This window comes from Rhinolophus ferrumequinum, chromosome 23, assembly GCF_004115265.2.
Source record: "Rhinolophus ferrumequinum isolate MPI-CBG mRhiFer1 chromosome 23, mRhiFer1_v1.p, whole genome shotgun sequence".
In the NCBI taxonomy this organism is placed as follows: Eukaryota; Metazoa; Chordata; class Mammalia; order Chiroptera; family Rhinolophidae; genus Rhinolophus; species Rhinolophus ferrumequinum.
In genome coordinates, this window is record NC_046306.1 from 11643800 (window position 1) to 11787978 (window position 144179).

At 44.3% G+C, this 144179-nt stretch overlaps 3 protein-coding genes and 1 long non-coding RNA gene across 9 annotated transcripts in view; all 4 read left to right on the forward strand.

Moving 5' to 3' along the window:
- The window catches only part of TP53RK (TP53 regulating kinase), a 12696-nt gene extending 1256 nt beyond the window's left edge, over positions 1 to 11440 (forward strand). The window contains exons 2-3 of one of the 2 annotated variants that reach the window (XM_033095364.1): positions 1550 to 2071; positions 10801 to 11440. In XM_033095364.1, coding sequence (XP_032951255.1) covers positions 1550 to 2028 — 479 coding nt within the window. In that variant the 3' untranslated portion in view covers positions 2029 to 2071; positions 10801 to 11440. Of the gene's footprint in view, positions 1 to 1549; positions 2120 to 10800 lie in introns of those variants that run through there. The other variant, XM_033095362.1, reaches the window with a different exon arrangement.
- A 19437-nt stretch (positions 11441 to 30877) lies between these two features.
- SLC13A3 (solute carrier family 13 member 3) lies at positions 30878 to 93535 on the forward strand. Of its 2 annotated transcripts, none has more exons than XM_033094786.1 (13): positions 30878 to 31174; positions 55112 to 55377; positions 57671 to 57834; positions 66482 to 66548; positions 69383 to 69553; positions 70818 to 70943; positions 72637 to 72732; positions 73661 to 73765; positions 78070 to 78167; positions 80899 to 81011; positions 88488 to 88649; positions 91117 to 91254; positions 93359 to 93535. In XM_033094786.1, the coding sequence occupies exons 1-13, from the start codon at positions 31064 to 31066 to the stop codon at positions 93533 to 93535; spliced, it is 1794 nt and encodes a 597-aa protein (XP_032950677.1). In that variant the 5' UTR covers positions 30878 to 31063. The 2 variants fall into 2 exon arrangements, with proteins under 2 accessions (XP_032950677.1, XP_032950678.1); XM_033094787.1 differs by lacking the exon at positions 30878 to 31174 and adding an exon at positions 52869 to 52889.
- Positions 93536 to 101172: 7637 nt separating this feature from the next.
- OCSTAMP (osteoclast stimulatory transmembrane protein) lies at positions 101173 to 108401 on the forward strand. The gene is made up of 3 exons (XM_033095230.1): positions 101173 to 101297; positions 104005 to 105007; positions 107703 to 108401. The coding sequence occupies exons 1-3, from the start codon at positions 101254 to 101256 to the stop codon at positions 108099 to 108101; spliced, it is 1446 nt and encodes a 481-aa protein (XP_032951121.1). The 5' UTR covers positions 101173 to 101253; the 3' UTR covers positions 108102 to 108401.
- Positions 108402 to 111833: 3432 nt separating this feature from the next.
- Positions 111834 to 121030, forward strand: LOC117015656 (uncharacterized). Of its 4 annotated transcripts, none has more exons than XR_004421767.1 (5): positions 111834 to 112182; positions 114140 to 114371; positions 116608 to 116742; positions 117090 to 117186; positions 118858 to 121030. It is a non-coding gene; the product is annotated as an uncharacterized LOC117015656 (long non-coding RNA). The 4 variants fall into 4 exon arrangements; XR_004421765.1 differs by having other exon boundaries at positions 111834 to 114239; positions 114346 to 114371; positions 118858 to 121029; XR_004421768.1 differs by having other exon boundaries at positions 114311 to 114371; positions 118858 to 121029.
- Positions 121031 to 144179: the final 23149 nt, after the last annotated feature.

Genomic DNA, 144179 nt, shown 5'->3' on the forward strand with positions numbered 1-144179 from the left:
AAGCAGGGATTGTGACTGCCTTGTTTCCTGCTGTATTCCTGCTGATATGTTCCCAGTATCTAGAAAAGTGTCCTGAGCATGATTGACGTTCAATAAAGACTCATTAAGTCATTGGAAGTATTGTTCTCATGTTATAGAAGCAGAAATGAGACATAGAGAAGTTAATATGACTTTAAGGTTATACAACTGTTGACAGTAAAAATGAATCAGGAGGCTTTGCTAAAATTAAAAATGACCAAGTTTTATTCTAGGGTCTTAGAATTTGCAAATCGGAAACACTATCAGGTAACACTCAGAGTGTTCTGAAGACAAGAGGAACGGTGAGAGTTCTTACAGTAAAAAGTACGTTGTTGAGAAGAATCAGTCCTGTATTCTTAGCTTCTGGATTGGTCCAAGATGGTAATCTTCTAGATGACTGGCAATCTGCATCATGGATGTCAAGCTGTCTAGATGTACAGAGGGTGCCAAAAAAAATGTGTACATATCCTAAGAAAGGTAAAAACTATGAAAATTGTAATACTCAATATATACCGATAACAAAAGATGAATATAAGTCACGTTTGACTTCTGCAATGACAAGAGGTGCTCAGAGTGGTTACCATCAGCATCCAGACACTTCTGATTTACAGCGAACTACTGCTTGAGCAATGCTGACCAAAGTGTCCACTTGTGTATCTGTTTTTTGGCGTCCCCATTCTATATCGGGGGTGTCAAAAAATGTACACATTTTAAGAGATATTATCTATGTATTACTTTTTGAAGTTGAATTGAATTATGGTAGCGATGTGTAGTATGACGTACACTCAAAAGATGGCATTAATCAAATGAATGCTAGCGTTATTCATTGTGTTACAATTTTAATACATTTTTTTCCTTTCTTAAAATGTGTATACATTTTTTTGATATCCTCTGTATATAATCTCCAGCCATTGAGGCACAACTGAAAAGTTCAAAAGTTTAAACCCTTAGGCTTTAGTTAAAGTAAAATCCATTCCTCATGCTTCAGACCACTTGGTCTGAACCAGTTTTGTCAGCTTGACGCTACAGACTCCATATTAAGTCAGCTTCGCTAGACTGACTTCATCTTGTTTTCCTCACTCATTCCTCACAACTAATGAAGGGAGTTGGGATTTGAACCTGCCCTTTTGACTGCAAAGATGAATCTCCAAGCCAATACTCTGCTTGGCCTCCTGTTTGTGTCCTTATCAGGTAGAAACTGCTCTAACTGGGCTATGCTTACTCTTCTGGCTCCTTGTTTTGCTTTTTAGGAAATAAGTATGACACATGAAGACTCCTCAAAGGGTGGGAAGTTGGAGGGAGCTTGGGCATTACTAAACTTAGCTGGGGGTGGTTTGAGGCACAGTCATCCTGAGCACGAGCAGGGGAAACTTCCAGATGAGTTAAGTTGTACCATTCTGCAGCATTCCTCAGTCTTTTTCCTGAAATAAGCAGGTTTACACTGTAAAAAACTGGATCAGTCTTTGAAAAATTAAGCTTACGTTAAAAAAAAAAGAATCTAATCCAATAACTGCTTATGTCTTGATTGCAGGGATATCTGCCCCAGTTGTCTTTTTTGTGGACTATGCTTCTAACTGTTTATACATGGAAGAAATTGAAGCCTCAGTGACTGTTCGAGATTATATTCAATCCACTATGGAGACTGAAAAAACTCCCCAAAGTCTCTTCGGCTTAGCCAAGACAGTTGGGCAGGTTTTGGCTCGAATGCACGACGAAGACCTCATTCATGGGGATCTCACCACCTCGAACATGCTCCTGAAACCCCCCTTGGAACAGTTGAACATTGTGCTCATAGACTTTGGGTTGAGTTTCATTTCAGCACTTCCAGAAGATAAGGGAGTTGACCTCTACGTGCTAGAGAAAGCCTTCCTCAGCACCCATCCCCACACCGAGAGTGTGTTTGAAGCCTTTCTGAAGAGCTACTCCACCTCCTCCAAAAAGGCCAGGCCAGTGCTTAAAAAATTAGATGAAGTGCGCCTGAGAGGAAGAAAGAGGTCCATGGTTGGGTAGAAGAATGTGTGTGGCGACCGCAGTTCAGCTTATTTACTTCAAGGTAAATTGCCAGTGTGAGATCAGACCAAAATAAATGTGTTGAGATATTTTTAGTGCTGTGATCGTGCTTGTTTAAGTGTCATTGTCACCTACCGTCGACTGTTCTCAAGAGCTTACCATGTACATTAAGACATGTTCTCGGCAGAATTGAGTATTTATAAAATAAATCTAGGACAGGCTTACGCCTCAGGTGCCTGGGTATGGCATGGAAAACCTCGAAGCACGTGAGATTGTTGTTCCCTTTGAAGTCCTGGTGAGACAAGGACAGTCTCAGTTGGTGACAGTATATCTTTATCAGCCCTATAACCTCGTGTTGTTTTTTATTGTGTTTATGACAGATTCCTCTTGAAACCAATATAAACGGTATACAGTCAGCATTTAAAAAATGTGGTAGAATCAGAGACCAGAAAATATCAGAGTGCATCACATAGTATTGTGACTATTTTATGAGACTTGTTTCAAACGTATACACAAACAAGGGTATACTGTGTATTGATGTAAAATATGTTTCTTTTTTGAGGGTCATGGTAAAAAAAAAAATGATGCTGAACTCTAATTTCTCTTTTTTAAAAAGCAGGCTTACAGCTTTCAGGCACTTGAAACTTATAATTTTATAAACATTGTTTTTATATTTGTTGCTCTATATTTTTATGATTACCTTCTAATTAAGATAAGCGATTGATACAAATTTCCTTTTAGTTTGTATAGGTAAAAAAAGCAAGTCAATTTATATCACAGTAAGTAGATAGAGCAGAAACAGTGAAGTGGCTTGAAAATGACGCACGTGTGCTACCTACTGGTTTAAGGGAAGATGGGGGGTGGAAAACCGAGTTAAGATGCAAAGTTCCACTAGTTAGCTCACAGCTCACCTTGCCGGGCCTCAGTTTCTTCCCCCAAAGAAGGTGTGTGTGAGGGATATTATACACCTTTCCTCCTGTGAGCTCCAACTAGCAAGTGAATGTTTGAGGGCCCTCTGTGTGCCTGGCACTGTATTGGGTAGTGGGTATAACGACACGCGGCGTGGACACGGCACCTGCCCTCGTGGAGGGAAAATTCGGGTGGGACCGGGACCATGTCTGTTTCCTTCACCACACCTCGTACCCTGCATGTGGCAGACGGCCAGGAATGAAAGGAAACATCCCTTCCTGGGCAGTGGTGACTAGCAGAGAGGGGAACTAATGTCATCGCCTGGTTACTACGTGTCAGGCATTGTGCCAGGAGTTTTCATCTTGGATCTAAAACAACTCTGTTAGGTATGGTCCCCATTTTACAGATGGAGAAACGGGCTCAAAAAGCGGGGGAACTTGTCCAAGATGTCACAAGCTGCAAGGGGTACTTTTACCTGGCTCCAAAGCCCACGTTCTTTCCACTGATCTTTTAAGAAATGATATGCTGGATGTGACACATCTTTATATTACACTAATATGTATTGGCTTTATATAACGTTATTTTCAAAGGTCTCCAAGGGCTACAGGAGCTGGCAGTTTTTTTTCGGTGAGTATTCTCAACATGCCAGGCTCATTCCCCAGTGTCCTCATGTATTATAAGACTAATGAAGGCTACTACCTAACCCGTGGGGAGAATGTGTGCCAGGCACTAGAGATACAGAGGGCACACAAAGGCTATCCTTAGTCTGCAGGGAAATGTTAAGTGCCTAAGACAGTTCCAGACAGCAGTGTGTGCTGTAGAGGGTGCTGGGACCCTGAGCTACCTCGGGGGGAGGTAGAGGGCGGAGTGGTCAGGGCAAACCTGGTGAGGTGACCTGGCAACCTCCATATGAAGGAGCAGCAGGAGATGGGGAGTATGTCCCAGGCAGAAGGACCGTCGTGTACCACGTTGGTGAAGAGGGAACACCTTTGAGGGACGGACAGCAAGGTCCGTAGCTGGTTTATAACAAGATTGGGTTTTACTCTTGATGAGTCTCAGATGGTTTTAAATAGGGAGACATCTGATTTGTGTTTCGAAAGGATTACACTGGTAGGAAAAAGAACTAAAGGGAGAAGAGTGGAAGCAAGAAACCAGTGAGGAGGCTGTGCATCTGGCCAGGGATGATGGTAGCCTGGGCCAGATGGTAGACTGCTTGGCACCCAGCGGCCGTGGGCATTGCAGCTGCATTTGCGAAGCAAAAATGATCTCCTTTGCAGGCATTGAGAGGGAGAGGGATACAGAAGACGAGAAACTTCATGAGTGTTCCCAGGAGTGTTGTCAGCTTGTGGCCCGTGATGGGAAGTAAGGGATGAACAAACATCCCTAAGCGAGCACTTGGTCCTGTGCCTAGGTCAGTGTCTCACAAAGGGCTAAGGCGCCCCCTGCAATTCACACCCCTCCAAGTCCGGTGGGGACAGCTGGTGCTTTGTAGTGACGAGCCAATGGCACTAGCAGCTCTGAACTCCCACCTGAACCTCCCAGACAGGTTGTAGCCCCCATTTTACAGATGAGGAGACACTCAGCAATGTGAAATATCATGTCCTGGGATCACGATAAGTGACAAACCCACATTTGTTAACAATGAGTTGACTTTATTGAGCAGTTACTAAGTTCTTTGTGTGCATTAACCCATTATACAGAGGAGGCAACTAAGGCACAGAGAAATTAAGTCTTTCCCAAGGTCACCCACTAGTGAGTGGCAGAGTCAGGGATATGTGATGTGACACTGAGACGTCTCCTGGTATATTTAAAAGCCTTGTGGCCAGTCCCTGGACCACAGAATGGACTCGCCCAAGCCTGGCATAGTGAGGGCCTCGTACAGGTGTGTTCTTGTTAATGAGCTAACCACATAGCACCGTGTGCTGGCCGAAGGGGTTTGGGGACACCTACATTAATGAAGCATGTGGGGTATCATCTCTGTAACTGAGAAAGGAAACCCTGATCCTGATCCTGGTTCCAGTATTGTATTTACAGACACAGGCAGCCGGCTTGTGGGCCATACATAGTTTGCCAATTTGATTTTTTTAAATATTACATTAGAACATTTGTTTTGATTATTAGTTTTTAGGGGACCCCTTAAACCTGCGCCCTAGTACGAGCCACACTCACCCGGTCCTAGTCCTAACCCTGCTGTCCCTGACTGCTAGAACCCTTGTTCTCACACAGGCCTGCCCCAACCCTCTTTTTGGGAACTGGGAGTCTCCTCTTGGGTCCTGAATTCGGGGCACTGCAGCTCCAAAGCACCGAATTCCCCTTTCCCGAGCCCACGGAAGTGGCTCTCTTTTGCCACCAGAGGTCGCAAGTTACTGCCATTCTCCGCTGGAAGAGCCGCTTGGCTCTTCATTCCCTCTTCTCCACTTCCTTCTCTTCTCCCCTCTCCTTTCCTCGTCCCTCTTCTCTTTTCCTTCCCTCCCTCTACCTCTTTCTCCTCCTTCCTCCCTCTTTCCTGCCCACCTCCCTCCCTTCCTTGAACTTGTTCATTTACTCATCACCTGAGCTGAGCCTCCACATGTAGCAGACACCATGCTAATCATTCAGGATGTAGTGAGAAAGACCAACGTGGGGATGTCTAGATCCCTCCTGTCTTCATTTTGTCATCCGTTCCCTTCCTTCTTCACTCATTCATTCAGTAGGTGTTGATTGAGCACCTTGGCTGTGTCCAGCTCTGCTGGGTCCTGAAGAAGCTACAACGATGAGGAAGTCCAGCGGCCATCCTGAAATCCCCTCGTCTTTTCCTGGCACTGTTGCAATCAGTGGTTCCCCACCGCTCCCCCTGTTTCTGCCCTGGCCCCTACATTCTTCCTTATTCAGCAGCCAGAGGTACCTACCCTTTTAAAAGCCAGATGATGCCACCTCTATTCAGAAGCTGGATGGCTTCCCATCCCCTGGATCCTTGCTTACGAGTGGCACAGCTTGGGACCCCCTCACTGCACCTCTCTGAGCCTCAGTGTCCTTATCTGCAGAGTGGACTAACAGTGGTGCTACCTCGTGGAGCTGCTGTCATGGGTTCGAATCCCCAGCAAGCAGACTCTAAGATGCATTTGAGGTTTCTAGATGTAGGAGGGTTCTAAGGCCTGCCTTTGGGATCAACCTCCACAGAAGGGTAGGGAAGGAGGTGGGGAGGGCAGAGGGAGAAGTGGGGCGGAGAGGCAGACCCCCGGGGAGCACTGCAGCTGCATTGGCCTGCAGATGTCCCACGTTGGGCCGAGATGACCAGGCCTTCATAATCCCACCTCACCCAATCATTGGTGGGCCACCCCGGGAGGGTGTGAGCTTGGATGAGGCCACTCCCTGCCAGTGACTCAATCCCTGGAGAGGCGCCAGCTGGAGCTACCTGCTGACCATACCTGCACCCGGGCCATCAGTCCTTCCTTGAAAGGGATCTGGGTCACACATGCACGTCCACCACAGGCAGGGAGGAAATAACGCACGGAGCGTGCCACCACAGTGCCTGGTCCCGTAACCACTAGCTGTTGTATAATTTATACTGCTACTATTTTTAGGGACCAGCATACAGGCGGTTCTAATACAGCATCGTTTGCTCCCCTTCCAGCCAAGGGTACCCAGGCGCACTCCCGCATTGCCGACCCCAACACCAGTGTCTCTGAATCCAAAGGTCGGGCTGGGATGAGAATTTGCATTTCTAACAAGTTCCCTAGTAACGCTGAGGCTGCTGTTCTGAGAACCACTGCCCTGAGGAAAATCAGGGTATTTCCTAAGGACAGGAAATGGATGATGGGAGGGCAGAAACAATAGTCCTTTACTGTACCCATTTTACAGATGAGGAAACGGGCTCAGAGATGCTGAGCAACTTGCTCGGTATCCTCAGCCTGTAAATTGTAGAGGTGGTAGACATCGTCTGGTGCCTATCAAAAGCCACTCCTTACTCCTTTTGGACAGAGCCTCCCTCAATTTGTCCAGGTATTTATCAGTGGAAGATGGCTTCAGCTCAGAAGCTCAGACTGGTCCTTGATATAGGAGTGGCCATCTGACCGTTTTCTGGCCAATAAGACACAAGTGGGAATCTGCATGGTGCCTTCTGGGGAAGATTTTGCTTCTTACAGAAGATGAGAGGGCTGTGGGGATTCTCTCCACACCCTGACTCCGACACGTGCCCATCAACAATGCTTGCCTTTCGGTGCAGTGATAATTGGAGGTCCAGCAGCCATCTGGAGACCGGGAGGCCACTCCTAAAGGTATAGGGTCAGAGAGAAGATGGCGATGGAGTAGACAGATGGGCAGAGTGTGAGTCCACCCTTAGGGACATCAGACCTCAAACCTTTTTCCCTTACTGCATCCATAAGTAAACACCGTTAAAGCTGAGGCTGCTTTCATCAGGTTTTCTATCATTCGAAGCCAAAAAACGTTCCCAACCAGGAGAGATACAGATTCCGGTCCCCCGAAGCCACATTGTTCCATGCCATTTTGTGCCTTTCTGGGTCAGGCTGAGGCAGCCTGGGCCCCAGGGACCATCTATCCACATCACAGTGAAGGAGCAACGACAGGCGATTCCAGCCTTTTCTCTCCACGGACCACGAGGCAGGAACACTGGACTGAGATTCAGCCCGGCCAATCTCTGCTACCACCTTCCTCTTGAGTTTGGGAAAAATTCCCAACTTCTCTGGGCCTCAGTTTCCCCATCTATAAAATGAAAGATTTGATGTGGATCAGACCGGTTGCTGTACCCGTAGACATTTTTCTTGGGTCCATAGAGTGTTTTTGGCTTGCCAGTGTTAAACAATTGGCATGGTTTCATATAAAAATCCAAATATCTGACCTCTGGAAAGTGTCAGGAGATCCTGCCACACTGGATCCCGGTTCCAATACCGCCCCTGTTAGAGGGGGGCTTGTGCTCGCCAATTCACCTCAATCCCCACCTTGACTGAGGCCAGCTGCCAGTCACCATTTACCATCACACTTGTGCTGTTGTTCTCATTATAAAGTTAAGAGGAAAGTGAAAAATTTCATACTCCCCGCGCCCTTCACCCTCATGCTACTGGGCCCTGTGGGCATTTGAATTGGCAATTCCCAGGTAAGATGGGCTGTATCTTCTCCAGGGGTCACACAGGAATCTCAAACTCAACATGTTCATGAAAAAGCTGGTTCCACCCAGAGACCTGCTGGGCTCTACTCCCACCCAGGCTTCCCATGGTAGGAAAGGACAGCTGTACAAATCCGGTGCTTCAGCTCCAAACCTGGGAGCCCTCTTGACTCCCCTCTCTCACCCCCACACCCCTGCCCAACCCAGCAGTAAATCCTGTTCGCTTTACTTTTAAAAGATAATCAGGAAGTTAGGAGAGTGGCTAGCCTTGGGGGGGGGGGATCGTGGCTTAGCGCAGGCTTCTGGGGCCTTCTGGGAGGCTGGGTAAGTTCTGTTTCTCGAGCTCAGTGCTGGTTACATGGGTGGGTTTGGTTGTAAGACTTCATCAAGCTGCGTGCGCTTATGATGTGTGTACATTCTGTATGTCTTACATTTCAATCAAAAGTTCACGAACACAGGATTAGAACCCACAGCTCTGTACCCCTTCACAGCCACCGCGCTGGCTGAGGCCACGTGGTCTTTTGTCCGAACCATTGCAGCTGCCTTCTCACTGGAGCTCCTTCTGCCTCTTCCCTCACAGCCTGTTTTCCACACAGCAACCTGGGGCATCCTGATTGATCTTGTCAGATTGTGCCATTTCTCTGTTCAAAACCCTCCAGTGTTTTCACCTCTCTCAAGGCCAAGAGAACCACCTGCTGCCACCCCACCCATTTCCGACCTCCCTCTCACTCGGTCAGCCACACAGTTCTTCCATCAGGCAGTCCTGCTCCCATCTCAGGGCTTCTGTACTTGCTGTTCCCTTTGCCTGCAACACTGTTCCCCACAGATCTTCATATGGCTGCCTCCTGCACAGCCTTCAGGTCTCTGCCTAACAGCACTTTCTCTTGCCGAACACCCTGTGTCAAAGGTAACACCGCCATCCCCACGCTCCCCATCCGCCTCCCAGCGTTATCTCAGTCCCATTGGAAAGCACCTGCTGTCTTTTACATTCACGTGCTCAGTCGCTTCCTGTTTGCTCAGTGGGCACGGGGCTTTGTTGGCTCCACTGCTCCAGCCCTAATTTCTATGCTGGTCCCTGGAAGGTAGTGGGTGCTCAGTAAACATTCACTGAATTGAAATGAATTTCCTCATACAAGCTCAGCCTGGTTGTTGGAAAGAAAATCAAGGAGCCACGTGAGCCTTCCTCCCACTACTACAAGCACGCGCGCACACATACACAAACGTCACCTACCCACAGTCTTCCCGGCTAGAGGCAAAGCAGAGTCTGGTTTTGGCCTGCAGCTTGGAACAAAAAACAGTCAGAACCCTGGGGGTTTGGTTCTGATCAAAGGCCTCATGTTTGTAAACCTTCACTCTCTGCCCAGAACCCAGAGTTAGTGGCAGCTCCAGGCCATGGGAGGCCAGGGCCTGCCCTCTTCCCCAGAGTGAGGAAAGACCCTGCAAGGCCAAGCTGCCTGACTACCCCCAGGGCACCTACGGGGGGGACTTATCCCAACCTCAGCCTGAGGTCCACCTGCAGGGAATGGCTTCAAAGCCAATATTACTCTTGGAGCTGCAGAAGCCACGACTAAAATGTCACACGGAAAGATGCAGACAGTGGTGTAGGGCTCAGTGAGGAAAGTCAGGGGGAGGCACTGCGGGCCCCTTCTGGGGAAGGGGAAGGGGAAAAGGGGCTCCACTACTGTCCTCATACTCTCTCCCGTCTCCCTGCTTTGTTTTTCTTCATAGCACCAAGCACCATGTGATATGCTCTGTGTTTCACTCACTTATATTATAAAAAGCTACTAAAATGAAAGCTCTATGAGAGCAGAAACTTTTATTTGATCCCTGCCTTTGCCCAGCACCCAAAATGGTGCCTGGCACGTAGTAGATGCTCAATAAATACTTGTTGAATGAATGATATAATTTTGATTGATGTTCATAACAACAAAATTCAATGATTGAATGCGTGATCGATTCTTCAGTATTTGTTGAGCCTCTACTGTTTCAGGCTCTGTTCCGGGCACTGGGAGTGTGGCCAGGAACAATTGGGACTCCATGAGAACACGGAGTTTAATCCAGTGGGCGATAATTGCAGATGATGAACCATGCTGTGCAGGGAATAACTAACTCGGGATTTTATACAGAGTGAGTGACGTAGAGTTGAGGAAGGCTACGTTTCATTATATTAGGTGGCCGGAGAGGCCCTCTGAGAAGGTGACATTTGAGTTGAGGTCTAAGGGAGGAGAAGAACCCAGCGCCTGTGATGGGAAGACAGGGAAGGTGGGAGGAAAAGAGACGCGGGCACGGGGAGCAGTCAACGCAAAGAACTTGGCATGTTCAAGGGGCAGAAAAACGTCCCAGGGAGGGTGGCACCCAGTGATTGAGGGAAGGCAGGTAGGACCAGGGGTGGAAGAATTGGGCAGGACCCAACATTCATGTACGTGCCCAGCACAGCTTGGCACATAGCAAGCCCTTAATAACTGGGCTGATGCATTATATATGGATTGTATAATCCATATATAACGCATGCTTTACCTAAATTGTTATTTGCCTATTTAAAACGAGCTGTGGGGAGCAGCAGTGTGTATCATTGGAATGTCAGCTCTATCAAGCACTAGCTGTAAGTCCTTGGACAAGTGTCTTAATCGCTTTGAGCCTCAGTTTCCTCATCTGTCCAATGGGTACATCTAATAGGGAATGAAAATAAATGATAGTCAAAATCATCTATCTATTGTGGAAGTTCTTTAAGAATTCCTTTCCATATTCTACTTCCTTTTCAGTGGAAAGGGGGAAGAAACAAAGAAAGGACGTTAGTGGGTCTAGCCTTGGGGCCACCTTTTCGCCTGCAGTGTTCTAAGCCATTCGGCTAGAGGCATCATGTCTTGCACTCTCCTTCCTGTAAGAAGCTCTTTTCCAGGTGAGAAAAGTAACGTTGGTAGTGATCACTATCTGTTGCTGTGTAACAAATTGCTCTGGAATTTAATGGTGTCAAACAACCACTTGTCATGCTCAGATTATGTGGGTCAGAAATCTGGCCAAGGCAACACAGGGATGCCTTATCTCTGATCCACCACGTCTGAGGCCTCAGCTGAAAGATTCAAAGGCGGGAGCTGGAATCATCTGAAGGCTCACTCACTCCTATGCCAGCTCATTGTCGGGAGCCTTGGTTTCTCTCTGTGTTTTTTCTTCCTGGTTGAGTTCGAACATCAAATATGGCAGCTGTTTCCAGGGTGAGAGTCCCAAGAGTGAGGGAACCAGGCAGAAACTGGACTCTCTTTACAGCTCAGTCTTGGGAATCACTAGCCTCCATATGCCCTGTTCCACTTTCAAGAGGTAGACAGAGACCCCACCTCCACCCCCACCCCTGCTCTCCGTGGGAATAGTGTCAATCACATTGTACGAGGAGCATATGGGATGCACACGTAGGATGGAAGAGAGACTTGCTCTCCTTAGATCTGCCACAAGCAGGACAGTACTTGTCAATTGCTGCCAACTTACCACGTGCAAGTACTATGCTACACCCTCGCCTGTGAATTCTCCCAACATCCCTAAGAGTTCTATTCTATTCTCGTTCTCATTTCAGACAGGAAACTGAAGCCCAGTGGAGTTAAACCTCTTGCCTCGGGTTGCACACCAAGCAAGTGGTACAGCCAGAATTTGAATGTAGCTTTGTCTAATGCGGGACGACAGACTCAAAAGGGTAATGCAAATGGATTATCGGAGGGAGTCAATGAGTTCATACGTGTAAAGTCCAGCACGGTGCTTGGCGCAGAGTGCTGCATGTGTTCATGCAATTATTAGCAATATTATTGCTAATATCATCATCGTCATCATCACATCTGAGCCGCCAGTCCGAAATCTCCACTCTAGTACTAAATATTGTACTCTTAAACTCTTAGCTGGTTCCAGAACAAGGGGGCCAGTCCAGAGGACCTGGATGCAACATACCCTGGTCCCAACTGCCTCCCCTCAGGCTTTGGGGAATGGACCAGAGTTTCTATGCTATCAGCTGGTCCAAACCCCCAGGAATAGTTTTTCCGATTTGGAGTAGCCCAGACTCCACTCCCAGGGCCTCCAAGGGCCAAAGTGCTCCCCCAGGGCCTCGCCCTCCATTCAGGGTTGTCTCACACGAACCTGACTAAAACCTTTGATGAAACCTGTGACTGGGCTGGCTCAAGGTTAGGTCGCCTGAAAGGACATGGGATAAAGTTTCAACACAGCCTGCAGGGTCCATTGGGAAATAGCTTGCCCTAGGGGTTTACTGGAATCACGGCAGCATGACCCAGATAGGAAGTGTGCACTGAACCCCTTTCTGGGACTTTCCCTTGCCACTTCTCGGCTTCTCAAGTTTCAGATCTTTGCATCCAGGTTTTGGAATTTTGCTATGATCATGTGCTCTTTGCATCATGAGTTACTTAATATTTTGCTTCACATTGTAAACTTCAATAGGTTTAGCTTAAAAGGGGAATTTTAAGCTAAAATTGCGGCTTTCATGAAACACAGAAATCACTTGCTCTAAGTCAAAAGTAATTATAAGAATAAATAAATAAATAAAGAATAAATAAAATAAAAACCAGTGTTGTCCAGTCTCTGGCCTAAAAGCCTTCTCTGGCTGTTTACAAAGAGAGATTACCAAGTGCTGAGGTGTTAAACGGATACTGGTGCCCACCTGAGACTCTCTCCATGGTGTCAAGTTAAAGAAAAGATTGGAACAGGGAATAACTTTCACTCTATGAGATTAAATGTTATTTAAATGGCATGTAGTACAGCACAAAATTATCTGTGTTTTTTCACTGGTATGCTTCACACACGATGAGAAGTATTCTACGATCTCATTCAAGCCCAACAACAGCTTCTGTCTCTCCTAGCCTCATCAGATTATCAGTAAGACCTGCGAGCTCTACTGCCAAAATATTTCCAGAACTGAATCATTTCTTACCACGTCTCCCACTGCTCTGGTCTAAACCATTATCATCTCAGCCCAGGGGAGCTTTTAAAGGAAAAGCATGCCAACTAAAAGACAGTTCATAATAATAAGTGTTGGTGAAGATGTGGAGAAATTAGAACCTTCAGACACTGCTGGTGGGATTGTAAAGTGCTGTGGACACTCTAGAAACAGTCTGGTCATTCCTCAAAAGGTTAAACATAGAGATACTACCATGTTTCCCCGAAAATAAGACCTAGCCGGACCATCAGCTCTAAGGGGTCTTTTGGAGCAAAAATTAATATAAGACCCGGTATAATATTATATTATATTATACCGGGTCTTATATTAAAATAAGACCGGGTCTTATATTAATCTTTGCTCCAAAAGACACATTAGAGCTGATGGTCCGACTAGGTCTTATTTTCGGGGAAACATGGTATATGACCCAGCAGTTCTACTCCTAGGTGTCTACCCAACAGAACTGAAAATATACATCCACACAAAAACTTGTGCATGGATGTTCATAGCAGCATTATTTGCAATAGCCTAAAAGTGGTAACAACTCAAATGTCCATCAACTAATGAATGGATGAATAAAATGTGTTCTATTCATACAATGGAACATTATTTGCCCAAGAAAAGGAACAAAGTACTGGCTACAACATGGGCGAACCTTGAAAAATATTATGCTAAGTGAAAGAAGCCAGACACAAAAGGACCATCCATGTACTGTATGATTCCATATCTATGAAATGTCCAGAAGAGGCAAATCTATAAAGACAGAAAGTCGATTAATGGTTACCTTGGGCTTTGGGAGTATTGGGAGTGACCATTAAGGGGTATGGGATTTCTTTTGGGGATGATGAAAAATTTTTTAAATTGATTGTAGTAATGATTGCACAACTTTGTTAAAACCATTGAACTGTACACTTTAAATGAATGAATTGTATGCTGTGTGGATTATTTCTAAATAAATCTATTATTAAAATAATGAAAACAGAATATGTCACTTTGCTTAAATCCAATGGCTGCCCTTGTCATTTGGTGTAGAATACAAAGTCCTTACTCAGGCTGTCAAGATCTTGTGTCTTCTCGTTGGCCGCCCTTCTGATCATATCTCTGCACCACAGTTTCTTGTCCCTAAGCCATGTCTTGTTTATTCCCGCCTCGGAGCCATTGCCCTTGACTTTTCTTTCTTCCTGGAATGCTATCCTCACATCCCCAGAGGGTCCACTCCTTCCCTTCCCTTAGGTTTCTGTTTAATTTAGGGTAGTTGGTCACCTAATCATCAAGGGCTTCTAAAATGGTACCCCCACTCCATTGCTCTTTCCTTTTCCTGCATTGTTTTTCTCCATAGTACTTGTCATCGTCTCATTTTTTGACTAGAGTACATTTTACTCATTTGTTTATTAGTTTTCTCCACCAACTCCACCTTCCCCACCCCTCAGCAAACGAGATTTTAATTTTTGGGTCATATTCATTGTTGTATTCACAGCCTGCTATATAGTCGCCATGTGGTAAATATCAACCGAATAAAAGGAAGGATGAAACGTATGTATGATTAACCCCAAATTTACTGCTGAGAAAAACCAAGTCTGGCATTCAATATTAATTTAGTAAACATCGACAAGGCCTTCCCCCAGGCCGTGTCCAGGCCCTGGAGAGGTCAGGTGGCAGAATTCTGTAGAACATGGGAGAGCCGTGAGAGTTGGCGTGATGTCTCGAGATGCAATGTGATAGAAGCCAATTCCAATTTTTCATTACAGAAAAGTTTACACCAGGATCTGATGAAAGGTGGGTACAATTTTAGGGGCGTGGGGAGCTGGAAAGCAGTGGAGTTATTCCACTAGAGGTTCTCAACGCCAGCTGCCTATTAGAATCTGCTGGGAGCTCTTAAAAATCCTGACGCCGGGCCACATCCCAGACAATTAAATCAGACTCTCTGAGGGTGAGGGCTGGTGATGAGCATTGTTAAAGCTTTCCAGGTGGTTCCAGTGGGCAGCCGGGGTTGAGGACCACTGTGTTAGATGGGTAGAGGAGTGCAGGTGGCCCCTGTTATCTGAGGGTCATGAATATTGGAAAACAGCTCCTTGAGTGAATATACTCAAATTATTGACAACTCTTGCAATTAGGGGATTTGGTGCATGGAGACTCACTGCTGTTTTACTTTGCTTCCTGCTCGGTGTTATTATTTCCCATACTTATAAATACATATAACAGAGCATGTCTACTAAAACAATACTGTGGACTCTGGAGCTAGACTGCTGGGATTTGAATTCCCCCTTAGTACCTGTGTGTCCTTGAATAAGTTATTCAATCTCTCAAAGTCTCATACCTCATGTAAAAATTAACTTATTAACTACCTCACTTTCCTCCTCTGCAAAATGGGAATATGTTATGATCTACTCCATAGGATCGTTGATGTTTTCAATGAGTTACATCATGTAAAGCTCTTAGAACAGGGCCTGGCACAGAGTAAGCACTCAATGAGTGTTGGCTATTATTATTCATTAATAAATAAGATAGTACCAATATTCCTTGAGCATCTAACATACATCACAAACTTGATTAAATTCCCTTGAACAATATAAACTGCAATTATAAATTTTAGTAAAGCTTATTCTTTTGAATATTTCAAACATATTAAACAGCAGACCAAATATATGCAAATTAATTGTGGATGAAACTTTTGAATACTCTTATATCAAGACCAGTTACAAAAGCGCTGACCTCATAGAATTTACTTTGTTTCTTGTTCATAGTTTTAGAAAATCATAGTTTAAAAAAATTCATAGATAGAAAAATAGATATTACATTACCTGAACACCAGAGAAAAAATAGACTGAAAAAATGAACAGAGCCCCAGGAATCGGTGGAATTATAACAAATGGTCTAACATTTGTGTCATTGAAGTTCTGAAAAGAGAGGAAAAAGAGGATGGGGCATAAAAGTATTCAAAGAAATAATAGCTGAAAACTTCTCAAATTTGGAAAAAGAATAAACCTACAGACTCAAGAAGCTGCAGGAACTCCAAACAGGATAACTAAAAGGTATCCACACCAAGACATAACACAGTCGAGCTTCTGAAAACTAAAGACAAATACCTGAAAAGCAGTGAAAGAGAAGTAACACCTTACCTCTAGAGGACAAACACAAGCTACCACAATGTATATGAAGTAGCTTATTCAAAATAGCCCTGTAACCATTAAGGAAATTGAATTTAAAACCTTCCCCAAAAAGAAACCTCTAGGCCTAGATGGTTTCACTGAGGAATTCTACCAAACACTTAAACAAGAATTAACACTAATTCCACGCAATCTCTTCTGGAAAATAGAAGAGAACAATTCCCAATTCATTTTATGAAGCTAGTATTATCCAGATAACAAAACCCAACAAAGGCAATGAAAAAGTGAAAACTACAGACAATATAATCTTATGATTACAGATGTAAAAATCTTTAATGAAATGTTAACAAATAGAATTCAACCAAATATAAAAATAATTACACATCATGACCCAGTGGTATTTTCCCCTGGGATACAAGGCTGGTACAAGGTTTGAAAATGTAATCCATCATATTAATAGACTAAAGAAGAAAAAGCACTTGATCATATCAATTGATATGGAAAAAAAGCATCTGATAAAATTCAACACCCATTCATGATAAAAACTCTCAGAAAAATAGGAACAGATGGAAACTTTCTCAATTTGATAAAGAGCATTTACAAAACACGGCTAACTTTATACTTAATGGTGAAAGACTGGATGCTTTCTCTCTAAGATTGTGAACCATGCAAGAATGTTCATTCTCACACTCTTATTCAATCATAGTGCTTGAAGTTCTAGCAAGTGCAATAAGATAAGAAAAGTAAGGGACATACAGATCAGAAAGGAAGAAATAAAATTATCCTTATTGTAGGCAACATGATTATCTGTAGAAAGTCCCAAGGAATTGACAAAAACAAAAAAACTCCTAGAACTAATAAATTGAGAAAGGTTGCAGGATACAAGATAAACATACAAAATTCAATTTTATTTCTCTATACTAGCAGTGAACATATGGACACTGAAGAAAAATAGAATATTTATGTTAAAAAATGTAATACTTATGTGTAAATCTAACAAAATATGTATAGGACTTTTAGGCTGAAAACTACAAAATGCTGATCAAGGAAATCAAAGAAGACCTAAATAAATGGAGACATACCATGTTTATGGCTAGAAGAGTCAACATAGTAAAGATGTCAATTCTCTTCATATTAATATACAGGTTTAATGCAATTCCTATCAAAATCCCAGCAAGAATTTTTGTAGATATAAATAAGATTATTCTAAAATTTTATGTAAAATTTCAAAGGAACTAGAATAGCTAAAATAATTTTGAAAAAGAATAAAGTGGGAGGAATCAGTCTCCCCAATTGAAAGACTTACTATATAGTTACAGTCATTGAGACTGTGTGTTATTGGTAGAGGGACAATTAGGTCAAAGGAATAGAATAGAGAATTCAGAAATAGATCCACCAAATATGACTGATTGATTTTTGACAAAAGTACAAACGCAATTCAATGGAGTATCGATAACTTTTTAAACAAATGACGCTACAGCAGGAAAAAGACAAATAAGGAAAAAAGGAAAAAAAAAGAACCTCAATCTAAGTCTCAGACCTCATGTAAAAATTAACTTATGAACTTAAATATGAAAAATAAAACTAAACTATCAAACTTCTAGGAAAAAATGTGAGAGAATCTTCAGGATCTAGGGCTATGCAAAGAGTTTGACACCAAAAGAATGACCTAAAAAACAGGGAAAAAAAGATAAATTTAACTCCACCTAAATTACAAATGTTTACTTGTGAGAGGCTTCAAGAAGATGAAAAGACAAGCTACAGACTGGGAGAAAATATTTGCAAACAACATGTCTGACAAGATTCTAAAATTTTACATAAAAATTCAAAGGAACTAGAATAGCTAAAATAATTTTTGGGGAAAAAAAGAATCTAACAAAGGACTGGTATCTAGAAGATATATTAATAAGTTATTCTCAAAACATTTTACAGCAGAAAACAAACAGTCCAATTAGAAAATGGGCAAACGACAGGAAAACTCATCAATGAGGATATACAGATGGCAAATAAACACATGAAAAGACGTTAAACATCATTAGCCATGAGAAAAAAATACAAATTAAAACCACAATGAGATCTCTCTACCCCCCATCAGAATGGCTAACATAAAAACTAGTGACAACACCACACGCTGGCAAGGATGTGGAGAAACTGGATCGCTCAGACATTGCTAAATGGACAATGGTACTCACACTTTGGGAAACAGTTTCGCAGTTTCCTAAAAAACCAAGAATGCAACTACCATACAACCCAGCAATTGTACACCTGTGCATTTATCAAGAGGAAGGAGAAGACCCCTTCCAAACTCTGCCCTACAGGTGACTCAGCCACCTGGAGAGAAAAATAAGAATGACAGTATCGATGGTAGTAACTGATAATAATTCCCACCGAGCGCTTGCTCAGTGCCAGGCGCTTTGCATTATCTCATTTAAACTACCCCACAGACTTCTTGTCTGGTAGCAACTGTTATTGTCATCAACCCCACTTCTGGATGAGTAATCTGAGGCTCAGAGACCTTGTTCAAGCCCGTGGCAGAGCCAGGATTTGAACACTGGTAATACTAGTAAGTGCTTGTTACAAGCGCCCGAAAGGGCAGTCGCCACATTTCAGTCTTTTCCTGAAAGTCAAGGGGACATTAACCCCCCGGCCAGGCTCTACGTCCCTGCGTGGTACTCGGGACACGAGTGGGGAACAGTCCCGGCACACAGATTCAGGTAGAGTGAGTAACACAGCTTTATTTGGGAGCCAATGTCCCTCCAGAGCCAATGCTCTGGTAAGCACAGAAGGCTATACAGAACAGAATAGAATTTAATAAGGAACCAAGTCCCAGAGTCAGTCGGGATGGAGAAGGTCCCTGGTCCGGGAGAGGCGACTGGGCCCGTGATGGGTCTGAGGCGAGCTAGTCTTGCAAGGAAGAGCTTCGGAGAGTCCCGGAGTATCGCGGCTTGCACCTCGCAGCGGGTCTTAGCCAGAGCACCCAGTAGGACCACTCATGGCACTGCTCTGGAGTTCTGCTTTTATCCTCTTTTCCTTAGACTTGTTTACTTCTTAGCTGATAACCAGAAGTGGATTGCCAGGAGGTGTTCGTCTCTTAGGTGATAACCAGAAGTTGTTTGCCAGGACTCGTTTACCTCTTAGGTGGACGTGTTTACCACTCCATTTTGTTATGCTCAGTTTCACACATAAATATCAACATGTTTACTTTCATGTATATGCTCTACACATAAACATGTCTACTTTCACTTCACTCTTATTAGTCTCACACATGTGCAGCCATAGTCCTGATCCTACTAGTAAACAACTTGTTTTGCAAACCTCAATCTAACATATATATTACATTTTATATGCTCTATACATGCCATTCCCTGATTTCTGAAATGTTACAAAGAGAACATTGAGGAAATCACAATTATTATGTTTTAGCAAAAATTTCACCTGTGTAACAGGTGTGTATTATATATTTAAGCAAATACTAACCAAAAACGATACATATCATAAAAAGCAAAATTTATTTAAGTCTACTCCAAACATTTCCAATGATAGAATTCCAGGTATTGCAAAAGAAATACAAAGGGTTGTATGTGCTCCATGAGACAGAACAAGTGTGTAGGTGCAGGGATCTCTTAATGAGTCCCCAAAAGGAACAAAGTGTACTTAATGTTGTAGCCATGCCTTCCTTAGATAACCCTGTATTCATGGTATAAACCAATGACTGTATTTTGGTTGTATGTGCCTGTGGGGACAGAGTCCCAGAGACTCTGCCTCACATGGCAAGGTGCTGGCTCGGGTAGTAGATGGCCATCCGCTGTGGCTGGTTGGCCATCAGCTGTTACCAGTTAGCCATTAGCCAATAATATAACTGCCGTGGCTATGCTAGGGGGTTGGTGGTTGGTTGGTTGGTTGCCAGAGAAGCGGACTGCGGATTGTGGATCATGTGGCTCCTGCTTCCTGTGTCTCCAACCCAGCCGCCAGTGAGAATATAGTGGTGTGACTCCCCTATCTATGGCTCCGTTGTTGTTCCTTTTTGGCCTCACCATATCCTGCGTTCTTGTGCGGGGAACAGGACCAGAGACCCCGCATGGCAGTGCTTCCAATGCGTGAAGGTGTTTAATGGTGTCATCACGAGTGGTCTTTAGGATGTCCAAATTTTGATGACTAGCTTCCTTGACTGTGTGGAATTAATGCAAGGATTGGCTTGCTAGTATCTGCCACTGTGGATGGAAGGAAGCAGTATTATAAATGTGTATTAGTAGAGGTCATGTAACTATGGCCATTAAAAGTAATATTAATAACATTCAAAACATGAATGCAAGCTGTAAAAGTTCAATTGTGTCACATGGCTGTATGATTAAAACAGAATAACTGAGATATGTTGCGTGTACACAAAATCCATGCGCCATCACCCAAGCTCTTTACAAGTGTTGGGGTTTCCATTTGTACCATAGGAATATCAGAAAAGGTAACTTCCGCTGATTGCATAGTGAAGAAATGGATGAAGTGAAAGGATGAACAAGATCTCTAGAAAGGCAGATAAAAGGGCCTTGTAGATAAAAGGGTCTTTCAAGGGGAATGAAAGTTCGTCCCTGAATTGTGATGGGTGTAGCATAAGTGTCATAGAAAAGTACTGAAGCTGTATCTATTCCTTCTATTAGTTTGATCTGACATTCACCCTCGGCTGGACAGCCAGATGGCCTGGAGTAATCCATTTCTGTCAGAGAAGAAGTGCATCCAAGTAGATGCAATATCACGATTAAGGAGTCTCTGAATGTCAGCATAGGCAAGCTGCAGCACAGTGCACATTTTATCACAGAGTCCTCTTAGCTGGTTTTCTAAGTATTGGGATCTAAGAAAGAAGAAGTTGTTGTAGTTGTTGAGTTTTTACCTGTGCATGGATAAGTGTGTCATGTGTATGTAGCAAAGAATTAATTTCACCTATGGAAGAAGAAAGTTCCTGTACAAGGTCCTGAGTTTGCTTGAAAAAATGTTGTCTGGTTAGGTGCTCCTCCAATAGTTTCCCTCTTATCTCCTGTATCTCAGCTTTTTGTACCCCAGCAATGATGAAATTAGTAATTAGTCCAGCTGCTGACATTACCTGGAATGGTTTCCTAACTTTAAAGTCAGGCAATGGTTTCATTATGCCTAAACTAATTGTCACATGATGTCTAGGATGTGTGTATGCCTTACATTCAGGGAGTAGATATGCCACCTTGAAATCATCTAAATTAAAGGTAATGTGTACCCTGCTGGGTGTAGGTCTGTATAGCAGACGTTTAGGCTGCAACATAATAAGTAATGGTCTGAACGTAGTACTGATTACTGGAGGTGGTTTAAGCAGTCCTGATGTCCATTCTGGTTTATCGTGTTCAGCTCTCAGGCACTGTGTTGCACGGAAGCAACCTCTCTCGATGATACATGATCCTGGCTCATACTCAGGAACATGGCATTTCTTCCATGTCATTATTACTAGAAAAAGATTCTGTTCAGTATTGATTAAGGTGGTATTTCTAATTCCTTCGGCTGGTATGTGAGAAACAAAGATACCATACTCCCAGCTGCTTTGCATTGGAAGCAAAGTCTGAAAAGAATAAGGATCTAGTAGCTTATTTACTCTAGATCCAAGTCTGATAAAGAACCTCCCAAGGTTTCCCATCACTTAGGTGAGCGTCCTTGGAGGTGTGCAGAAAGGTTGGGTGGAAAATGAAAAAGAAGATCTGAAAAGGCGTGAGGCTGACAAAAAGCAAATTTGGAGACTGTCTCTGTAGAATATCTGCTCGAGCAGATCCAGTAATAGACATTACCCTGACGTTCGTGTGATTATGATGTTTGGTAATGCTATAGGAAAAGGAAGTGTTATATAATAAATCTGTCCAAATGTCAGTGTTTCTTGTAGTTCCTAAGGGAAAATATGGGCCTGCAGCTATAGGTGAGTAGTGCTGCATAGCTGTTACCATCTATGGCTTGTATGAGCAAGAAAGAAAGAATAGCCAATAGTTTTTTGAATAGCTGGCCAACGGCTATCCCGCCGTGTGCCTGCAAAAAGTGGTATTTGAACTTTGTAAGGCTGTTAAAGGGTGTCCACGATCTGTGAAGTTAAAAGGCAGCTTCCGTACTGGGGCGGTAGCCGGAAGGAAAGGTATCCAAAGGACACACTTCTCCCAACCAGTGGCTTTGTGTGGTTTCAGTGTTACATTAAACCACGTAACGTTAGCTTTTTCTATAAAGATATATCCCCTCGTGTCTGATGAATTATTAATATATGTAAAGTTCCTAAGTGGATGGATATACGCTGGTATTTAGAAGCGTGTGCCATAAAGCAGGGTTAGAGTGAGTAAGCATAAGATTAGGCGTGTTCTGAGAAGGGTTGGTTCCATTTTTACATATAATATAAGAAGATATGCTGGTCCTTAAGCTTCTACCTGTTTTGGGTATGAATGGTATAGCATGAGATTGTGTTTGTATTCCTGCATGATTCCAAGTTCTCTGTATGACAGTTGCATTTACTGTTGCAGTAAAAAAAGTTTGTGACAGGGAAGAAAACAAGACATTTTTGAGTTTTTAACCAAGTACGGTTCTTTCGGAGTATTGTAGTATAATTAGCTCTGTATACAATTATGCAAATGTGTTCCAGTTTTGGGCATGCCTCCACTGTTTCCTGGTCCAAACCTCTCTGAGGATATTCCAGTGGTCTATTAAGATTGACTAATGTGTGTGTAAGAATAGTAACCGGTGGACGGGTGATCCAATCCATGTCTGCTGGTGAAAGGGTAGTTTTAGTTTTGTTAAAAAAAATTTTTTGAAGGAGAAAAAAAAATTGTCCAAAGGGTTATACCAAATATCAAATAGTGAGTTTCCCACACATTTACGGATACAAAAATTTCCAAAGACTGGGGAATTTGGAAAATCTGTCAGATTATACGTATACCCGATTCTATCATTTTTGTCTGTGGAAGTATATTGTAGGAAAGTGCATATCCAAATCTTCCTGTTATAGGTGTATTGCTAGATGAGAAGCGGAAAGGGCGATCGATTAGATCGAGGATCGATGCTTTAGCTGTAGTTCCAGCCGTGGTTCTAGTGCTGGGGGGGCCGTATACGCAGCACTCCTGTTAGGTGTCGTATTGTTAGTAGATGTGAGTTATTCCTCTTCCTCATCCTCATCGTCAGCATCATCAAACATCCCCCTCCTCTTCTCCAGGTACCCACCAAAAGTTACAGATTAAACTGGTAAAGCTCTCGTAAGATTCTAGTATTAATTGGAAGCATGGAGAATTAGGGCTGAGACTACCTGTTTCAATTCGGGTAGTATCAGTGTCCATACCAACCGGGGTGCCCTTATATTGTATGGAGCCTTTGTGAATTTGAAAAGTGTCTGCATCCTCTAGGTCTCGTAAATATACTGAAACGTGAGATGTTATATTATTAAAATCCTGACTTAATGTACAATAAGCCAATTGTACATGAAATATAGCCTGTGTCCTGAATTATACAGGCGGGATATCCCTCCTGAGGGCCCCATGACCTGATAATGGTTTGGGGGTTTGCGGAAAGGGTGTATTTGAGGCACATGCCATCCCCTCCGGTAGGCATATTCCCAAAGGAAAAAGGTAATGTGTAAAATAGAGAAAATAAGGGCTGGTAGTACTGCCAAGTGAAGGTATGTTGGATCACAGGGATAAATAAGAATAATATAAACAAGTTCAACAAGTTGTAAGCACTAAGAAAATATCTAGTAAAAAGTAGCAAGAATACTTAAAAGTAAGGAGGTTTGCTTGGCTTTGTGGAGCTGTAACTGTCCACGTCCTCCGGAAGTCCAATAAGTATTCCCTCCTCCATTAGTGATTATATCCCGTGGGGAGAGTTTACTTTTATGATCCTCAATGGTGACTTCATAAGGAAATTGACAAGGTTTGTTGTCAATTGGCAAATCGACAATGTCTGGTGAGCAATTTAGAAAGAAGTGAGGTGGCTCACACACAAGTCTTTCCCTTTGATTTAAATGGAAACACGCGACATCCAGCATCAATGGAAAAGAAGAATGTTGCTCTAGTAATTTCAATTCCCTTTTTAAAAATCCATTGAATCTTTTCACTATTGCCTGAAGCAGTGGGATTATAAGGCAAATGATATTGCCACTGGATTTCTAAAAGTTGTGCCAGTTTTTTAGCTGCTGTGGAGGTAAAATGTGATCCTTGATCACTTTCAATAATCTTAGGTGGTCCATAGAAACACCATCAAAGAGTGACTCCTGGGGCTGCCCTCTATGTGGGTTGTGACAGGCTAAAGAAACTCCGATACCAGAGTATTTACCCACCAAGGTGCACACATATTTTTGGGTGTATGAGTGTGTTAAGGGTCCAATAAAATCAATTTGACAAAGAAAATTAAATGTGTGTATAGATGTAGTATCTGGTGGTTCTTTGTATCTATAGCTGTTACTAAATGTTTTGCAGTCAGCGCATGTAGAAATAATATGCTTAATGTGTTGCCATGGAATTTGTAAACCTCTTTTAGTCAGCCAATTATAAAGGGAATGCGTTCCTAAATGCCCTAAGTTATTATGGATCTGTTTAATAGTATGATCAACTATAATAGGTTTGTGTTCTGTACTTGTGTTGCATGAGTGACATAGTCCTTTAGATGAGCTGGAGGCTTATGCTCCCTCTGCGGTCTGTGTGGTTGTGTTTTGTCTGGTTCATTAGGAATCTTAAATGCTCCAGTTGTATCATAGTCCTGATATTTAATAGGAAATTTGATTTGTCTCTTTGGCCTTGATAGTGAGTCCTTAGATTCTACCCTTACCTCTGATTCTTTGGTGAGAGAGCCTGTAATGTTATTATAATATTCTTCTGGTGTTTCTCCCTTCCTATGTGCTGACACATGTGTAACTAAGATCTTAATCTGTTCAGCTAATAGGCTTAGTTCTTTCTAGTAATCCCTGGACCAGACTTCTCTGCCATTAATTTTGAAATCTGTCTTTTCCCATCTTTGTGACCAAACTGTAATTCCATTAGCAACGGCCCAGGAGTCAGTAAAAATTCTGACCATAGGTTGCATTTCCTGTACTGATTGTCTCATTGCCGACACCACAGCTGTGAGCTCTGCATGTTGAGCAGAACTGCTCTTACCTTGTTCTTTGAGAACCACCCCGTCCTCTGGCCTGAAAGCTGCTGCTGTCGAAGCAGTTACGCCCTTAGTTACCATTGCTGAACCGTCCGTGAACCAGATGTTCTGCAAGACAGGAGACCAGGATGAGCCCCATTTTTCTATTGGGACATGGATTTGCTCATCCCTCGGACCAAGGTCCAGCAAGTCTATCTCTGCCTTATGAATCTCCTCTGTGAGAAGACTAGGTTGCACTTTCGTGGCAATATCCCCGCCTTGGATATACGATTTCCAGGTTAGCAACCGCTGGTCACATGGGACACCCATTGTTTCTTCTGGCGTCAGCTTAGTCCAGTGCAGGACAGGTACTGTGGTTCCAACAGTGAGCTTGGTGTGGCCTGTGAGAGGCTCATCTGATTTTAAAGCTTCATATAAAAGGCAAACCGGTTGCTCAAATTTAGCGTATTTATTAGGAGAGCATGGAAATTGCTTGGTCCAGAAACCTCATGTTTTGAACAGTTTATCCGCCTTTTTTCTGGTCCATAGAGACCATGTGCCATGATCTCCTGTCTGTATTAGTTCCAAGCGCAAGTCTTCACCTTGTGCTGGATATTGGAGGGTTTGAAAGGTAATAATATAGTCTTTTAACTGCTGAAAAGCTTTTTCCTGTTCTGAGTCCCAAACAAAATGTTCTGCCTTCCTAGTTATTTTGTACAATGGTGCCAGCAACGCTCCCACATAAGGAATGTGTTGTCTGCGATAGCTAAATAATCCTTTCAGCCTGTGAGCCTGTATCTTATCCTTGGGTGCTGTTAGAGCTTTAATTTTGTCAACTACTGATTGTGGTACTTGTCTGCCTTGTGAATTCCATATTATGCCTAAAAATGTAACAGTTGTTGTGGTACCCAAGGCCTTTTCCTTGTTTATGGTCTACCTTTTTGATCTTAAGTCCTGTATCAATTTTTGTTTCTCCTGTTCCAATATGTGTTCCTCATCATGCATCATAATGAGATCATCAATGTAGGAGATCACAAGAGAAGAGTATTTGGAGTTGTCAATTTGTGATGCTAGAATGGAATGCGCAATGATTGGACGATTCAAGTATCCCTGTGGTAACCTATTGAATTGATAGGTTCACCTTCCCATGGAAAGGTGGGATATTCCTTGCTGTCCTCCGTTATCAGAATGGCAAAGAACATATCTGACATGTCAATTGTCACATAAAATTTGCTCTTTCTCTGGGTAATTTTATTAATTACCTCCTCAGCGTCAGGCAATGCCCCTGGCATTTTGGAATTGTTTTTATTAATGTTCCTGTAGTCAATAGTTAATCTGTATTGCCTGTTTGGTTTTAAAACTGGCCACACTGGGCTATTAAATCTGTGAGAGCGACCTTTAGAGATTATGCCCTCCGTCACCATTTCCTGAATTTTAGCAGTAATTTCCCTATGTCCCCCCTTAAGAGGGTATTATTTAGTAAAGCATTGTCCAATAGGTTTTGGAAATTTTACTGGATCAATCTGGACGGACACTAAATTACATGTGAAGCCAACTACACTATTTTTTAAGGTTTTAAGTGGAATAAATGAAGAAAATAAAGTTGGTAAAATGTCCAACCCCAGAATGTTTTCTAAATTTTACCCTACATAAGCATAGGCAGGGTTTCCGGGGGATGAGGGAGGGGGAAATTCCCGCCCTGAAACCCTAGCGATAAATAGGTAAAATGTCTAAGAGATGCATTGTGAGTAATACGTTTATTTCCCATTGTGGGTGTTACTGGGTTCAAGGGCCAATTTTCCCGATTTCCCGACCAACTTTTCTCAGGATTCCGGAACGGGAAAGTGAAAAAAATTTCTGAGAACGGTCGGGAATTCCTACCTGGAAACCCTAGGCATAGGTATTAATTGGGTTCCTATTATAATTATGTATAATGATAGGAATTTTATAGGCTTTGGAGAGTGTACCCCCAAGCCCTTCAATATCGCAGGAGGGGAATGTTCCCAAATTCCTGTCATCTGTTTGATTCAACAGAGTAACCTGTGAGCCTGTATCAATTAAGAATTCTACCACCTGAGGGTGTGAAAAAATTTCTCTATATAACTTTATATAAGGTCTGTTATCTCTGTGTCAATAATGGATGTTAGCCATGTCCACCCCGGGGTTTACCTGTTTTTTGAAAAGAATTTTTGAGTATATTATACCTGTGATCGTTGATCATCTCTAGGATTCCATCTAGGATTCCTGTTGATAGTCCATCTTAGGGGTTGTGTATTTCCCCTAGACTTATTTTGAAAATTAGGATTCCTGTAGGAATTATCCTGAAAATTGGAATTTCGCTGTGGATTCCCTAGAAGTTATTCGCCTGCTGATTTCTTGGAGTCCAATTTCTTGGAGACCATGCCCTGAACATATTAATAATGGGTCTTGGTCTTTGGAAAAATCTGCCATTCCAGGGCCTGTTAAATGTCTGCCTAGGGTTTTCCTGTTTCCTGGTTTGTTGCTGCGGCATAAAGCCTCTGCTGGGATTCCTGATTTGTGCGTTAAATGTAAATTTTGGAATGCCAGGGAGTTCCTCGGCAGTCTGAAAACCTTAATTATGTTTTCAATTATCCCTGCTTGTGCTATTGAATTCATACTGTGTTTAGCCAGACCATCATCTCTAATGCGTCTTTTGGAGCCAAAATTAATATAAGACCTCATATTTTGTTAAAATAACGATGTCATATTAAAATAACACCAGGTCTTATATTAATTTTTGCTCCAGAAGATGCATTAGAGCTGATTGTCTGGCTAGGTCTTATTTTCAAGGACACACGGTACAGTGGTACCTCGGTTTTCGAACGTAATCCTTTCCGGAAGACCATTCGAGTTCTGAAATGTTCAAAAACCGAGGCACGGTTTCCCCATTGAAAGTAACGCAAAATGGATTAATCCGTTCCAGACCTTTAAAACCAACCCCTAAAACTGCAAATTTAGCATGAATTTTACTATCTTATGATACCATAGCTACATAAAATTTACAGCGTTCGTAAACCGGAATGTTCGTCAATGGAGACGTTCGAAAACTGAGGTACCACTGTATGTGACATTTTTAGGTGTGGCGGGGCTCTTCTGAGTATGGCCTTTTTTATTGCATTTGAAGCAGTAACCTGCATGGGAGTGTTAATATTTTCGTCATCTGTCATTGCCAGAATTGCCAATTTTCTAGTGACTTTGATGGCTTGGGCTGTGTCCTTCCAGTGTAAACCATCCCCCAGGGACGTTAGGTCCACTGTAGGGTATGTGGCTCGCCAGGCCTCTGCGATCCAATCCCACAGTGTCAGTATCCATTGGGGATGCCCGAGTTATGGCCAATAGCTGTGCATTCAACTGAGATTGCTCAGTGACGGCTGATATTTGCCTCAGCTCTGTTCCTGTAAGTATGATAGTGTTTCCTCCTTTATCCCCAATACGGAGAAGCCATTCTGCGTCTGCCAAATCTTATTGTGAGAAATCAGCCCTCATGGTCTGGAGTTCTGCTCTAGTGAATCCTCTTCCTTTCCTAGGTGGTGTTGTGTTCCCTGTCCATGGTTATAATCTGTAACCTGTTTTCTAGTTATTACCGGTCTAGCCTGGTAGACTTCCTCTGGGGCCCACGGGTTGTTATAATCTGGATCCTCCGAGTGCGGATCCCTTGGTTTCCATTCATCGTCATTTTTAAACCTAACCTTTAGGTTTTCTGCAGATCTGCTCAAAATTTTGCTGGCCAGTGTCTTTCCTTTATTCCTGTCCTTATCGACCTGCAAGAGGCTTTGAAGCAAAATCGCAGGAATTTCCTGCGTGGGAGCCCTTGAAATGAAAGGATTCTCATTTTTAGGATTTTTGAGATCCATCCGTTCATCCTCGGGGGTTTGTACAGGAAGCCGTTTCCTGACGTCTATTCTGTCTCATACCATTGGTCCTCCTTATTAAGCACAGTGTTTGAACGTCTCCTAATCCTAATCTTCTTTTTTAGGGATTTAGCTAGAGCCACATCCTATGGAAGAGAGAGTGAGAAAGAGAGAGAGAGAGATCTAAATGACACAGAAAATAAGCTATAGAAGTTTGGATGCAAGAGAATATAAGCAATTAGTTTTCCAAACCAAAAATTTCCATTTCACAGTTCCAGCTGTTGACAAATTCTGTCTCGATTTTTCCTCACACAGTTCAGCTTGTCATATATTATTTTGGTTATCCAACGTGCCATACGTTGTTACCCACTGTCATCGAGCAGATAGACTTTAAGAAAAAATTATTCCTTCCTTTTCTTTAAAGAAGGGCATAGTTCAAAATGGCCCATGCGGGCATCGAAACGGCAATCTTGGTGTTAACAGTAACGTGCTCTACCCCGCTGAGCTCACCGTCTTTCCTGAGAAGTTTCTGTTCTTGAAAAAGGAGTGCTGACTACGCCAATTTATGACTGACTGTGCCAATTTATGGCCAAGGCTTGCGCATCAGTTGTGAAGTCAGTGGGGAAGTGAAAAGTGCCCACTCTGCCAATTTATGTTGCGACCACCTGAAAGGGCAATCCCCACATTTCAGTCTTTTCCTGAAAGTCAAGGGGACATTAACCCCCCGGCCAGGCTCTACGTCCCTGCGTGGTACTCGGGACGCGAGTGGGGAACAGTCCCGGCACACAGTTTCAGGTAGAGTGAGTAACACAGCTTTATTTGGGAGCCAATGTCCCTCCAGAGCCAATGCTCTGGTAAGCACAGAAGGCTATACAGAATAGAATAGAATTTAATAAGGAACCAAGTCCTAGAGTCAGTCGGGATGGAGAAGGTCCCTGGTCCGGGAGAGGCGACTGGGCCCGTGATGGGTCTGAGGCGAGCTAGTCTTGCAAGGAAGAGCTTCGGAGAGTCCCGGGGTATCGCGGCTTGCACCTCGCAGCGGGTCTTAGCCAGAGCACCCAGTAGGACCACTCATGGCACTGCTCTGGAGTTCTGCCTTTATCCTCTTTTCCTTGGACTTGTTTACTTCTTAGCTGATAACCAGAAGTGGATTGCCAGGAGGTGTTCGTCTCTTAGGTGATAACCAGAAGTTGTTTGCCAGGACTCGTTTACCTCTTAGGTGGACGTGTTTACCACTCCATTTTGTTATGCTCAGTTTCACACATAAATATCAACATGTTTACTTTCATGTATATGCTCTACACATAAACATGTCTACTTTCACTTCACTCTTACCAGTCTCCCACACGTGCAGCCATAGTCCTGATCCTACTGCCCTGTTTCCCGAAAATAAGACCCCCAAAATGAGCCCCAGTTAAGATCTCAGCCAGGTGGATGCATTTAGTATGTTATGATGATGTTCCAGAAGAAGATGATATGACTGTGTTTGAATAAATGTAGATTGTTGTACGTGAAAAAAAGAAGACATCCCTTGAAAATAAGCCCTAGTGGAGCAAAAATTAGTATAAGACCCGGTCTTATTTTTGGGGAAACACGGTAGTAAACAACTTGTTTTGCAAACCTCAATCCACACATATATTTTACATGCTTTATACAGTGCTCTAGTCCCTGCGTTCTTGTCGCTCATTTCACATGCAAGTAAACAGTGGCGAGGAAAGAGTAAGCCGGTTGCCCAGGTCACATAACTGGAAAGTCGCCAGGCTCAAACCCGAGGCCAAGCTGCCTTCCAGGCTGGAGTCCGGTTCCTTGGTTATTGTGCCTAACTTTACCTAACTTTCCCGGGCCTCTTTCACCCAGTCCCCTGGGAGCAGGCACCACCCTTTTCCTCCGGGAGGAGTAGGGAGAGGGCTGGTCCCCAAGCGCAGTCCCCTCCCTGGACCCTCCTCCCCAGGCTTTAAGTCGGCGCCGGGACCTGGAGCCGGCAGTCCAGGGCTGGCCCGCTCCCCCGGTGATCGCGCAGATGGCGGCGCTAGCGACAGTGGCCAAGAAAGTGTGGAGCGCGCGGCGGCTCCTGGTGCTGCTCTTCGCGCCGCTCGCGCTGCTGCCGGTGGTCTTCGCCCTCCCGCCCAAGGTAACGCCTCCTCTGCCTGTGCATCCCCCATCCGCTTCCCTGGCTGCGCCACAGGCAGGACCCTCTTTTCCCAAACCTCTGAAGCCGGGGACCGCTGAGGTCCCAGTCTAGACAGATTTCACCAGATCCCCCTCCAGCCTTTTCCCACTTTGATCCTGCCTCGGGCTGCTGTGAACACCCCTAACTCCTTTTCCCCTTTCCCAGCTGCTCCCTGGAGCCTGAGTCACACCCAGCCTCTGGATCGTGTCACTTCTACATGAATGATTTCTCTTTATTAAGCGCTAACTTCGTGTTTGGCACCGTGTTTGCACCTTTCACTTGACAATCACGAACACTAATGAACGTGACGCTGTATGACCTGGGCAAGTCGCTTAACCTCTCTGAACTTCAGTTTACTCTTATGTAAAAGGGGCGGGGAATGATAGTGCCAATCCATAGGGTTGTGGTGACTAGTAAATGAAGCCATACAGTCACGAGCTGCATAAACCTGATGATGTTTCAGTTGATGACGGATGGCATATACGTCAGTGGTCCCATAAGATTATAATGGAGCCAAAAAATTCCTATTGCCTAGTGACGTGTAACTATCCTGACACTGCAGAACAAACATTCCCACATGTTTGTGGTGATGCTCGTGTAAAAACAAACCTACTGCGCTGACAGTCGTATAAAAGTATATAGTGCATACAGTTATGTACAGTACGTAATACTTGATAATAAACGACTATGTTACTGGTTTATGCATGTATTATACTATACTTTCTAGCGTACTCTTTCTACTTATATAGAAAAAGTTTGCTGTAAAACAGTATGTCGCGTTAGCCGGCTGGAGCCCACACATCTCGTTCTTTACGGCATCTCTTGATTGCATCATATTCTCTTGTGTTTAATTTAATCTCGTGCTGTTTTGTACAGTACCATGCTGTACAGGCTTCTAGCCTAGGAGCAACAGGCTAGACCGTACACCGTCGGTGTGTAGTAGGTTGTACCACCTAGGCTTGTGTAAGTGCACGCTGTGATGTTCGCACGACGCCATTGCCTGAAGATGCATGTCTCGGAATGTGTATCCCCGTTGTTAGTGGCTCATGACTGTGTGTGTAAATCTCTGAGAACTGAGCCTTATACAGTAAGTGCCTCGTCATACACCGGTGGGCCTTCACCCAGGCGCCATGCATGATGGGGACAGCCAAGTTTCCTAAAGGCTTACTAGGAGCAAGGTGCAGCGCTCAGCTTTGCCTTACGTGCATCATCTCCGTTAATCCTCTCAGTGCCCCTCAGAGGTGCAGGATCATTTATCCCAGTTTTCAGAGAAGAAAAGTGAGGCTCAGAGAGATGAAGTGACTTGCTCAGAATCACACAGCAAGCAGCTGAGTGGGGGTTCAATCCCTAGCTTGTCAGAATCCAGAATCCTAGCTTTTTCTAGACTCTCAAAGAAAGTCTAGAAGGTCAAATGGTGCAGATAGATATCAAGAGTATCACGATGAAAATCACCACCAATGGGAGCTGGAAGGAGATGGTACCGAAAGTCCCTCTTGGTTCCTTCACCTGTGTCCGGCTCATCCAGGCATCATGGAAGGGTACTAGGCTCATAAGACAGGCTTCTACCTCCAGAAGTCACATCACCATGCCTCAATGAGATATTAAATTGTTCATAAAAGTAATGAGAGGATGTAATTTAGTGGTGCATTACCCAGCACACACCAGCAGAGACCATAGGAAGTGGGACAGGTGTTCAGAGAGGGCTGCCTGGAAGAAGGGGCCCTCCTTGGGCCTAGGGAGTGAAGAGGTACTAGGGGATGCCAAAGAGATCCAGGGCTAATACACAAGCAGGTTCTTTAGTATGGACGTATCAAAGCTGTTAGAATTTCTTGACATGGAAGAGAGAAACAATGAGTGCTGGAATAAGGAATAGGTCACTTTTTCTAAAACCATTCCATCCTAGGCCACTTGCTGATCTTGGGACTTTGGATCAATCCCCTTTCTTCTTAGAATCTCACTTTTCTTGTCTATAAAATGCGACGATCACCTTGCTAGTTTGGAGAATTGATGTGAAGAGTGGAGAGAGGAAGTCGCCTGCCTTTGTGAAGGGACCACTGATGGCAGGATGATGCGTCTGCGAGGTCCCAGGCAGAGCTCCGGGGAACAGGTGAAGCACACAGGTTCTCTCTCCTCAGCAGGGGGTCCTGGGAGCTCCCCTCTCTCTGCTCTGCCCTCTAGCAAGATCTGTGAACCCAGGGGCAGACCCAGGTGCTATGGGGCCTGAAGTACATAGTATTTGAGGGGCTCTGTTTAAGCAAAAGCATATAGATTTACAAATACAAAATTCAGTATGGGGCTGGGGAGGGGGTCTGAGCTGCACGTGTGAACTCAGGCACGCACAGATAACGTAACAGCGTGCCTGTAATCCCCTGCAACAGTGGTAGCCTGATGAGCACGGTGTTTGGTGAATGCTTCACTCTTACTATGTGCAGGCACCGTATAAGAGCTTTGCAGGCATTATCCTATATAATGTCCACATAACCAGGGAGGCAGCTTCTGTTAGCATCCCTACTGAACAGGTAAGGAAATGGAAGCTCAGCAAGGTTAGGTGGCTTCCCCAAGGTCACACAGCTGGTACAAGGCCAGAACGCAGGGTCTGTACTTCTGACCGCTACACTTTACACTCTTCCTAGAGTTATAAATGAGTGAAAACCTCTCCCAGTTCACTACAGATCTCTGGTGGGGACCCTTTGTGCAGCCTTAGCTGTCACTGACTCTTTAAGTGGCTGACAAACCAGAGCTTCCTCCAAGGAGGCAGGTCTGGCTTCTTGGGAGATTTTAGCCTCCTTCAAAATCTCTATCAGCATACTCAATAATTATATATATACAATTATATCTATAATCCAATGTATAATTAAATAAATAATTATATACATAATTATCATTATCATAATTATCATTATTATATCCTTGATGTTAATGACTGACGTTTCTCAATCTTATGTTAACCACAATGTGAATAAAAGCATCCTTAGAGAACATTGAACAGAAAACATTGCTGTTTTTATTGATCTGTGACATACATTTAAAGCAAACAGAGTGCCTTTGCTGTGCAAACACAGCTTCAAGACAATCCCTGTCATCTTAGTCAGTTTTAACCCCCCCCTCCCCTGTGATAACGTCTCCAAACAAAGGCTGGTGGGCTGACAAAAATAAGCTGGCTCTTCAAATGTAGCTCCAAGGCTAGTGTCCTCGTGTTCACCCCACGCCCATCAGATTGCCACTTCTAAGCCTCTCTCTCATAGAAATTCTGGAAGCCCCACTGCAGGTTGTTGTGTACGTATGGGTTCCGAAAAACTTTTGCGAAACTGCAGATAGCACATGAGGATAGAAGTCTGAGATGCTTGGGCATTTGCCATTTGCTCCTCGTCGAGTCTGGTTTTCCAGCTTGATGATGTCTCCAGGGCCACTGCTGCTCTGAGGCTCTGGGATTCTGATTGGTCAAAAGGGTTGGTCCTCATGCAACTGTCCCCTGGCGACTGGTGAGCTAGCCTGCGGGGAGGCTGGGGTTAATCTGAAGGGCAGGTCTGGGGGGAACAATTCTTACATTATGTCCTGGCTCAGAATGCCATCAGCAGGGATGAAAAGGAGTGGGATGCACTTCTAGAATGCAATGGTTGCAATTTCCAGCGCCACTGGGGATCCAGACTTAGGAAGTCAGGATGCTGCCAGAGGGACCCCCAAAAAGTTTTCCAAAAATGACCATCTTGGGACCTGGAGGTTTGGGGACTGGCCTAGGGCAGCTAGCGGGGACAGAAGAGACTAATAAAGCAGGCATGCTAATAAGCCATAGCCCCAAGTGCTTGCAGAGAAGTCTTGCCCCTTTCCCACCTTGCACCCACTGCAAGCCAATTTAGCTGGACTGATCACCTGGCCAAGACGAGTTTTTACAGTAGGTCCTACCAGGTGACTCTTTCTAAGGATGCTCTCAGGAGGAGTTCGGGGGTGCTCTAGGCAGTCCTGCTACAGAGTGTTGTGCAGGTTGTACACTGCACAAGTTACCTTGAGGAGGTAAAGTGAGACTGAACCAACCTATACTCTACATGCTGAACCCTGCACCCCAGTGCAGGGCTGGATCACCTGAAGAAGAGCCTCTCTTCCTAATTTGCACAAAGGTGTCAAGTGTGGCTATCAGCAGACTTGTTCTGGGATGGTGAATCTTGTCAGGGGGTGGTGGTATACTCATAAGATCAGAGGCCCACTTTTTTGTTGCCTAATTCTTGGGCTGGGGCATTTAGGTGGGAAACGAGGAAAACGGTCATTTCATTCCCAGTTTTGAGTCTTTGGAATCAGAATGGGATTCTCATTATACATACTTGTTCTGTGACCTTGGACAAATCATTTTACTTCTCTGGGCCTCAGTTTCTTCATTTATAACATGGCCGTAGTATCACCTTCCTCCCTGCTTATTATTTGGGCCCAGTGAAATCATATATTGTGCCCACATCATAACTAATTACTTTTTTATTCAGTGCTCAAGGTAAGTTTTAACGCTCCCATTCTGCAGATGAGGAAACAGACTCAGAGAAGTAAAATGATGGAAAGAGTATAGGTTTGAGTTAGGAAGAGCTGGGTTTGGGACTTAGCTCTGAAATTATGAGACAGGGGAGCCTGGGTTGGAGACCTCACATTTCTGAGGCTCGGTTTTCTCATTTGTGAAGTAAGAAAGACTCACATCCTCTCAAAGGGCTCTTATGAGACTTAATTAAGAAAAAGTACGGGGGTGACCGGTTAGCTCAGTTGGTTAGAACATGATGCTCTAACACCAGGGTTGCCGGTTCGATCCCCGCATGGGCCACTGTGAGCTGCGCCCTCCACAACTAGATGGAAACAACTACTTGACTTGGAGCTAATGGGTCCTGGAAAAACACACTTAAAATAAATAAAAGTTTAAAAACAAAAGAGAGAGAAGGTACAGAAATTGTCCAGTGCAGGACCAAATATAGTGGGAATTTATAGTAATGACAATAACTGCTAATTCTCCCCCCCCACCCTATACTGTTTTACATGCTTTCCACATTGTTATTCATTTACTCTTCACATCAGCCTTATAGGAATAATGATCACCAGTTTTACAGATGAGGAAAGAGAGGCACAGAGAAGTTAGGTAATGTTCCTGAGGTCACACAGCTACTAAATATTACTTCAGTCACTTCTCCTCGTCTCTTGGTCCTGGGTTTTGGCAGACAGGTGACCAGGGTTCTGAGAAGCCCTTGAGTCTTCCCTGAATAGGAGTTTGCCAGACAAGACCACAAGTCCGGCCCTGTGGATCGAGCACCTTCTCTAGCCAGCTACTGCCTAATACTTTTAACTTGCTTCATCTCATCGAACCCCAGAGAACTTGGACCAGGAATTTGTCCACATGCACCCCCAAAATGGCATGAGGTCTGATGTGGTTTCCATCATCCAAATGCCACCCACAACATTTCTGCCAGATCCCTTCCCGCTCAGTATTATTTCCCTGATTACATTCCTATCATTTACCAATTTTTTCCTTACATTAATGCCTTACTGCCCCCTCCTTTAAAAAAAAAAAAGCCAAAACAAAACTTAAATGTGGCTTTAAAAGTGACTTAGAAAGGAAATTTCATGTCAGGACCATGTATGGAAAATCAGGATCATGAATAACTAACAGAAGAAAACTAGCAGTAAATAAATAAATATCCAATGTTGGGTAATTCTGGCTGCATACAGCTGCCCACTTGATGCTGAGGGCCTGAGACGTGCCCTTTCTTTGTTACAAAGGGAGAGAAAGGATCAAGAGAGGTGTAAAAGGCAAGCTAGAACCAAACTGAGACTTTGTTTTGGAGGGAATGAGAAGGAAGAATCAGAAAGGGAGTAACAGTGGTATTTATTGTCCTTTTCTGAATGGTCCAAAGTCTTCCAGAGCGGGCCTCTTTCACTGCAAGAAATGCTGGACTTGCAGCCAGCATATACCAGGGTACCAAAAAAATGTATACACATTTTAAGAAAGGAAAAAACCTGTATTAAAATTGTAATACTCAAATACACCGATAATACAAGATGAATGCAAAAACATGAATACGTTTGACTTCTGCAATTACAAGAGGTGCTCAACGTGGTTCCCACCAGCGTCCAGACACTTCTGATGACGGCGAACTACTGCTTGAGCAACGGTGACCCGAGTATCCACTTGTGTACATTTTCTTGGCACCCCCGGTGTTTCTGCCTTCTTTGGAGATTCATAAGGTTGGCTGCCAGCCCCTGCTGCTTGGTTTCCTCATCTGTAAAATGAGGGGGCTACCTAGACGAGCTTCTTGGTACCATGCCACTTGGTGGTCGGTCAGTAAAGGAAGACTCCTTGCCTGTGGGTGGCTGCACAGTGCCTCACCGAAGGTGTCAGTGTCCTAGTCCCCTGAACCTGGGCGTGTCACCTTACACAGAAAAGGGACCTTTGCAGGTGTGGTCAAGGCAAGGATTTTGAGATGAGGAGATTATTCTGATGACCGGGGCGGATCCCACGTGATCATGAGGCTCTGGACAAGAGGGAGCCTGTACAGGGATCTGTACAGGAGGGTCAGAGTCAGAAGGGAATGTGATGGGGGCTCACAAGCCAGGGAATGCAGGCAGCCGCTAGAAGCTGGAAAAGGCGAGGAGTGGATGGATCTCTCCGAGCGCCTCCAGAAGGAACCAGCCCCAAGGGCACCTTGACTGTAGCCCAGTGGAAATGGTTTCAGACATTTGGCCTGTAAAACTGTAGGAGAAGAACTTTGTGCTGTTTTAAGCCACTGCGATTGAGGTCATTTGCGACAACAGCAACAGGAAATTAATAGGTGGCAGAACCATACTCACAGCTGTGTCTGTCCCATCACGTGGGCCCTTTGTTCCGAGGATGCAAACCCTGGGGTTCAGGAGGGAGCATGGTTTTGGCAAAAAGTCCTGGCTTTGGACTCATGTGGATATGAGTTCGGCTCCCGCTTCTGCCCCGATGAGCTGTGTGGTTCAGGAAGAGTGACTTCACTTCTCTGACCCTGTTCCCCCATCCGACAAATGGATTTATTCATAGTCCTTTCCTCACAGGATTTCGTGATGAAGAAATAAGTTCATATATGCAAAAATTACATCTCAGATACACATACATTTTGTTTCTTTCACAATCTAATCTTCATACTTTTTTTTCTCGGAGGGAACTCTGAACCTGATTAGGGGGAAAATGAACGATGCTGGTAGTGTCGGGTGGAATGAACTCTGTTGAAATGGTCAGTTCTAAGCCTCAGTGTTCTCATATGGAGATTGGGTCCAATAATAGTGCTGTGGGGACAAAATGATTTTATATGTTTGAGGCACTTTGCAAAGTGCTGGCTCATAGTAAGCACTCCATAAATGTCAGCTGTTACTTTACTGCAGTCACTGTCAACATTCCAGAACTTGGTGAGCATTCGAGTTTAATATGCGTAAAGAGGACACCTGGCCCAGAGAAGGAAGGTGAGTTGCCTGAGGTGTCCCAGTGAGTGAGGGGCAGCTTGGAGATGAGCGCCTCTACCCGACCCCCTCCTTGTCTAGTGATTCCCCGATCCCAGGCTCCCAGCCATCAACCTTCTATTCTAGTGACATTTCATTTTATCTTTGAAGCCTAACTTCTAGATAAGGGGTGACAGGGATCAAAGGTCAAGATCCTTATATCTGTTCAGATCATAGTAGGCCCTCAACAACGGATAAGGACAGCAAATATTTACCGGTCACTTACTAGGAGCTGTGGCCGCCTCGCTCCCTCTGCGCCAGCCACACTGGCCTTCTTGCTGTTTTTTGACTATCCCAAGGTTGCTCTCACCCCAGGGCCTTTGCACTTGCTATTCCCTCTGTCTGAACTGCTCTTCTTCCAGACAAGCCTTGCTCCCTCACTTCAGTCATCTTAGTTCAAAGATGAACCTCCGTAGAGGCCTTCCTTGGCCTCCCTAATTAACATACAAAATGAAAAATTCTTTACACCGTTCTCTTCCCTGCCTTATCTTTCTTCATGGTTTTTATCACTTATCTGGCCATATAGTACATATTTAAGGAATGGGCAAGTCTAGGTAGGCAGGCTTGGGATTGGCTAGTTCAAATCATTGCAGTGGGCTCTGGGACATAGAGGCTACCCCGAGTTTTCTGGTACCTGGTCCTGGGATGATTAAGACAGGAGGACAGTGGCCTGGAGTGAGAGAGCCCAGTAAAGGGGGTGGTTGGGTTCTGGATTGGCTGGTTTACATTTGGAAAGCACAGGTGAATTGTTCACTATCTCTAGGAATTAGCTAGACCTGGGAAAGGCTGACCCTCCAGAAGCAGCCAGGTCCCAAGATGTCAGAGCAAACTAGAAAATAGGGTTGTTATAATCTCCCATACTCTTTCCTCACTGTGATTCAGCCTCATAGGCCTTCTTTTGGTTTTTGAAACCTGCCAAGCTTATTCCTGCCTCAGGGCCTTTGCACTTGTTGTTCTCTCTGCCTGAGATGATATTGCCCCTGATCTTCCACAGCTGGGTCCTTCTAGTTGAGGTCTTAGCGCCAGTGACATCTCCTCTGAGTCCCCCTTGATTGCCCCTTCTCAAGTATACTTGCCCTCCTTATCCCGCAAAACACTCTCTAAAACAGCCGCCTGTTTTATTTCCTTCGTGGCATTCATCCCAGTCTGAAACGATCATTAATTTGTTCCTTGTCTGCCACCCTAGTAAGCTGTGAGTAACATAAGGACAGGGCCCAGGTCTGTCTTGTTCCCTGTAGCATTTCCAGTGCCTAGGACAGCGCCTGACACATTTTGTTCTCAGTAAACAAGCGAATGAATGAATTTGGACTTGAACCCGGATAGCTTTGATTTCAGAAGACGTGTACTTTTCCAAACCCCCAGACTGCTACCAATTTGTGGAAGGTTTGAGCTGGAATCTGTTTCCAGCCCTTTCATTTTTCAGCTGGGGAGACTGAGGCACAGAGGGGGCATGGGAGGACTTTCCCAGGCTACCCCAGCCAGGGGGTCCCAGAACCCTTATTGTGCCCCTTCCGTGCTGTCCCTGTCAGGTTTGGCCCATTGCTTACACAGACCCCTTGGTCTCGGAACCATCCCTGTGAGGCCCCGCCAATTTTCCACTTTCCCGGAGCTCCTGCCAGGTGTGTAAACAGGCCAATGTGATTCCCCGTGATGAGGCAAGGAGCAAGATCGTGTTTCCTGACCCGACGCAACAGGACATTGCCCTCTGGACTGATGAGCAGCATTTTCTGACACCCCCAGACCTTGAAGACACAAAGTCAGAACCCTAGCTAGGCTGGACCTGGCCAGGGCCAGGAACAAGTCACACACAAGGACCCGAACCGCTCTCTCCAGCTGAGATGTATCAAGAAAGAGACACTTAAGGCTGTACCACCTCCCGCCTCCCCCAGCCTCTATTTCCTCATCTGCAAGGTGGGCATAATGAAACCCACCTGCTGGGAAGACTTAAGAGTGCTCGATGCATAGTAGTTGCTCAATAAAAAATTTCAGCTGTTGCTATTATCTGCAAAACAGGGATACTAGGCTCTCGGTTCTACTTGTCCCTGAAATTCACAAGGGGACAGGGAGTCAACGGGAATGAACCCATGTTGGAGGGGCAGGGGGACTGATACACAGCACAGAACAGTGATCCCCAGCTGGATAAAGACTTTTGAAAAGGGTTGGGGAGGCCAGCACGTTTCCACCGGTCAGTCTAGTGGCCGGTCCCTTTTGCTCTCCTTTCCTGTGGTTCTTATCAGTAGCCTGGGCTGAAAAGGGGATTTGATTTCAACAGTATGAAGCTCTCCTACAGGAATGTGCTGGTCCCTGGGAAGCTGCAGGAAGTCAGTTCAATTTTGTTGATGTCCTGGGCCACATGCCTTATTCATGCCCTCTTCTGTGTCGCCCAAGAGGCCACCTAAGAGCCATAGCCAATACCTCTCTAGCACTTACTAACTGCGAGGCATGGTTCAAAGCACTCCAGATTTGCTTGCTAGCTCATTTAAGCTCACCAGGGCTCTGTGGGGGCAAGAGATGTTATTATCCACATTCCAGATGAGGCAACTGAAGCCCAGAGTGGTTTAGTCACTTGCCCAAGATCCCAAGGTTTGGAAGTAGCAGAGCTGGGATTCAAGCTCTGGCATTCCAGCTCCAGAGTTTGTGCTCTTAGCCACACTGTGTGCCACAGGGTGATGGACCCATTTTACAGGTGAGGAGGCTGAGGCACAGAGAGCTAAAGCCATTTCCCTAGCACCTCACAGCCATTGGAGGAATAGTAGGGCTGGCATTCAAGCCTAGGTCTGCCTTGTTGAAAGCCCACACTCCATTATCCAGCGGAGGCAAAAGGGGAACAGAGTGATTGTGCAGGAGGGGGTGGGGAACATCAAGGAAGGCTTCCCAGAGGAGAGGCATGTCATCCTGACACTGGAGTAGGAGTTTAGAGTTCTCGGGGAGCTCTCTGAAGACAGGAGCTAACATGGGTGGTCAAGCATGATAGGTAGGAGCTTGCGTTTGGCTGCTTGAGTTCAAACCCTGCCTTTTTAATATGCTATGTGACCTTGGGCCAGTTGCTTAACCTCTCTGTGCCTCAATGTCCTCATCTGCAATGGTTATGATAATAATCAATGATGCTTGTAAAGGGCTGAACAAACGTTGGCTGCCTTCCTGGACAAATCACCTACTGTGTTCTGGGCTCTGGGAAATACTTTAAATCAGTGGTTCTCAAGCATTTTGCTCCCAGACGACACTGGAGACTTTCTTGGTCATAATTCGATGGAGGTGCTACTGGCATCTAGTGGGAAGAGGCCTGGGGATGCTGTTAAATGTCCCACAGTGCATAAGGTGGCCCCGTGACAGAAATCTCAGGTGCCAAATATCAGTGGAGCCGAGGTTGAGAACCCCTGTCCTTAATGCATTTGTTCTTTGATTTCCCGACAAGGCTTTGAGGCAGGCACACTCAAGTCCCATTTTCTGTCAAGGAAACTGAGGCCTGGGGAAGGGACATGCTTGCCTATGGGCACACAGCCTGGCAGAAGGCCTCGCAGAGCGGAGAGGATTTGGAAATCGCGGGTGTTCCAGGCAGACAAACCACCCCTGGCCTCAGAGCCCCACTTAGAGACGAGCTCCAGGCTCCGCTGGACAGAGCTGACGTCCCTTCTGCCCTCTGGTCTCTCAGCGGGCAGAAACAATGCCTTTCCCTAGGTTGGGAGAAATAACAAGAGAAGCCCTTGTTTGCTGCCTCCCACAGAATCACTTTCTGAGAGGGTGGGGGCAGCATCAGGAGAGTGTGAACTCTCGCACCAGACTTCCTGGACTCCAGCCTTGTTGTCCCACTTCCTGGCTGTGTGACCTTGGGCAAGTTACTTAGCCTCTCTGTACCACAGTTTCTTCCTCTGTAATATGAGGATACTGATAGGCCCTGCCTCATAGGGGTGTTGTGAAGATTGGTTCCTATACGTAAAACACTTGGGGCTGTGCCCAGGTATAGAAGAAGTAGTAGGTAAATATTTGCTATTATTATTGTAATTAGTAGTAGTATTGTTGTTTGCATTACAAATGAGCCTGTGGATCCAGGTCTGGAAGGGCTTTATAGTCCATGAGGTTTGTCTTTGAATCCTCTTGGCCCCCTCCCTTTTCTCACTGGGTGGGTTCTTGGGTTCTCTGAGCCTCCTTTTCCTCTTCTATAAAATGGAATAAGGCTCCTTCCTAGGAGCTGCTGGGAAGATTAAATGAGATAGTGCTTATTCAGAGAAAAACCGCAGTGCAAGTTCCCTTGCCTTTCTTATTGTTGGCCCGAAGCATGGAGCCCCAGAGGCCTGAGAAGTGAGGGATTGTGGGCAGTGGAGGGAGGGTCATTGTCAAGAGAGGCTTGGAAACTGCACAGGTCAGGCCTCAGCAGCAAGGGTCCGCTTCCCTGTCGCTTCACCACATCAGCTCCCAGGATGCCTGGGGCAGGGCCAGCTGGACCGGAGTGGGGGTGGGATGATGGTAAACAGGACAGAGTTGAAAGTGTCAGGGGCAGAGCAGACCCCCAGTGCCCAAGGGAAGTTAGGCTGAGTAGTGGGCATACAGGATGTGGCCTCAGCTGGCCCAGGATGAATCCCGGCTTGGCCAAGAACTTGCTCTGTGAGGGACTTCATTGCCAGCCTTGGTTTCCTCATCTTGTTTCCTGGGCCTGCCTACCTCATGGGGCTGTGCTGAGAGCCTGGGAAATTAAGTGCTTTGAAAAACATAACGAGCCCTGCAAATAGCAAGACAAGTACTAGGAATCCTGTCCAGCTTGTCCCCCCAACACCTGGGCCACAGTAGGTGCTTAATAAATATTTCCAGAATGAATATGGGCTCAAAAAGGATCTTTCTTCAGTGTTTGCTGTGTGCCCGGTGCTGTCCACAAGTGGTTAATACATTCAGTCAAAAAGTATTAATTGAACACGTGTGACATGCCATTTACTATTTCCAGGGGACATGGCAGTGAGCCAAATAGTCACAAATCCTTACATTTATGGAGCTGACATCCTAGCGAGGAGACCTTAAAAACAAACGGATAAATGAATGAGATATGTGGTATGATAAGTGCTGTGGAGAATGAAAAAGCAGAGAAGGGGGCAGGGAGGTGGTAATGCAACAGTGTGATTTTAGAGTCAGGATGGTTTCATTGGGAAGGGAACCTTTGAACAGATACCTGAAGGGGATGACATTTAACCTGAAGGAGGTGAGGGAGGGAGCCCTAAGCATATATAAAGGAAGAGAGTTCCGGGCAGGACACTTAAGTGTTTATAAGTGCAAAGGTCCTAAGGTGGGAGTGTGGCGGGTATTCAAGAAACATCGATGACCTTCCTGGTTCCCATAACAGCCCCTCCAGGAGACAGGCCCGGGTCCCCTGATCGGAGAAACTGAGTTGAAGAACCCAAACAGGATTTAAAGGCAGAGCCCACCCCAGTGCCCTCCGGCTGGATTTCGCTTCATCCAGAGAAAGGCCTCCAAAGGTGTGGAAGGGGGTGTCAGGAGCAGAAGGAGGTGGAGAAGCCTTGAGTGGGGCTTATATGCATCCCCACCCCATGCTGGGAACTGAAGAGCCCTTTGGACAGGGGGACTAAGGCCCCGAGGGGGATAGGAGCTGCCCAAGGTTACGCAGTGGATTGGCCTCTTTCGGAACAACTTGTTCCGCCCTCCTGGGCTGAGCCAGGCTGCTAGGGGCTCCTGGGTCCAGTGGGGCTCCCTCCACCCCCACCCACCTGTCTGGCTCAGGAATGATTAGGCATGTGAGCCTCCCCAGGAATACTTTTAATGAATGGCTCCAAGAACTTGAAGTTGTACATCGTCTGCTAATGAGTCCAGGGGACTAACACACTCGAGTCCAGATGAAGGGTGAGAGGAAAGGGGCCGCTGGCCTCAGAGGTCTCCTGGGGCAAGGCACCCTCTCAACTTTCTCCTCTTTTCCCTCTTGAATCTTAAGTCCAAATGGACACAGGTATCTCCTAACTGCTTTGTCAGAGTATTTTCAGGCATAGGAGAGAGGGTCGGAGAGAGGAGCCCTGGCTGGAAATCAGAGACCAGACTTCTGGGTTACCCCAGCTCTTTTCCTTTGGGTTACCCTGGCTTAACCCTCTGTGCCTCAGTCTCCTTCTCCAGAAAATGGGCACACTAAAATCAGCTCTGCTTGTCTTCAAGACTCAACAGACCCAGAGGAGATGTGAAAGGACCTGGAAAGTGCTTTTTTGTTGAGTGTTTGTCCTTTCATTTCCTTTTATCGAACCTACCGGAGTGTGTGAGGAGCAAAAGTCATAATACGGAAAGGGCTTAGCCCAGCACCAGCACATAGTAAGTGCTCAGTAAATGCTGGCTGTTACCAGTACTGTACCCTCATCGCTGAGCCTGGGACTAGGGCCCAGAGGACTGGGCTCAGACCACCACAGTGGGAATCACAGCTCCACCCCTTGCTAGAAGGGCACATGGATGAAGAAGTTGCTGAACCTCTCTGTGCCTCAGTTTCTCATTTCTAAAAAGGGTTGTCTGATGAACAGGTGAGCTAACACATGTCAAAAGCATGGCTCGGTGCCTGGCCAGTGTAAGCCCTCAATAAGTGGTAGCTTTATTATTTTCATCTACCATTCACTCTGAGGCAAGTCACTCAAGCTCTCTAAGCCACAGTGAGCCGAGCCACATATAAACAGGGAGAGCAGATGTAGCTGCCTCATGGGGCTGTGGGTGGAGTTTAACAAGGGAATCCACAGGAACCGTGCCTGGCACACAGTAAGTGCTCAATGCATGCACCCATCCTGAATAGCAGTGCTATTGCTCTGAGGCAACAAGGGAGAGATGCTTGAGAGGCGGGGAGAGAGAGATGCTCCCAGAATCAGAGCTTTCAAAGAACCACCACGTCTGTTTCCCCTTGACCTCCTTCCCGGCTCTCTCTGGATGGCGTAACATACATCTGAATTCATGGACGAGGACATAGAGGCTCGGAAAGGCCACCCTTCGCTCCAAAGCTCGCAGCTTGAGATGTGCACCGGGGACTGTCACCCTGAGCCTCGGCTGGCCTCATTTAAGTCCCTTGTTCCAAGGGGAGGCCTCCTGCCTGGATGCCGCCTGGCCTCTGCAGAGAGGGTTTCTCTCGGGTTGTCTCTCGTCCTGCCAGGCCGGGTCCTTTGCCTGGACCTGCTGGGTGTGTGCTCCAGGCTCCTTTTCCTTTGGGGTCCGTATCTATGTGCCACCTAGAATCAGCACTTTCATCCCCACGTGAAATGCCTTATGGATCATTGCGGTGAAACTTCGAATGGAAAGAGGGCAAGACATGTGCTCCAAGTAACAGAGCCCGTCAACAGTAGGTGATATGTTAAATATATACAGCTTACTCTGCCATCCCTCACTCCCAGCATTTTACCTACATTAACTTCATTCTTGCAACAACTCTATGAGGTGGGAAGTCTTACCATTATCATCATCTCCATTTTACAGATGAGGAAACTGAGGCACAGAATTAAGTCACTGGCTCTAGAAAGCAATAAGGCAGGATTTGAACCCAAGCACTCTGGCGCTGGCTGCCAAGCTCGTGACGCAGGCTCTTCTGCTTCTTGGCACCGCGTCCAGATTTCAGCCCCCATCTCCTAGCTCCCTGTCCACTGCTCTTTTCCACGGACCCCAACAGCTCCTGCTTCTTGGGAGACAGTCATCTTCCAGGCGCTGTGCCACCATGGTGACCCTGCACCACCGTGGTGACTCTGCAATGCCATCGTTCCTGTAGTGTCTATGAGCAAACTGAGGCTCCAAGCGGGGAAGCCGTCTGCTCAAGGTCACTTCCACCAGGAATGGGTGCCTGAGCCATGATGCTTCAATCTCTAAGTAGGTCCAGAGGCTTTGACCACTGCTTAGTACTGGCCCTAGGCTAGGAGTGGTGAGGGCATTCTGAGAGGTTTAAGACATGGCTTCTGCCTTTCTAGAATTCAAAATTCAGAGCGCCCCACAGCCTCAGCCATGGACACTTCTGGGGAACAGGCCTCTAGTGGGCAGCAGGAGGGCACCGCTGTGGCCAGCTGGCCCCAGTCCTCCACCCCGAAGGGCCTGGCATGAAGCCGCTGGTGCCTGCTGTGGGCCTGGGCACAGCCCAGTGCCCTGACAAAAATGCCTGCTGCAACCCACCAGGGAGCTGGTGTAGGGGGTGGGGCGGGGGAATGGTGGTAGATAAAGTTTCCAGGCAGCTCCTGCTTCTGGGCTTGGAGAACAGACCAGTTCTCTTTCTTTTCTGAGTGAATGAGGGGGGCAAGCTTGGGGTCAATGGGAAAAAAGTTGCCTTGTATCTGCCTGGAAGTCATTCCCCAGCTCAAAAATTAACTGCCTGACATGGCATTTTCTACCCCCCTCACCACCCACCTCTGCATGTTCTGCTTACAGACTTTAATCCCTGTGGTAATGGATTGGCTAAATCTGGGAAACTGGGATTTCTTTGGCAGGGGGATTACAAGGCTTCCGGTAAGAAATGTATGGGTTGGGTTGGCAGGAATAGGGCTGCTCAGGGACTGTGGGGACCGCCCCGCCTTTCTCCCTCCCAATCAGGGCCAGGATTAGAGTAAGCCCAGGGAGGCGCTCAGGGAGCAAAGTTTAAGTGGGGCTCCCTGTCAGGGTCTTGCACCTGCCTCACCCCAGGCCCAGCCCTGCTCGCAGCTCCTGCTGTGTGATAAAGCTTAGGGCACAGTGGTCTTTCAAGGAAATAAGGTAAAACAAGTCCTTATCTCTGACTCGCTGGGTGACCTCAGGCAACTCACTTTCTTTCTCTGGGCAACCATTGTACTAGGGGTTAGATTGGACCAGGGTTTTCAACCGTGGTGCTATTGACACTCCTGGAAACTAATCAACTCTGTGTGGTGGGGGTTGTCCTGACACCTCAGGCCGGTCAGCTGCATCCCTGGCCTCTACCCACTACATGCCACTAGCACTCCCCCCTCGAATCACTGCAACCCAAAATGTCTCCAGACACATAGCCCCTGGGAGACAGAATCACCCCTTGTTGAGAACCGTTGGACTAAATGATCTCAGGTTCATTCTAGCTCTCAGATTTTAAGATTTTATTTTAAGATTTAAGAAATTTTTGAAGCCCACCTTTAAGAAATTAAACTTGAATTATTAACACTACGGTAACATGAATATGTGATTATTAATGATTAATACGAATAACAATAGCTCACATTTATTGAGCATCCCCATGTGTCCTTCTCTGGGTCAGTGATTATATGAATGAAATAAATCCCTCTCCGAGGTAGGAACTATTCCCGTGTACCTACAGCATGTAAGGAAACGGAGGGTGAGGGCGTTAGGAGCTGGCCCAGGATCACACAGCTAGAGCGTGGGAGGACCGAGTTTCAAATTCGGGCTTATCTGATCCCAAAGCCCATGCTCTTTCTACTGTGCATGTTTATTGTAGAAAGATTAGAAAATACACAGAAATGGAAGGAAATACAGTCCTTCCCTGAGGACAAAATTACTAGGTGGAAAGCACTTCTGGTTTAAGTAGGTGAAATCTAGACTTCTAGTCCATCCACCTTTCTGAAGGAGTCTGACGACAGCAACAAAAAGTAGCAAAGAAAATGTCATCTTTGATGATGACGGGCAGACCACAGTCCCATCCCCGGGTGTGTGAAGAAGAGATGACAATGGCAGTGAGATTTGGACCAAATTGCAGAAGGAAACCAAGAGAGGCACATGCCTCTGAGCTCCCAGGCAGGATGCGGACTTCTCCAGAAGTATTTTTCAACCCTGTGAGCCCTTCCCAATCCTGGCAAAGCCTGGAGCATGCACAGGGAGTGGGGACAGTCCCTGAGACTCACGTGACAGTACAGAGTCCAGATAAACTGAAAGAGGGGCCCGAAGACCCTTGGCGAGAAGCAGGATGTCAGAAGGCGGGTGGAAGAGACAGGATGGTTAATGATCAGCTCTACGGTGGTAATGGTTCTACGTTTACTCTCTTGATTAGTCAGAGACCTGAAAGCTCAAAGAGACGCAGAAGAAATGTAACGTTCTTGCGTCTTCATACCTATTCTCCACACTAAGCCTGCCACTTAGAGTAGAGACTTATTCAGAGCAGAGCTGGTGAAAATGGATTCTGAGATAACCAACGGTGCTAATGCTTAGACAACTCCTGCCCCAGCTTCCTCCCAGCCCCTCTCCCCACGCTTTCCTTTAACAGAGAACTGGTCTGGAAAGAGCGGAGCCAATCCTGTGATGGATGAACAGCATGAGACCCACAAAAAGACAGTGTGAGAAATAAGTAAAAAAGGGGATATCAAAGATAAAGTCTGGAAGAGTGGTGTTAAGAAATAGGAGGAACTACTGCACAGGTACAACTCTGTGAAATAGCAAAATAATAATAATGATAATAACTAAAGAAATGATTTCAGTGGGATCTTCTGTGATGTAGACACCCTCAGATTGTCATTTCCAATATGCAGATGAACAAACTCAGGCTCAGAAGGTTCGGTGACTTGCCACAAAAATTCAGTGGCAAAACCACTATGCCCCGGCTTCCTGGCCCTCAGGCTTGACTTCTCTAGAAAAGCTCTGTCCAGCAGAACTTTCTAAGGTGAAGCAAATGTCCTATATTCTCTGTGCAGTATGGTAAACACGCCCATCAAATGCTCACGGCTACTGAGCATTTCAACTGTGGCTCATGTGAGGGAGAAACTGGAATTCTAAATTTCATTTCATTGGAATGAATTTAAATTTAAATAGCCCCATGTAGCCTGAAGCTACTGCATTTAGACAGCCCAGCCCTGGGGATTTCCTTGGCATTCTTTTCCTTTCTGAAAAAGAAAGCTGACCACTTTCCATTTCAGCCATCCTCCAACCCCATCCACCTCAAGGTTTTCCAAATCTGGTCGCTGGGGTCAGCCTTGATAATTAGGATCAGGCTTCTTGCTTTTGGTATCTGTGTTCCGGGGTACAGTCTCCTTCAGGCTCTTCCACCCCTAGTGGTTTCAGCTGAGTCATGTCAGCTTTTGATGGCCCAGGTGGGAGGCTGGGGAGTTGAGAGGTGTTTCACCTGGAGACATGACCCCACCTACCCTGGGCCACCTCAGCAAGATTCCCTTCCTGAAGCAGAGCCTCTGGACAGAACAAAGTGACCAGGAGGCTAACTACTGATCTGAGATGACCCAGAAAATAAGCCTGCAAGATGAGACACCTCCCCCAGCCTCTAAACCCCAGAAGTTAAAATTCAAAGGAACAGGGCTTTGGGATCTCATGACTCTACCCTTCTAGGTAATCTGCCCTAGAGGGTTCCAGAGAAGCCTCCATTTTGCAGACACGCAAACTAAACGTCCTGGGGCGTAGTGGCTGGTCTGAGTTCACCAAAGGTGCGGGAGCCCAGAGGCAGAGGTGGCACAAATGTGCTGCGGACTGGTGTGCAATCCTGGAGCCACCTGGACCCCCGTCCCCGGTCCATTATTTAAATGGTAACCAGGACGGGGAGTGATAAGATCTGCTCTTGTGCTCTGCAAGCTCCTGAAAAGACTCCTCTTCCTCTCCAGACCTCAGTTTCTACACCTGCAAAATGGGGGTCTTAAAACGGGGCAGGAATTTTAAATACAGCATCCTGTGATCCCTTGTAGAGAGATAAAAAGTCAACAAACAAGAAATACTTGAGCTATTGATAAGTGCTCAACAAGAACAAGGCTGGACAGTGGAGATCAGACCACAGCAGCGTGATCAGAGAAGGACTCCCTGAGGAGGCGACCTTTGAGATGAGGGCTAAACAACAAGAAGGAGCCAGCTGGGCAGAGGTCAGGGTTGAGGGGGCCCAGCAGAGAGGACAGCAGGTGCAAAGACCTGGAGACAGGAATGGGCTTGGCCTGCTTGACCTCTGCGAGCCCACCACTCCATGTTCACAGGCTGTGGCTCGCTAGTCCCGGCCGCCATGCCTGCTGGGAGATTTTTACTCTCCCAGAATTCAGTTCTGTCCCCAATACCTGGCAGGGGTGGGGGGATGAGGGACAGCAGCACTTATTAACCCCCCACCAGATGTCTGGCATCCAGCAGGCAATTCTGAATCCATTTGGAAGCTCAGCTGGGGCACTGAAGCTATTTGGGGTCACCCGGGCTCAGCTCCAATCCCTAACCAACGAGGTAATGGAACACACTCTTGACCCATTTACTGCCAAAGCCCCTTGCGGGCCAATGATTGACTTCCCAAATCCTGACATTTTCAGTTTGCTTCATTTCCCCTGGTCACCTCCCCAGCGGACACCTGCTGTGTCTGGAGTCATTCCTTTACAAAGGACTGATATTGACATCCTGGCAAGAGCACCCAGAGAGGGAGGGGGGAATGGAGACGAGGGGGAGGGCGAGAGAGAAACAGAGAAAGAAGAGGAAAGAGAGAGAGAGAATATGAATACAGGTTTGGTATTCAGAGCCTTTAAAAGGCAACCTGTGCATCCAGAATTTACCCACACATATTCCCACCCCCCATTATATAATGTCTAGAATTAATACATGGCAGAGAAAGGCTCAAAGGATGTCACCCATGAAGTAGATGTATTTGAACGTTCAAAACAGCTTTATTCATAACAGCCCCAAGCTGGAAGCAATCCAAATGTCCATCAGCAGGAGGACGAACAAATAAACAGGGGTACACACTGTTTGCTCTCCCAGAAGTCATTTCTGTCCTCAAGACCTGGCAGGGGTGGGGGGATGAGGGACAGCAGAATGGAATATTAACGGTCACAGAATGGAATATTATTCAGCAATAAAAAAGAAGGAAGTGCTGACACACAACCGCATGGATGAATCTCACAGGCATTATGCCGAGAAAAAATACGAAAGCACATCTTGTATGCTTTCATTGAAGTGAAGTCTAAGAACAGGCAAAACCAATCTATTAGCGATGGAAATCACGGCAGTGGAGGTTGGGGGATTGGCATCAAAGGGGCAAAATGGAACTTTCTGAGCTGATGGAAATGTATATCTTGGTTGTGATGTTATACGGTTATGTAAGTTTGTCAAAACTCAAACTGTACATCTACAATGGATGCATTTGGTTGTGTGTAAATTATAGCTCATAAAGTTAATTTTCAAAAAAAGTCATGTGTAGTCTTCTCTCCAGCTGTGACTCTAAAAGGTAGTCAGTGGGGGACGTTCTTCCACCGGAACTTGGATGACTACGCCTATAGACGTGACTTTTCCCATTACTCTTGGGAAGTAATTAAAATCCTCCAGTGACTTTAACACACAAACAGTCTCGAGTCAGAAGTTAGAATGGTCACTTCCAGGTGATCCGCGTTTGAATCAGTAGATGAGTAGAGAAGATCTACCCTCCCCAGTGTGGGTGGGAATCATCCAATCAACTGAGAGCTTATGGAACAAAAAGGCGAAGGAAGGGCGGATTCCTCTCTCTGCTTGATCCGAGGCAGCCGTCTTCTCCTGCCCTGGGACATCCATTGAAGCTCCTGGTGCTCAGGATTTCAGACTCACGGGGCTCACCATCAGCCCCCTGATTCTCAGCCCTTCAGATTGGGGCTGAATTACACCACCAGATTTCCTGGTTCTCCAGCTTGCAGATGGCAGCTCACTGGACTTCCTGGCCTCCATAACGGTGTGAGCCAATCCTATAAGCAATCTGCCCTTCTCTCTCTCTCCTCTCTCTCTCTCCCTCCCTCCCCCTCTCCCTTCCTCCCTCCCTCCCTCCATAAATATATATATATATATTTATGTATATGTATATATATTTATATATATTTATTTATATGTATCTATATATAATAATTATAATTATTATTTATTATATGTATCTCCTATTGGTCCTATTTCTTTGGAGAACATTGACTAACATAGGTGGAGACTTGTTAAATGAAGAAAAATGAAGTGGGGGCATCAGGCCTCTGTGGTACCAGTAGCCAAAATTCAGGCTTCTTCAGCTTGAAATCTGGCCCATCTCTCAGGATCCATGTGTCTTCAGAAAAGCCACTTTATACCTGAGCTGTGGAAACTGACCGTCTCCAGCTGACACTCAGTTTCCTCTGCAGACTCACAGGCTCCTACCCCTAAGAAGACCGAATTAGCTAAATTTGATGTTCTGTGGTCTGAGCATTTGGATATATTGGCTCCTCAGGTGGTCCCTGAAGCTCTGCTGGCAGAATGTGGGGATTCCAAGAGCTTCTGCAAACAGCGCGGTGCTCTTCATCGTGCCGCCGCTTTCCACCATCTTTGTTCTACGTACTGGGAGTACCTGGAGGTACCTGGATGGGCCTGCTCCTCTGTTTGCCTCTGTGGAACACTCGGACAATGCCCTTTGGCTCCAAGCACCCATAAGACTAAGAGGGTTTTTTCCATAAAGGACCAGGCGCAGGGTCTCAGCTGCCTAGGGAGTCCTGGTTTGGGCTTCTAGAAACATCTCTGCCACCTATCTGCTATCTGACCTTTCCCCTCTCTGGTCCCAGTCTCCACATCTGCAAAGCCAGAGAAATGCCAGGGGGTGGCTGGTGATGGTCTGACTGTCCACCACTGACTTCCTGAGTCAGGGAATGTCTCAGGCACTTCCCTTGTAGGTGGAAGGGAGGGAGAGAACTGAGTGGCACGGTGGATAACTCCTCATTCCACTTTTCCCAGAAAAACTCCCTTTTAACTAAATTTTTATATTCAGGATTTGTTTTATATATTGTGATTCAATATGCAGTTTTGCTTGGACCAAGGGCTAAAAGTAATAAATATTTACAGGTGTGTGATTAGATATCTTACCCCTGCTATGCTGGGATCTGCCTGGTTTAGGAACTGAGAGGACGATGAGAAATCAAAACCCAGGGACTTTTTAGTCATTAGATTTGATTCTGTATTATTGTTTTTGCTTTCAATCTTTAAAGTGTGTATCCAATAACCTGACATGTTGAAATATTCATTTCAAGTCGTGTTCATTTGTTTTATAATCATTTCTTTCTTGCCTGCCCCTAACAAGAAATTTTTCCATCTCCTGCAGGATAATTGATTGTATTCACTCTGGGTGTCCATTTTATTTTGTTTTTTCCTCCAGAAGAATGTATCTTAAGTCAATAGGAAAATGAGATCTTTCCCCAATTTTTTATTGTGGTAAAATACATAGAACATAAATTTTGCCGTTTTAACTATGCCTGTTTTTAAGTGCACAGTTCAGTGGTGTTAACTACATTCATAATGTTGAGCAGCTGTCATCACTATCCAACCAGCCCTCTCCAGAACTCTTTTATCTTGTAAAACTCAAGCTCTGTACCCAGTAAACAATGACTCCCCCACCTTCCTCCCCCAGCCCCTGGCAACCACCATTCTACTTTCTGCCTCTGAGAGGTTCACTACTCTAGATGCCTCATATAAGTGGAATTCTACAGTATTCGTCTTCTTTTGTGACTGGCTTATTTCACTTAACATAATATCTTCAAAGTTCATCCGTGTTGTAGCATATGTCAGAATTTCCTTCCTTTTTAAGGCTGAATAATATTTCATTTTATATATATATATATATATATACTACATATATACTTATATATTTATACTATATATGCATATATATACATATATATATATCACATTTTGCTTATTCAGTCATCTGTTGATGGACACGTGGGTTGCTTCCACATGTTAGCTATTGTGAAAACGCTGCTATGAACATAGGTGTATAAACACTCACTGAGATCCTGCTTTCAGTTCTTTGGGGTATATACCCAGAAGTGAAAATGCTGGCTCATATGGTAATTCTATTTCATATCTTGTGAAACCACCACACTGTTTTCCTCAGCAGCTGTACCATTTTATAGTCCCACCAAACAGTGCACAATATAGCACGTATTATTGCTACTATTTATAGAGTGTGCACTATGTGTTAGGCATCATACTGCATGCTGGGTACAGATGTGGCAGCTGTTACAGGTGTTCCCTCCACATCCCCATCGGCACTCACCATTCTGCACATGCCAATAGCTGGCTTCTTACTGCACCCAAGACGCTCAGATAAGTGTATTCTCTGGATGTACATGGGCAGGCTGGAAATGCTGGGGACGGATGCTCCCAGAAGCAGCTCTCAACCAGTGATGGCCAGGAGTTGGCACATAAATAGCCCAGCTTCCTCGCCTCCCAGGTGGATGACTGAGGCATGACCTACACCGTCTCCCAGTCTCCCAGGGTCCCCATCAGGATTGAGCTCCCGCTGCTCACAGTGGTAACCTCATTAACACACACTATTGGCTTCCTTCTCTGCTTGACTTTCCTGCTAACATTCCAGAACTTTCTGGGATCCCCTATTCAGTAAACTGCTTGTACGCTCATGCTCATCTCCGAGTCTACTTCTCAGACAACGGGGTATTGCGTATAGTCCTATAAAATGGACAGAGATAGTGTCCCCATTTTATAGTTGAGAGCAAAATGAAGCTTAGATTGGTGACGCCACCCCGGGCTCTGCTGACCCTCCTGAGCCTGCATTTCCCCCTGCAGGAAGGCCGCTGCCTGTTTGTCATCCTGCTCATGGCGGTGTACTGGTGCACGGAAGCCCTGCCCCTCTCGGTGACGGCCCTGCTGCCCATCGTGCTCTTCCCCTTCTTGGGTATCCTGCCGTCCAGCAGAGTCTGCCCCCAGTACTTCCTGGACACCAACTTCCTCTTCCTCAGCGGTCTGATCATGGCCACCGCCATCGAGGAGTGGAACCTACACCGGAGAATCGCCCTCAAGGTCCTGATGCTCGTTGGGGTCCAGCCGGCCTGGTAAGGCCCGGTGACGGGTCCAGTCCAAAGGTGGGGAGGCAGAGGGCCCACGTCTCTTGGAGCCCAAATTCATTCTTCCCGGTTACTCACCATGTCCCGCCTTCCACATATTTATTCATTCCTCAGATATTTAATGAGCCCCCTCTGTGTGCCAGACACAGTGCTAGGCTCGTGGGAGCTTCTCAAAAGTGTGTAAGAATCACCTGGGAAACTGGTTGAAATGCCGATTCCCAGACCCTGGCCCCAGGGAATTGTGTCCTGTAGTTTTAGAATGGGCCATATTAGCAGTATGACTGGCTGCTGAGGGCTGAATTCCACCTTTCCTGGAAAGGACTTAACCTCTCTCGGTCTGTAAAATAACGATACTATAGCCTAGATCTGCACAGTAAATGCTGGCCATTGTCATCCTAGTTTGCTATTTACCAGCCAAGATGACAGGGTGGGTAGTGAGTGGGTAAAAAGATGGCTTTAGAGAGACAGGAGGCAGGGTCCATTCTAGCAGGGCCTCCAACCCCTGACTAGGATTTGAGCTTTTATTCTAAGGGGCTTGAATGGCCTTTAAAATTGGGTTATTGTTCTTTTAATCTTTGTTTTCCAATCTGGTGAATATTAAGGATTCCTTCCCAGAATAATGCTTTTAAATGCATAAAGCACAACACCTGGGATTTAAAACAACAACAACCACTACAATTACAGAAAAATGCAGTTATCCAAATAATTTTTTAAAAACACACAAATTTGTGGTATGGTACCATATGTGCTCCTTCTAGTAAATCATGAGATCTAAGGACTGGCCTAACAACAACTATAGGTTTGAGGCCGTTTTGACTCTTAACGATATTCCAAGATGTCTGCAACTGTTATACAACAATGTGATATGAAAATATCTGTGATCTTAATTGGTAATTAAGTCCCAGACACTTCTAATACTACTGAACTTTGTGGCCTTTGTGTTTATCACTGAAGGAAATAGTTCATTTCTTTTAGGTGTTAGTAAAACAAAGATGTATTTTCCCCTCCTCCTCTCCATCCTGAATTATATCCATAGACTTCTGGTTATGAATCTCTGCTTTAAAGAGTTCTAAGCTGGGGAGTGACATCACCAGATTTGCATTTTTAAGACAATTCCTCTTGGCTGCTGTGCGAAGAGCAGATAGGCAGTGAGAAGCTGGATGCAGCCCAGTTAGGAGACTGTTCTGGGTGTCCAGACAAGAGATGGTGACAACTTGGACGAGGGTGGTGGCAGTGGAGATGGACAGAATGGATAGATGGGAGAGCTCTTTTTGTGATGGGCTTGGGGGTGGGGGTGAGGGAGAAGAAAGTTCTGGATAACTTGTGGGTTTTTAGCATTTGCTCTGGGCCAAGCACTATGCTAGTCTCTGGAGCTGTTTCCTCCTGGGGGAACTGTCAGTCCTAGGAGAGATATTCCATCTATAGAACCGATCCCAACAGAAAGCAGTGTTTGATACCCAAGGGGACCACATGCCATAGGAGCCCCGGTGAGAGATAGGGGCTGACTTCTTTGTGGCGGAGCTTACATTTGACTTTGAAGAATGAGTGGGGCTGCTAGCAAACATATTTTAAAGTTCCCACAATGAAATCAGTATGACGCTAGTTCAGAAATAGATTTGAAAACACAGAATAAATAACTTAGACTAAATCTGCATCAGCGAGGAAGGGAAAGATTATTCTGTAAACGGTGGGGGTTGAATTAATTACATTATTCTTTGACAAAAAGATCTACTTAGAGCTGACTTCATACTGTACATCTAAATACATTCCAAGTGGATTAAGAGTTGGATGTAAAGGGAAAAGGTCATGAAACTTGGATTCCTGTTGGTAGGAGGGACCAAGCAATGGAAGGCAGGCGGGAGAGCAGGGCATGCTGGGTGCTGGTGAGGAGTTCAGCTGAGGCTGAGCAGGGGTGCCTGGTAGGAATGGGAGGGGGAGTGGGAGAGGAGGATGGTAGAGTCTTGGTGCCAAACCAAGGCAACTTCATCCTACAATGGGAGCCATCAAGGATTTGGGGGCAAAGAAGAGACAATTTCAGAGGGTCTTTGGAACTATTTTACCTTGGATACCTGTGGTGAGTTCACTTACATACATTGAGCCAGTTTCCTTAGATCTCAAGGCTGGTGACTGGATTTGGTCCCCATTTGGTCACAGGCTCGTCCGCTCTGGGCCTTAACTTCTCATCTATAAAACGAGTGGGCTGGATTCCTCAGGGCAAACTCGGGCCAGAGGACTTCCTGGACCCAGTTCTGGGTCTGCCTCTAACCCCCTCTGTTCCCAGGCTCATCCTGGGGATGATGGTGACCACCTCCTTCCTGTCCATGTGGCTGAGCAACACTGCGTCTACCGCCATGATGCTGCCCATCGCCAGCGCCATCCTGAAGAGTCTGTTTGGCCAGAAGGAGGCTCGGAAGGACCTCAGCTGGGAGAGTGAAGAGAATGCAGGTGAGGCTGTGGAAAGGGACTTGGGGCCAGGCCGACCAAGGTGGAGGAGTTGGATGGAGAAGTCCGAAGCGTGTCAGGGTAGGCGAAAAGAACGCACTTATGGAGCACCTACTAAGTGCTGAGTATTTTAATAATAATAATAATTGAGAATTAACGAAGTCAAACCATGGTACTTAAAAAAGTGCATTTATTGAGCATTTACTATGCACTAAGCAATGAGCTAACCATTTTATATGCATTATCTCCTTTACCTCTCCAAACAGCCTTCTGAAGTAAGTACTGTAATTAAATCTTGTTTTAAAGCATTTGAAGAGATGCCCAAAATCAGTACTATCCAGAGAAAGGCAAACTGAAGCAACAAAGAGATTTACTTCAATGTGACTGGCAAAAATAAGAAAACGAGATAATAGAAAGTGTTGGCAGGAATGGAACCCTGTGTACTGCTGGGGGTGGCAGGTGGGGACCAGTCAGTGTTTCTTAAGGGCATTCTGCAAAATTTCCTGAAATTCAATGTGCCTATACCCTATAACGAGCAGTTGTGCTCCTGAATGAAATACGAAAGGGACTCTGGCATAGGTCCGGAGGGGCCATGTGCGGCCGTGCTCACGGCAGCTTTCTCTGTGTGGTGAGCTGGTAGTCCCATGAATGTGTCCCTCGTGAAGGGCAGGGCAGGGCCGGTGTGGTGGGTGCACACCATTGAGTGCTCTCCTGCTTTTAGGAGCAAAGAATGAGAGGAACGTATAGTGATAGACGTGGAGCTCATTACACATAGGTGTGACTGGGGGGGGAAAAGCCAGAATGAAATAGAGAACACAATACCGTTATGTAAATTAAGAATACACGCAAATGAGAAAATGGTTTATAGGAACGTAAACAGAGGAAAAGCTTCACATTAAACACGTCCGCGGGGTTGCTCTGGGAAGGATGGGAATGAGAAATGAAGATATAAGGGACTAAATGCATACATACATACGGTAAGGGAAACAACAGAGGGGCCTCGTGCAAGAAATAGCGAGAATGTGCCAGGAACTGAGGGATCTGATTCACTCCAACCTCTGAACCGGTGTTCTAAATAAAGCGAAAGGAGCTGCCCTGTTTTTACATGACTAAGCAAGGGCTGAGCAAGTGACTTCCCCACGTCGCACAGCAGGTAAACGGCTGAGCCCGACTTTGCACGCAGGCAGTCTGTCTCCAGAGCCCACTCTCTTACCCGTGAAACCAACTGCATCAGTGAGAACTCTTTTGGCTGCACTTAAAAGAATGCCAGTCGGCAAGTGACTAAAAGAATAAGGGTTTATTTCCCTCAAATATCAAGAAGTCAGAGAAAGGCAGTTCCAGGATCAATTCGGAGGCCATATCCTGTCTGCTTTAAAATGTCTTTCTTTTTACTTATAAATAAATATATTTTAAAAGGAAGCCTTAAACTGATACATCTATGGGCAGAGGTTGCTAGTTTGCCCCCAGTATTGATTCTTCCTTTGTTCTTTTAGTAATAGAACCCCTACATGGGCGCATGGCTGGGCAGAGAAAAGGCTCAATTTTCCAGTTTGCCTTGCAATTAGATGCGGTCATGTGACCAAGGTTAGCCAATGAGAATGACTATGATGGGGGGCCCATGGGGGGAGAGATGCTACCTAGGAAGCCACATGTTGACAGCTGGATGGCAGATCTGCCCCAGTAGCTTTGGATCACTTACCCCCACTAACACAACAGACATTATCCGTGAAACCATGGGCTTTGGTGTGCTAGTTATGTTTTTTTCAAATATGCATGAAAATAAATATGCATCTATTAAAAACCTAAATATCGATCCATGTACCATCTATGTTAATCTCATTTACTGTAGTATGGGTATTTCCCCGTCATGCAATAAGGGGTTTTGCTTATTTTATTTCCACAGCAGCTTTGAAATCTAGAAAGGATTATAAGAACCTTACAGATGAGGTTCAGAGGCAAAGCGAGATGTTCGGAATCAATCACATTGTTGGTAAAGTAGCAGAGCCAGAATCTAGGCAAGGTCAAAGGCCTCTACGTGGAAGGGAAGAGACGCTCTAGAGCTGGGGTTGGCAAACATTTTCTGTAAATGACCAGATCGTTCTTTTAGGCTTTGCTGGTGCTTCTGTCACAACCAATGAACTCTGCCCTCGCAGAGAGAGCATCCATAGACAATATGTAAATGAGCGGCAGAGGCGGTGTTCCAATGACCTTTTATTTATGGGTGCTGCAACTAAAATTGTATTGACAACTTTTACATCAGGAAATATTATTCTTCTACTGATTATTTTTCCAGCCATTTAAAAACGTTCGACACTTTCTTAGATGTCAGGCAGTGGGCCAGATTTAGCCCAAATGCTGTAGTTTGCAGTTTTCTGCTCCCTGACATCAGCTTCGTTGGTTTTCAAACTTTCCCCTGAGTCTTGGGACTCCAAGAGAACTGTCCCGTGGTCAGTCACCCTGGGGTGGCAGCAAGCTCCTCCCATTTCAACTCCAGCTGCCCCCACTTTATCTGCTTTCTACACTGAGCTCCCAATCAACATCACAGATGTTTATTGAGCACTTGCTTTGTGCAAGGACTCTTCTTAGGGCCTTACATCCGGCTGACATGGAGCTAGCATTGACCTCATTCAGAGGGATGGAAATCAAGGAAGAAATAAATAAAAGCGGATAAAGTAGCCCCAAGGTCACCTAGTTTCAAAACAGCCGCTCTGGTGTTTTGAATCTAGGCTGGCTGACTTCAGAGCCTGTGCTCTGAACCTCTGTTATTCTGCCTCCAACATAAGGTTTTTCTCAGAGTCTAGTGGCCAAAAGAAAAAAAAAAAAGTTGGAAAGCCAAGTCCCTCATTATAAAAATGAAAAGACCCAGGAAGGGGAAGGGACTTGCCCAAGGTCTCACCCAATGTTGGGCACAAGGTGAATTTAGAGTCTTTTCCCTTATGCTGCAGGGTGTCAGGAGGTAGGAGACCCTCGGAGGCCGGGGCAGACACCTGCGTTTTGGGATCAGAGAGCTGGCATTGGTTAATGATCAACCCTAAGACCTAAAGCAAGGCCCGTTCCAGTGCAAAGAGAGGTGTTGCCTTTCACCCAGTTTCTGTGCTCTGTCCTGGGGTCAGGAGGTGAGGACAGCGGTGAAGAGAGTGGAGACTCTGTTAGTGGGCCAGGACAGGGACGGGGAGGCTCCTGGGACTTTAAGTGCATGAGGGACAGCCATAGTGACAGCGATGATGGACACTTTCATTTTCTTAAGACCCAGATACTGTGCTCTGGTTTTCATGGCAATTATCTTGTTCAGTCTTCCTAACAGCACTAGGGGGTGAATGAGCCCCATTTTACAGATGAGAGGACTGGGGCTCAGAGACAAAACAATCTGCCCAAAGTAACATGATGAGTTAGTTACTGAGCTCTGTCTGAATCTGGGACCTGTGCTTATGAGCACCATCCCCGAGCGAGACAGTCTGGGGCAGGGTGGGGCTCACTGGACCAGATCCTGGGGGTGCTCAGACTTGGAGGGCAGCCTGCTGTTTCTCTTCAGATCCTTTACCCAGCTCTGCTCCTTGCACTGCCTGGGGGACCGTGGGGCCGGGTGGGTGGTGGCGTCTCCAGCCTCCTTCTACATGTGCGTCCCCATCAGGTCCTCCACTACAGGGGTTGTCCTCTCATCACGCCCATTTTACAGAGGAGGAAACTGACGCTCAGAGTGGTGAAGTATTTGCCCAGTGTCCCTGAGCCAGTAAGGTGCCCAGCTGGTTTTTGAAAGTAAACTCTACTATTCTTTCCCTCCTTTACTCTGCCCAAGGGAGGCCAGCATGCCACCCACGTCTCCTTTAGGAATGCCCAAGAGGCTCCAATCTATTAGGCTGGGTTAAGCATTGCCCTCCCGTTTCGCTCTTCATTCGTGAGGCCAGGAGCGGGGTGGTGGGGGGCCTCCTTTGAAGGCTTTTTTCTCATCTTATAGATCAGGACAGTACCTCCCATTTCACATATAGTGTCATGAAGCTTACCCGAGACCTGAGAGCCGGGCCTTGACTTTCCCTGGGGTGCTCTTTACCTAATTAGATACAAGAACTCTTTCCTGAGGGCCTTCTATGTGCCCAACATCAAGGTTAGACTAGGGTTCGCAGTTCCAGGTCAGACCTACCAAGGGCCAGGTGGGCAGTCTTTGGAGATAGAGTGAGATTCGGGGGGATGGAATCAACATTCCTGGCACAAGCCTGACTCTGCCACTGACCCTTTGGGTCTCTTGATCCCAACCTTACGCCACCTGTCTGGACTCAGTGTCCCCAGGTATTCTGAGGCTGCTGGAAGAGTATAAACGGGAAAAATGTCATCCCCCTGCCTGATAAACTCGGGGATGGGCATTACTTGAATACGACCTTATGGAAGCCCCAAGCTCCTAACCAGCCTTGTGTACAGCACATACCGTCTTACATCGGGGCTCCCCAGCTCAGATGATGGCAGCACCCAGGGTCCATGGATGAGTAACAGGGGCCAGGTAGGGACAGAGGCCACCTGGTGAGCACACACCCCCTCTGAGGGCGTGGGCAATCGTCAGAGGCTTCAGTTTCCCCTTGTGGAACTTCAGGCGAGTCGTGTTCAACCCTGGCTGCCCAAAAGAGTCACCTGCAGAACTTTTCAAAAATACTGAGGCCCCAGCCCCACTCGAGAGCCCCTAAACCAGAACCCCTAGGGTGGGGCCTGGGCCCTCCCAGGAAATTGTACTGTTTTACCCAAGACTGCAGAGGGAAGGGTACGACGTGAACTAGAGATGAGTGGGGGCTGGGGAGGGTCACTGGGTCAGAGTTCTTCCCGTCGGGCCATCCCCTGGGGAGCAACTTTGTCCCTTAGCATCAGTGTCCTATTAACTGCCCCTCACTTCCTGCTTCAGTGCCTCTGGCTGTGCGCAGCGCACCACGGGAGCCCTGCGGCCCTTGTCCCCATGGCCCAGGATGAACCAAGCTGCCTTTAGCCTTCAGACCCTGGCTGGTGGTCAGCAGGGCCAGCCTTAGACATAGTAAAAATGACACAGTCAGCCATCAAGGAATCCTGCTCCCTCTAGGTACCAACAGGAAAGGAGCAGCCCAGGTGGAGAGGGGAGGGGACTTCTCCAAGTTCCTGGGAGAGACAGGGAAAGAACCAAGGCTGGAGTCTAGACCCTTCTTCCCAGTCCACGTGGACAAAGGTCCCAGGAGTTTGCTCCTGCTGCCTCAGTGAGGGAGAAGAGCACACACGGGGGTTTACCTGGGTCATCTCAGTAAGAGGGTGTTAGGACCTCTCAGAGGACTTGGGCTGTGGTTGCGTCATGTGGAGGGGGTGTCTAAGGAAGCAGGGTTTTCTCTAGATTGGGTACTGACAGATCGGGCGCAACTCGATGCTTGGGTAAAGAAGTAGCAGCCATTCGTTTCGCAAGAGCAGAGGATGCTTGGCATTTTGTGGGTGGCAGATGGCTGTGTGCTCAATAGATTTGTGACGGGTCCTTGCTGTGGCGCCTTTTGTCAGTCTCAGAGTGACTTTGTCTGAGTTCGGTGATGTGAAGATGATTTAGGTCCAACAAGAGAACAACATGGCATATCTGGGTCACGCCACTTCCAGACGTCAGGGGCCATTCTTCCTCAAGAGTAACACACATTAACAAAATCCTTGCTGGCGCTCAGATTCCTGGGAGGTTCTTTAAATCTGGCAAACTTCAGCCCACCAAATCTAGCCCACCACCTGTTTTTTTTGTGTGTGCAATTTGTGAATTAAGAATAGTTTATATTTTTTAAGTGGGTGAAAGCAATCAACAGTAGAAGACTGTTTTGTGACAAGTGAAAATTATACGAAATTCAAATTTCAGTGTCCAAAAAATAAAGGTTTAGTCACACTTATTCGTTTATGTATTGTCTATGGGTGCTTTCAAGATATCATGGCAGAGCTGACTAGTTACTGACAGAGACCACAAGGGCTCGAAAGCCTAAAATATTTACTATCTGGCCTGTTACAAAAGAAATTTGCCAGTCCCTGCTTTAAATGGTGTCTTGGTGCCTTCTATAAGAAATATACCACAAACAGGGTGTTTATTTCACACAGTTCTGGAGGCTGGAAAGCCCAAGATCACCAGCAGATTCGATGTCGGGTGAGAGCCCACTTCCTGCTTCAGAGCTGGTCATCTTCTCACTGTGTCCACACATGGTGGAAGGGGCAAGAGAGCTCAGTGGGGTCTCTTTTATAAGAGCGTTAATCCCATTGTGAGGGCCCCCCCTCATGACCTAATCACCCCCCAAGAGTCCCTCCTCCTAATGCCATCACACTGCGACTGAGATTTTGACATAGGAATTTGGGGCAAACACAAATATTCCATCTGTAGTAAGTGGGTCAACTCCTTAATCTTCCTGACAACCCTCGGAGAATTATTACTTCCATTTTATGAATTAAATAACAGCTACAGAGAGGTTAAGGGATTTATCTAAAGCAGTGTTTCTCAACCTCGGCACTGTTGACATTCTGGTTGAAATAATTCTTTGATGTGGGGTCCGTCCTGGGCATTGGACGACGTTCAGCAGCATCCCTGGCGTCTACCTACCAGATGCCAGCAGCACCCCCCACCCCCGAGTTGTGACAACCAGAAGTGTCTCCAAACATTGCTCAATGTCCCTTGGAGGCAGAATTGACCCCGGCTGGGAACCAGTCATCTAAGATCACATAGTAAGTGATGGAGCTATGATCTGAACCAAGAACCCATGTGTTCAGCTACCAGTCAAATGCCCAATGCCCAGGGATGGGTTCTTTGGCTCTTAGTGATGGTTTCAGCTGCAGGAACCTTTAATCCCTTCGATTTTTCTTGTCCCCAAAACACTATCAAAGGCTTCTAGGGAGACTGACCTATCAAGCAAAGGATACTTTTAAAATAAAGTCAGATCCTGTCCTGACTCCTCTGCGCAACCACTCCCCTGGTTCTGCTCCCATCTGGCTCAGAGGAGAAGCCAAAGTTTTCCTGTGAGCCCCTGGTATGATCCAGCCCACTCCTGCCACCCCCACCCCTTGCCACTTCTCTCACCTCACCTGTTCCTCTCCCACTCCCTCAGGCTCCTCTGGCCACACTGGTCTCCCTTCTGCCTCTGGACACACCAGACACACTGTCACCTCAGGGCCTTTGCATCTGCTCTTTCTTGCACTGGAGGTTTGCATGGCTCACCTCATCTTCTTCAGGTCTCTGTTTGATGTCACCTTCTCAGTCAGACTTCCTGACCACCCTTTATAAAAGGTGTCCCATCCCAGAATACCTGTCCCCCTCCCTGCTTTTTCTCCGTGACACTCATTTCCTCCTTACATGCTGTGTATATACATATATATACTTACTTGTGTATGGTCTGTCCCCCTTAGCAGAAGGTAAGCTCCACAAGGACATGGATTTTCATGTCTTGTCACTCAGTGACATTACTGATGGATTCATTGCCTAGGGTTCGCGTGACTGAGTTCTGGTCCTGGACTCCAAGTTGCACCAAGGTCTCATCTAACAACTGAAACACATCCACACTTTATTCGTTCTCAGCATCTCTATGGCCACCAGCCTGGTGCAGTCATCATCATCTTACCTAGAAAACACAACAGATTCTGAACTAGTCTCCCAGCTTCCAGCTTTGCCCCGCTACAGTCCATTTTCCCCTCCCAGGCCCAGAGATGTTTGCGAAATGTGAATCACATGATATCCATCTTGGACTCTAAATCCTGCAAGGGTTCTCCATCCTTGATTTGACTTCTGACTTCTGTTGACCTCTGCCTACCCCACTCCCACCTTTCCTAGGCCTTCCCTACTCACTACTTTCCCAACACGCTGGCCTTTTCATGATTCCTCAATTCTGCCCAGTGTCTTACCCCAGGGCCTTTGCACTTGCTGTTCCTGTTATCCAGAACCTTCTTCTCATGGCTCTTCATGTGACTGGCTCCTTTTTATCCTTGAGGTCTTAGATCAAATGCCATCCACTGATGGTGTCTCTCTGTTGACCTAATCACAGTTGATCACCTACTTCTCCTCCCCACTCTGCAATTACTTTCCTTCACATGGCCCGGTTTTACTTCCTCCATCACTTTCGTCACCACCTGAAATTTTCTTTACGTGTTTGTTGTCTGTCTCCCCTTCTAGAATATAAACTTCATGGGAACAGGGACCTTGTTGTATATTGTTCACTGTGTACCCCAAGTTCATAGTCAATAGCACATAGTAGGTGCTCAATAAATCCTTTTTGAATGAATGAGTGAGAGATTGGGGTCACCCGTCCCATTGCTGATCCATTACCACTCATAGCTAGTTTTTCCCAAACATCCCTTTGGCAATGGCTGTTTTTAATCCCTTCGATTTTTCTTGTCCCCAAAACACTTTCAGGCTTGAGTTATGGGTTCTCAAGCAGTCTTGCAGCTAACTCCCTGCCCACAGGTCTGGGGTCATCTCCAAATGGGAGTGGGTGGGACAGGAAGATGGAATGTTGAGTGCCTTATTTTATTTCTTTGTTTGTTTGTTCATTCATTCGTTCGTTCATTCATTCGATTCAGTGAATACTGTGGGATCCTTGGCAAAGGGCAGAGCCTGAGGAAGCGCTCTTGACGGACTACAAAAGAAGGGGTACACTCTCTCCCATTTACATGACACTAAAGACATCATGCTCTTTCCTCCTAGCTGCAGTGCGGACAAATGGCCTACACACCGTGCCCACGGAGATGCAGTCTCTTGCCAGCACAGAAGAGTAAGTTCCCGGTGAAAATTGTAGAGGAGCCAGTGCTTGGTCCAAGGAGATGATGAGCAAGAATTCAGTGCCACAAGCAACCCCATCCCGTCTCTGACTGTTTCTCCAAATGATCTAATTGCCCACATTTCCACCACTCATCCCTTGGGCTTAAGCACAGACTTCCACAGACCCCTTAAAAAACACAAATGTGGACAGGGCAGGGGAGCACATTAAATCGCTCGAGTCCTGATGACTGAAGAGTCTCAGAGGGCCCAGAAGAGCAGGGAAGCACATGCCGCACGCTAGGCAAGGACGAGAGGGGTGCAGACCAGCTCAAGAGGCCTTACGGCACAAATATCCTAGGAGACAACACTCATCTTCACATGTACGTGAGTCAAGGAGCACCTGGACATCGATGGCACCTTCCGTCTTTGATGTCCTTTGTACAGAACTGCGTGGTTGAGATCCTGGGGGGGTGGAGCCAGGCAGACCTGACTTTGAACCCTGGCTCTGCTGCTTACCTGCTGTGCCCTTTAAACAAGGCAGTTAACCTTTCCTGAGCCTCAGTGAGTTTCACCTACCAACGGGATGGGACGAGACATTGGAACCCACCTTACAGGGTTGTTTTGCGATTGAATGAGGTAATGTCAACCAAGCAGGTTGCAAGGCCCTACATGCACGGATGGTAGCACTTGTTGTTAATAGTATCATTCTCTCGCTTTAATGGTGATGCAATAGCAGGAAGTAAAGTGGCTTGCTGGAGGCATTGCTGGGCATCGATCAGGTCTGCTTCATTCATTCGACAAATATTTAGTGAGAGCTTTAGGATGAGCCCGGCCCTGCTGTGGATGCAGCAGTGAAAGACAAAAAAAATCCTAGCCCTGTGGAGCTTAGGTCCCAGTGACAAGGAACTAATGACACGAGTAAAATCCATAATACATCAGATGGTTGGCAAGTGCTATGTAGGAGACCAAAGCAGGAAAGAGGGCTAGGGCGGGGGACTGGGAGTGGGAAAGAGCAGTTTTAAAATGGGTGGTTAGGGAAGGCCTCTGAGAAGGTCATGCTTGAGCAGACACCTGCAGGTGAGGCGTCATGGAGGGTCCGTGGAAAGTGTTCTCAGCAGAGGGACCAGCGGGTGCCAAGTGCCCGAGAGTCCAAAACAGACAGGAAGCCAGTGCGGGTGGAGTGGGGGGAGTGGATGGTAGGAGGGGATGTCAGATTGTCTGTGTGGTCCAGAGGGCAGTGGTGGGGGACAGAGTGGGTGGGACTTCACAGGCCATTGACATAGTCTTGATTTTGAATGAAAGAGGGGCTGATGGAGGGATAACAGAGAAGGAACATGATCTTACGTCTGATTGTCTTATCCCCTGGCCTGTGCTCCTTCCCGGCATCATTGGAGAGCTCTGAGTCCAGCTCTGAGATCTGGGTTCTGTGATTGGCCCAGCCACTCACGGCCATGCAGCCTGGGAATCGGTGTTAACTGTCTGCCTACGCAGAGCGTAGTGCTGAGTTCAGTGGGAAAGACCTGATCCCCACTCTCTGGAACTCCATGTGCATTGGATGCAAACTCTGTTTCCTCCCTGGGCCTCAGTTTCCCCATCTGAACAAAGAAGGGGTTGCAGGAGATGGGCCCTACGGTCCTTTCTGTTCTCTCATTCTCACTGTGAGACTCATTCTGCTTGGGTTCCCCGATCTGAGGGAGGCCATAGTTCCTGACCAAGCTGCTCACCCCGAGAAGTCAGGCTATGACATGGGGTCTCCAGCTGCTTCTCGTCCTTTCTTTCCTTTCAGATCCCAGACCATGTCCCCGTTGCCCACTGGAGAAGGGGTCCCTCATGTAGCAATTAAGTCAGAAGGCATTTGAAGTATCTTTTATTCTTTAAAAAAAAATTGATTTGTTACACAGGAGCAATTCTTAATTCCATTCACTTATAAATAATATTTTACAATTGCACAAGTCTTAATTTAAAAATGCTCTTAAGCAAAAAGAAAGATATACTCAGTATCTCACAAGGATAGATTAAAACAGTTACGTGACGACTATTTTAGATTATTTATTGATATCTCTCTATATACATAAATGCATTTTTAAATAAAAATATTAATAATGCTACATATGCTATTTTGTAACCTGCTAGCTCACTTAATGAATGGTAGCTAACATGTTTTCACCTCAATAAATTTGTGTCAACCTCATCGTTTAATTATATAATTAACAATTCCAATTTCATTCTTTCCCAAAACTCTTTCACTGCACAAGGAAAACAACCCAGAAATACAAATAAAGAATAAAAGAGGGGAAAAAAATCCATAATTCCACCCCCAAGAGAGACACCAAATTGACTTTGCTTATACCATTCTAGACTATTCTTAATATTCGTATATTCATGATACGTGAATTTTTTTAATTAAAAAAAAACTAGTGCTGTTACCTACCTTTTCCCTTCATATAATAGACATCTTTCACCTTACTACACACTCCCCTAAATCATCATTTTTAAGAGCTGCATTGGTGTTCCATCCAGAAAGAGGATCATCTTTATTTAGCCAATCCCGTTTTAATGGAGACTTAGGTTATTTCCAATTCAAATTATATTTAACACCATGGTAAACTCTCTTGCACCCACATCCAATGCACCTGACCAATTATTTCTTTAGGGTAAATTCTGAAGAGTAGAACACCTAAGCTGAATGAAGGGTTGCACGTTGTTAGAAGTTTTTGATGCCCGTGCCAATTACCTTCTAGAAAGACCACTTCGCTCTCCCAACCCAAACAACGTGTGAGCCATCTCCCTGTGAGGTCAGGAATTCTGAGTGTGTTCTGAACGGCTTCTCTTTGGGTTTGTCTCAAGCAAAGACTGCCCGGAGGAGGTGGAGGCTCCATGTTCCAAGAAGGAGGAAGAATATCGCAGAAACATCTGGAAGGGCTTCCTCATCTCCATCCCCTACTCAGCCAGCATCGGCGGCACGGCCACCCTCACGGGCACGCCCCCGAACCTCATCCTGCTTGGCCAGCTCAAGAGGTAAAAGCAAGTGTCCCGCGACCAGCATGGGAGTTTCTGCTCCTTCTCCCCTTGTCCCTCCTTCATTCAGCATCCTGGTAGTGTGGATGCAGTGCTTTCTATTAGCCAGGCTCTGGGGACCCAGCAAGGCACAAAACCCAGCAAAGTCTCTACCCTGGGGGTTTCCCATTCTGGTGGGGAGACAGCAGTAAAGGAAAAAGCAAATGAATGTGATATGCCAGTGCGATGAGTTATGAAATAAAAGTAAAGCAGGATAAGGGGGTAGAAGTGACAGGACTGGGTACTATTTCATACAGGTTGGTCAGGGATGTATGACCGCTCTACTAAGGTGACATTGGAGCAGAGACCTAGTAGTGAGAGGGAGTGAACTATGTGGACACGAGGGAAGAGCTTTCCAGACAGAGGGACTAGCCTGTGCAAGGTGAACAGCACAAAGACCAGCGAGCCTGGCGTGTAGAAGGTAAAGGGGATTGTGGGAGGAGATGAGGTAAGAAGAGGTCAGACTAAGGCAACTGTTGTAAGGACTCCAGCTTTTCCTTCAAGTGAGATGGAGAGTCAGTGCAAAGCTGAGAGCAGAGAAGTGATATGATGTAGCATCTGCTTTACAATCTAACCCCAACTGGAGGCCTTGGTCTGTGGGGTGGGGAGAATGGTTGGGGTGGAAGTTGCTGTCAGAGTTTCCAGGAGGCCTGGCCATCCTGGCATGAGCAGACTTTGTTGCAACTTGAAAAGAAATTAGGGAAAAAATGCTGGAGCTGTATGTAAAAATATTAAACATGAAGGATTTTGAATAAATTGCATGCAAATTATATGCAAATAACATGCAACTTTAATTGCACAGGCTTGGCCCTTCTAGTCTGGGAGGAGGGGATTTAGAAGGAATGCCAAGTAATTTGGGGTTCTGATTCTCCCGCTGGGAGCCTGGGGACACAGGGAAATGGCTGCCCTGAGTGTTCTCCCTGGGCTGTGCTCCCCAAATACATTTTATTAATTTATTCTGATTCTACACATTATAGGCACATTATAGAACACTCAGAAAATATAGAAAAAATCAAAAATTTGAAATACCTTTAATTCCACTGTTATATTTAACATACTGCTTATAGGTTTTTTTGTGTGTTTTTTTAATTTATTGGGGTAACAATTGTTAGTCAAGTTACATAGATTTCAGGTGTATGTTCACACACACACACACACACACACACACACACACACACCCAGCATGGCTGACCTTGGGCAGCTCTCACTTCCCTCTTTCTTCCAGTTTCTTCCCACAGTGCGACGTGGTGAACTTCGGCTCCTGGTTCATTTTCGCCTTCCCGCTCATGCTGCTGTTCCTGTTGGTGGGATGGCTGTGGATCTCCTTCCTGTATGGGGGAATGACCCTGAGGTACCCCTCATGTTTAACTGAGCTTTGAGCCTGACTGAACTGTGTTGGACCCAACTTCCTTCTCACTGGGGAGCGGCCTTCCTAAGGCTCCATTTCCTACGTAAACTGAGGGTTGTCCTTATAATTTCATGTCATCTTCTCACGTGGTGACGGCAGGAGACCTCGCCTCCCAAGGATGTGATAATTATGGTGGTGTGGGACCTCCCTGCCAAGCCCAGCCCTTCAGCTACTAATACCTCACCCATCATCAATACTAACACACTGCCAAAAACACAGTTTTATTTTCATAGCCATTGTGAAGTCGTTCTCCCTAAGAATCGTGCTCATTTGTTCTCCCATTTACCATGTATGAGAGAATCTGTTTCCATGCAGCAACGTGGATTTTTGCCAATCTGATAAGAGACAAATAATTTGCATTTATTTTACTGAGAGTAATTTTGAGCCACTTTTCCTGCTGAGGGGCAATATGAAAAGTTTTTATGTATTCATGGGAACCATAGGTATTTCCTTTCCTGTGACTTGTTAAACTGTGTGTTTATATCCTTTGTACATTTTCCAAATGGATTATTGGTTTCGGTCTTATTGATTTTTAGTACTCTTTGTATATTGAAGATTAGTGATTATTTTGCAATATGAGTTGCAAATATTTTTTCCTGATTTTTTTTTTACTTATAGTGCTTTCTCATACAAAGAATTTTTAAGAAATCTATTATGTAGATGAATTTATTAATTTTCTCTCATGTGACTTCTGAATTTTCAGTTACAGTTAAAAAGACCTTCCCATTAAAGGAGTTATAAAAATGTAACCACATATTTTCTTCTAGTATTTTTTATATTTTTTGCATTTACATTTTTTATGTATTTAGAGTTTATCCTTAGGGTGCAGTGTAAGGTTTGGATCCAACTTCATTTTTCGTCCCAGTTGACCATCCAGTTGTCCCAACACCATTTATTGACACACAAAAGTTCTTCATTTTGATGAAGTCCAATTTATCTATCTTTGGTTCCTTGATCTTTTGGTGTTATATCTAAGAAATAGTTGCTCCGAGGCATGAAAACTTACCCCTATGTTTTCGTCTAAGAATTTTATAGGTTTAGCTCATACATGTAGGTCTTTGATCCATTTGGAGTTAAATTTTGTATATGGTCTGAGGTAGGGATGTACATTCATGCTTTTGCACCTGGCTGTCCGGTTGTCCATTTGTTGAAAGGCTGTTCTTTCCCCCATTGAATGGTTTTGGTGCTCTCGTTAAAGATCAATTGACCATAGATGTATGGGTTTATTTCTGGACTCCCAATTCTCTTCCATTGATCTATATGCCCAACACCATTGACTGAATAGCCCGTCTTTTCCACACCCATCTGTGATACCAACTTTGTCACAGACTAAATCCCCATTTGTGTTTGGGTCTATTTCTGGACTTTCTATTTCACTCCATTCATTTGTCTGTTTGTTCATGTGTCTGACTCCCTAAAGGATTTTAAGCCTGGGAGTCATTTGATCAGATTCACAGTTTTGAAAGGTCATCCAGGCTGTAGATGGGAGAACAGATTTTAGAAAGGGAAGACAGAGGCAGGGAGACTCAGCAGGCCATGGCAGTCTCCAGAATAGAGATAATGAAGCCTGGCCAGGTGTTGGTTGGCGAGGGAAGAAGTTAGTGGCTACTCCTGAACTCCCCATTTTCTGTTTCAGGGGGTGGCGGAAGAAGAAATCTGAGATCAGAGCTGATGCAGAAGAGAGGGCTGGAGCGGTGATTCGGGAGGAATTCCAGAACCTGGGACCCATCAAGTGCGTGGCATGGGGGTCTTTGGGGTGGGGAGAGAGCTGGCCTGACCCCTGGGTCCCCGGGAGCTGAGTCCCAGGGGTATTTCAGGACGAATGGCGTGAAATGGAATCCTGAAGATGGAGGGTAGGGAGGCTTATACAGTCAGCCTGTTGCCCAGGTGCTGGGGTGGATACCCTGAGGACCAGCAAGCCCCTCAGGGTACACTTGGGATGGGGACCTGCCACCTTCCCTTTTAATGCACAGGATGGGACTGCCGTGGGTGGCTTCCGGGACCTGATTTAATGCATATTTCTCATGTGGTGAAAATATCTAGGAGTCAGTAGGCCTGCACACAGGCTGACTCTGCCACTAACTTCCTATGTGGCCTTGGGCAAGGCACTAACCCTCTCTGGGCCCTGTTCCCTAATCTGTGAAATGGACACATTGGGTAGATATTTGCTCCAATGTTGAGGATTCTCTTTCTACCTCTGTGTACCCCTCTCTCCATGTCTGTTCCTCTCTGCGTCTGCCTCGATGGAGATTGTTCTTCTCTTTGCCTACCTCCCTGTTTCTGTTTATCTGTTTCGTTTCTCTCTGCTTTTCTGATTCTCTCTCTCTCTCTCTCTCTCTCTCTCTATCTCTCTCTCTCTGTCTCTCTCTCTCCTCCTTAGGACCCTGGGAAATCCCTGGTGGGAATGTATAAATACTTTGGTGGGAGGGGTGCTTAATGCTCAGACCTTCTTGGGGGAGTGCGGAAGCCCCAGGACAGGAAACACACCATGGGACACCCCCCTCCTCACTCTGGGGGCTCCCTGGGGAGTGAGTTATTTTTTTCAGTTTCTCAGAGGCAGGGCCTGGGCCCATCATGCCGTGGGTGCCTGCCTGAGGCCTTTCCACGCCGTGGTCCACCCGAGCCGACAGTCACCATGTGCCTGCATATCTGTGCCACAGGTTTGCCGAACAGGCCGTTTTCATCCTTTTCTGCATGTTCGCTATTCTCCTCTTCTCCCGGGACCCGAAGTTCATCCCTGGCTGGGCCAACTTCTTCACCCCCGGGTGAGCCTCTGGGGCCCCAAGGGATGGAGTCCAACAGGGAGGATTCTGGGGTGGGAGCTGGTGAGGCAGTGCAGCAAGGGAAACCTAGGCTAGGCTTACACCTTTTATCCTGGGTAATTATTAACAGCTTCTTCTTTTACCCTCCGAAGAGTTTAGGTTTGGATGATAAGGCATTTGGGTTCTCAGGTGTTACGAGCTTTGACTTTGGAATCAGACGAAATTGGGTTCGAATGCCAGCTCTGCCATTTATTGAGAGCCTATTATGTGCTAAGCAGATAAAAACCACTGTTAGGCAACAAAATAACTGCAAATTAAAATAATGAAAGAGCAAGGGGGCTATATTATAAAAGAATGGAGTGAGGGCATTCACTTTGGATAGTTCTAGGAAGAACCAAAGGTGAGGAAGAATCGAGGTAAAAAGTAGAGACCAGCTGGGCATGTCTACTGAGAGCCCGATGTGGGACCCAACTTAGGGCATTTGAAGAACTGAAAGAAGCCCAGTGTGACTGGGCCTTGCTGGGAAGGGAGGGAGAAAAGCAAGAGGTGACCAGGAGGGCAGGTTACAGCCAGATCACTGAGGGTCTTGGACATTCTAAACATTTCGGTCTTTTTTCAGGAACAGTGGGAAGCTATTGGAGGGTTTTAAGTTACTTAAATTCCCTGTGCCTCAGTTTCCTCATCTGTAAAACGGTAATAGTGTACTCCTCATTGGATTGTTCTGAGGATACATGAGTTAATACATGTCAAGTGATTAGAATTGCGCAAAGCAAGAACTCAGTAAAACATTAGTTATATTTACTAGGGAATGGGTCGTGGGGCAAAGATATGGGGGGGAGAACAGTTAGGAGCTATAACACAGTCTAGATGACCCACCCTCTAGGACAGGAGTCTGTAAACTAAGGCTTGTGGGCTAAATCTGACCCACGCCTTGTTTTTGAATGGTTTTTACGTTTTTAGATGGCCAGGGAAAATCAAAAGACAATATTTTGTGGCACATGAGAGTTATATGAAATTGCAATATCACTGTCTGCAAATAAAGTTTTATTGCAACACAGCCACACCTGTTCATTTACGTATTACCATGGCCGCTTTCACGTTACAGCATCAAAGTTGAGTCATGACAGAGACTCTATGGCCTGCAAGGCCAAAAATATTTACTGTGTGGCTCTTTGCTGTAAAGAAGACATTTAATGACCTTTACTGACCTTGGTCTAGGAGAAACCTTCAATGGCTTGAGCAAAAGTGGCAGCAAAGGAGGTGGAGCAGTCAAGATATGTTTCAAAGTTAGAAATGATAGGACTTACTACAGTTGGATTTGGGGGCGTGAGGAAAAGAAGTACCTCCGATGGTGGTGGTTAGTTGGAGAAGAACATTTTTTAGGGAGATTGGGGGTGCCTTACCAACAATTCTATTTTGATCTTGATTTAGACTTATCAACGTTAGTGTCTTTCAAATACTGCAATAGGCAGTGGGATGTGTAAGCATGGAGCTCAGAGGAGGTGTCAGGTGCAGATATAAATCTGGGAGTCGGCCTATAAATTTGGAATTTAAATCCATAGGAATTGATGGCTCAGCTATGGAAAGAATGTAGGGACAAGTGTAGAAGACCCTGAGGGACCCCAATATTTAGGAGCTGGAATAAGAATAATCCCTTAAGAGAAATGGAGAAGAAGCAGTCAGGGAGGCAGGCAGAAAACCTGGAGCAATGGGCTAGCAAAGGCCAAGAGAGGGAAGGTTTTAAGAAAGAGTGAGTGGGAAACTGTCAGATTCTGGTGTGAGTTAGATTGTGATTGGATGGGGGCGATGTCCTCCGGGTGGGGTGAGAGCTGATGATTTCCATCAGCACCATCCAAGAGAGAGAGAATGGGAGCTACATACATCATTTACAAAATTTTAGTAGGCACAGATGAAGTTACTTTTGATAATTTATTTAACCCAATATATTAGTTTAACATGTCACCCACATAAAAATTATTTCTGAGCGATTTTGCTTTTTTTTTTTCATACTAAATCTTCAAAATCTGGTGTGTATTTTACACTGCAGCACCTCTCGGTTTGGTCTTCCTACACTTCAGGTGTCTACTAGCTCCACATGGCTGCTGGCCACCATACTGGATAGACCGCTCCACACATTTCAGCTCAGAGCCTCAGTCTCCCCTCTGCTAAAATGGATGATACAAGTTCTGTTCTCATGAGGGTTGTTACGAGGGAGAAATGACATGATTTCATGGAGCCAAGAGAAGTGGCTCTTATTACCGTTCTTTTATTCTTCCCATTACTATTCTTTTCATTTTTCCAACATGTAGGTGATTGTTATAGTACCCAAATGTAGGTACTTTGTTATTTTTTTCTTCAGATTAAAAAAAAAAAGGCTGTTATAAACATTCCAGTAATACAAAGAAAGTGAAAATCACCTAGAATCTCCATCTCCAGATCTGAAGTACATCTTTAATGACTTAAAAAATACCTTTTTGGGAACTGTTCGTACATCCTGTGACTGCATGGGTGGTTACAGGACTGTGCACATTGCTCAGCACTCATTTGCCCACATCCTTTAAATGGGTACATTTTATTGCATGTTCATTACACTTCAGTAAAACTAACTTTAAAAATACATGCAAACTAGGTAAACAGAAATCTACAGACACACAAGATTTCTTTATAAGAAATATGATTACAGTGAAGATATTGTTTGTGATCTGCTTTTTTCTTTTTTTGTCTCATTATAAAAGTTATGAATATTCATTATAAACAATGCTGACCTGAAAAAGTAAAAGTTCGTTGCCTGTCATCTACCCTCTGTCCTACCCCCCACTCATTATCACAAGTAACAATTTGGTGCACAACATTGCAGATACACACACACACACACACACACACACACACACACATTAATATGCACACAGACATGTATGTGTACATATAACAAAAAATTGGAAAATACAATAATATGATCATGGACAACTTGCTATTCCATTCTTTTTAAACACTGCGTAGTATTCTATAAAATAGGAGCGTCTTCATTTATTTTATCAATTCCTTTGGTTGTATTTCTATATCAGTACATAAAGCCTGATATTATATTTTTGTTTTTAAAAAAACAGATGCAGGCTATTTCATTACATATATATATATATATTATATGTACATTATTAAACACAATTTATTTAAACAGGCCTCTATTAAAAGTCTTCTTTTCTTTTTTTTACTATTATCAATAATGACATCCAATTATCAAAATGACATACTATTATTAATAATGACATTATATATACACAGTGTATATAATCTGTGTACAAGATTCCACTTATTTCCTGAGGATAAATTCCTACAAGTATAATAACTGGGTCAAGGCGTGTTGAAACATGCTGCCCTTCAGAAGGTTAGACCTGTTTGTTTTCCCTCCACCCCTGTTAGTTTCCCAACATGCTCATTTGGTATCATCCCCCTTTGCAAGTTTGCCTGTCTGTTCCAAGACGAGTAGTAGTCCATTAATGTTTTTGATGTGTATTTTTCTAACATAGTAATATTGACCATCTTTTCCAGTTTTTTGGCCATTTGAGCACTCTTCTTCCCAAATGTGTGGGCTGAAAAAGCTTTGTTAGCAGCTGGCTCTGTGCTTCATTGAACATGGCGCCAGAAATATCTCGGTTTAATGCTCATCTCCTCCATCACCATGGTCTGACCTTGAGCAAGTTGCTTCTGCTCTCTGAGCTTCACATCCCTCATCTAAAATGGAAGATGCCTGCCCCCGAGGGCTGTTTCTGAGACTTCTGTGAGCTTCGTGTCTGCACAGGCCACACTGTGGATCCTTGAAAGATAGTAGTTAGGTTTTGAGTGGCTCTGAGTCCAGTTTGATCTGGGCTTTGCTGGTGTGAACGGGCTGCACCTCCATGTAGTAAGCTGCCCATCCCAGGAGGAATGCAAGCAGAAGCTATACAAACACAGGCTCTTACAGGAGTCCATGGGGGCTCCACAGACCCCAGTATTCTGTGGCTCTCAGATTCTTCCCTCTTTGGTCAAATCCCTCTTCCTGGGGTCCTTGAATTAGGAGGATAAACATTGGTTTGGCTCAAGCAGCAGCTACATACCCCAGGGAGCTATGGATAAAGGGCTTTTACGTCCGTGGGCGGTTGCACCCATACTGGGTTCAGTGCAGGACAGAAGCCAGAGGCCTCCAACCAGGCCTCTTTACAGAGACCCTAATTCCCTCCCACCTCCCACAAATCCTCATTTGTAAATCTGCCAAACGTTGGTCTGCTCAGATGCCTGAGGTCACATGCTTTGGGGCCTTGTCATTGTAGGTTTCTTTCTGATGCCGTCACCGGTGTAGCCATTGTCACCATCTTGTTCTTCTTCCCGTCGCAAAGGCCCTCTATCAAGTGGTGGTTTGACTTTAAAGGTAAGGTGGCCACGGTGGGGGTCTCCTTGGGCTCAGTAAGGACTGTGGCCTGGGGCATGGGAATTGGAGGTCTTGGAGGCCGGGCCCAAGCCCGGGTTCTGACAGCCCCACTGCCTGAGCCACAGGCCCTGATTCTTTCATACCCTGGTTTCCTGTCTGAGTGGTTACCTTGTCTGGGCACCTAGGGCTGCCAGACATCCGCGTGCCAAATACCACGGGCTGTGTGTTTTTGTATAGCCCTTGAGCTAAGAATGACTTTCACATTTTTAAATGGCTGGAAAGAATCAAGAGAAATAATATTTCCTGACACATGAACATTCCATGAAATTCAAATCTCAGTGTCCGTAAATAAAGTTTTTAATTTCTTCAATAAGAAATTCGTGGACTTGTTTATTTTCTTTAGTTATATAAGTACCTACGCAATAGCCTCAATTTTATCTCTTGGCCCACACAGCCCAAAATATTTACTTTCTGGCCCTTTACAGAAGAACTTTGCCGCCTCTGGGCCCACGGCAGAAGTTGCAATCAGTTACCTAAGGGGCCAGACATGAAAACCTCAAGCTGGGTTTACATGAACCTCAAGCTGAGGGGACTGAGGCAAAAGTGCCTAAAAGCATTCAGATTCAGCCCAAAAGAATCACTGAGCCCCCCAGAGCAAAGCATCTGTAGGCTGGCCTTGGCCTTCAGAGTGCCAGTTTGTGACTCCATGGGCTTCCCAGCAGGTGTCTGGAAGGCGCCAACACTGCCACCCGTGACAGAGGCTGTGTCTGGGTAATCTCTGTCCGGCACAATGCAATAGGAAATAAGGCTCATAATCTATTTTCTATTGTTGAAAAACACAGAGTATTACACAGGATAGCTCCAGTTTTGGAGGGGTGGGGGTTTGCGTGTGGGGAGTAGCGGGGAAGGGTCAGTACGGAGAGGATTTCCCAGCAGAGCTGGACTTCGAGGGGGCTGGTGCCGGCTCCAGGGAGGCTTAGGCTGTGGGCTTTGGGACTCGCGATTGAACAGGCTTGAGCTGTTCCCTCCATCTCTGCTTCTCCGTCTTGCTTCTAAGTAACTTCCCTCACCTTTCACTCTGTGCACCATTTCTTGGTCTCGTCATAGCCTCTACTGTTTCCTAGCTTTTGTGTCTTTCTAGTTTCTGCTTCATGACAGTCCCGGCTTTTTTATAACGTCTGTCCCCTTCTAGCGTCCTCTGCCTCGTACTGCCCACTCCCTCCTGGTGTTTGCTCCCACAGCTTCTGCTGCTTCTTGCCGCCTCATTTTCTGTGCCTCGTGGCTTCTAGTCCCACACCCTTTCTCCTTCCTCACGGCTTCCACCCTCTCACAGTGTCGACTCCTTCGAGGGTGTCTGCTCCCTCACAGTCTCTGCCTCCTCCAAGTAGCCGTTTCCTCATGCTTTCTGTTTCTCACAGTTTCCACTTCCTCAGTTTCCACTTCCTCCCAGAACTTCGGCCCCCTCATGCCCCTCCTATGTCATGCGGCTTCTCTGTCCATCCTTTCACCTGTAGTTATCACTTCTCTTCCCCTGTTGTCTCTCTACTTCCCACTGATGCTTCTGAAAGGAAGAATCTGGTGGGTCTCGTTTCCTCTCATTTGGGCAGATCTTCCCCCACCAGGCTACCCCGTTGCCTCCTCGATTCCTGGCCAGCTTATGGATTGGCTGTTCTGGATCAGGTCCCATCCATGGTTCTGTCACCTGTGGGTGGGCTTATAAGACCCGGAGCTTCTTCTTGTCTGGGCTGTGGGGAGGGCACCATGACATAGATGTCTGGTGTCCCAGCTCTGTCACTAATTGGCTGGGTGACCTCGAGTAAGTTCCTGTATTTTCTGGGCCTTGCTTTTCCACTTAAAAACAAGCAGCTCCCTTAGACACTTGTCACCTCTGGCTTTAGTAGTAGTTCTACTGAACGGGGGTTGCAAACTCAAATGGCTACAGAGAAGTAACATTTACGTAGGCAGCAGAATGGGTGCAAGAAAAATGTGTTTCGTGAAACATGGCCCTCCCTGTCCATCTTTCCTTTCCTAGTAAGTGACAAGACCCTGTGGAAAGCAGGGTTTCCTGGGAACACTGCCACGCCCGTTCGTGTACGTTTTGTCCATGACTGCTTCATGCTACAATGGCAGCCCCGTTGCAACCGAGGCTGCAAAGCCTAAATTATTCACTCTCTCACCTTTTACAGAAAAGAGTTTACTGACCACCCCCGATCTAACCACTGCACATACTGCCCCTTTTGAAAACATAGAAATCATCCCATAATTCCATGGGCCAAGGATACCCTTAGTTTCTATTCTTCGTGATTTCCTTCCTCTTTCTTTCTTCTCTGTACACATCCAATCACAAAGAGAGCCTTTTGTCTTGCTTGAGGGCAAAAGTAACACTTACCCAGAAGGGCTGCTGAGAGAGTAAAAGGATGTCCTGCAGGTGGAGTGCCAGGTTCCAGGAGATTCTCAAGCTGCAGGAGCCATGAAAACTATCCTCATTCTGAACAGAACAGATGCCCCATCATGATGCTTCTGGGTTTTTTGGGTTTTTTTTCCCTAAAATTCCACAGTTAGATGCTGGAGCCAGATCGTGGCTCTCTGGAGAACCCTGAGTGTCCCCACAAAGATAGGGCTGCCGGGACCTGTGTCCCCTCCTCAGACTGAGTGTCCTGAGTGTGTGTGGGGTGTGTTCCCAGCGGGGCCAGTGTCTCCTCCTCAGGCTATGTGTCTTCTCTTTGCCCAGCTCCCAACACAGAGACAAAACCACTGCTGACATGGAAGAAGGCCCAGGACACGGTGCCCTGGAACATCATCCTTCTCCTGGGAGGGGGCTTCGCCATGGCCAAAGGCTGTGAGGTGAGCGCGGCGGGGGGGCTGCAGGCTCAGCCTCAGAGTGAGCGACTGCACCGTCCCTGCAGGGGACATTCCTCATTTGCCGGGATAATCCAAGTTCCCATCTCAGTGCCTGGTGCTGCTCAGGAGAGGAAGGAGGTGTGATCTAGCCCCTCAGGGAGCTCCAGGTGAACAGAATACTACTGCTACTACTACTAATATCGTGGCTGGAGGGTTCTGGGAGCTCAGAGGGCCACCACCATATTGTGCTCTCCCCACCCCCACCCCCATTCCAGGCACTGTCCAACGTACTGTACACATAGTAACTGATTGAAACTTCCCAACAAACCTACGAGGTAGATGCCATCAAAATCCCCATTCTATAGATTACGAAACTGAGACACAGAGAGGTAAAGTAACTTGCCTAAGGTCACACAGCTACGTACTCAGGGACCTGGTACTAAACCAGGTCATTTGGCTCTAAGAGTGTATATTTATATCATAGTTCTTAGCCACGGTGATATAAATGTTAGATATTACTCATATTAATTAATTATTATTCATGTTATTCTACAGGGCTCTGTGAGCTCAGAGGCGGGGCTGGGACTAGAGTGAGGCACGTATGGCACTGAGGATGCAGAATTTTAGGAGACGCTCTCTCAGGGTCGTGCTCCCTGCTCAGGGGAAGTGCAGCCTCAGTGTCCCACATGTATTATAATAGATTCTCTCATTGAATCCTCACCCGGACCCCAAGGGCTAGTAATATTTTTTACCCCCATTTTACAGGTAGGAAAACTGAGGCATGGAAAAATTAAGCAGCGCTCTTTCTTTCTTTCTTTTTTTAAACTTTTATTTATTTTAAGTGTGTTTTTCTAGGACCCATCAGCTCCAAGTCAAGTACCATAATTGTTTCAATCTAGTTGTGGAGGGCGCAGCTCACACTGGCCCAGACGGGGATCAAACCAGCAACCCTGGTATTACGAGCCTCGCACTCTAACCAACTGAGCTAACCAGCCACCCCCTAAGTCTCTCTCTTAAGGTCATACAATTACACTCTGCTCCGAAGCTGGAGTTTGAACTCCCATCGATCTAATTTCAGAGTCTCAGCTCCTAATGGCTCATTCTTGAGAACTTCCCAAGTGGCAGGCTCTGCTTCTAAGCACTTTGCAAACACTGACTCTGTTAATCTTCATAAACACCACTGAAGTAAATGCTATTGCTGTCCCATTTCGAAGATGAGGAAACGGAGGCAACTTGAAACTAAAAAGCATTCCTGTGTTTGTGCAGTCAGGAGATGGCAGAGTCGGGATTGAACCCACAGCTCACGATGCTGGGCCCCGCCCTGCCCCTAAATCTCTCCGTGTAAGCTGACACCTTCAAAACCAGTTAAGGGTCAATCTGAAATTAAGGTCAAGAAAACCTGAAATTGCTTCTGAGATTGCTTTCTTTTTTTAATTCAACTGAAAATTTCAGGTTTAAATAGTGTTACAGTGTAAATTAAGACCCTATTAAGGTGCATGCTGGTCAGAAACCCAAGCTTGGGGATCCGAATACCCGAATTCAAACCCGTGCTCTAGCACTCCTTGCTCAGGCACTTTGGCCAAGTTCCTTAACCTCTCTGGGCTCCAGTTTTCTCATCTATCAATTGGCTCGAAGTTCTTACTCCGTGGAATTGTTAGAAGTAATTAAAGAAGATAATGCTGATGCAATCCATAGCAAGCAGACGTGCATCTTTATTCCATGGTTAGTGCAGGTTCTGCTTCCAGGAAGCAGACTCTGAGATGGAGAGTCGAGCAGTGGGGTTATTAGGTGACCTTGAGGTCACCTCCCGTGGAAGAGGAAGGAACGAAGCAGGAGAGGGCATGGGGAGGTGTACGGCTGTGAGGCAAACCCTGTGAAGCCTCCACCAACCCTACAGGGAGTGCCAAGCTGCGATGGCCCTTCAGAGACATCCCAGTTGGTCTGAGATGGCCAGGCCTTTATATCCGGGTATCTCTCCATCAGTCTGTGGAGCTACGCTGCCCCAGGAGTGGGTGTGACCTCCGGCAAGGCGACAACCCTTGGGCCAGGGGCTGACAGTGCAGGCTGTCTGCCGCCCACACTCCCCGGAAACAGGAAACAGGAAAGAGGGCTCTGGGTGGCACATTCAGGTTCTCTATACAGCCATTCTTTTTTGTGAGATAGATTTTTATGTTATTCCTTTTTTTCAATAAATAACACATGTACAATAGTACAGACTTCAAAAGGAGCCAAAGGCTGAATGAGGAAAAGTACTGCTGTTTTAGGAATCCCAAAGACCAGAGAGGTTAAGCGACTGATTCTCGGTAACACAGCTCACAGGTAGCAGAGCTGGCATTGAACTCAAGTCTGTCTGATTCTTCTCACTGCTGCCTCCTACTGGAGAGGTATTAAGGAAGGTGTCTTCAGAGGAAGTGACATTATTCAGGTCTTAAGGAGACCATACAATGCAGTGGTAGAAAGCATGGGCTGTGGAACAAGACTATCCGGGTTAGAATCACAGATCTTCCACCTCTTATCTGTGTGCCTCAGTTTCCTCATCTGTAAAATGGGAATAATAATGGTCCCTATCTCATAGTGTTGTTGCAATTATTAAATAAGTGGAGACATGTGGAGAACTTAGAACATAGCCCGACATAGTTGGTTATTATGATTGGGCATTGGGGAAAAGGGGAAATCAGAATCAAGGATGACACAGAGATTCTTGCCCGGAACAACTCTGTGGGAATGGTGCCATTTACTGAGATGCACTTAACCCGACCCTGAGGCAGGGGGCAGAGGGGTGACCTGCACCATAGAGGCTTCTCTGAGCTCAGGTTGTGGTGGGCAAAGCCCATCTCTCAGTGGGGGCTGGGCTGCAGGACCGCTGAGCATGCTGGGAGGCCAGTCTGGCTTCTGGCCCAGCCCTGGGCAGCCGGCCGGGGTTTCTGTTCAACGAGGGCTTTGTGTAGCCGCTGTCCCCTTCCCCCAGCCCCTGCTGGTACCACCCCCTCCCCAGGCAGCACAGCCTGCTCCAGAGGGACCAGAGTGCTCATGGCACATCCTGTTGCCTAGTCCCTGCCCAGTGCCCTTGCCAGGCCACGGAGATCTCCTGTGGCTTAGAGGTCCTTGGATGGGGCTCACGGTGGGCCTGGATGTGTGGACCCCCGTGTGCTGGTTCCGAATGGAACCAGCAGGTCTCAGGGCTTACTCTGAGTTTGGGCAACTTGCTTACACCCACTTAGTGGTCTCCCCAGTTTTCTCCTGCTGCAAAACTGCCCATATATTTAGACTCTAGTCTGAAGGCTCCCACCGGCCTACACACAAGGCCCAGAACGGCTGGCCCCTCCCACCTCCTGATGTCGGCTCCTATCTTTCTTTTCTCGTTGGCTCCACTGCAGTCTCACTGGCCCGTTAACATTCCTCAGCCACACTAGATTCATTTGCACCCCAGGACCTTTGCATTGCTTTCTCCCTGTTGAATGTTCATCTCCCTGAAATTTCTGAGGCCTCACCCTGCAGGTCTCAGCTCCAAGGTCCCAAGGCAGAAAGGACCTCCCGCCAACCTATCTAAAGGAGCCTTGCCATATACCCAGTCACTCTCCCTCTTACCACTCTGCTAACCCGTATCTACTCTCCCCCCAAATGACCCTGTCCATTTGTTTGTTTCCTGGGGTCTCTCTTACCAGAATGTAAGTTCCATGAGGGCAAGAGTCATATCCATCGTACCCACCCCTGTTTCCAGCATCTAGAAGAAGCCTGGTGTATTAGGTGCTCACTCAGTAATTAATATGGGATATGACCTGCGACATGGGATGTTTTGAGGACGGATGACACGATGGATGTATGAAAAGTGCCCAGTGGAGGGCTGATACGTACACGGTGCTAAAATCCGGGGCCACTATCAACCTCACTACTTTTCCTGTAATTGTACTATCTCATGGATAAACAACTGGCCTTATTCTGGCACCTTCACATCCAACTTATTGCATCTCCACCACAACAAACTTGTCTGCAAATATATTGAAGTTATTGAAAGTTGATGTAAATCAGAATCACGCAAGCCCTGTAGGCAAGTAGAAACACGTGTCTTCTCCCCTTTCCCTCATTTCCTGCTTCAGAGCTGAGATTTATCATTATTGTTATTATTTTAATTGGAGAAGTAGCCTATAATCCCCAATTTCTGATTAAGTCATTCTGAGCTCAGAATTCCATTCCTAAGGCAAGTCATCTCACTTAACTGGGCAAATCACCACCTCTCGGTGCCTCAGATTCTTCAACTGTAAAATGGATGAAATTATACTGCTTACCTAATGGGGTTGTCATGAAGATCAAATAAGTTAATATTAGCAAAGTACTTAGAAAAGCGCCCAGCACAGAGTAAGTTCTGTGTTGTTAAATAAATAATAATAAATCATATTCAGTGCTTACTATGTACAGGAACTGTTTTTACGTGTACTCATTTAATCTTTACCATGACCCCTTGAAGAAATCAAGGAACAGAGATGTTCATTAATTTGTCCAAGATCACACAGCTTATAAGCAGGGCAATGGTTTGAGTGTTCACCTCACGTATAAAGCCTTTTCTTTTTTCTTTCCTTTAATCAAATTCACTGGCTTTCTCTGCCTACGAATTATTATACAGAATTGTACACACACAGCCAAGCCTGCTGTGTTTTATGAGCCTTGTAAGAGATTTTCAAGGGTGTTTTTCATTGAGATTTCAACTTTAAACCTTTAACTTAGACCATAACACCCTCCTTGTCAGATGCGACCCTACTATGTATCTCAGAGATCTATCTAGAAGAGGACCTGATTGAAGTGAGAGAGGAGAAGGAAGAGGGGGGCATCATCCTGACACTCAGCCTCCCCGTCCCACCATTTTGCAGTGTGGCCTCAGGCACCTCTTGGCATTTTGGGGACTCACAGTTTGGCAACCACCGTACTGGGCGATTTCTAAGTGTTCTGCCACCTCTGGCATCTCGTGACTTGACGCTACTAATGACAGCTGGCATGCATTGGGCGCATACCAAGTACCCAAGCAGTCTGTTAAGTGCTTTCTAGACTGGCTCCTTTTCTCTCAATAATAACTGTCTGGGATCAGTACTATTACATCCCCATCTACAGATAAAGAAATCGAGGCACAGAGAGGTTAAGTTACTTAACCAGGATGACACAGCTGGAAAGGATTATGATGGAGAACACACTTATATAGTCTGACTCCAGAGCCCTTTCTCCTTACCCTCTGGCCATACTTGCCTCTGACCTTGCCTGTTGCTGGTCCCAGAGTCCTGGGGACACTGTGGGGAAGTGTGTTTTCAAGGAAACAGAGCTTCTGCTTCCTACAGGAATGGGAATAGCAGGTCCTTAAGAGAAATCCAGGCAGCTGGGCGTTCTCCTCTCTCATGGAGCTGTCAGACCTTCTCTAGCTGTGGGAGCTGAACCAAGGACGTGAGTGGCTGCTGGGACACTGGTTGGAAGCCCATCACCCAGAGGCCTGGCTGCAGGGAAGTTCTTGGCTTCTCATTCATCCAGGTCATTAATATTCCCTCGCCAGCCCCGCTTCATTTAATTGCACACACTGCTGTCGGTCTCTTTGCCAGAGCTGTGGCCTCTGGGAAAAAACAGTGGCCCCATTTTTTCCTTATAGGGTTCCCTGGGCCAGAGGAGGGTTGGAGTCTCAACTCTGCCATGTGCCATAATTTCTAGGCTATCAGACCAACAGGGAAGATGTAAAAGAAGCACCTTAATTTCACAAGTTCTCTCCTAGGGGAAAATATCTTTAAGCATTTATTATTCGTTCATTGGAGGTAAGTTCAAAGCCAGATTGTAGGGACAAATGTATTCTTTGGTTTATGTAAAAACAGTATGCTGTGTTCTAGAATCCATTGTGAAATGTTAAGTTTTGCATAAGCAGTACATTTTCTACTAAACATAAAAGAAATGTCTAAAGTTTGTTTGATAAACCAAAGTGGATTGGTACCAGAGGATGCTGGATTGATAAAAGGGCTACGGTAGACTTACACTTGATTCCAAATCTTAGGGGACTAACGCAGCTTTGCCCTCCATCAGCATCTAAGCCTATAGCTGGAGTAAAACCTTCAGAGGGAAAGGAGAATGTTTTGTGGACCATTTGTTTTCCTGTGTGGCAGTTTTTAAGTTATTAGTTTTTAAAATCAGTACTTTTTATTGGAAACAGCTTGGCCAAAAATCTGTCACAGAATTTTGAGACACATTAAAACAAAGTTTAATGAGAAAAAGACAAAGAAAAAAAGGAAACGACCTGCAGGACGCGACCTTGCAGGTTTATTGAGATATTGCTGCATGACACCACCAGGGGGTAGCATCGAGCACAATTTTACATCTTCAGCTTTGCTGCTTGGGGGTCTTAATGAAGGTGTGTTGAACTCTGGGTAATTTAGGAGAGCAGAGCTGGGGGAGAGTATACATATTAGATGCTAGTAAATAGAGTAACTCCTGGAGAAGTCAGTGGAGAGAGCATGGAGATAATTCTACAGCACTGATGGCAGGGCAGAGTCTGGAGTCAGGGAGGCAACAATCTGGCCCTTTCTCTGTCCTGGAGGGCTGTGGTCAGTTCTGGGCATTGCTCTTCATTAAGAGGGGTAGTGTCAGAGTGGCACGTCCAGCGGAGGGTACCGGGTGACAGGGAGCTTTGCAGGAGCACATTAGCCTACAGAATTACATAGCCCTGAGTGTGAAATGCATCTCAGTCATTGCTGCTAGGGACCACGGGCATCACAAAAACTTTGCCCGGCTCAGTTTCCTCCCCTGTAACATAGGACGAATGTCCACCTTACGGGATGGATGGAAGGAGTCTAGGAGGTAATGTATGCAGGTGCCGGGCACCCTATAAAGCTTCAATAATGGTGATTCTTATAATGAATAATACAGTGTTAATATTTGTTTTATTGTCATTTTAATAATCACCCTTATTACTGATCATAAATATCTTTATTACTGATAATCATATTGATAGTGTTGTATTTGATATACTATATCTGATACATGTTTTTATATTATATATGATATATATTATATCTTGTATATATTTTATATATTTCATGCATATTAGTGTGTTATATAATAATTATAAGATTAATATTTTGTGTAAATAATTGTGTCAGTATTTTTAAAAGGAATAACCATCATTGGAAGAATGGAGGGTCCAATTCCCCTTCCCCTAGAGCTCAGGGGTGCTAGACCCACATGGATTACTTGGAGAGCCAAAGCGATGGAGAATCCAAGGGTTTGGGCCCTGGGCCTACGCAGTATGGAATAGAGAAGCGTTCAAGAAGCAGAGAAGCTGATTCAAGTCCAGGCTCAACTGTGTGACCTTGGGCCTGTCACTCCCCCTCTGCACCTCAGGCTCCCCATCTGGGAAGGGGTTGACCCCAACACTCCCTCCTGGGCCCAGCCGTCAGGGGTGGCAGATGGGGGTGGGCTGGGTGTGACGATGTGGCTCTTGCCTCCTCCCCTCTGCAGGAGTCAGGGCTGTCTGCGTGGATCAGTAATCAGCTACACCCCCTGGAGAACATGCCACCTGTGCTGGCTGTCCTGCTCATCACCTCGGTCATTGCCTTCTTCACCGAGTTTGCCAGCAACACGGCCACCGTCATCATCTTCCTGCCCGTCCTGTCAGAGCTGGTGAGGGTCCTTCTGGGGAAGCGGGGGAGGAAAGGAAGAGCACCTGTCCCCTCCACACAGGTCGGCAATCTCTCCCCTGCTAGCAGGAACTCCATCCGGGAGCTCCAGTTTTCATTGTTCTCTTCCAAAATGCATGAAAGTGTCAGAACTCTGATTTAAAAAAAAAAGAATACTGTGTTTTTTCTTCAAAAAAATGCATAAACACAGTAAATATTTTCAAAGTGACCAAATTCCATCCTTTGGAAAGTTTTCTAGGAAAATATAAATGATCAAATGTGGATTAAGCAGAAGTAGAAAATCTGAGTGGTCAAATAAGCACAGGAGAAATCGTAATCGTGGGCAAAACTGTAACCTCCTTCTAGATCACAGCCTCTTGGTACTACTGACATTTCAGGTCAGTGGTGGGGGCCGTGCTGCACACTGTGGGATGTGTAGCAGCACCCCTGGCCTCTACCCACTAGATGCCAGTAGCACCCCGCTCAATCATGACCATCAAAAATGTCTTCATTGCCAAATGTCCCCTTGAAGGACAAAAACCATCCCCAGTTGAGAACAACTGCTCTGAAAGTCACCAGCCCTGGAGAGGTGGCTGGGTGAAAGCTAGAACCTTCAAGCTACAGACAGCTGCCAACTTCCCCACAGTGTTCCAGAGAAAGCCATTCAATCCAGGTATAAGGTTAGCAAAACCCCAACACCAAAAGCAAACAAGGGGAGCAAAGGAAAAAAAGTTGTAACTCAACCTGACGTGTAATAAATAAAGAAGCCAATAGTGAAACGAATCCAGGATCATATGCAAAGAACAACATAGCCTGATCAAGCAGAGTTTATATTAGGAATTTCAAAAGTGATTAACATGAGAAACTATTGATATAGTTTTATACATTTAAATAGATGAAAGATGACCAAACCCTCTGAATATCTCAATACAATCCAAAGTGGATCAAATGAAATCAATGTTGCGAGTATACTCACGCAGTGATATATGCAGTAATATACCAGGCACACTTGTCTGAACCACCTTGATTTTGTTTGTTTATTAATGTTTGTTTATCATTTATAATGGAGGTCACACTGTATTCACATACACAGATATACTTCATTCTTTGTCAATGATGAGAATATTCTATGATGAATCAGTAGTTGCCGATTTGGTTAAGCCATCTGTTTGCAGCCTTTGCTGGTACCCAGCAATGCTGCCTCAACCTTTTTCCCTCTCGGTGCACCTTTGAGGACAGCTAGATACATTCCTAGAACTGAGATCCCTGGATGAAAGAGCACGTACATTTACAATTTTGTTAGATAGGGATAAATTGTGCTCCAAAGTGGGCGTGCCATTTGACACTCCCACACACATTGCGGTGTGGGGGTCCTCATCCCCTTGCTGACTGTGATAGGATTTAATCACTCCCTTCCCCAGGGTCTGAGGAACCTGACAATTGAGAGATATGGGGGTACTATGGGGGGAGGGGGAAGGAAGAGAGTATAGCGCCAGCCAGATCTGCAGAGGCTCTCTTGCTGGAGAAGACGCTAGCAAAGGACACATCCTTCTAAATGTTGCTCATCAAAATCAAAATGTTTTCCATGCAAGGGGTGATTTTAGTGCATTTCGAGAAAATGTGTATACTTTGGGTTGCAAAATTTCCCTATAAGGGCCAAAATTGTCCTATCTTAAATAAAAGGCTGGAGAGGCGATCAACATGGATTATAGGTGAATATGTCATTGGGGAGAGGTGACGAACCAGTGGCCCAGTGACTGAGGCCAACCCATAGACACTTTGATCTACACAGTCTTAGAAAGTTGGAAATGTTTGCCAACAGATGCCATCTTGAGCTGTCTTTATCCCTGTAGTTCAGTGAGGCTCCAACCAAAGGTGCCCAGAGCCCAGCTGCTTGGACCGTTTGGCTGAGAGAAGGAGGGGGCGGGGGGCTTGTTATTTGAGAGTATCTGCATCACCTGGGAACTTGTTGGACATGCAGATTCTCAGGGCCACCAGAGATGTGCTGAACCAGCAACTCTGGGTGAGGTGGGGCCTAGCCATCTGAGTTTTAACAAGTCTCCAGGTGATTTGGGCGCATGCTCAAATTGGAGAAGGAGGTTTCTAGGTAAATCAGCACTTCCCACTCTCCCTGATGACCCTGCAGCCTGGCCCTGGAATGTCACTAACCCTGAGCATGTTCTCTCCTTGTCTCCCTTGGTCTGGTTCTCTGTCTGTCTATTTCTGCATATCACATCTCTCTTTTCATTTGTATGTCCGGCCGCATTTCTCCTCGTGTGTCTCCAAATCTGTCTTCTCATTTGTTTCTATTGTCCGCTCTCATTCTGCCCATCTCTATCCATGTTGCCTTTGCTTCTCTTGCTGTCTCTACATCTGTCTTCCATATTGCTCTCTTTCTAACTGTCTCCATCTTTTGTGGTTTCTCGATACTTCTCCACGTCGTGGTCTCGCCCACCCTGTCCTGCGCCCAGGCCATCCGTCTGAGAGTGCACCCCCTGTATTTGATGATTCCCGGCACAGTCGGCTGCTCCTACGCCTTCATGCTCCCAGTCTCCACGCCCCCCAACTCCATCGCCTTCGCCTCTGGACACTTGCTGGTCAAAGACATGGTGAGTCTGGGCATTTTCTAGAAGAGCCCGGATAGGGGGGGTGGACACCTCTAGGCAGGACTCCTGCTCCTCCTGCCACCAGCCCCCAATTTCGGATGAGTCCATTCTGCGTGGGACCAGGAAGATACATTTTAGCAAACCCTCTGGGATGATCCTTATGCTTAGACAGTTTCAGGAAACACTGCTCAAGTGACGCATTCCAAAGTTGCTTCCAGGACAAGGGACTTCCCCTCGCTCCAGGCACTGCTCTCTCTTCTTGTTTGGCCAACTTCCCTGTGCCCAGAATCTTTAGAAGACAGGAGCAGCAGTCCAAACCCTGGGGCTTAGGGGTAGGCCCCGTGTCCGGCCAGCTGGGGAGTGAGACAGAAGCCCAGGGTTGTGGCCCTGGAGGGAACCTACCAGGTTTCAGCAGGGCTCAGCCATTGGGCAGTGTGTTCCCTCTCCCCCACGCTCCCCTGCTAAACCCTCTCCCCCCTTCCCTCCTTTGGCCTCCTGCTGCCTCTTCCCCCTCCACCCATTGCCCAGGGTGTTTGTACAGTGGACACTCAGAATGCAAACAACCCTTCCTAAGCTGGTGAAACCAAAAGGGTCATCTGCTTAACTAGTTTATGATGCAGGCTTTCCAGGCTCAGAAACCCCAGCAGGATAAATGGAGACAGAGAGAGAGAGAATCAGAAAGAGATCCCAAAGCCAGCAGAGAGTAACAGTGTGGCTGTTAATTAAAATAACTGAGGCGGGACTGAGCAGCCCTGTTGAGTGCGGCTCCCAGGACCCTTGCAAAGCAAGATCCAACCCTCCTCCCTACCCGCCCCTCCCCTGCAAACTTACACCAGGCTCCTTGGAATCCTCTAAACTTGTCAGGAGCTTTAAGAATCCCCTAGAACAGAGGCCAAACAGCACAATGCAGTTTCCTGACCTTATCAGGTGGCCACCTCCCTTCACGAACCATCCTGGGTAATACTCATTTCACAATTTTACTAGTTCAACTTACATTTTAAAAAAATAACAGTATTTTTAAAATTTCCAATGCATGTGTAAATGGAAAACCAGGATCGCATGCCATCGAAGCTACATCTCAGGGGGGAAAAAGCAAAATAATAAAATTCTCCCTGATAACAGTTGCCTGGAGATGGTTCTGAATCCCTGTTTATTAAAAAGGGCAATTGGTAAATTAATCTGGGGAACGTAATTTAGTGGTTACCAGAGGGTAAGGGGTTGGGGGGTGGGAGGTGAGGGTAAGGGGGATCAAATATGTGGTGATGGAAGGAGAACTGACTCTGGATGGTGAACACATAATGTAATTTATAGATGATGTGATACAGAAGTGCACATCTGAAATCTATGTAATTTTACTTACAATTGTCACCCCAATAAATTTAAAAAAATTAAATTAAATTAAATTAAATTAAAAAAAAAGGCAATTGGTAAGGGCATAGTAGCACCTCAGGGAGACCTTCTCTTTGAGGAATAGATTGAAAAAGGAATTGAAAAGGGAGTAACTTTCGCACCATGCGATTCACCGCTGGTCAGCACGAGGGTGGAACAACCAGGAAACCCAGCTAGGAAACAAGAATTTTCAGCCCAAGGTTGAACTGCATGATATACGAGGTCAGCCTGGGTAAGGAGCAAGTGGGCAACTCTTTCCAGCTACTTAAAGATGTAAAAATTTCCAGCAGAAAAATTCTTCTCAGTGAAGAAGTATAGCTTTAACTGGACACACATAGTGTGTGTGTGTGTACACGCAGGGATTGTTTAATGGTCAGATTATTTTCAAGCTGTGTGGCCTTGGGTAAGCCAACTTCTCTGAGCCTCATTTTTCTCTTCTGTAAAATGGGAATAATAATAGTAACAACCTTTGGTGTATTGCTTTCAGGGTTAAGTGACCTTATGAAAACTGCATGCACCTGGCACCTAGAAACCATTCAGTGAATGGAGACATTTGCAGCTCTTTGAGGGACAGCCTAGAAGAGTGTAAAGGTGGGAGGGGCTGTGGCATCCACTGACCTGAGTTTGGGTGAATGACTTCCTGTCTCTGAGCCTCAGTTTTCCCATCTGTAAGCTGGGCGACCCGCTGACCCCTCCTTCCATCTGCATTCTATTTCAGGTACGGGCAGGCTTCCTGATGAACCTGATGGGTGTCCTCCTGCTGAACTTGGCCATAAATACTTGGGCACAGACCATCTTCCAGCTGGGCACTTTCCCGGACTGGGCCCGCAACCACTCAGCCAGTGTCACAGCACCGTCATCCACTTTGGCCAACGGCACGTTGCGGACCCTCTGAGTCCTCCTTGGAGACTGTCTCTGGGAGGGGACCCTCCTGGAAGGCTTGTGCCATCACCTGCTGCTAGAATCATACAGGATGATCAAGCACTTCGCTGCCATCAGTGTGCAGCAAACAAGGGTGACCTCTAGTGGTCCACTTGGGTCAACAGGTTCATTATCTAGGACATCTCCTCTCTCTCTCGTGCTGTTCCGGGCCCAGAAATTTTCCCAGATTTGCTTCCTGAGAAACCAGCTCCTTTATCTCTGAGCTGTTATATGGGTAGGATGCAAGAGAGAGCCCGATTTTGGCAACAGTAAGCAAATCTAGAATGGCATTTGTCTTGAACAGTTGGGATGGGAAGCCATCCATCCCCATGGGCACCGCTAACATTCCCCACTGACTACTTTAGGTTACGCTCTGGAGAGACCATCTCGCCTCCAGGGATCACTTTCCTTGGAGAGGCTGCGGTGTTCCAGTCCAGTTGCTTCCAGCTGTTCACAGCTAGTGCGTGTTCTGCTTGGTCGGTGCCCATTCTACACCAGTTGTTTGCATATTACCCCTGCTGATACTGGCAGCCAGAGTTATTTTCAATCCCTAGAGACAGGGAGGGGCAGCTGACTTCCTGAGGATGTGGGGACTGGGCAAAGCCTCTTTGTTGCTTCTCTGGGCTCCCAAGCACATCAGGGGGGTTCTAGAAACCCCGGCTGACATCTCTACCCAAGCTTTTTAGGATTTTCCTGTTTAATCTGATTCAGTTTGGCCACAGTTCTGGAGTCAGGCCAAGCCTGGGCCCTTCCCTCTCGCAGGTCACCGATGGCCCCTCCAGCCAGGCCCCTCCTGCATGTGTCCCACAGGGTCCACTGTGGCTGCCAGCCACTTCTTGTTATAGCAGCTGGTCTTTACCTCCCCAACCCCACCCTAAGTGGTAAACATGTTTGATTAGCAAAGGCCCCATTTTTCAGGGGCAAGACAAAAATCAAAAGATAAACTGGAGCCTTGTGAAAGGTTGGAGTGGAATGTCTCAGGCAGGCGATGTATGGTAATCCCCTTGTACAGATGGGAAAACTGAGACTTGCCCTGAGCAGTGGCTGGTGAAGGCGTCTCCCAGGGGCTTTAATCACTCCTGATTTCAAACAGAAGCATCTAGGCATCCACAGTGTTGGGCCCAGTGGATGTTCAGGAAGTGTCTGTGGAATGAGTAGCCCAGTGTTAGAATGGCACCAGGAAAGGTGCCACCCGAGGGGCAGGGGCCCGGAAGCCTTGCTTCTCCCCTTCCTGCACCTCTGAGGGATGCAGTTCCCTGGCAACATGGCTGGGAAGGCAGTTCCTAGAGACTGAACTCGTCCTCAGTACAGCACAGTGAGTCATGGATGTTTCCCTGGGAGCAGGGGGGAGGAGAGAGGAGAGGCCCCCTCCCCCGACCTCAAGCTGGAGGATGAGCCCCACCTCCTTCCCATGAGTAGGACCTCAGCAGTTAGTCAGTTGCAGCCCATGGGGGAGGGGGGAAACGCACTCCTATGGAATGGAGAGGAGAGAAGTTCATTCCCAGAGAATGGGACTTGTAACCAGATGAATCATGATTTCACATACTTCTGATTGAAAATGCTATAAAATAAAGAATATTAATCAACACTGGCCCTGGAGATTATTTGCCTTTGTGGACATAAAAGAGCTTTAAAGCCCAAAATTTCTGAGCTGGGGGTTTCCACAGAATTGGCCTCCCGGACCTCACTTTCTTACTACTCTCCGCTTTCTGCTCTACTCCAGCCACACACTCAGACTCTCTTGCCTCAGGGCCTTTGCACGTGCTGTTTCCTCTGTCTAGAACACTTTGCTCCCAAATATATGCTTGTTTCCTCGCTCTATTCAGGTTTCTGCTCAAATGTCACCTCCCCAGAGAAGCTTCCCTGGCCATCTGGTCTAAAATGTCATTCTCATTACTCTCCATCTCTTTATGCTCCTATATTTTCCTTAGTATGTAGTCAGGCCACTGTATTATTTGTTTTCTTGTTTATTAAATTTCTCTCCCTCTAGAATATAAACTTATGAGAATGCAAACTATTTTGTTCAGTGCTATTACTCCAGTACCTAGAACAGTTTCTGACACGTAGTAGGTGCTCAGTAAATATTTGATAAATGAATCTATACCAGAATTTATGAGAACTCATTCCCACCCTCTGATCGGGGGTCTGTTTGATTCATTTCGTTGCTCACTCATTCTTCCATATATTCATCGAACAATGTTTATGTGGAAACTGATTATGTGCTCATTCACGGTCCCCACCCACGTGGAACTTACATTCTAGCTGAGGTGACAGGCAGTGGACAAGTAAACACATAAATGACTCTGGGTCAGGATGCCAGCTAAGAAGAAAATTAAATTGGCCAACGTGGTAAACTGGCTCAGAGGCTACTTTAGCCAGGGTGGTCAGGGCGGACTTCTCTGAGGAGGCAGCACTGGACTGAGCCAGAAGGAGTCAGCTGTGTACTTGTGGTGGTGTGGGAGGACGGGATGGCAAGGGTGGTGCAGAGTCATTGGAAATATACCAGGGACTCATGTCTGGAATCGGCGAGGAGCACCCAGAAGTTAGAAGAGACAAAAACAAAACCCCTGTTTTAGTTACTTGTGGCTGCATAACAAATCACCCTCCTCCCCAAATCAGGACCTTAAAACACAGTGATTTATTGGCTCACATCTCTGCATTTGGACAGAGTTCTACAGAGATGCTTTTGTCTCTGTTCTACATGGTGTGGCTGGGGCCACTCAGCTTGGAGTGTAGCTGGAATGTCCACCATGGCCATCGGCCCTCCGTGGCCATGTGGCTTTTCCAGGAGTCTAGCCCGGATCTCTCTACATGACAGTGGGCTTCTAGGAAGGTAAAATTGGAAGCTAAAAGGTCCCTGAAGGCCTGGGCTTGGGAGTCCAAGAGCATTGATTCTGCCACATTCTATTGGTAAAAACAGGTCACAGGTTAGCCCTGGTTCAAGGGGAGGAAATATGCGCAGACTCCACTCCTCGCTGGGAGCAGTGGCATCCACGTAATTCATGTACAGGGGAGAGGGGAGTTGGCTACCGTCTTTGGAAGCCTTCTACCATAACACTGGGGATAAAACTGAGTGAAAGCTAGGAATATGCCATTCTGAAAAGGGACATCTAAGTGTCCAGCAGGTTTATAAAGAGATGCTCAAACCCACTGATCGTCAGATAAATGCAAGTTAAACCAAGATTCACTGATACTCCAATAAGACTGGCAAATACTAGAAAAGGGAATGACAAGCGATGGTGAAATGGAAGGAAACAGAAACAGTCGTGTTCTGCTGGTGAGACTATAAACTGTCACCATCTGCCTGGTAAGCAACTTGGCAATAATTAGGGGAATTCGTTATCTGCATTCCCTATGGCCCGTTAACCTACTCCTGGGTTATATCCTAGCAAAATGGGGCCCTAAGGAGACAATGTAGGAGGGTGTTTGTACCACTGTTGCTTGAGGGACCAAGGAGCTGAAGGCCACCTAGGTGACCATCACTGTGGGGGCGGGGACTATTTAATTAAAATATGGAAAAAGCACACTGGAAAACACAGCAACATGTAGAAGCGATAAACAACAGGTACATAGGATAGGATAGACTCGTCCATATTCCAGTGCATATACCTAAAAAGTTTACATAGAGTCAAGCAGGCAGAAGAATGGAAGCTGGGACGGTAAATGGAAAGAAAAAATGAATAAAAGTCATTGAACAAAGGGGGCAGCAATCCACATTGGACTCCTGTGCATCCTTGACTGATTTGGACTTTGGTTTCCTCGTCTGAGAAAGGAGCGTGTGCAATCAGTGTCTCAAAAGGACACAGGAAGCACATAAGCTAGCTAACTTGAGGAGAGTTTAGGAAAAGGTCTAGTTACAAGGTGTGGGCACAAGGTAGGGATACCATGAGGGAAAGAAAAGATAGGCCCCAGAGGGAGGGCTAGTCATCGAGAAGCACCTCCCAGCCCAAGGCCTGAGAGAGAGAAAGGCCGAGCTGGAACTGGAACCTTTAGTCCAGGGGCTCATACAGCCCTTGATGACTCCATAGGGAGGGAGCTGCCTTGGATTTTTCTCTCCTCCTTCCTTGAACTCTTTGGCTGGGGCTCCCACTCGCCAAACCCTGCTGTATTGGTCAGGGTTCTCCAGAGAAACAGAACCATCAGGATGTGTGTATATGTATATCCAGGAGAGAGTCCAAAGTCAGTCTTCTGGTAGAATTCCCTCTTGCTCAGGGGAAGTCAGTCTTTTGAGCTCCTCGGACCTTCAGCTGATTGGGTGAGTCCCACCACAGTATGGCGGGAATCTGCTTGACTCAAACTCCACTGATCGAAATGTCAATCTCATCCAAAAACACCCTTACAGAAATATCCAAAATCACGTCTGACCAAATATCTGGGTCCAGCCAAGATGACATAAAATGAACCATCACACCAACAGAAGCCAGAAGGCAAGAGAGTCCTTTGATGCAGCCCAACCAGGTCCACCTTGGGGTACACAAGGCGAGGAGGAGAAGTGTGGAGACTGGGTCTGGAGGGGCAAATTGAGAAAACGTGGCGTGAAAGGTTTAGATCATAACAGAGCTTTCAAACTAGTGGTCCCCAGGGCTGCCTCCAGCCCACAGTTTTTTGTTTTCCCTCTTCCATGTAGTTTAAACTATTATTTGCTTGCTAATATTTAAAATATTTCAGGACATTTCCCATTAAAACTTGGATTTATGCTTCTCTGGGAAAAGAAAATAGCAGATGACCTGGGAATATGGTACCACATTGCTCTCTGGCAACAATTTTTTGGAGTGGTTGTAGTGGAAGAACTTAAATTGGAGGGTGAACTCGCTTGTTTGCCACAGTCCTCATTACTCCTTCATGTGTTACACTGTCTCTGACCTGTCACCTTCCTGGCTTCTGAAGATAAGTGAATCTATGACTCCTGACCTACACGATCTAGAAGGTCCATTTCAGCTTTAGTGGTCACAGATTCTAATGACCTAGAGCAGCACTACACAAAAGAACTTTCTGTGATGATGGAAACGGCCGATGTCTGCCTTGGACAATACAGTAGCCACTTGCTATGAGTGGCTTTTGAGCAACTGAAATGTGGCTGGTTAGAATGGAGATGGGCTGTAAGTAGAAAATGGACACCAGATTTTCAAAACTGAGTACAAACAAGTAAAGGTAAAAATATCTCATTAATAATTTTTTTATGTTGATTACAGTTTAAAGGATTTACTAAGTTGAGTAAAACATTTTATTAAAACTAATTTCACTTTCTTAACTGGCTACTGGACATTTTTTAATTATATATGTAGTTCCCATTCTGTTTCTACTGGCTAGCCCTATCTATCGGGGATGATTTTTAGCCATTTCCCCATCTCAAAACAACAGGGTGGCAGTAACATTCTACGCCCACAGACTGTAAAATGCAATGACTCTAATAGTCTACGGACCTCTGATTCTGATTCTAGAGCTGAGGGCTTGCCACTTCCTCTTCCTGTTTGGTCTTATGGCTCTGAATCCTCTACCCAGAAACTCCCCCTCAACAAAGCTGATTCTATTTTGGTGATTCAGAAGCCCCCTCCGGATGGTGTGGGCCTTGGAGTCAGCCCATCCTTATTTAGGCAGAAGTAAGAAAAGCCAAAATACCGTCTGCCCCTTCTCTTCCTATGCTCCCATCCTCCCAAATCTTACATTTACCGGAGGCCTTTGGAAATAACCAATCAGCTTCTACTGCCAGTGCAGAAACTGGGCAAATGCTAGTGTCTTCCAGGACTGCTCCCCTCTGACCAGCACAACACCCTGAAATTTCCTGTGTGATGGGAGCCTGATCAGGGATCTTGCCCCGTGGGCTTCACAGAGGCCTGCACAGTCAAGTCTGAGCAGCCTGGGCACACTCAGGCAGAGCCATCAGCCCAGGGCAGGAGCATTTATTTATTGTTTATTGGGCACCCTATATATATTATCTCATTGAATCCTCAGACAACCCTAAGAAGTAGGTACTAGTACTCTCATCATAGCAGAGTCCACACAAGTTCAGAGAGGGACAGTGTCTTGCCCAAGGTCACACAGCACACACAGTAAGTGGAAAATCAGGTAACATTGGGCCTTATTTTCAGGGGGCTCCAACCCTTAGCTGGAGCAGAGTAGAAGCTGCCTTTTGTGAAGGGGTCTACACATGGCCATGCACCTCTGTTTCCATCTGGACTGCTGTGCTCTTAACCTTAGCTGGCCAGCCCCACGGGCATGTGCATTTCCTGCTCCTGGTCTACTTGGCGTGCCCAGTTCTTTGCAGACGTGGCACCTGGCCTGGCTTCCTGGAGGGGCTTGTGATCTGGGAATGGTGTTAGGCCTGCTGAGGGCCACAGGTGTCTCATTCAATTGTGTGACTATGAGATTGACACTTCCCCTTTCTGGGCCACAGGACACCCTTTTTTAGGCCTGGGCAAGTGACCCAGGCAACATGTCCTTATAAGGGAAAATGACATGGAGTCTGGTATTGCACTTAAGTGTGCACCCCTAACTGGCCCATCCTGCAGGGTGGAGGGCTGGGTTCACAGGAGAGGCCTCCTGGAAGAGGCAGTCCTACTAGCAGTGATGGGGTGCAGAGATGCTGGGGGAGAAGTGTCTGCTTTCTAGGTAGGGACTGGCATTCAGAACAGCCTAGAAATGTACCTGCGGGGAAATGACTGCAGCCGAGTGTATGCAGGGAATACCTGTATTATTGAGTGCCTACTACGTGCAGTGCCTACTATGTGCAGTGCCAGAAGCATGAGTCTTGTGAATTCTTCCCTCCACATCAGTAGAGCACAGTGGAAGACCAGTCAACTCGAGCAGGGCTGTTGGGTATAAATCCTGGCTCTGCCTCTTACTAGCTGAATGGCTTGGTTAAGGGACTTAACTCTCTGGGTCTCAGTTTTCTGAACTGAAGAATAGAAATGATAATAGTCTCTACCACAAAGGGTTATTGAATGTAAAGATGCAGTGAATTTGAATAGAAACTGTTTCGAAGCGTGTCTGATACATAGCAATAAATGTTAACTGTTATCATGATTACTCTCTTTTAAGAGGAGGAAACTGAGACTGAGAGAGAGATGAGGTCACCTGCCCGAGGTGACCAAGATTACACAGCTAGGGAGGGACAGAACTGTGCTTTGAAGCCAAGTCCACATTGGGCTAATGGCAGGAAGGGAGGTGGAGAGAAAGACCTGAGCCACTGATGGTTGGAGGAGAGTCTTAGCAGAGGTCCAGCTGTCTCCCGTGGGAACCCATCCCCTAAGAGTTGGGATCAGGCTGCCCCTGCAGCACACAATTGTGGAGGGTGAGGGAAAAGGGAAACCCACTGGAGTTCTAGTGCTACACTACCAATAATGAGCCATATGGTTTTCATGAGCCTCAGTTTCCTCCTCTGTGAAATGGGACTAATTCCACCCCTAATATCAGGCTTAGAGACTTTACTTGGAAAAGGCTCTTTCTCTCTGTCTCCTCCCACACCTCCCACCCACTCCTGCCAGCCTGAAGAGGATGAGGCAGCTTGCCCAACCCCTTGGGAGGTGGGTCCAGGCAGGGCGGGACAAGGCGATCAGGAGGGCTTAATTAAGAGCAGAAAAGCAGAAGTGACAGGGTTTCCCAAGTCCTAGAGGACACAATTTCCCCCATTTCCTTTCCACCTGCCATCGCTGCCTAAGACTGCCTGCCTGGATCTGCTGCTATTCAGGAAGCATGAGGGCCGTCTGGAGGACAGCTGAGTACCTCATCAGGACCGGGTAGGTCTGGGGACCTTGGACACTGGGGGCCACAGGCAAGAAAACAGTCAGGCACCATGGGGATGAACAGAGTTCTCAAGCTCTGCCATTCCCTGGCTGCAGAGGATTTCCCTGACTTTGGGTAAATCTTCACCTCTTTGAGCCTCAGTTTCCCCATCTGTAAAATGAGAAGAAGAATAATGTCTGCAAGACTGTTGTGAGAATTGAATGAGCAAATGCATGCACAGGACTTGCTACTGTGCTTGGCTCAGAGTAAGCTCTTAATAAACGGCAGCTAAAATCCTTATCATTGACAACACTTAGCACAAGCCTTGGTATCCAAATGACCTAGAACTGGTTTTCCTTTCCAATATTGTTCATATTAACTATTATTTTAATAGCTACCATGTTCTGAATACCAATTATACAGTAGGAGGGGGTTTAGTCCCAAATTAAAAGGCCTTCAGGGGCTAGGAAGGCCGTATTTCATTATCTCTAATGTCAAGTGGGCCCTCCATACTGCCCACCACGCGTGTCATCTCCCCAGTTCATTTACTTGCCCAGACAACTATTTTACACCTTCTCTTTTATCGTCAAGCTTCCATCACCTCCTCCAGCATCCTCTCCATCAGTGCCGACCTCGCTTCCTGCTATCCTGAGCAAACAGAAGCAAGCATGCTACAGTCAACAAATATTTATGGAACACCCACTACCTGGCAGATGCAATTCTAGGGACCTATCAGTGATCAAAAGAGACCAAGTCCCTGCCTGGAGGATGCGCTAATGACAGATATAATAGCTGACACGGTACTTACTATGTGCCAGACACAACATGACCCTATGAGGTACTGCTTTTATTGCACCATTTGACAGATGAGAAAACTGAGGCACAGAGAGGTTAAGAAACCTGACCAAGATCACACAGATGGTGAGTGGTGCTGTGGGGATTTGAAGCCAGGCAGTCTAGAATCATGCTCTTAACCATTGCTGTGTTCTGTATATCAGATGATGCTGATACGTAAGCGCCCACACATGGCCTGTCCATTCACCATCATCTGTACCCATTTCCTCTGCCTTCCCACCTGCTATTAAGCATGAACGGCCCTTGTGTCTTTCTAAGACCCACCCCACTTTTCGTATTCTCAGTCTCACACCCTGCCACCCACCAGAGATCACTCCAGCGAGCCTCCCCTTCATCAATGTCCCCCTCTTGATTGGATCTCCCACCTGCAGATCTACTGGCATTTCCTCCATCTTAAATGAACTCTCTTTGTCCCATTTTCCCCATCAGCTACTGCTCCATTTCTCTGCACCTTTACCGCAAAAAAAGACTTGAAATAGTTGTCTGCCCTTGTGTCTCACGTTCTTCTCCTGCAGTTTTTCCTGGGCCCACTCTAGTTAGGTTTTGGTCACCAAGCTGCCCTTATCCAAGTCACCAGTGACCTCCACGTGGCTAAATCCAACGCTCATTGCTCAGTCCTCATCTTTCTTGACCCATCAGCAGCATTGGACATATTTGATCACTCCCTTCTTCTTGAAACATTTTATTTACTTGGCTTCCCAAGCACCACATTGCTTGATTTCTTGGTCTCCTTTGCTGGTTCCTCCTCATCTCTCAACCTGTTAACGCTGAAGTGTGAGGGTTCAGTCCTTGGATCGCTTTCCCCCCAGTCAACACCCGGCCTTGTTCTGCTCCATGACTTTAAATGCCATCTATAAACCAACGACACCCAATTCTTTATCTCTGGCCTGATCGCCCTTCTTAATTCCAGATTCGTGTTTCCAACCACATATTCAACAGCTCCACTGAATGGCTAAATTGGCACCTCAAATGTAAGACTTCTGACTGAAGGACTGCACTCCCCGTCCACTCAAACCTGCTTCAACCACAGGATTTTCCATATGAGCTACAACATCTCCATGTTTTCAGTTGCTCAGGCACCGAAACTCCTGGCCATCCCTGACACTCCTTTTTCTCTCACACCCACAGCCAATCAGTCTGTCCGTCTTGTTGGCTCTTCCAACAAAATGTATCTAGCATCCAACCTCTTCTTACCATTCTTCTGCATTCAGTCTTTAGTGTCAGCTCTAGGAGGGCAGGGATTCTTATCTGCTTTATGCATTCCTGTTTTTCCAATGGCTAGCACATAGCAGTGGCTTAGTAAATATCTGTTGAATTAATAAATATAAGGAAAATGGAGTAGAAAAGCTCATCAGAGGTCAACAGATCCACTCTCCTTCCCCCAATTATAGAGGAGACACTGAAGTCCATAAAGAAGGAATGTTCAGAGTCACACAGTGAGCCAGCCAAGTCTATGAATTCAAGGGAATAGTGTCTCTCTTTAGTTCTCTCTCTCTCTCTCATCTCTTTCATCTGTGCTTTTCTCCATAACTCTTTCATTCCCTTGGCCCAGCTGCTCTCACAAAATTGGAATTATGGATGCAAGCATCCTAGACATTCACCCTCAAATCGTCAGGAACTACATGGACTAGACTCTTCCCTGACAACTCCAGTGAGAATAATCCTGAGGGAGGCTCTGATTGGTTCAGCTTAGGTCATGTGGGTTTGGGGTGGGTTCTCTGATTGGCCCACCTGGGAATAGTGTCCACCCCTGTGGCTAAAGGGGTGGAGACTGTTAGCAGCTGAAGGGTTTGTGGGGCAGGGCCATTGGGCAGACCCAACCCCCTACCCTCCTGATAGAGGATTCCCCAATTTCCTTGTGTGCAGGTGGAGATTCTGGCACGTGGGACTCTGCAAGGCCCTTGCCCTGCTGCAGGCTGCCTGGGTTGCCTTCTCTCAGCCTATCCCAGCCAACTGTGGCCAGCTGCTCACCCAGCTCCTCCTGTGTGGTTCCCTGGCTGTGGCTGGGGCATGTCTGGCTCACCACTGGCTGGTGTCCTCACTGTTTTATCCTCTGGGGCCCTCAGCCACGATAGCCACTGTCTGTGGCCTCCTGGTCTTCCTGGGCCTGGGCCTGGTGCCTCCTGCTCGCTGCCTGTTTGCACTCAGTGTGCCTACCCTGGGCACGGAGCAGGGCCGCCGCCTGCTGCTATCCTGGAGTACTGCCACCCTGGCTGTCACTGTGGTGCCCAATGTCTTGGCCAACATGGGTGCAGCTGGGCAGGTGCTGAGGTGTGTCACTGAGGGCTCCCTGGAGAGTCTGCTCAACACCACTCACCAGCTGCACACAGCATCCAGGGCTCTGAGTCCCACCAGCCCAGTGGGCAGCCAAGGCCTGACATTCCAGGTCCAGGGCAACGGCTCCATCTTCCGACTGCACATGCTCAGGGTCACTCAGCAGGTCCTGGAGGACTTCTCGGGCGTAGAGTCCCTGGCCCAGTTAGCAGCACTGGCGACCCAGCGGGTGGTCACAGGGCTCCTTATGCTGGGCCTCCTGGTGGACTCGGCCTGGTACCTCCACTGCTACCTGACTGACCTGTGCTTTGATAACATCTATGCTACACGGCAGTTGGCTCATCAGCTGGAAGAGGCCCGGGCCACACACCTGCTGGCCTCCCCACCAGCCTGGCTGCTCCGGGCCACTTGGCCGAGGCTTTCCCAGGGGGAGCTGCTGAGCTGTCTCCTAAGGCTCGGGCCGCTCACCCTGCTCCTGATGGCCACGGCCGTGACGGTGGCCACGGACCACGTGGCCTTCCTCCTGGCACAGGCAGCCGTGGACTGGGCTCAGAAGCTGCCCGTTGTACCCATCACGCTCACGGTCAAATATGATGTAAGTGGGATGATGGGAAGGCAGACGTAGTCATTGCCTTGAGGGGCGGGGTAGGGTTCCTTACGTCCTCGGGTTGCACTTGAATTTTACTTACCTTCAAGTCCTAGCCCTGGGATAGGCTCTGGGACCCTGAGGCGTCCACAGATGGACTCATTGAATTCCCACCACAGCCTGACGCAGTGGCTTCTGTTTTCACCCCCTAGTTCAGGTGGAAATACTGATATCCAGAGACCTGAAAACAATTCCCCCACCAAAGTCACTCTTTTCACACCTGGCAGCATGTCCTGGCCACCTTTTCCTCACTTGTACAAATCAGATCAATCTTCCTTCCCCTGCAAGGTTATTGTGCATCTTAAAATGTGATAGTCTCTCCAAGTACCTACAGTAAGCCCCACGCCACACAGGACATGTTTAGGAAATACTGGCTGTTATTCATAGCTCCCACCTGTGAGGAGGACGGGAGGAGGGCTCGAGAATGGTCAAGATCAGGAGTTCACCAACTGCGGCCCACGGGCCAAGTCCTGCCAGCTTCCTGGCTTTGTAAATGAAGTTTTACATGCCATGTGTTGGTGTATTGTCTGTCCGTGGCTGCTCTCCAAAGGCAAGGTTGAGTAATGGCAACCGAGACTGTCCGGTCAGCAAAGCCTAAAATATTTACTATTGGAGTAGTTATACATAAAATATTTACTATCTATTTACTCTTGGATATATTTACTATCTCATCAGGGTTTGTGGTTTTTGACATTTTCTTCGGCCACAGATCTTTTTATTTTTAACGGTGAGATCTCACGCAAAAGTCCTTGGCATAAAACATAACGACATGTCATACCCTGAGCTAAAAATATTCTTAGCTAACATTTATTGAGAACTAATTTAATACTAGGAAGATGTTTTTCAAATTGCATAAAGTCAATTTAGGGGGTCATGGTCATCTCTTTTTTTAATGAAATAGAATAGACTAGAAATATATTAGAGTATACTGTAGGTGAGCAGGGCATGTATTGCTTTATGAAATTTTTCTTCGATCGCAATACAATCTATGCTTGGAAGGTGCTACATAATGCACTTCTTACCATAGGTCACAATAAAGAAATGTGGCAGGCCATGTCCCAAGTGTGTTACCTCGTTTACTGTATTTCAACAAACCTAAGAGGCCATTGATTGTAAGTCACCCTATCACTTCATGTCTCATTAGGAACGCAAATGCTGCCAATTAAACCATGATACAATGCCTTCTTGTCATTTAGAACTTTCACTGTATTTACGTACAATAGTTCACTTACTATTTAACATAGATTTATTTTACCATATATTTTGTATGCACGGATAACAAGAAAAATAGCGAAGCTATTGTATGAAGGTTTTCCTAAAACGTCCTCCCACTCAAGCCTGACTCTTCTGAAGGAGTCTGGCTGAGTTGTTGGTATCTGTGGCTTTTCACCCAATATTGTTCTCTGTGCCTTAAAGAGCACTGATGAGACTCCACTATCATTTCCAGAATTTTCTTCCAAGCTGCAGATACCCACTCCACAGTTTGGATGCTGGCACCCTCTGATCCTCTCACAACGCTTGTATCGTCAGAACTGCTGAAAGCAGTTCCGAGTCCTATTGATTTGAAGACACATCCTGGTCTCAAGGTGTTCAAATGGGAAAAAAAAAAAAAGTGAATCCCAGAACTGATGAAATAAGATAACTCATTTAATTGTCACTGTGGTCCTGTCAGATAGGAATTACTGTCCTCACCATTTTACCAATGGAGACACGAAGGCTCAGAGAAGTTAGGGAACTTGCCCAAATTCATCCAACCTGTAAGTGGCAGAACCAGGGCTGCACTGTGACTTTTTGGGGTCTTGGGCATGTCCGCTTTCCTGGACTCCTTTCTCCATAAAAAGAAATGTTAATGATGACGTTGGTATAAACACAAATGCATTAATATTATGTCGTGAAACATAGTTCCAACTTAAAAGTTCCTGTTTAAATTCTGATTTTAAAAGAAAATGAAACATGTTCGTAGGCCCCTAAAAGTATTGTGGTGCCTAGGACTGTGCCTGATGGAGAAGTTGGCTCCTGGGCAGAACCAGGATCCAATCCAAGAAGTCTGGCTCCCAAGTTCAAAGGGTTAACCTCTGACCTGCCTGCCTGTCTAGACACCATTCTTCCTCACTCCATCATACTCCATGGAAATTGTAGAGCCTGAGAAGCGTAGTGGGACCCACCCTGGCTGGGGCTGACCCCTGGGTCGTCATATGTAACCCGTTGCGTGACCTTAGCTTCCCCATCTTAGACTGTGCTTGTTTGATGAAAAAGGCATCTGAAGCATTCACTAAGGGCTCAACAAAGAGTAAATGCCTCCTAAGCATTCACTTGTTTTCTTTAAATTAGAGTAATAATAAAATTACTCTTTAAAGAGTAAATTGTTTGAAGAGTGATATAAATTATTACTCTTCAAAGGGAGTAATAATAAACATGGCACTTGTACGGTGCTTTTTGTTTGGCAAAAACAACAGCCTGTTTCAGACTTCTGATCTCATTTGATTCTCCTCAAACTCCAGAAGGCAAGGGTTACTTCTGTGCCCATTTTGTAGATGACAGAAGGTTAGATTCCTCCAGCCCTGCCAAGTGGCTGTAAGTGGTGAGGGACAGGGAATGGCTGGAGTGTCTGTCTGTTGACTTTGCCTTTTTCTCCTTTATGAAGGCTGCATACACCGTCCTGGGCTTCGTCCCCTTCCTCTTCAATCAGCCGCCTGTAGAGAACCCCTTCCTCTCCACTCACAATTCCTTCCAGTGGGAGCTCCGCTTTACCTCCCCAAGCTGCCCGCTGCTGCCCGCCCAACGCCCCCCCTTGGTTGCCCCCCTGGCGGCGGGGGTCCTGCAGCTCCTGGCTTGTTCCACGGTCCTCCTGGAGACCTATGCCCGCCGCCTTCGGCACACCATTGCAGCTTCCTTCTTCACGGCCCAGGAGGCAAGGAGGGTCCACCACCTTCATGCCCGGCTCCAGCGAAGATATGACAAGCACCGACGCCAGCAGCTGCCTCTGGGGACTTCTTCCTTCTCCCAACATCTGGGCCTACCAGCAAGCACCCAGCGTAGATAGAGAGACCTACTGCATACTGAACACTTAGAACCACAGAGAGACCTGGAGAAGAGGGGCACAGACCTGAGTCGTAACCTTGGCCCTTCTGCTGCCTCCCTGTGTGACCTTGGGTAGGTCACTACACCTCTCTGAGCCTCAGTTTCTACATCTGCATAATGACTGCATAATAACAACGATGTGAGCTACTTTCCACACAGGAATGTGGTAAGAACGGGATGAGATGTTGGACCTGAAAGGCCTCCATAAACAGAAAAGGTTAAGCAAGATGAAGATATGGAAGCGTGGAGATCCGTGATTGCGTGATCCGCTCGCTCTCGCCTCACGGTTCCTCCAGGCCAGGGGGAGTCGCTGAAGGCTCTCACCTGCATTCACTGCTTTACCTCATTAGTGAATACTTCCCATCATGAAGGTGTGTAAGCGCTCCTGGAACTTACTTGTTTGCCTCTGAATCCTCTGAACTTATTGATAGTAATCCAAAATTGTCTTGATCTTATAAATACAGGTATTTATTAAATCTTAAATTAGATCACATTACTCCTTTGCTTCACATTCCTTTAGGGGCTTCAAATCTAGGGTTGCCAGGTTTAGCAAATGAAAATACAGGGCACCTGCTTCAATCTGAATTTCAGATCAACAACAAATATGAGTTTCGTGTCCTTGGGACGTACTATACCTATGCTAAACATACTTAGACTGGCCTGTATTTGTTGTTTATTGGAAATTCAAAGTCCAGGTGAACCTGGACTTTATCTGGCAACTCTATCCCCATCGAAGTTATAATAAATCACAACCCTCTACTCTGTGGGCTTGGTGCTCCTTGTTTTTCCCTCTAGATCGTTCTGTCACCTGCTCCCTTTCACAGGGGTCTGACCTCTGTGAGTCTGTGAGTCGTAACACACCGGCTCCCTTGCCCTATGACAGCTGGACTTAGCCAATGGGAGGCACTGGCAGGTCAGCCAAAGGGGGAGGGGAGAGAGAGGTCGAGATACTGGTTTCTGTAGCCCTCTGGGCTGTTATTGGGCCCAAATCACATTCCATTACCTACAGCCACAGCTCCTGTCTGGCCAATGGCCCCTCTCCCACGGCTATAGTTCCCCTGGGTTCCAGAGGTGTAGCAATTTCCACATAGGAGGAGTTAGTGGGCAGTTGCTTCACAGAATCCATGTCAGAATGAATCTGCTCTACTTAGGCCAGGAGCAGGATGGGTAAGCTATTGGGCCATCATTCAATGGCTGACAATGACAGTTGTACAGGTTGGGCACTGCTCAATTCCAGTGAGCACCAGTCTAAATGGACAGATTCTCTGGAGTTGTGCAGTGTACAGCCTGTGTGAGTATATGAGGCAGACCTTAATGGGAGTGGGGTAGTTCCCCAAAGGAAAATTGAAGTGCTTGTTATCAGAAAAAGACAGTATGGATGTCAGGAGGATCATAACAAAACAAAACAAAAAACCCAACAACAGATGTCCACCACAGATGACCTGACCCAGATCAACAGTGGTGGGAGCCTTCTCCCTGGGCAACAAAGTTCATCCTGGTCGTCAACGTCGGCTGCCCCGTGCTAACACTGTCCCCTACTGGCCACACTGGAAACTGCATTGTCCAATATCTGCTTGCGGATCTGCCTTTTTACATTTTCTTCCTCTTCCCTAGCCTCCCTCCCTCCATCCCACATTTTCTCCTCTCTTCTCCCCTCCCCTCCCTTCTTTCCGCTCCCCTCCCTTTCTTCCTCTCCCTCCCTCTAGACTATCCTGACTAATTCATCATTTCTGGGAACCAGTCCCTGAGCTCCGTGCTGGCCAGGGTTGAGCCCTAGAATTGGGGACCTGGGAAGCTATAGAACTCAGATCCCATCCCCCTCTCTATCACTTTCCCTGTTCCTCCACATCCTTGCAGTATTTTCCCCTCTTTTTTATAAAAACCATTCTTTCAATAAATGTTCATTGGAGCACCACCTGCATGCTGCGATCAGCCTGAGATCACTCACTTTGCCCGAGATTCAGTGCATGGATTTCTTCTCTTCCAAGACCCACTTATGTCACATTGACCAAAGAACTCTGAAGAGAGATGTCCATACATATGTCAAAGTAACTATGAGGTCATAATTAATTTTATTCTAATAGAGCTCACAGGAAAATTATTGGTTGTCTCCCTAAAAGATGTAGACGTTTTAACCCTCAGTACCTGTGAAGGTGACCTCATTTGGAAATAAGTTCTTTGCAGATGATCAAGTTAAGATGAAGTCACTTGGGAGGACCATAATCTATTACAACTGTGTCCTTACAAGCAAAAGGGGTGGAGGAATTTGGACACAGAGACAAAACACATACAAAGGGAAGATGCTGAGAAGACCAGGAAGAACACCATCTCCAAGCCAAGCAATGCCTGAGGCTACAAGGAGCTAGCAGAGAGGCTTGGAACAAATCACCCTGCCAGCCTTCAGAAAACCAACCCTACTGACACGTTGGTTTCAGACTTCTAGCCTCCAGAACTGTGAGAGAATCAATTTCTGCTATTTAAGCAACCCAGTCTGTGGTACTTTTTTACTGCAGTACTATCAAACTACTATGCATGGCAAGATGGTAGAAGGGATGATTTGAGGACAGACAGAAGTTATTGAAACTCTAAAGAACGACTTTAAAAGGAAAATACTTAACATCAAAAATAAAACTTACCTATAAACCTATATCTATAAGTGATGAATATTTAATATTTTTACTCCAGTCTTTTCTTCAGTGCTTATCTCAACGAGGATCTGTGTGTGTGTTCTATCCTCTCTCTTTACACACACACACACACACACACACACACACACACATATTTGAAATTCAAATTCAATTAATAGCTAAGAATGCCTTTATATCCTTTCATTTTACTACTCCATAGAAAAACTATATAGATGCACAAGTGGAAGTCCCTCTTCCTCCTAAACAATCTCATATCCCATGGATTACCATTGTTGCATTTTGGAGAATATCTTTCTAAATTTATAGTCATATGTATTTAAAAGTACGTATCTTTATCTAATCATACTAGAATTATGCTTCATATATTTGTTTGCCTTTTGTCTTATTTCATTTAGGAGAATATTATGGGCATTTTTTATTGCAACATATAAATAACCTTATTCATTCTTAGTGCTTGCACAACATTTCATTGTGTACATGCGCCATGATTTATCTAGTTACTCCCAACCAATGCATATTTAGGTTGTTTCCTTTTTTTTTTCTATTATAAACCATGCTTCAGTGACCATGCTTATAAAAGTATCTGTGTAAATGTAACTGGTATGCTGAAAAATCATATATTGAAAAATAATTTTTTAAAAGCAAATTTTAGTCTACCACCACTCTTTAAGTTTCTTTTTTTTCTTCATTCTCTTATTTTTTTTATTATTTTTTTTAATCTTTAAGTTTCTTTTGAAGAAAGCTCCCACTAGATAAAAATCTCAGCAGCATCCACGGTTTTTTAAAAAGAAAATACTCTTAGGTATCAATAGGCAACTTTTTTTTTTGTATTAATGGTTCATAGCAATCAACCAAGCCCCATCATTAATGCAAAAGCTCTTCAAAGGATCCCTCAGCTAGGGGCGCCGCCGAGGTGCCTTATGGGGAATGTAGTCGGGAAAGGCATCCGACGTGCTTTGGGGAATCCTGGGAAGGGCGCCCGGAAGCCTCCTCTGCGCGTGTGCCCTTCGGGTCTCTACCTGGGCGCTGTTTCCGGTTCTCCAGGCTTTTCCGGCGGGGAGTAAGGCAGTCTCTAGAAGTCCTCGTTTCGGCGTCACCTGGCCGGATGCGAACTCGAGGCGAAGCTGGTGCACCCGCAAGTTAGAGGAAAGTCTGCGGAAGCTCGAGCCTCGGGGCTCGGAGGGAAGGGTGGGGCTGAGCGGAGCTGGCCGCGGTCTGCGGAGGGTGGACTCGGGCTCTCCCCGCGTCCCTCTGGAGGAAGCACCTGAAGCGCGTTTCCCATGGTCCCGCAGAAAGGCGGCGAGGGCCGCGCTGGGCTCCTGACTTGCAGGCCTCATGGCGTGCGCTCTGTGCTTCCCTTTTTTGCCTGAAGAAGGGGCTCTGTGAAGGTGGAAGGTTTGTGCAGCCAAATGGCTGAAATCTGATTCCGGAAGTTCCATTGATGCTCTTGGATCTGCAGCCTGCGGGCTGGGTCGAAAAGTACTAGAACGCAGAAGGGAAGGAATACAACTGTATTATGACAATTACATGTTATATTAGTTATATTAGTTATTTTATACCAAGTCTTTATTAGACGGAAGCTGTGAACTGCAGTTGAAGGGAATGGCCAGGGCGTTGATTTGACTGGAAACAGTGTTCAATGAAGGATTTGAGGGTGGGAGAGAGGAGGTGTTCACAGCGTTGAATGAAGTTTTAAGAGCTTGATGTTTGGGTTCATATCAGGTCCTACGCATGTTATTTAGAGTAACCTTTTTTCCTCATCTGTCAAACGAGCATAGGAATAATACTTGCCTTATAGGGTGGTTCTGAGGTAGAATGAGATGGCGCTTGTGAAGATCAGTGTGTTGCGCTCCCGATAAGTGTCCCCTGCCATCGATGTTACACAGGTTTTTAGATGTCTCACTCAGTACTCAAGACTGTGGCTGGCATTACCACCCCTGTGGGAGCACGCTTAAAAACCTCATGTGCCGAGAGAGAAAGTCATTTACTCCCTGGTGAACGACTTCAGTTTTAAAACAAGGTTTATTTTACTCCTAGTCTCATGGTCTTTATAATATACATTCCCCGCTTCCTACACCCATTGGGTTTTCTCTGGCACAGTGAAGCAGTTCTATATTGTGAAGCTATACATTTTGATAATCAAACTATTTGACCTATTTTCTTAGGTCACAAGGCATAACTGAGTCTTCTAGTTTTTTCCTGCCTTCTGTAGTGTTGTTTCACTCCAAAGCATCTCGATTAGATGTTAGAAAAGGCATTTGCCCCTTGGGACTCCAAGTGTAGGTTCCAACTGATGGAAATGTGGCCCCTACGCCCACCTTGAAACAAAACCAGAAGTAAAAAGCAGAAGGCCCCAGGAACAGGAATCACACCTGGAAGAACGTATTTCGGAACTGAAAATTCACCCTAGAATTTCAGCGTGGAAGCAGAATCCCAGAAAGGAACATCTTCAGGTGTTACTGGGCCAGAATTTTCCTCCCCAGAATGAGCATAGTCTGGGTGGTAACACCATTTTCAGAGACCGTTGATTATTGTAGCTCAGCAAAGTGTTCAACTTTCAGAAGAAAGATATGAGCTGCAATTGAAGAGAATGGGCAGGGTGAAGATTTGACAAGGAAAGACACTTTATTGGAGGATTTGTGAGTGTGTGGGTTGTAAGAAAGGGTACCAGGCATAGCTATGGAAATGATTTCTCATCACCTCCTAAACACACGTCATTCCCTACAACCTCCATTCTATCTCTGTTTATTCTGAGCTGCTCAGACCATGTCCATCACCACACTTGGGATTCACTGCATTACACCGTAACAGAATCACATGACGGAGGTCAAGAGAAGTTGTTTTGAACTATGACTTCTGCCTTATTTTAAAATTAGGACTTAGAAGCTAAATAGCTTATCCAGTCATGAAGTTTGCTAGTGAGAGAGCCAGGAACTGAATTTAGTCTCTTGATTCCCAGGTCAGGGCTCTGTCCTCGACCACATTTAAGTTAAAACACGTTTCTTAGCAAAAGGTCCTCTTGAGAAACTTTAAGTAAGGGAGACCAAAAAGATAAAGATACTAAAGCACTTTTTTCTGAGCTCCTGGATTATCTGATCTCAAGTGGCTAAAATATAGGAAAATAGGTAACTGACATAATATCAACATTTGCCCATGCCAATATTTTAATCCTAAAATCAATTTTAATGCTGCAGTAATATTCTAAATTTTGTATATATTCAGTTTTGTTCACCCAATCTATTATTGGACTCAGGTTATTTTTCATTTTTTCAAAGGCATATATTGACAGTACTTCATAGAGAACAATTGTTTACATTCACTCAGTATGAAAAGTTCTGTGTGACCATTTCAGAATTGTAAATGGACAAGTGGATATTCTATCAACATGTTTCCTGTACCTTCCAGTACCAGATTGGTCAAAGGGCCAGCTTCTTAAGTGGGCCATTTTCTTGGTAGGTAATTGTAAGAGCTGCTATGTTAGCCAGATTTCTCATGATTCCATTTCCCATTCTTCCTTACCCAGCCCTGGGATCACCATTCTTGGCTCTTTTTTTCAAGAGCATCCGAAAATGAACAAATCCCAGGTAAGTTGTTTAGGGATCTACTTACCCGCATTCTATAGTAGATTTCAAAGTGACTTATAGTAGTTTGTACATTCAGATGAAATAGTAGAAATATATAAAATTAAGCATCAGAGAACAGAGAATCAGATCAACACTGGAAAGCTGACATAAATATACAGAAATTGTATGTTCCTATAGGTTTATTCAAATTATGCCAGAAAGGCCCAGACAATATGAGACAGGTCTTACATTGGCCATGAGTATGCTTGTCCTGTTGTTTATATGTGAACATTTTCTTAGGTGATCTTTGAATAAGTGATACAGAGGCCAGTCTTGCCAAAAACAGTTGTGAAAGAAATGTGGTCGTTCTCCAATGACTTTTACATCCAGGCAAAGCACAGTACAGTGATCAAAAACAGAGTTAACATTAATACAGTGCTATTATTATCTGTCTTACTCAAATTTTGCCAGTTGTCCCAACTCATTTCTTTTTCAGGGATTCAATCTAAGATCCCACATTGCATTTGGTTGTTATGTCTCTTTAGCCTCCTGCAATATAGGGCAGTCTTTCTTTGTCTCTCATGGCCTTGATGCTTTATTGGTCACTTGTTTTGTAGGGCTCATTCTAGTTTTCCCTTTTTCTTTTTTATAACTGCTTTGTCTGATGGGGATAAACCCGGTTCTTACTGTCTACATTATATTTACTCGCTTGCTCATTTAGGTATACACATGAGGTAGTTTAAGAATCACTGATTCACATCCCATGTGAAAAACAAGATTCCTAACTAGAGTGTTTTTGTGTACAGTTCTTATCTTTAGCTTTACGGAATGTAGTCAAAATACTCTCCTCCAAAATTATTTTGGTTCTTCATGCTATATACCGTAGCTATGTTATTTCACTGTAATATACAACAAGTCCTTGAATAATACTGTTTTGTTCAACATTGTTTTGTTATATCGTTGATGAAATGCCATAAGAAATTAACAACCTATGAGTGAGTGGTCAACTCCTCTTCCTCCTTATCATGTAGGATTGAGTCTCTCCTTCCCACCCCCACGGGAATGACCTGTGGTCATGTTTCACAGTGGTGTCCTAGTTTTCTTCCCCTCTAATTTGACCTTTAAGCCATTTTCCATTTTTCTAGAGTATGAGACAGCAAGTGTTTCCTTTAAGGACCAGATAATAACTTCTTTTGATTTTGCTGGCCAGAGATTTTGCATGGTCTCTGTCAGATCTACTCAGCACAGCTGTGATAGCATGAAAGCACTCATAGGTAATGTGTAAACACATGGATCTGGCCATTTGGCTCTCTGTGGGCTGGATTTGGCCTAGAGGCTGTAGTTTGCCAACCCTTATTCTGTAGAACATTGCTTCTAAGCTAAAGATTTGATCACAGAATGCCAGTCCTTGCTAACAAATAGCTCTTTATGGATTTCCATTATTCACAACAGTGGTCTCCAAAGGGAAGGATAGGGAGCACCCCAGGAATCCCTGGGACTTCTGTTCACACTGGTATTTTGGCTAAAAGAATGAGAAAGCAATTCAGTTTTATTGATACTAATATGTAGCTTAAAGTAACTCAGATACATTATAATTTCTAAGCAAAAGTATGTGGTAGTTGTAGGTACATGCATATTTTACTGATGTGTTGTACCATCCAAAAAATTTCAAGACTGTTAATTATAGAAAAAAGTCCCTCTTTTCTCTGCCCCCATCCAGCTCCTCATTATCCTTTCATACCAAGATATATGTAGTGCTCTGAACTTTCCATGTGTGTTTTATACCTGCGTGTATTTCTTGATGCTCACATCCCTCTATCAACACACTATTGATGTTTCAGGAATAAAAGTATTACCCCCTCAGAGAAGACGGATAATAGAAAGTGGAACCAGCTTTCTCCTTTTGAGATTCACCTTTTATCTTGTACATATGTCCATCATTGCTCTTTACTGAAGATACATATTTCTATTTATGCCACCCTATCGAATGTACACTCCTTGAGCGTCATGCATTGCATGTGAGTTAGTCATCTGAGAAATTAGAATAGTTCTAGGGACATGGTATAAGCTCAGTACATTTTTAAAAATTAATTTTAAAAAATGAACACAGTGACAGGATATTTCTAATTTTTTACCCTCCCGTAAAGTATCTCTTTATAGCTCCATCAGCCATGACAGCAGTCTCCTTATAGTTGATGTTCCTGTGTATTTTATGTCACTAAATTCTAATTACTTCAGATTAAACATACTCTTTCAGAGATCGGTTTCATTCAGTGACCTGACTGAGCTCCTAGGAGGAGTGGTAGCACCTGGACCCTGCCAGAGGCTCCTGTGATGTGATGTGATGTGATGTGATGTGATGCTAGAGAACTATAGCAGCTAGTCTAAGTGGGTGAGTACCGTTTCCCTGTGTAACTGCCAAAAGCATGCATTTGCTGTGTCACAGAAACATGTGGGATTTAAGTATTTAGCTTTACGCATCAGGGGAGCAAGATGATTAAAATCCTTTTAGGCAGTAGAAGTGTGTGTGTGTGTGTGTGTGTGTGTGTGTGTGTGTGTGTGTGTGTATGTATATACGTGTACTCACTGCCATTCCCCCACCTTTCCTGAAATGTTCTAACTTTAGTGACATTGATAGAATCTTCATTGCACAGTTTCTGAAGCTGTACTTACTTCATCCTTCAGAATCCTTGAGTCTAAAGAGCTTGGTTCACGTTCTTTATTATTCCCCACTAACAGGGTATCTATCGTGTTAGGAAACCAAATGTGATCTTCAAATTGGAGCAGGGAGAAGAACCATGAATAGTGGAGGAATTCTCAACCCTGAACTACTCAGGTGAGTAAGTGATAACTGAGGAGGTGGAAACAGTGGAAATGAGAGTTCCAAGGTGGTTAGTGTTCATAGTTGGCATCTTTGTAATGTTTCTCAGGAATCTCTTTTTATAGGCCCCAGACCTTTGAAAGTAATTGATGATTACCTGTCATGCTATAAATACCTAAAACATATTGTCCTGAATAAATGTACTCCTTCTTTAATTAAAACTTATAAAGCTTTTTGACACTAAGTTACGTCTCCCTAGAGTCTAGTCCCTCCCTCACTACACCTTGGACTTTATTTCTGTGGCATTCCCTGTTGCCTACCTGACCCCCTCCCCATTGTCACAGCCTTGTTATATCTTCAGACATTCATAGATCTGTCTTAAAAAAAATAAATCTTGCTTGATTTGCATGCTATGTCTAGCTACCTCCCAATTTTATCTCCATCCTGTAACTGAAAAATCACTCAGTTTCACTTTCTATTCTCAGCCCCACCAGGGTGGGGACTAGGGTGAGGCAAACAAGGCACCATGGGAACAAACTTAAGAAGACAGTCACTCTCAGGGTCATGCAGGTGCCCTAGGCCTGGTTGGTGCTTGCATCACCCTAGTCCCCGTCCTGCTCAACCCACTTTCTCCTTTTTATCTGTGCAGATCCCAAAGTTCTCAGGTCATTACCAAAATATCAGATGCACTCCTCCTCCCTCCTCCTTGTTTCTTTATAATACTGACCTCTGAAATTCATTTCTCCTTGTCTCATTGTCTCACTGTCTTTCTCTAAGTGCTTCCTTGACACTTGCAGTATACTTTGTGCTTACTGTTCCCTGTGACTATTTTACTTTTTCCTTGTCAAAGGTACTTGTATTCTTTGCTAGTTTCCTCTTCTTTTCATGCTATTAAATAGGCCAGTGTAGGTGGATTGCTTTTCTTTTCTTTTCTTTTTGTTTCCTCCCAAATCAACCATGTAGGAGATATTTATACTTGAAATTTTCTTAATCCTAAAAGGCTGGGCCTGAAGTCCAGTCCCCCCAACAAAGCATTTGTAAGGTATTCTCATTTCATAGTAAAATGTGTAAAGGCTCACAAGTTATTGTTAATTGCGCTCCTTCCTAGAAGTTGATGATGTCTTAGAGAAGGACAAGGAAATCCAAGGCAAACATTTGAGGCAAATTGTATTCTTCAACAATAAAACACTGATTATAGAGAGAGTTAATATGTTGGGGAAGACTAATCTAGGCATGAATATTGTTCCCTCAAGAAAAATAACCTATAAATATGATCCATGTGGAAACAATTTAAAAACTAATTCAGAAGTAATTGTTGCAAAGAAAAGCTATTTTTTAAAGGTTTCGTAAATATAGTGGATGTGGGAAACCACTACATTCTACAGTTAGAAATATCATTCTGGAATGAAAAAATACAAATAAAATCCAATTAGGAAAGCCAGAAATCAAAATGAAGATCTTATTCTGCACCAGATCATTCATACTTCGAAACAACCTTTTGAATATGATAAATGTGGGAAAACCTTCAAAAGGGCAATCCTCATTACACAGAAGCGGGTACATTCTGAAAGGAAACCAAATGAATGTAATGAATGTATTATAGGAAAACCTTTTCTAAGAGGTCCACCCTCATCCTACATCACAGAATTCATACAGGGAGAAACCCTATGTTTGTAATGATTGTAGGAAAACTTTTCATGTAAAGACAAGCCTCACTTGACACCAAAGAATTCAACTGGAGAGAGACCCTGTGGATGCAAAGAATGTGGGGAGAGCTTCACTGACAAATAGCCTTCATCGTACATCAGAAAATCCATACAGGGGAGAAATTCTATGAGCTTAATGAATGTGGAAAGACCTTTTTCAGAAGTCAGCCCTCACTGAGCTACATTACAGGTCGCACATGGAGAAGAAACCTTATGAATGCAAGGGATGTGAGAACGCCTTCATCCAGAAATCTTACCTTGCTATTCATCAAAGAACTCACAGAAGAGGGAAACCAAATGAATGTAAGGAATGTGGGAAAACCTGTGAGGCAGCTCTCAATGTGTATTGAAGGACTCCTACAGGAGAGAAACCCGATGAACGCTGTCAATGTAGAAAATTTTTATATATTAAATCAGCCCACGTTGCACATCAGATAACTAATAGAGGAGAGAGATCTTATGTATGAAATGAATGTGGAAAATTTTTCTGCTGTAAGTCAACAGTCTATACATCAAAGAACACAGGAGAGAAATGTGTGTTTAATAAATATGGTAGAACATTCATGATGAAGTCAAACCACATGAGAGAATGCACACAAAGGAGAATCTTTATGAGTGTAATGAACATGAACATGCCATCGGCAAAAACCCAACACCTTGTTGAACATCAGAGAACTATATGGGAGAGACCATATGAAAGTAACAAATGTGAGAGAACCTGCTGCCAAAAGGCAGCCCTCACTCACCATCAGAGAACACACACAGAAGCGGATCCTGCGAGTGTAGTATATGTGGGAAAACCTGCCGGAAGTTCTCCTTCATTGAACATTAGCGAATTCACATCATGGAGAAGCTATGAATGTAATGAGTGTGGGAAATCCTGCCATCAGTTAGCCTTCAGAGTACATTGGAGAAGTCACACAAGAGAGAAACCCTTTGAGGGTATCAAGTGTGGGAAAACCTAACAGTTGTAGACTCACACTGAACATCAGAAAATACATGCGGGAAAAACCATGTGACTGACAAATGTGAGAAAACATGTATTTTGTCACAAATCAAACTTCATCTTATATCAGAAAACTCATAAAGAGTGAATTCCAAGAAAGCAATGACCAAAAGAACACAAATCAAATAGTTTACACAAGGCTAACCCTACATAAGCACAGAAGAGTGAAATCTTATCAATTAATATGAAAAACTTTTCTGCCATAAATCAACCCTCACTCTAATAGAGAACTCACACAGGAAAAAAATAAAAGTGTATTTAATAAATGTGGTATAACATTCAGTGTGAACTGTGGAAACATTCAACATTTCTGACATGCTAAGTATGCTTCCTTTTTAAAATAATGAGACAAGCATTATTTAAATTAAATTAATTGATTTCTCTTGACATTGTTACTTGACAGTGTATGTTGCAAGGTATGAAGATCTAACCTCTCTTGGTTCCAAATCAACACCAATTTTTCCTGCGATAATTGAATACAATTTCCCAGTTTTAAATTCCCAGATTAGACAGGTTGGTTTTTGTCTTTTAACTGTCTGCACAGTTTAGTAACAGACTCCGATCCCTTTATCTGCAGAGGTAGCATTAAGAGAACTAACCATGTTACTCCATCCTCTTCTCACAGTGGGTATACCCCAGATGGGCGTTAGATAAAGCTGAGCTAATGAAAGCCCTTCCTAAGACCTTTATAATGGGAGAGGGACATAAGTTAGCTAATGTGTGATCCTGAAGCTTCCAGCAGCCACGTTAAAAAACAGCAATTGCAGTAGGGGGAAACATGCAGAGGTAAGCATATTTGAGCAGCAAAGAGAAGTCTGATAGTGTTTGTCTCCCTGTTAGTAGTTCCTGATATCCTGTTCTATCAGTAGTTTGCTTATGTCAACTAACAGGCTTTCAATTTTTTTTTCTAATCAACATGTCCATAGAAGTGTTCTTTAGAATTCACTTACTAAATTCTGAGAAAAGAAAAAGGCCTCTGTAATGCCAATTAGAATTACGTTATATTTATATATGTAGTAAGTCAGGATTGCCATTCAGTTCGTAGGAAATGTTTTCGCTTCAAATCCTGATTTCCATGAGTGGGACTTTTCCCTAAACCCATTCCTGGCCTCTGCCACATTATACATTCCACCCCAAGGAAAATCAAGTGGGTTTATCTAATTGGTGAAATTGGCATCTGTATATGTGTTTGTGTGCGTGCGTATGTGTGTGTGTGTGTGTATACTATATGTGAACATATACATATGTATAAATGTATGTATTTGTGTTTGTGTGTGTGTATGTGTGTGTGTGTGTACCAGTCTTGCTCTTTTCCTGTGAAACTTATTCCTAGTCTCTTCAAAGGTTTGGTTGCTCTTATGAATGGGATTTTATTATCTTTCACTTTAAAACTGTAATCTTTACTGATGGAGTTTAAAAAAACAATTTTTGTAACAAATTCTCTACATTTATCCCTCCATTTTAACATTTTACTTGTCCTTGTAAAATTCATTGTTTTTTATGATGAAACTGGTGGATTGCTTTGCATTTTTTCGATATTTTAAGACATTACATACAGGGTGTATTAGTTTTCTGGGGTGCTGTAACAAAGCATCACAAACTGGGTGGTTCAGAACAACAGAATTCTGTTGTGTTAGAGTTCTGAAGGCTAGAAGTCTGAGAACAAGGTGTTAACAGGCCTCTACTCCCTGCTGAAGGTGCTAGGAAAGACTCTGTGCCAGCCCTGTCTCCTACTGATAGGCCCATGGCTTGTGGCAGCGTAACTCCAGTCTTCACATGGCATTCTCGTTGTGTGCGTGTGTCCAAATCTCCATGGTACTCGATAAGGATACTAGTCATATTGGATTAGTGGCTCACTACTCCGTTATGACCTCATCTTAATTAATTACACTTGCAACAGTCTGTTTCCAAATAAGGTTACATCCTGTGGCCAAATAAGATTACATCCTGTGGTACTAGGGGTTAGAACTTGAACATCAATTTTTGGGAGACACAAGTCAACCCATAACACAGTAATGTATTAGTTATCTCTTGCTGTGTAACAAATCACCCCAAAACTTAGCAACTTAAAGACTTCAATAAACATTTGTGAGCTCAGTTTCTGTGGTTCAGGAATCTGGAAATGACTTGCCTGGGTGGTTCCAGCTGCAGATTTTCCATAAGTTTGTAATCAAGATGTTGATAAGACTGCAGTCATTTAAAGACTTAGGGTGAAGGATCCACTTCCACAGTGGCTCTCACATGGCTGTTAGGAGGATGCCTCAGTTCCTCATCACATGGACTCTGCTTAGGGCTTTAGTGCCCTCACAGCATGGCAGCTGGCATCCCCCAGAGTGAGTGATCCAAGAGAAAGCAAGGCAGAAGCCATAATTTACCTTGTAACCTAGCTGTCACAATCCCTGTCTAGTCTGGTCACACAGACCCTGATACTGTGTGGGAGAGGACCACACAAGGGCATGAATACAAGGAGCTCGGGACAGCTAGGCCCATCTTAGTGGCTAGCTATCACAGGTAATCACGGTAAAAATGGAGTGTTTTCCGGAACTATGGAGGAGACACACTGGAAACAGTGACTACAAACAACTCTTTCAAGGAGTTGTGCTAAAGGTAAGTGAAATAGGCATGGTACCTCAAGGGAGAAGTATACTGGGGAAGGAGAGAAGCTGTAGGTCTGGCTACTGTCTCATGCCAACAAGGAGAATCAGCAGATAAGAAGCTTTTCAGAACAAACAAAATGATGTCTCGTCTGCATGTGACTCCCCACCCCAAATTCATATGTTGAATCCTAATGCCCAGAGGTTATGATATTAGGAAGTAGGGCCTTTGGGAGGTGATTTGGGATTAGTGTTCTTATAAAAGATCCCTTACCCCTTTAACCTGGAAAGGGCATAGTGGGAAGGTGCCAGCTCTAATCAGGAAGAGGGCCTTGATCTTGGACTTCCCAACCTCCAGAACTATATGAGAGAATTTCTGGGGTTTATAAACTATCCAGTCTGGGGTATGTTGTTGTAGCAGCCTGAATGGACCAAGACAACTGCTTCTCTACCTCCACCCTCCATATTTCACAAAAAATGTCCTTTGCGACTCACCCTCAATGGAAACATACAGGGAAGGGAAGGGAATTCTGGTAAACATTGCTCAGCCAATAGCAATTTTTTTCTTAATTATGTGGTTTTAATATTAAAATCCATTTGGAAAGAAAAAAGTTCTGCTTCAAGTTTTCAATCAGAATGTCTTGAATAGTCTAACTTTTGCATAATGGCTATCCATTTATCCTTTTTCAGGTAATTGGAGATTTATGGCTTAGTGGTAGGACATGGCAACAGATATAAAAAGGAGAAGAATACATGTTAGGAATTTTTATTGGGATGTAGGCCCCTATAGAGTCTGCTGATGGCAATTTTGGAATACTAGACTGTTCAGAACAAGCTATTCTAGTCTGTCCTATTAACCTTATTTTCCCTTTTCCTTTAGAATTAGCAGTTTGACCCTGCTAGGAACCAAGTTGGAAATTCTTAATATGTTTAAAACACGTAAAATAGTTCCTTTTTAATTTTACTCTAACCCAGTATTTTGAGGACCAAAATTAGGGGTAAGGGGCCCAGTGCACAATTTTTTTTAATCCCAATAACCATTTCCATAGTTGTATTGATAACATTTCTTTTGTACTCATTTTTAAACTGAGCTGCATTTTCAGCTTATACATAACTTGAAACCTATAAAACTGTAATGTGTCTGTTATTTGCAAAAAGTGAGCCATATGTATATCTTTTCTTAGAGATAAAAACACCTAAGGAAACTAGCAGACAAGGAGGGGCCACATCTTGGGATTATACAATGTAGCTCAGTGGCAGGCACTGTACTATCTGGAAAAGCAGAGAAAGCCGAAAGATGAGAGAAGGATCCCCAAAGAAGAAACTCAGTATCATCCTCCTGTCATTTTCTATGGATTGAGGCCAGTCCTAAAGAAACTTCTTAGACTATGCCTGTGCCACTTGGCTGAACAGGGCGAAGTTGCCACCAATTATGGGAACAGATTCAGGAAAGTGTAATTAGATTTCTGACACAAGGCCTGAATGTATTCAGTGTTACACACCAGTATTGGCATATATTAGAAAACTTAGCATTTATTTATTAAAACATACACGACATCAACTTATTTCAAATAAGACAACACTATGAGTAATAGATTCTCCATGTCCTGAATCTAAGTCCTAGAATTGTTGCAATCTCTCCATCTCCTTTTGGTTCTCTGGATACATCTAAAAATGGTGCTAACTACTCAGGGAGGCTGGATGTCTCCAAATTTTATCCTTTTAGAAAAAACAGCAGAAACCATCTTATCACCCACCAATCCATGACTTAGATTTTTCATTATCCACTGGCAAAGTTTCTGCTTCTCTAATAGTTCTAATTCCAAAGAGACAGCTTAACTTTTCCTTACTTATGCTTAGATAAGGGTTCCATCCTCTTCCTACATAAGTTTACAACTTTAGAGAGCTACCTCTATTAAGATATGATGCTATGCATCCAGTGGTTATGAACAGAAAGCAAAATGAATATGTCCTTTGCACTGCACCCTTCCAGCTGCCTCTTTACCTGCTTCTTACCGTAGGAACTAATTTCAAGTTTTGGTTGAAGATGTTTAGTCATTTTTTGCTCAAAGGAGTCAATGGAATATATAAAGTACATTTCTGATCGCATCTCTCTGTTCAACATGTATGTATTTATATTTTTAAAATATTCTATACAGGATGAACTCATGCAAAAGAATTGGGCTTTGACTAAAAACCTTTGCACATTGATCTCTTTGGTTTAAATTTACAATTTCTAGTAAAAGGTGATTTATACTTTTTTTGCATCTTGTATATATTTTTAGAGTTTCTTTTTATCATGAGTTTTCTGATGTCGAGAAAGTTTTGAGTTTAGGCTAAAAGCTTTTCCACATTGATTACATACAAAAGGTTTCTCTCCTGCATGGATTTTCTTGTGTTTATTAAGATTTGAATTATCGTTAAAGGCCTTTTGACATTCACTACATTTATAGCGTTTCTCTTTAGTATGTATTCTTTTGTGTTGATTAAGGTCTGAGCAATAGCGAAAGTCCTTTTCACATTCATTACATTTAAAGGGCCTCTCTTCAGAATGAAGTTTTCGATGTTTAATAAGGTTTGAGTGATGTCGAAAGGCCTTTTCACAAACATTACATTGGTAGGGTCTCTCACCAGTATGAGTTCTTTGGTGTCGAGTTAGATCTGAGAAACGGACAAAGGTCTTTTTACAACTACTACATATGTAACGTTTCTCTCCAGTATGTAGTTGTTGATGGTGGTTAAGATCTGTGAGTTGAGAAAAGGTCTTTTCACAGTTATTACATGAAAAGGACTTCTCTCCAGTATGAATTTTTTGGTGTTTATTAAGATTTGAGGTACTTTTAAAGGATTTTTCACAATCATTACATTTGTAGGGTCTCTCTTCAGTATGAACTCTTTGATGTAGGATGAATTTTGAGTAGGGACTGAAGTCCTTTTTGCAGTAATTACATGTGTAGTGTTTCCTTCTCATATGAAGTTTTTGGTGTTGACTTTTTTCCATGAAGCTGTGAAAGGCCCTACCACAAAATTTACAGGCAAAGACTTTCTTTTGAGTATGAATTATTTGATGCCAAATCAAGTTGGGTTTCTTGCCAATGTGAATCCTCTTGTGTGTATTAAAGGACGAGAGAAACCTAAAAGCCTTCTGACATACATCACATTGGTATGGTTTCAGTTCCTGGTGCATGTCCTGATGTTGTAGGAACTTGGAAACTCTGTTAAAGGTTTTGCCACACTGGTTACATTCGAAGTATTGATCTGGAATATAAATTCTTTGGAGTGTTGTAAATGATGAGCGATGCCTAAAGGCCTTTGCATGTTCACCATATCTGTGGGTTTTCTCAACCTTGTGAATCCTCTGATGTCCAATAAGCTGTGAGTTGTTCCAGAAAACTATGCTGCAGTCATTACATTCGTAACACGGGGCAAAATTACGAAGTTTTCGATCCTTAGCATGGTGAGAACTTTGTCTGAAGGTATTCACAGATTCTTTAAGGGCATGATAATTCACCAATGCTGGTTGACACGCTATTAGGAAAACAACATGAGAAAAACAAAAGTAAATCTGGGCATCACAACAAACATCAAGATAATTAGTAAGTGGGGAGGGGGTAAGAGAAGTGTTCAGTGACTGTGGAGTTTACAGGGGTGGATGAGAAGTAGAAGTTTGTGAGGGTAGAGGATTGAGAGAGACGTGTTCTCCAAATACCACACAAGAGTAGTTTAAGTGAGAACATGTGGCCAATGAAAAATTTCTTTCAATTTGAAATATTTGTATTTCTGACTGTAAAAACTGACTCATCGAAATTTTAATTCCCAAAACAGAAAAACCTAAAGAATCTAAAAAGAATCACATGAAAGTCCCTGCATGAGTTAAAGTTTTATTTTCATTAAGGTCGTTTAAAATATCTCTATAGATACAGCAATTTGTGAAAGTGATTGTACTTTAAATATTTTCCTTTAAACAGCAAATAGGAGAAGCTTTGTATGAGTAAATATAAGTCTGGTTTATCAATTTTACTGATATTGAAGATTTTACTGTATGACAGTCATTATTGATTGGGGCAGTGCTCAATTTGGATATTTGAATTGTATTTGTTTTTGCTATTGCTGAAAACACTAAGAATAATCTTTTATATACGTCTTTGTTAATTTGTTGAAGTATATTCTAGTGATGGATTCTTAGAAATAAAAGGGAGTCCCCATTTTTTGTATCTACACACAGCACACTCATTTAAGTTCTTACATTGCATGAGCACATCATTATTTTCAGTATATAGATAACTCTAAACACTATCAAACTTACAACCCCACAGTTTGACCAAAAGATAAGTTCTAGCATTCATTTTTTTTGGTAATCTAAATAAAAATTGGTTAATTACTAGGAAAAAATTAATTTTGAGCATTTTAGAAAACAGACAAAATTACAGATTTTTTTTTTGTATTTATTAACCTATCATTGATAAGATGGAGAACTAGCATGGATTTCTGTTACCTTCATCATTCTAGACCTCGAGATGCTACTGAAATGATTGGAAAGTGTATGGATATGGAGAAATAGTTTAAAATATACATGAATATTGTCTAAAAGATAAATAAGGCATTGCAACATAAGACAGTCAAATGGTAATTAAGAAGAGCAAAGTGGAGATAAGTTTGAGGGTATGTTTAAATGCACATAATAGTTCACATTTATAGTAAAATTATAGAGCCAAAGTCAAAATTACACACCCAAAGACAAAACAGAACAGTAACATGGAAAACCTGGTTGGAGAATCAAAGGAAAAGGGACTGAAGAAATGGAATATATAACTCAAAATTTAGAACAGTCAGGGGATTACAAGTATCAGCATCCATTAAATAGAAGTCCGATAAAAGAAAAGATTTACCAACTTCAAATGGTTTAATATATGGGCAACTGGAATCTCTGAAAGAGAAAAGGACCAGAAAAAGTATTTAAAGAAATAACAGCTCCAAATTTTCCAAACACAATGAAAACTGTAAACTCAGAGACCCAAGAGGCCCAACAAACTCCAAGCACAAGGAACATAAAGAGAATTATACCAAGGCACATCATAATCAAATTGCTCCAAAGCAGTGATAAACTAAAATCAACCAGAGGATAAAAAGATATTCTGGACATGAAACAAAAGAAGTATGACATCAGATTTCTCACTTAACACTGCAAGTAAAACAATAGTAGAGCAAATCTTTAATGGACTAAAAACAAAACAAACAAAAGCACCTATCCGCCAGAATTTTATGGCAGGCAAAAACCTTTGAAAAATGAAGGGTTAAAAAAAAAAGACATTTTTAGATGTACAAAAGCTAAAAGAATTCACAGATCCACACTACAAGTAATTTTAAAAGAAGTCCCTTAAAGCAGAAGAAAAAGGGTACCTTCTTTCTACTTTTGGATCTACACAAAGTAAGGAAGAACATCAGGAATTGTAACTACAATTGTAACTCCAATAAGAAATACATAAGGTTTTTAAAAATTATTACAAAGTCTCTTTAAAAGAATATTGGCTGATTAAACAATAACAATGTATTGTGGGAGTGGGACTTGCAACATAAGTAAAATGCACGACAACAGTAGCATAAAGGCTAGGTGACATAGTAAAGATGAATACTATAAACTCAAATCCTAATATAACCACCCAAATAACAAAGAGTTATGGCTAATAAGCCAAAGGAAATATAATGGAATCCCCCAAAATATACTCAATACAAAAAAAGGGCAATAAAGGGGGAAAAGGGGGAACGAAGAACAGATACGACAAATCAAATGACAAAAAGATTTAAATCTAATCAATCACATTAAATGTAAATGCTATAAACCACGGTTTCTCAATCTGAGCATTATTGATATTTTGTACTGGATAATTTATTTGTTGTGGGGGTGGCCTCATGTAAGTAGGATGTTTAATAGCATCCCTGGGCTCTACCCCTAGGTGCCAGTAGCATACTCTCATCTCCAGTTGTGATTACCAAAAATACCACCAGAGATAGCCAGATGCCCCAAGGGGGCAAAATCTTTCCCTCCCCACATTGAGAACCACTGGTATAAACACCCCAATTAAAAGGTAGAGATTGTGAAGATTAGATAAGAAAGCAAAACCAAATTATATATTATCCACAAGAAACTCACTTTAAATGTAAAGACACAAATAGGTTCAAAATAAAAGGATGCAAAATATGTACGTACACCATTCTGCCACCAAAAAAACGCTAATATCAGACAAACTAGGTCTCAGCAGTAATTATTTCCAGGGATAACGAAGTTCATAATGTTAAAGAGGTCAATTATTCAGGAGTATAACAACCTTGAATGTTTTAGGCACCTTCAGAGCTTCACAATACATGATACAAAAAGAGTATCAAGGAGAAATAGATACATAGCAATTATTGTTGGAGATTTCAATACCCCTCAATAATCAACGAAGGAAGTAAGCAGAACATCAGCAAATATATGATAGGTTTGAATGCCACTATCAACTAACTGGATCTAATTACTATTTCTGTGACGCTCCACTCAACAGAACACACATTCTCAAGTGCACAAGGGACACTTGCCATTCTGGCCGTAAAACAAGTGTCAGCCAACTGAAAAGGATTCAGGTCATAGAAAGTATGTTCTCTCACCACAATAGAATTAAATTAGAACTTAACAGAATAATCCCCAAATACTTTCAAACCAAGTAACACCATTCTAACTAATCAACTTGAACAAGAAATGAAAAGAGAAGAAGTATGTGAGCTGAATGAAAATGAAAACAATATATAAGAATTTGTGTTATGCTACTAAAGTAGTCCTTGGGTGAAATTCAGAGCACTAAATGCCTATATTTGAAAGAAGGATCTCAAATCAATGACCTCAGCTTCCACCTTAAGAAAATTTAAAAAGGAAAGCAAATTAAACCAAAGTAAGCAGAAGAAAGGAAATAAAAAAGCAGAAGTCAGTGAACTAGAAAACAAGGAAAAAACACAGAAAAAAGAAAAGCCTGGTTCTTTAAGAAGATCCATAAAATTGATAAGCCCGGCCAGGGGGGAAAAAGAGAAGACACAAATTACCAATATTAGGAATCAAATAGGTGACGTAACTACACAGTCTGTACCCATTAAAAAAGGGGGAATGTTATAAACACATACAGACAACTGATTTCTTGACAGAGGTGCAAAGACAGTCGGAATGTTTTGTGACACGATTTATATTATGCCTGGTGACTTAGAGAAATTATTGCACAGATTCTTAAGGAGGAAACGTGAAAATTTGGTCAGAAAGAGTTGTAGAGAGTTGGCCATTGTTAGGGTAAAAGATTCCTAAGTTAAATGTTGTGGACTCATACTGGAGAATACTATATTGCCCTTACAAAACATATATAGTATATATAACATGTAAAGATCTCAGAACTAGAGATAAATGGAAAGATGAGAAATGAGATTTTCCCAACATGCAATTTAAATTAGGATGCACTCATATATAAAACAATGTATATTTTGTAATTCATACGTGCATATTTTACAACATAGAAAAAGTATTAGACTGGCAGTCATAGGGCGAGGACACGAATGAGATGATGGGCTACAGGTTATGGAAATACAAAATACTAATGGAGTCTCGAATAGAACAGCAGTGATAAATGGCTAGAAGCTGAACAATATGATTGACTCAGTTCTCTGTACCTGATTTCCAGGCCTCTTACCACCACATTGCCAGCCATAAACCATCTAATTTGTTTTATTCAAATAGGTGAATATTTATATATAGAACACAAGACAGAAAGCAAACAGATTTGTTTACTAAAACCACAAGGCAGTGAAGAGAGTAGGAAAAAATATTGTAGTAAATACAAAATTGATTACAACTTTATGGAAAAATACGCAGAAGTGTACCAGGAATGAAAGGATAAGGAAGAAAGACAAATACACTAATGGAATAAAAGAAAGTTCAGAAGATGACTCGTTTCTGTAGATGAACTAGCGTGGTGGTGGGAGAGGAGTTTGGGCCAGGTTATTAAGTTTAAAAAAAATAAGAAAGCCCCGGGTTACTTGGAATTCTTATGAACAATTCTTAGAAAACTTTTGAACTTCTTCCTGGATTCCAGGACCACTTTCCAAAATGCCTACAGCTTATATGTGTTTGGTATTTTTTTCTACTCTTAGATCTAATGGTGTCCCAGATCCGAATCGTCATCGTCCATCCCAACTTTTAACTTTTCAGCCCCTGACTTGAAACTTAAACTAGTTTCTATAAAATGCCTAGATGATAGCATATTCTGGCAATTACTACCTTCTGTTCATGATGGGCGTATCATCTCTCACCGATTACTAAATTTTATTGCTTTTCTGGCTTGTTATTTTATGTCTAATTAACCTACTATCTTAATCTAGAGAGAGAGAAAAAAATCCCTCTCCATAAATCTTTCTTGAAAAAAAGGCTTTTCATGACACTTTTCTGAACTAACCTATTCATTCATTCTAATCACTGATAAACTATTTGATCAGTTCAGCTACTCATACTATGTCTTTTCTTGTGGCAATATAAATTTCGAAATTTTACCAGCACACCATTTAGTGTCCTAAGACTGGAGGTATAACAAAAGGGGTACAGGGAGAGTGACAAATGTGGGGCAAGAATAAGATTTCTTTGGAGGCCCATGGGGGAGCTCCTCTCCTGTCACCTCAGGGTCCAGGTTAACCTGACCAGTCAGGATGTGACCTGTGATGACTTCCACTTGCTTTCCAAGTACCTGGGCAGGGAGGACTTGTCACCTCTTTCTCCACCATCCAGGGCTCCTTCCCTTGCTTCAAAGAGGATATCACTTCTGCCTTGTAAGTCCAGTGTCCTAAGAAAAATAAGTGACCTTGACCATGCTGTGGTGTTTACAGAATTTAGACTCATGCTTTTGGTTCCTCAAAATCAGGAACCTCCAAAGCACTGTTTTGGTTTTAAAAAGACCATCTATATTTTAACAGTTCCCCAGCTGTTTCTTAGGCACACAATAGCCTGAGAAGTACAGTTTTAAAGGAAGGTGTGATGGTTTGGAAGACAGTGGAGAATATAAAGCTTGAGTCATAACAAGATGAAAATGCCCTTAACATCACCCAGCTCCAATACTTCACTGAAAATTATCGAGCTGAAATTCACTCAGCCATTTTCATGGGATTTGCAGATAATTCATGCAGAAGGAACAAGTCCACCACGGGTAGGTTTAAATTAACAAAGGAAGATCTCCTTACCCAGAGACACAAGGTAATCACAATTATCCAGCATCACTTCCACATACAGTTTTCTCTCTTCAGGGCTCAGATGAGCCCACTGGTCCGGAGAAAAGACCACAGCCACATCTTTAAATTTCACTGATTCCTGAAATACGAATTTATACCTTATATGTCTACATGTTTTTAAGTGGCCCTTAGTAGATATCTTTCAAGTTGGGTGTAATCAGGAGGGAGACAGAGTATAAGGACATGTTAGAATGTGTGGTCAAAGGCTATGATGGAAAGTGGAAACTGAAAGAAATACACATTTTCCTTGTATAGTTCAGGAAGGCAAAATTACCTGCCCTCATAAAAAAAAAAATAACAGCTAAAGAAACATACATTTGGTGTATGTGCTTGGCTGAGGAGTCACGGGGTGAAGCTGCCATATGTGGAATTAGGACTGAAGGCTGTTAAGTCCCAGCCAAGTGAAATGATAAGGGAACTCCTGCCTGACTGCTTGGATAGGAGATCAGTCTTTTCCTGCCTACAGACTTGAAATGAAACATTACTCTTCTTGAGTCTCAAGCCTGCCAGACTTCAGACTAAAACCTACACCATTTGCTTTCCTGGGTCTCCAACTTTTCTATTATAAATCTTGGGACTTTTCAGCCTCCATAGTCACGTTGAGTCAATCCCTTATAATAAATTATATATATATATATACACACATACGTGTGTATGTGTGTATATATGTATATGTAGCCTGTTGGTTCTGTTTCTCTGGAGAACCCCAATTAATACCATCACTTGTTAACTGCCATACAGTATGGGTTGATAAAGATTGAGATTATACAGGCTCAGGCATCAAGGGATCCTTCAAAAATGAATTTGAACTGTATCTTAAATGAAGGACAGTCACTTTGGGTTCCAGCCACAATGGAGTAATTGCTCTGAGTTACCCTCTCACTGTGAAAGAACTGAAAAAGCTGGATAAATATACAAGCCCCTGTTTTTATGCACTGGAAAACAACCCATTCAGGGCTGTGGTCCTGGACCAAGGAAAAGCACACATTATCCTGGAATTCTCCTTGATGGCATTTCTAGAGCCATAGGGCAGGGACATAGAGCCCAAGCAGAGAGCAGCAGTGGTCTTGCTGGATGGACAAAGGGTATGTCCAAAGGAGTTTGGAGCTTCCTTCCAACACAGCTGGGAATTTGAGGGCAGAATGCTAGAGAAGGAGCCCTAAACACCCATATGGAAATTTCCCTTGAATCCTTGGCTGATACTGGAACTGCCTGCACAGAGCCAGTCTTGGGAGAACATCTGTTGGGATACTAAGTGGAGCAGAAGTTTTGGAGGTCATACAGACCTCCCAAAAAAGTAAAATTCCAGCCCAGCCAGAGGGGGGGAAAGGGGTGACTGGGCATTAAGTTGAGGCCACACACCTCGAGTCCTATACCCAGCAAAGATATCCTTCAAAAGATGAAGGCAGAGAGAAACGTATCAATTTGGGCTTGAAAAATTGACCAGCGACCACAAGAGAAATGGAAACCTTTCTCCCAGAAGAAATAACAAGTTTTGACAAATTTGTATCAGTCTGTATGGATTCATAACAGTCCCGGGGTGCAGGAGAGAGATAACATTGAAGTTCTAACCTCAGAATGTGACGCTACTTGAAAATTGTTTTGTTTTTACATAAATACCAAGTTACAAATGAGATTACTGGAGTGAGCCCTAATCCTATATGATTTATAAAGGGGAAATTTGGACACAAAGACAGACACCCACAGAGGGACAACTATGTGAAGAGACACGGGAGAGCACCATGTGTAAATGAAGACAGGCAACAAGCCAAGGAACTCTGAAGATTGCCAGCAAACCACCAGAGGCTCAGAACAGATTCACCCACACAGCCCCAAAGAGCAAAATGTTTTTAGGCCCTGTACATTGCTATTTTAGGAAGAAAATCAAATTTAAAAAAGCAAAATAAGAAAAGTAATTCACCTGCGATACCACCCTTAGGAATGAAAGAGCCATGTTTCTCCTTGTCCTGTTCTCAGGTGAAAGCAGAATTCTGAGAAGCCTCACCTTAAAATCAAGGGCAGAAGTGTGTGAGACTAAGAGCCTCTACCCCCCCACTTCCATCCCCCCACCCCAAATTACCACCACCTCAACCACATACACAGAAGAAACCAGGGGTACACAACAGTCTCCCAACCTTGGCTTTCAGATTCCCCTCTCCTCCTGGGACCTATAAGGAGCCCACACGTGATGCTGCAGCAGTTGGGATTTCAGGAATATGGGGCCTCTCCCCACGTGCCAAAGTATGTGACTCTACTTCCCCCACTACCAGTGAAACAGCATGAACTCACCCACACAGCGAGGCCAGCCCCGACGCTGATCGTGAGCCCAGCATGCACCTGGGCCTGCTTATATGGAGCCCAAATTATCACACCCAGAATCGTCTCATTTCCCAATCAAGGCCACTCACTTCCTGTAGTGTAGGGCTCTCAGCTCTTTGGTCCTGAGTATGGTGGGAACAGGAAAGATTAGAGAATGCAGGGTAGTCTGGTCAAGGTTTAGGCTAAAAATTCCCAAGTGTTCTTTATTTATGCCTACTGTATACTGCAGTCCTGAGGTCATATAATACACACCCCACTTGACATACTTCCCACTTGAATCTTTGAAATAAGGGGTCTCACGTGGTATCCCTCCCCTCCATGAGGCAGCTGCATGGAGGAGGCTAGGCGGTTTGGTGCTTTTCGCAGGGAGATGGTGTAAAATAGCACCTCCACTTTCCCATGACCCGTCAGTACGTGGGGGAATCCAGTATGTGCTACTTGCCATCGATGGGTTTGAAGGAAGGTCCGTGTGGTAGGCTGAATAATAACCCCTCCCCCCACGCCAAGGTCCAGGTCCCAATTCCTAGAACTTGTGAGTATGTTGTTACATGGTAAAAGGGACTTAGCGGGTGTGAGTAAGTTAAGGATCCTGAGATGGGGAGAGTAGCCTGGATTGTCCAGGTGGACCTGATATCATCAAAAGGGCCCTTATAAGAGGGAGGCAAGAGCTCCAGGTGATGAGAGGGGCCAAGAGCAGAGGAGGGCTAAGCAGCTTCTAGAAGTTGGAAAAGGCCAGGAAATGGGTTCTCCCTAGAGCATCCAGAAGGCGCACAGTCCTGCCAGTAGCTTGAGTTTAGCCCCATAAGACGCATTTCAGAATTCTGACCTCCAGGACTGTAAGATAACAAATTTGTGTTGTTTTATGCCACTAGGTGTGTGGGAATGTGTTAACAGCCACAGTGGGAAACATGCAGAGATGAGAACAGCCTGGATTGGGACGAGGTGGGCACAGCGAGGATGTCTGGGCCAGCTGCTCACTTGGGCCCAAAGGTAAACGTTGCAGCAGGACAGAGCCAAACCCAAAGCCCAAGCAGGGTGAGATGCCCCAGGCAGAGACCAGCCAGACCCAGTGGCTAGCACCCAGGCCTGAGTCATATTCCCCTGTTCCTTCATTTCTTATTCAGCCTTCATGAAGGGAACACTTAATTCTGAGGCAAAATAGGCAAAGGGAGACAGCACTTGAGAGGAAGGAATGTGCTTGAGAACACATGTGAAATTTGAAATCTGAGAATTTCATTTCTCAGTCAGCTGACAATTTCAGGAATCTGTTTTTAAACATGCATTTACTGAATTAGATGGAATTGTCCTAGAAGTGATAAAAAGTGCATTTTATCACAGTAGGTAAAGTGAAAGCTCAGTATCAGGAATTTATAGGAAAGATATCAATGTTCCTCATATCTGTATTTATCACTGTGAGATTTTTACGTACTCCAATAGAAAGCAAGAGGGAAAAACTTCCTCTAACAGAAGAGTTAAAGAGACATTGAAGGTGGTTATGAGTTTGGAAATGGAGGGTCGCAGGTCAAATGGTGAGGGTCTGCCTGAATTTATGATCTATGAGTTTCTGTGAAAGAAGAGAAAACATCACAGGGATGAAATAGCTTGTGAAATATGGTGAAGGTTATAACAGTTCCCAAAGAGAATGGAAAAGGGAACTGGAGAGAATGAAATAAGGGAACTGCTCAGATAAAGTTTGACGTCTGTGATTCTTACAAATGTCCAAGCCCTAGATGGCGGAGCAGGGACTAGGGCAGAGGCAGCAGGAATGGAGATGATCAAACGAATATTGTTCACTCTGACTTAAAACGTTTCAGTGGTAGGACAGGTGCTGGAGTTGGGAGCTTTGAAAAGTTGGAGTTGATTCTAAGAATTCTACCCACCAACCTAGAAGGATATTTCTCTATAGTTCTTTCAAATTTCATAATCTGATCTTGGTCTTTTTGCTTGAAAGTAAGAGCAATACTACATGATGCTACTTTTAGATGAAGTATTTGGAACATATAGGTTAGGTGACATGGTATAGGTCCCTAGTTCTTTTTAATGAAACTAGAATCTGAAATCCATTCTACCAAAATCTCAGGCCAACTTCTCCCACCAGAGCAGTTTTATTGGATCATAGCTTAATAGCTCCTCTAAAAGGTGACCATGAGTATCTAATATAAAGGATTTAATGACAAAAAGAGTTCAAGAAAACTGGACATGTGTATAGTACGGTAATATTCAGATGTTCCAAAATAAATATAAAAATCATTCGTGACGATCATTTTGATTCTATCGAAAATGCTGCTATTAGATGTAGCAAATTATTTATAAAGGGATACATTAAAATTGGAAAAATCCAACATAGATAATTTTATCTGGAGTTCTTTGGTGAAGATGTCTTTGAATGACCAAAATTTCATAAAGAATGCCTTTTTATGTCTTCTTTAACAGTTAATTCAAGCAGTTAATTCAGAGGCTGAGATAGGCTTACAGTTAGTGAATGCCCCAAGTAAACATGGCACTATGTAGGGACAGGAGAAGTAGATGAGTTTTGGCTCTTTTCAAATGAGGGGCTTATTACTCTAGTCTAATGGCGGCCTATTTGGAACGGCAGCTTTTCAGAACAAGTTACTTTAGTCTTACATTCAATTTCATTTTCTTCCCTGTCATTTGGATTCGCATGTTGTAGTGGATGGGCTGGTGGGAGTTTCCCTGGGCCGTCATTACATACAGGCCATTTAATTTGCTTTAGCCCTGGGTTTTAGGAATCCAAGTAAGATGGGGAAGGAGGTTTGATGCACTTGAGTCTTAAGTCTTTCCTTTGCCTCATTAACTTAGGATGAGCTACCTCAGGCCAGTAACGTCTCGTTTTCTCATGACTGTGCTTATAATCTCATTTCTATTTTCTCAGTGATTTCTCAAATGTATGTAAGTTATTTTTCAGCCCAGTGCAGTTATAGTTTCAGCTCCTCTAACTTCAGTCCGGTCAGGTGGAATGGGTCCGGTACAGGCACAAGAATTGCACATCTATACCAACTTTTACTTGGAGAAACATGTCCTCTTTAGGATATTATTGAATTACACATGCAAGGCTTCTCTGGCAATCCAAAACCAAGTTTTATTTGGAGAAGCGTTCGTAATATCTGAGAGAGAAGAGTGACAGACAAGAAAGAGTAGTTGTCATACTCCCAAAACTACCTATGCGATGGGATCAGGTCCAAGAGACTTGTCATGCTATATCCCCTCTGCCTGAGGCTGGACAGGGGAACTTTGTCACTAATGGTTGAAGGAATTCACCCAGCAATGTGTGATAAGTTCTGACTGTGTTAGAAGTCTGCTTGGTAGCAAATACTAGAATGGTTTGTTTATTTATTAAGCCATTAAGCAATGTAGCTACTTTCAAGTAAAACATCAACATAAGTAGATTCTCCATGTTCTGAATGCAAGTCCAGCGGCCCTCTGTTGCCATATGCCAACATCATCATTTTTCTCTAAACATATCTAAGAAGACTAATGATAATTTCATGACACTAGATGTCACAGATGTTACAGCCATTCCGACAAGAAAGTAGGAGCGTTTTGTTACCCCCGACATTTTTATTTATATTACAGATGTCAATACCCATCACCAATCATTCTTTAACTTTTGGTCTCAAAATGAAGAAGCAGATCAATGAAGGCTGTTTTGTTTTGTTTGGTCTCTGCATATAGGAATTTTCTTCAGTAGTTTTGATCCCAGAAATACAGAGTTCACATCATTTATTTATGTCTACTTGTATTGGGTGTAAATTTTTCCATGTAAAATCTTTTGCCATTTAACATATTACCTCTATTTATTTTTTAAAAGTTTATTTATTATCTAACTTATGATCTTATTTCAATGACTAACCTAAATAAAATTAAGTATTTTTATTTCATTTTTCTGCTTAACATTCTACTCTAAACACAGGGAATATGATAAAGGTATTGCCTTGGGTTCTTTCAAATCCTAGGCTGAATCTTCTCAGTCATTTTTCTGGTGAATATTTCAAAGAATCATGAACATACACAAAATAAGATAGAACGTGTAATCATATAATGCTGTTTCCTTGCCATGTGTGTTCTTAAATTTTATACAGTAGTTTCTTAAGATTTTTCCAGACTGTATGAATTGTGATGAAGTAGAATTGTGTATTATAATCAATATGGAAAGATATTTAGCTATAGACAGGGTGTCTCTGAATGAATTCTCTGGTGTTTGGTAGAGAAGATGTGATACTTAGAGACCTTTAGAGACCTTTTCAGTATAACCATGGCTTAAGAAATTCTATTTCCTATGAGTTTTCTGATGTTGAACAAGGTCTGACTTTCTTTTAAAAGCTTTTTTACACTGATTACAAACAATGGTTTCACTTCTGAAAGTGTCCTTTTATGCCAACTAAGATTAGATGTATTTCTTGTCACATTGGCTATATCCATATGGCTTTTCTCCAGTAGGAGTTCTTTCATTCTGGCTAAGATCATAGTTACTGCTGAAATCATGTCCACACGCGACAATGAAAACCTTTCCAGTGTGAAGTTTTTAATGCTGTCTCAGGTCTTCTTCTTGGCTAAAGATCTTTCCCCATAGATCACATTTGAAGGATTTCTCTTCAGTATGAGTTGTCTGATGTTTACTAAGTTGTGGGTAAAACTTAAAGTGTTTTTCACATTTATCACATTTGTATACTGTTGGGTTGGTGTGAGCTTCCCAGTGTTCAGCAAGGGAAACATTGTCAAAGGTATCTCCACATCTATTACATTCAAAGTGTTTTCCTGAAATATGAATTGTTTTATGTCATTTCAGGGTTGTCTGTTGGCTAAAGGCCTTTCCACATTCATCACACTGAAAGGGTTTCTCTCCAGTGTAAACTCTCTGATGTCTAATAAGGAAGGAGTAAAATTTAAAGGGCTTGTCACATGCATCATGTTTGTATAGTTTTGGTCCTATATGCTTTTTCTGATGTTGCATAAACTTTGAAGCTCTTCTACAAGTATTTCCGCAATCATTACATCCAAAGAGTTGCTGTCATGCTTGAATGTTTTGGTATTTGTATGGTTTCTGTACTGTACGAATTTTCTTATGTCAAGTGAAGTGTGAGATGTGAGTGAAAGCCATTCCACAGTCATCACACTCACAGCTTTGCATTGCAGTGTGAAGTCTTTGCTGTACATTCAAATGTGAGCTCTGTTGAAAGGCACTCACAGGTTCATTAAGGTCAGGAGGAAAAAAACCCAAGTTGGTTGACATGCTATAATAGTAGGGACACAGTAAGAGAGTACAGTAAAATTAGACTCTCACATCATAATATTAATCACAATGAGTTATTATTTGTATGTGTGTGTGTGGAGGATACAGGATAGGTAAGGGAGGTGGCAGTATGTCATTGGGAAGTGTCAGAGTATGGGGGCAGAGAGTGGTGCAGCTCTGCATTTTAAAGGTATCATTTAAAAGCAACATCAGTGGTTTTGTAAATAAGGCACTGACATCATTCTTCCTTTGAACTGAAAATAATTTTTACTCTATTACCTATTAAAAATTTTACACTCAAATAAATGTTACACTCACTATGTAAAGTGGTAATTGGAATTTTACTTTCAAGTGTTTCTTTTAGAACAGAATTTAATGAGTTGATACGTAATTAAATATAAATATAGTACATTGATTTTAATGCTACTTGAATACTAACGGGAGTGCCATACTAGACATACCCCCTGAATTATTACATGGAATTTGCATTGTGTCCATTTGTTAACGAAAAGAGAGATCCACTAACTTGTATATATAACTTTGTGCATTTGATCACCAGTATACTTATATTTAAAGTCGGAGTGCTCGCAAAGAGGAATCTCAATTATGTATTTGCCACATCTTAAAGGCACAAAACGTAGGTAAGTTCGTGTCAATTTGTATTCTAAACTCTAATACATACATGAATATATCATTGCTATCACTATTTCTACAACCCTGGGTTCAACCAATATTATATATTTTTGTTAGTCTGATACTAACTTTTATCACTGATATATTTATTTGGATTTATTAAGTTGCTAGAAAAATACATTTGGTTTTTTGCTTCATGAGATAAAACAAAGTAAATTACAAAGATGTAAAGAAGTACATGTAAGACTCTCCACCACTAATAAAAAGTGTAATTAATATAGTACCCTGTTACTTGCCTGCATCCCAACCATGGATAATGCTACTCTAGTGTCAAACTGTTGGATAAAATATTGCTAACATAAAAGAGGATCAAGAAGTATTTAAAAATAAAGTAGACCTACTGGGTATGAATACAATAGATGGTATAAATAGAAGAATAATACAGGCAAAGACAAAAATAGTAAAATGGGAAGTCTGAAGAATTTAGAAAAATCCAGATTGAATTTAAAAGAATATTAAAATTAAGACAAATGTAAAATAAAAATACTGATATTTACTAACTATAAAGCCTCAGGAAAAAAAACAAAAAATAAATAAATGCAGAGGAGAAAAATTTTCTAGAATGTCTAAATATTTCCCAGAAATAATATGTAAGTCTTGGTGGACAGATTTTTTTTTTCTTTCAGCACTTTGAAAGTATCGTCGCATTGATTCTGGAGTCCATTGTTTTTGAAAAGTCAGCTGCAAATTACGAGTATATTGTTCTCTTGTTCACAACAGGTCATTATTCTCTTGCTGATTTCAAAATTTTCTGTCTTTGGCTTCCAACAGTTTGATCATGATGTATACAGTTGTGGAATTCTGCACTTTTCCTATGGAGTTTTTTTAGTTTCTAGGATATGTAGATTATTGGTTTTCACCAAATTTGGGATATTTCTAGCCATTATTTCAAGTGTTTTTTTTTTTCTTTTTCTTTCTTCTCTCCTCTCCTTCTAAGACTTCTATGCATATATTGGTATCTTGATGGTATTCCACAGGTCTTCGATGCTCTATTCAATTGTCTTCATTCTTTTTCTTTCTGTTCTTTAGGTAATTTCTGTTGATAGATCTTCAAATTTGCTCTCTACCAAATTCTCTCATTTGCCAGCTCAGATCTACTGTTGAGCCTCTCTAGAGAAATATCCACTTCAGTTATGGTATTTTTCAGCTCCAGAATTTTCAGTTTTCATAACTTCTGTCTCTATTGATGTTCTTTAATTGTGTGCGTGTGTGCGCGCACGTGCGTTTGTACGCGTGCGTGTGCGTGCGTGTGTGTATGTTTCCATGATGAGAATCAGGATAATGATGATCAGTGCTTGTATGTTTCATGAAACCAAACATGCTGGGCTTCAAATCCCAGATCTGACCTTAAACAAGTTATTTAATCTGTGTAATTCTCAGTTTCCTCTTTCAAAACATGAAGGTGTTGTTATAAGGATTACATGGTAAGAAGGAAAAGCTTTAGCACCTTGCTACTACAATGCGGGGGAACAGCAACAGCAAGGGCATCACCGGAGGTTGTTAGAAATGCAGATTCTTGGGCCCCACCCACATCGGCCGAATAAAACTCTGCATTTTAACAAGGTCCCCAGGTGATTCTGTGCACATTGCCTAGTACCTAATAGGACCACCGGCAGCCAATCAATGTTAGTATGGTTATTACAAGTCTCTTTATTTAGGTTAACTATCTCAGCCCTCACAAGGCATGAGGTTAGGGCTTACACCCTCATTTTAATAAGTAAACTAAGGCTCATAGAGGTAGAGTGAAGGTCATATTGCTAGTGAATGAAGTTGCTGAGATTCAAACATATTTACTCCAAATTTTATTTTTTTCAATGTATGTTTATCCCTAAGATAAAGACGATGTTTGCATCATTTTATCCTTAACATCAGTGTAACCCCCATGCCAAATAATCGTGGAGAAAATATTGAATTAATCTTACTATATGGTGATTGCATTTCAAAGGGTACGGCACTCAGGATTCTGACCCTCTCCTAACCTCTCTAGCCTGCCTCTGTTCTCAGTAGCTGTTTAGAGTTTATAGCCCAGTCTGACGTTTAGTTTGTGGTCCAAGTTAGAGGTTCTACATCAAGTTAACTTGACTCCCAGGTCCAGGTTCAAGATCCACAGAAACACAAGCTCAAGAGAAGGAAGGAGATGGTTCTAGAAGTACCTTGAAAAGCACCCACTCTAACCTGAGACCTCATAGGGCAGAGTTAAAAGATCCCGAGAATAAGTAGGTCCTAGATAGCTGGGTCTGAAGCAGTTCCTGATTCTCCTATGTATAGTGAACAAAGCCAGAATGATATCACCACATCCATGAGCCATCAAATACTGTGTGGCAGTAGAAGCTGTGGGCAGACTTAGACAGGAGAGAGGTAAGGCAGGGCAAAGAGGGATGGGTGAGGGATAGGTTCTGTAGGGAAATAAACTTTACTGTAGGGTGTTTGAGAAGTTGGTCTTGGAATAAGTGTTCTTGGATAAGCACACTGTTACTAATGATTTAGAATATCTTGAATCATTTTGTAATTTTGGCAGTTATTTTAACATTCACTGTTGTTAAAGTTTAAAATATTTTAATTATTATACCAGTCTCATCCAAATTATTCATTAAATGGTTATGCTCTTAGGGAGCTTAAAAATTCATGAAGAATTTAGATGTTATAAGATACTACAAAGACACTTAAATAAACACCACAGTACACTGTGCTGTTAATTTACTGGTGAACGCTCCACAACATCAAAGCTAAAAATAAAAAAGGCAGCATTAGGGCAGGTATATTCCACAATAGATATAAATTTATGCTCCCTGAGAATGCATCTTTCCAATTCTACGTCTATTACTGTGGGGAAATTAGTGGTGAATGATGCAGGTTTTGAATTCTTCCAGGTCTTTATAAATAAAATCTTTGCATGGACTTCTCTATTGTTAATGTATGAAAGTGATTTTAAATTTTTTTTTGGTTCAATTTTGTTTGTGCGTTTGGCTTTTTCATTTTTTATATCCTTAGGAGACACGTATGCTTTTTACAAAAAAATGAATTAATGCCTTACGTTCTTGTGTAAAGAGCATTTTATATATCACAATGTATTGTAATCTTCCCCCATGTCAATTCATATAGCTCTGCATTATAATTTTTAATGGGTACCTAATACCCTACCTTATGGATTCCTACAAGTGATTTTCTTTTTTTCCTTCCTTACATTTAGATTTTTGACAATGTGCTGCTGTTATTATAAACTGTACGAAATGTACTTATATGCGTACACCTATCCTTGGACAACTGTTTCCTTAGGTCATATTTCTAGTAATAGAATTGCTGCATTAAAGTGCGTGCTCTTTTACATCTTGGTACAGAGTGGCCTCCAAATTGTTTTGTAAATTATATTCCAAATAGAAATTTATGAGAATGAACATTTCCCTAAACTTCTGTCCTCCCTAGATACCATTTTTCTTTATAATCTTTGCCAATGGTAAAGTCCAAAAAACATTTGCATTTTTTATTTGTAGTTTATGGGCTGCTTTCACATATTTATTCCTCATTTGCATTTTTTTCTTTTATTACTTTCACCTTCATATTCATAGATCATTTTTATGGTAGTGTGATCTTCTTATAAATGTGTAAGAGATAATTAAATGAAGCCAATAAACCATTTCTTTTATATACTTAACAAATATATTTTCCAAGTGTTTTTTATTTGATTTTTTTGTTGTTGTTGTCTGAAAGTAAGGTTTTAAATTTTTCTAGAGTAAAATTCAGCAGTCATTTCTTTTATGGTTTTACAGCTTGCCATCCTTACCCATAGATTAAATGAGAAACTTATTTTATGTTTTCTCTGGGTACTTGGTGGTTTACTGTTAAAATGCTAAATCAAGAGTCTATATGAAATTTGTGTTGCAACGTGTGTGAACAAGAAAAATAATCTTCCCACTCTCCCCCATTGCCTCTGATTTCCTTACATGAGTTCCTGACTGCCCCTTTTCTCTCCTCCCCCAACCTGGAAATTTCCCCTTCATCATACTCTAAATTCTAATGAACTCTTGGGTTTGTACCTGTTCTTCTAAAGAGCCAGAGGCAACCTTTTGAATATTATATTAATATTATAAATATTCATGTCTTGTGGGAAGTACTCTGATTGTTTTTAAATCCTGGCTGTTATCCTAGGG

Excerpts from the sequence above, each read along its gene's own strand:
- SLC13A3 (XM_033094786.1), top strand. The coding sequence starts at position 31,064 with ATGGCGGCGCTAGCGACAGTGGCCAAGAAAGTGTGGAGCGCGCGGCGG. Across the intron at positions 57,835-66,481 it reads GGAGAGTGAAGAGAATGCAG|CTGCAGTGCGGACAAATGGC; the intron begins GTGAGGCTGTGG and ends CTTTCCTCCTAG. Across the intron at positions 91,255-93,358 it reads ACTTGCTGGTCAAAGACATG|GTACGGGCAGGCTTCCTGAT; the intron begins GTGAGTCTGGGC and ends ATTCTATTTCAG.
- OCSTAMP (XM_033095230.1), top strand. The coding sequence starts at position 101,254 with ATGAGGGCCGTCTGGAGGACAGCTGAGTACCTCATCAGGACCGG. Across the intron at positions 101,298-104,004 it reads GAGTACCTCATCAGGACCGG|GTGGAGATTCTGGCACGTGG; the intron begins GTAGGTCTGGGG and ends CCTTGTGTGCAG. Across the intron at positions 105,008-107,702 it reads CGCTCACGGTCAAATATGAT|GCTGCATACACCGTCCTGGG; the intron begins GTAAGTGGGATG and ends TCCTTTATGAAG.